Here is a 127,022-nt window from a genome sequence, read left to right as displayed (position 1 = left end):
ACCTGTGGACCTCATGTCAAAAAGTGAGTGGAGCAACAGATGTGTCTCTTATCTTAGTACAGTAGCCTATGTTCCAGTCATGCGTAAGTCAGAAGCTTCTACACGCATTTGTCCAATTCCAGTTGGGCAAAAGTACTTGAGGGTGTGAAGCAGGGCCCGCGAATGCTGTGTCCTAGCGAGGTGACATGGGCAGGGACTGTTATCAGGGCTGCATAGAGAGACCAAGAGCGCTGTATTTGGCCTCTCAGCCTGTGATTCCCTACCCCTGCATTATAATTTAAGTTTCCCACCAAGGATGTAGAACTGCTGCCCCTCCAGATGTTGGACTCTACTCCCATCAGCCCTAGCCAGCAGGGCTGTGGAGTCAGAGTCAGAAGCAATTTTGGGTGGAGTTGGAGTTGGTAGAAATGTACTGACTCTGACTTCAAAATAAAATTAATATTTTAATATTAATACATTAATATACATTTGCCATTTATGAAGGAGTCAGAGTCTGAGTCAGACAGTAGAAAATTTAATGCACATTTGCCATTTATGAAGGAGTCGGAGTCGGACAGTAGAAAAATAGAGTTGAAGTCGGAGTCGAAGGTTTGACATACCGACTCCACAGCCCTGGTCAGTAGTCACGGTTGATGGGAGCTGAAGGTCACAGGTACCTCCTTCCCTGCTTTACATTGGTCCTGTTCACATGTTATATTCAACAAGTGTACAGTCTATGTACCTGGGTACAAAAGTAGTTGAGCTGTACATTTGTACAGTTATTCACATGTAACATTCAACAAGTGTACAGACTCTGTTATATACACATTTGCTGCCAGGAAAAGAAAATGGCTTCAATGACACTTATTAAATGTGCCATTGAAGTAATTCCCTTTTACTGGCAACAAGGCAAGGCATGCTGGGTCTGTTATGCTTCCTGAAACTGTTTCCTGTCAAGGCTTACATTAAATAGAAACATTTTGGCAGAAAGGGGAATGTAGTTTTACTTCATTTTTCCTGCATCTTAAGGTTTTTAAATTAAAACACCAGCTTTTAAAAAGAAAATACCAATTTCTGTCACTATCATAGCTATTAAAATATTGCATTTTGCATTGCCTGTTATTCTTATGGTTTTCTTTGATGCAGGCTTTCATGGAACAATCCTATACATGTCTACTGAGATGTAAGCCCTCTAGAATTCAATAGGACTTACTCATAGATAAATCTATGTAAGTGCAGACCTAAATATATTGAATGTTTATATGTGAAAATGTTTTGAGAAGGTTAGGTTCCAGACCCCCGCCGAAAAGTGGATCAGCTGTACCACGGGGGTCTGGAACCTAACCCACTGATCGCGCCGGAGGAGGAGAAGATCAGCTGTAGCGCTTCATTGCCTTCCAGACCACCCCTTCCTCCATCTGGAGCAAAAACCAAGTTGAGGGTGTGTCCTGCCCTATGTGTCGAACTGGTGACAACTTGAGACAGCCCCAAGGTTGTCATGGAGGCCATGAAGTCCCGAGCTGGAACACTAGAGGCAGTCTCAGCATGGACGTTGAAATTACCCAGGACTATTGTTCTGGGCTCCTCCAATACCACAGCTGAGACTTCCTCCATCAGTTTGGTCAGAATGAATGGTATAACAGCAGTAGGATAGGCAGCAGGATGGATGGTACACCAGCAATAACCCTAGTTTGCTGTCTCCTTGGCCCGACACCATGTGCTGGTCCTCACAGCCAGCTCCCAGATAGAATGGTTTCCTGGTGACAGAGATGGAAGTTCTGTAGACCACAGCAACTCCTCCCCCCCCATCACTGCAGCCTGTGCTGGTGTTGCACTGAGTATCCAGGTGGGCAAAGCTGGGTCAGATCATCTCTCAGCTCACCCATCCAGGTCTTGGTAATACACACCAAATTGGTACCCTCATCAAACCATGGATGAGTATGATCTGCCGTTAAACAACAGCACACACAGGCCAGTGGGCACAGCAGATGAACACCCAGGAACCCAGCCATGGAAGAAGTGGGAGCGAGGGACAAGGCGTTGAAAGTCTTGCCCTTGTCCTCCATGATAACCTATTGCCTCTTCATGGCTATATCTCCCTCTACCCATAATGACTGAAACTGGGGTGGCCTCACCTGTGTCTCTTCTTCTCCATACTCCTGCTAAACATATGATATGGACACCAGTGAAACCTACCAAACGTTATCCTAATACGCTTCTGAATTAGGAACAGTGTTACTAGGACTACCTGGCCTCCCAATATCTCTCTCTCTCACTGTGATGGCATCTGGCAACTTCCTCCTATCACACAGTTCACTGCACAGACTCTCATCCTACACAGGAACTACACGTGCACTCCACACCCTCCCCATTACAAATCTCTTATAGAATGGTTTAAAAAACAATAGGAGGTAGCACCCTGCTCTCTTGATTCCCTGAGGGGCTCCCCAAAGGACGATCTCTTTTGGTGTTGTCCCTTGGTGGCGACTCCTTTGGGGCAGACCCACCGCACAAGGACTGCCAGGCCTTTAAGCTCCCTCATTCAGCCAGGAGCTAATGCAAGAGGCTACAAGACTGAATGCAGCCTCTCTGGACTCAGGGTCAGACAGGGCTTCCGGTCTTTACAGCACTTACCAGGGACCTCAGCTGTCTCAAGAGACAGCAACCCAGGGGAGCAAGCAAGCAAGCACCCAAATGTTCATGTAACATAAGAACAGCCTGCTAGATCAGGCCAGTGGCCCATCTAGTCCAGCATCCTGTTCTCACAGTGGCCAACCATGTGCCTGGGGGAAGCCCGCAAGCAGGACCTGAGTGCAAGAACACTCCCAGTACTCACTACCAGGGCAGGCCTACTAATTTACAACCACTCAGGCCTTTGACTTTGAGTACCAGGCACTGCAGTTAATGCAGCTACCTCTCATCAGCAATAGCAAGTTTCAACTGAGACTAGTAAGACGCCCTAATTTTTCCCAGCCTGATGAATTCCAGCAAACCATGTGAGATGTTACCCACAAATCTTTAGGGCTAAGCCATTTTAGTTTGACCAATTCAGCTGTTCTTTACAGTATCTCTCTTCTTTTTTACGTCTCCATCATGACTGATTTACTGTCATACAGTATATTGTCCAATTTCCAAAGCTGTTGCAATACCTGCTCCTCCTTATACCGGGTGAAAGAAATAACATCTCTGGGTTCTACCTACTGAAGCCTGATGAGTTCTCTCAATATCATCCTGAGTCAATTGCAGTGTTGCCAGCAAGCTAGTAAACAGTTTCACCAAAAATGCCTTCATGTCTTCTTTCTCAACTCCTCTTATTCTGCGCATGCACAGATTCACTCTTTGGGATCTATTCTCCACTTCCACCAATTTATTTCTTATTTCTTGATCTTCCTTTTTGAGTCTCTTAAAGCTCTTTTTCATGCCACACTCCTGTATCGAACACTGTTGAAGCAGTTTCAACAATTCCTTCTACATGAGTGCCCACATCAGTAAATTTTACTCTAAGTGGACCCATTTGTTAGTGCTGCAAATTCCTCTCTGCAGTTAAAAGTCTGGTTCTCATGGCTTCTGCTGTCCCCCGACGCCATCACTGTTATATTAGCTGATGACGTGTTTGTTTGAATCTTTTCATAGCATTTCTCCACTGGTTGAAAAACAAAAGTCAAATCCCGTTAGCCTTGGGTGTTGTCGTTAGCATTCCTTTATTCAAAATATACTCAAAATTAGATTGTATTCTTCCTTTTCACATTCTGGAGAATTGAAATTTGAGAGAGCAGAGCTAAAGGTTTGTGCAGCCCTCTTGTAGCTCGATAGCCCTGCCTCTGTTTGAGCGCTGCATTGATGGTTTGGTGCTCTCAGTGACAGAAGGCCATCTTCTGCCAATGCTGCAGGATCTTGCCACAAGAGTCCTGAGAATTTCCTTGCACCCCAGCCCTTTCAGAAGGGAGAGGAAATTGGCAGAGGTGAAATATGCCTCCCATTAGGTTTCTGTAATAGCCAAGAAAGCTCTTGTTCGGTGGAAGGTAGCTTGTGTCTAAGTAAAGATGACATTGCAGTGGATTGGCTGAAACCAAATATAAAACAGGAACTCTGCAACACCTCCAAGCAAGCCTTTCTAGGGATCCCGCTATCCAAATATTTTCAAAGAGATACCCCTAGCAAAGTGCCTGTGGACTGTCACATGCGCAGCCACAGCTGTGCGGTGTGCTGGACTACACAAACTTGGAATGGCAGCTGGGCCTCCCTATATTTCTTACAAAATGTGTGCAACAGAACCCTGAAAGTCTGGTGGTGATACTCAAATATCCATCTCCCATCAGTGGGTTCATCTGGATCAAGCAAGGCCGTCTGGCTTGGAAGACCATGACAAGGCCAAGAATGCTGTAGCTACTCAAAATCCTGGGCTGTCCAGTGGTTTAAGGGGCATGTTGAAGGACAGCTCTCAAGTTTGTGAGAGGCTTGTGTGTCCTGTTCTTGCCTACTACAACCAGGTTGGGGCAACGTCATGGGGTGGGAGAGTGCCTGACATCTTCCATCTTTTTTGTTGTTGGATGGGGGCATCGTTTCTTTTGGAGCCCCTGCTGTTTGGGGAAAGGATACATGCTTGTTTGTTAGCAAGCAATCTAAGTGGGGGCCTATCTTGGGTTCACAACTTGATTTCTAAAGCATGATAACTGCTGTCTAAAACAATGCTAGTGGCTCCAGCGATGGCTTCCATCCTTTGTTCCTTTTCCTTGTTTGCATTTAAAAAAAAAAGAATTCTCGTTTGTATTTATTTAACAGTTTGGAGAGCTCTCTCATTTGTTTGTGATGGTTTGAATTTGTTTTGTAGGTAGATTCCTTCAGAGAGGGGGGCACCAGCTAAACTTTCTTGAACAAGGCTAGTATGTAACAGGTTCTTGGTGGGCTTCTCTACTCCTGAACCTGTTTCCCTAGGACAGTGATTCTCAAACGGTGCGCCCAGGCACACTGGTGCGCCCTAAGAGGTGGCTAGGTGTGCCCCAAATATTATGAAAGTATATTTTTAAAATGAGAAGAAACCCATTTGTATAGGGTAAGTAATAGTTTTCTATATTTTATTTTTATTCATAGTTTAAAATACATTAATATATTTTTAATTTTGTACTCGAAGTGCACCAGAAATTTTTTATATGTTTTACAGTGCACCGCAAACCAAAAAAGTTTGAGAACCACTGCTCTAGGAAGACAGTAACTTGTACTGATGATGCCTTCCTGTGATGGAAGCCACTTGTTCAAGCTGGATTGAACTGCCGTGCAGGGTGATGTTCCCTCAGTTCTCCTAAGCCTCCTCATAGCAAAACACAAGATGCCTTTTTAAACATAAGAAATGCTTCCCAATTGACCAGGATTTCAGTGAAAGGGATATTCTGAGTGCCTTTAAACTCATGACCTTTTCATTGCTAGCCACCTTGAAAGTGTCATACATTTTTTTCAAAAAAGGTTTTTAAAAAAGATTGTGAGTGCTCATTCAATCATGCCATTCCTCAGAAGAAATGAATGACAAGGTTTAGCAGGCTAGGTAATCCTTTTTGGCTATATCACACAAGCTGGCTGTTCCTTATGGGTTCTGGATAGCACAAAGTAATAAAAACAATTCTTAGCATAATGATAACTCTTAGCAGTGGGAAGAGAATTAAGATTTGGGGGTTGGTCTGGACGATGCCTGTCCTTTGAGTCTAAGCATCTAAGCAACAGACAGGTTAGGGAATCTGAACAGTGGGAGGTTAACCCTTAAAGACTAACTGCTCCACCAACTCAACATGCAAGGTGCTGTAGTGAGGGGTTACTATGTCACCTGCCATACAAAACACACTCTCACTCAGAACACCTTTTCGGCGCCTTTTGAAGACTTTCCTCTTTCAACAAGCTTTTTAGGTTGACACCTATCCCAGTCTGCATCTGTCTTAAAATTGTTTAATATGTTTTTTAATAATGTTTTTACCCTTTTTTTAAACTTGTTTTTTTAAAAATGTTTTTAACGCTGTTTTGTTTTAATGTATTTTAAGATCTGTTTTTATGAAGTTTTAAAGTGTTTTTAGCACTTTGTTTGCCGCCCTGGGCTCCTCCTGGGAGGAAGGGCGGGATACAAATAAAATAATAAATAAATAAATAAAATAAACACTGGCTGGTGGGCAAGAAAGCCTTTCCCGGGAAACAAGGGACAGGTTGGGCCAAATCTGGCTGCGGACTGACCAGTATGCAGGGGATCAATGGCACTTGTCTTTTGCAGGCTCCACCAGGTAAAGTGACACTGCTGTTTCAGCGGTGTTGTGGCAGCTGGATTGGCTGATGTGTCTTGAGGCTCCCTCCAAAGCTGCATCCCAGAAGCACTCCCCCCCCTTTTTCAGTGCTGCTGCCAAGTCCCTCTCCCTCCTCCTCATCCATTGGTCCCTGCCTCTTGGCCCATTCTTCCATCAGTTCAGACACCAGGAGATCGTGCCTCCTGTTCTGCTCCCCACAAAGCTCATCTTAAGAGACAAGATTTTTTTTTGCAGCTTCTGGTCTAGCATTCTGCTTTCAGTGAGAACTAACACAAGACTGAGCGACCAGAGAAAAAAGAATCGGTCACATCCAGCTCCACAACAAGCATGATTGGACAGCAAATACCCCTCCCCCAACTATTTTTCTCTATCCTTGTTGCAGGAATAGCTGTCAATCAAATAGAGAGACTCAGCGTTTTCTTACATGGTGCATGTGATCCCATCCTAAGCACAATTGTTGGAAGGCAAGACCCTCTCCCCACCAGGGCTTCACTGCTGGTTGCAGAAAGAGCTTGTCAATATAATGCAGCATTTCTTGTTGTCGTTCCCCCCCTCCCCCGTTAATGTTCCTGTGCCAGACAGACAGCAAAACAGTCATGTTGACACATGAGCACAAGTTGCTTTTTTAACTTCAAAGATTTATTTGTGGAAGAAATCTTTGTATGTACGTTCTCCGCCTCATACGAGGCAGAGAATCACTGAGCCTGATCTGTGATGTCATGAATAAGTTCCGAAGAAGCCCGGTTCAGTTCATTCTTTGGGCTTCATATATAGCGCACAGCCCTAGTCAAAACACATCAAGGCATTTAAAGTGCTGTTGTTCTGTTGACATATACACAGTGGTACCTGTATCAAGATGAGATGAATCCATAGCAAGCAACTCCTGTTTTTTCTGTAAGTAATACTGCCTGAAGACAGTTCAAGTTGTTCTTGAAAAAGGACAGAAAGATGAGTGGTCCTCTTCTTGCACTGAGCATGGCTGATCCTGATGGGTAATGAGATGACTGCTTTGTTAGGAAATGATGAAACTGAGGTTATCATACTTTGGATACATAATGAGAAGATTCACTAGAAAAGACAATAATGCTGGGGGAAAAAGAAGAGAGTAGAAAAAGAGGAAGGCCAAACAAGAGATGCATCCAAAGGATGTTTTCAAAAATTACAAATAGCCTTACTCTTAACAAAAGAGAAACAGATAGCAACAGTGAGCAAGATGCTATGAGAAGCAGTGCAGTACCTGGATTTAAATTAAAAACAAAAAGGTAGTGTTTAGAATTTGTACTTCATGTTAGAAATACAAACTCTTAAAGAACTGGGTTGATGCTATATGTATTTTGAAAAACTGACTACAGCTCATCTCAAAAGTTAAATTTCACACAAAGCTATGCTTTCACAAGGGGAGCTAACATGTGTTGTCATTCCATGCATTGCCCATGTGTGAAAACACCATTGTTAATGAGCTTCATTTTGAAGGCAGATCTGCATGCACGGTGAAGGTGATCACCCCAGAAACTGTAGGATGGATTGGAGGAAAACTGTGGTCAAGGGACTCTGGCTCATGATGGAAAGTTTGGAGGGTAGAAATGTTTGTCTGGGGTGTGCGAGAAGCAGAAATGCTGGCAAAGCTTCAGCTAAGACAATGCACTAGTATAAAGAAGGTACAAGATTTGTTATTCCATATGGCTAACAGTGCTGAGTGACCTTCGTAAGTTGTTGTGTACCCTGATAAGGCTTGGAATCACGTCAACCCCTAAAACAATGGAAAAATGTTTTTGCAAGTGTTTGTCCTGTGACATCTCATCTGCCAACACAGAACTGAATTTCTAGTGAGAAAAAGTGAGGCAAGAGAAATGGATGAATCAGAATTCAGAAAATTTGGGGTGTCAGAGAGGCTCAAAAAGAGCTCAGAGCTGTTGGTTTTTACTCTTTCTCTTTGCTTAATTTTTGTTTTGTTTAGCTACAATACAAGTTCTTCTAGCTGATTTTGCTTGTTCTGGGGCCTTTGGGAGCCCAGTTCGCCTTTTTGCCTTCTCTTAAGAGAAGAAAAGATTTCTTGCTTTGAACCTGCGTCTCCTTCAGCTTTGAACCTGTTTGTGGCCCCTTTTCTCAAAGCCAGTCCGCTGGGCCTGAGCCTGTGGTGCATAAACAATTTTAAATATATTTTGGGTTTTTAAATTTTTATTCTTGTTTGTTCACAGGTAAAGTTTGTACTTCTCGTCAAAAAAAGAAGCCAGCTCAAGCTCTATGAAGATTATTTACTCAATACATTTTGGAAATAACTTTTTCAGGAGCGAAATAAAATAAAATAAAATAAAAACCTTGTTGACAACACCATACTTTTTACTACAGAAATATTTTTACCAACATTTATACTTTTTTTTAGAAAAATTAGAAACTTAAGATCCTAAAGATTTTTTAATATTTAATAGTTAAAAATGCATTCACCCACAGTAACATGACATGAAATATTCCTATGCCCTATACTGTTGACAAAACAAATAGTCAGAAAATTACCATTTTTTTTACAGCTGCACAGCAATAAGAAACACCTTCCTCCCACCTCCCCATACCATCATGTACTGATCTGTGGAGCCCTTTAATCTCTGTAACTGACAAATTCCAAAGCAGAGCAATCAAGCATGTAGAAAACCTTTTATCAAAGCACCACACAACACTTTTCTCAGGGCGTAAAAGTCTTGTTCAAAGTCCAAAACCTGAACTACTTGGTATTTATACTTAACCATTTCATTTTTCCAACCTTCCTCCCTTCATCTTGATTCCTCTGCTCATCTGTGTGTTCTTTCATGAGAACCTGCAGACACTAGTTCCTTTGAATCCCTCCAGGGATAAGAAGCTATGATATATTTTCCTTTTTTCTTAATATCTAGGATAAGTTATTTTATAATGGAAACATAGTAAAGCATTTAACTAGTTTGGACTGGTGGAAGTAGTAGGTGGGCAAATAGCAACAGAGCTGCGTCATAGTTACATATATTACTAGTTTTGCATACTGTAACTATTATTTATAAGTTGCACATTGATTCTTTGAATAGTTACATTTATAACTTGTTGCATATTCAGGGCCGGCACCAGGCATTACTGGGCCCCTGGGCACCAGCCTGCCCAGGCACGCGGCTCCTGCCTGTTCCACCTACCTCTCTCCTGTCTCCTACTGCTGTATGTGCTAGGCTACCATCAACCAAGATGGCGGTGGAGGCTTCTCTAAGGGGCTAATGCCCCCGCTACCATCTTGGTTGATGGCACGCATGCACGGTACACTACATGCACGCACATGCCTGCCATCAACCAAGATGATGGTAGGGGCATCAGCCCCTTAAAGAAGTTTCCGCCGCCATCTTGGTTGATGGCAGCCCTGTGTGCACAGCACGTTCAGCAGCAGAAGACAGGAGGGAGAGGTATGTGCAGCGAGCGAACGGGTGGACAGTCTGGAAGCTCCCTCCCTGTGATGTGTGGCAGGGACTCTATTGCCGCAGGGGAGCACTACTCTCCCACCCATATGAGGGGCACTTCAGGGACCCTTGGCCAGGGCCTGACCTGGCCACCCTTTGGTGCCAGCCCTGTGTATACTGTATTCATAATCTGTTTGGTTTCTCCGTATAATCACTGTTTGCACATACTGTTCCTTAATTTTTCCCTTCCCCAAGAAGATTCATTCATGTGCTGTTGATTTCTGTTTGTTATTATTATGTTCATGTCTTTCATAAACTGAAGATCCACATTGACTTCAGTGTCCAGATCTGTAGCCGCTTTACCAACATGGTCCAGACATATCTTCTCTGATTTTGTGTCCATATTAAAGGCTGTGAAGTTTTTTAAATTGCGAGCCCTCAAAAGTCATACTATTTCTCAAGGAACGTTATTGCACAATTATACAGCTGATGGGCTTCTGTTGTGAAACATGCACGCTGAGAATCAGGTAGCTGTTTTAGACTTGAGAACAATTTTCCTCCAAAAACTCCTTGGTCCCTTCAATTAATCAGTTCCTCCCTCGACTTGCGCATCAAGCTGTGGAGCTGGGGACTTACTGAGGGCTTTCCCTCCCAAAACACTAATAGGCTCATGAAAAAGTTGCAGGAAATGATGGACAAAGTAGAGGTAGCACTCTGGGAGAGAAATTTGAGAAGCAGTGTCACTGATTGCTTCCTCAAGCTCCAGAAAATAGGATTTTACAGCAGGTCACAATTGGCATAACCCCTCAACAGCTGAGAAAAGAGACCCACTGTGTGTTTTCATGGCTAAAAAGTGCACAGAACTGCATGCCTACCTCAAAGCATTCTTTGAGTTTCTCATTTTTAAGAGACAACTCTGTATATTTAATGAACCAGACACTCCACATTGTACTTGCTCTGTAAACAAGCATGGCTGGTAGCAGTTTTGTAGTACATGGCCAGGGCTGGTTCTAAAGGGCAGCCAGGTGGGGCACTAGTTGAGGCCCCTTGGAGCTACAGGGGGGCCCTCAGCGCCCCCTCTGCTCCCCTTCCGCGATCTGCAGCAGCAACCACAGATTGCAGGGCAGGAGCTTCCACCTGCCTGCCATTCCCTCGCCCCACCTACCTGTCTCCTGCCTTTTAGCATTGCCCTTAATGAAGTTGGCGGCCGTGGTTTCCCTAAGGTACTGAAGCACCTGCCGCCATCTTAGTTGATGGCAGAGATGTGCGCGTGTAGCATGCACGTGTGCCATCAACAAAGATGGCAGTGGAGGCTTCATCCCCTTAGGGAAACCACGGCCGCCATATTGGTTAATGGCAATGGTAAAAGACAGGTAGGTGGGGGGCGGGGGGTTGCGCGTGTGCACGCACACACACCCACACCGGGACCCAGGGCAAGCTGATGCCCAAGGGCCCTGGCATGCCTGGAGGCGGCCCTGTACATGGCAAAAACAGTTTGTCTTCAAAAGATAACTTTTCTGTGCCTACTGGAATAGAGAGTTCCTTGACCCATCATTGTCTGCTGGTAAGCCACTATATTTTCAGTGCATAACCCCAGATCTCCCCCCTTCCCCCATGAGTCATTGAAGAAACAAGAAAACCAATGCACGTCAAAAGTATATAAATTGCAAACACAGTGTAAGCAACATTAATATTACTGTCTCAGTTCTCATCAGCCCTCTCAGAGGAAAATTATGGCTTATGCTACAATAGAAGAAATGCTGTGGATGTATCAGGTGGTTGACTATGCCAAATAACATTATAATTCATTGATTTCGCCTTCCCTTTGGCTAGTTTGATGTTAACATTTAATTTTTCCACCATTGCAATGTTCCACATTCAAAGAAGCCCATGTTCAACAGTCAATTTCTTAGCTAGCTTCTAGTTTTTTGCAATTTCCAAGCGTGCAGCAAGTAGCATGAAAGAGATTAGAGGCTGATCCTCCTTTCCAGATTGCAGGTGTAACAGTATGTTCTGCCCTGTGGATGTCCTTATTTTTTGAAAAATGAAAAATCAATGCAAAGCAATTTTGGGGCAGCCCCAGCACATATGTAATTATGATCCCTCCTGCCTCCAACCCCTCCAGCAATTTTCCCCTTGATTTTGGTAAAGAAGCTTTGCATTTCTATCTCACACAAGCCACTATTTGCATCCCCTTCTCCAACAAATGCAGTCTTGGGTATGAGGGTTGGGACACCCCACTCCCCCTTTCAAACAGACCCAGCCACTGGGTTACCATATTCCTAGTTAAATGACATAATGAACAAGTATTAACAAACAATACAATACTTTTATCTGTCTTCTACGTAGGAGCCATGTAAATTGTATCCATGGTCTGGAAATGGGGAAATGCCTAAATCTTACTAGGGAAGAGTCTCCCTTTTTAAATCGGATTCCCTAACTGGGAATGGTGATCTGTTTGAGAGTAGGAAAACAGCCAGCTGAATTTCGAGGCTTTGGCTCCAGAAGCCTGATCCTACCCAGGTTAGGTTAATGAGCCTTTGGGTTGAGTTCTGAAGCAACCAGTCCAGCCCAGCCCAGAAATCAAAGTAGGAGGTGTATTGACTGAAAAAGAGACTTGGAAAAGGCAGGAAGGGAAAGAAATTGCAATAAGCATGATTCATAGGGTCGCCATAAGTCATAATTGACTTGAAGGCACATAACAACAACAAAAGCATAACTAATCCTACCTTTGCTCCAAATAGGAATGCAGTGCATACGTTTCAGTAATTTTAAAATGAGTTTTTTAGCCCTCACATCCCTGTTGCCCCACCTTGGGTAATTATGCCAAGGGAAGCACTTCCTTGTGCTAAGCTAGGCAACCCACCAAAGGAAATCACAGTGGCCCTGTAAAGGTGGATTAAACAGGCCTGTGTTTAAGCAGACTTTTAAAAATTAAAATAAATACAGGGTTGTCTTTGCTGTTGCTGACAATGAGTTTCAAAAAGAAAAATAGAAAGGGAGGACAGGTGGAGATGATGGAGCATGCCTGGAGCTGTGGGAGATTTGATGGACCATCATCACACCAAGGGATAAAGAAGAAGGGAATAAACTCCACTCTGGTGCTAAAGGGACATTAATGTTTTTATGTGATCTTTGCAAATAAAAGTGGCATAGAGTAGAAGGTGGAAGGAAAGCTGGATGAAGTGTGTTATTACAATGAGGTGTGTTGGGAATTGGAAACAATATTCCAAAAACTGGAGAAATTACAATTACTTAAAATACAGTTACTGTGGGCAATGATCTCCCTCTGGTGGCACCATGGCTCTTGCATAGACACTTCATACCAGCGGTAAGCATTACAATTTATACACTCACTGTACGTGTGCTGCTTGTCCACACTGACTATGTTCAGTGCCCGATGCAGACCACATTGTCTCTCACAGCCCTACTCCCTTGCCACCTCCCTATTCTCAAAAGGCTTCTCCCTCCTGACAATGGCATGTACTAGTTTAAATGATGATAGTGTAGCACTTGCTCATGCTCTGAGCTGTGGGTCTTGTGAATACTTCTGTGCTGCCAGTGTTGCTTCAGGGTTATTTGCCTTTTTCCACACCTCAGAAACACGGGGAAAGTGCGGTGGGCTGTCTCGTAATGCCTCTTGACATTGTGCCTCTTTGGGACAGCAACAGTTGCCACAGCAGAACAGATGAGACGAACAACTTTTCCTTTGTGGTCAAAACACACCACCTCTTCCCATTCTTTGTTGGTCTCTTGGCCCCGTCTCTCATTTTAACCCTTCATACAGTGTTAAAGAACAAAACTTAAATTCGATTTCTGTTCATCCAAATACTGCCATACCGAATAACAAATCCATATTAAACCCTTCCAGTTAAAAAACCCCAAGATCTGGGCGCTAAGGATGATGAAAGTACAAGTGTCTACTCTGATATTCATTTGTACGTACCTGCTGATAGTTCTGTTCTGGGGTCCGTTCTGTTTTTCTTTCCCCGTAGTATGCTGTCTATTTTATCCTCAGAATGTACCTTCAAGTCGATTACGACTTATGGCAACCCTATGAATCACTGACCTCCAAGAGCATCTGTCGTGAACCACCCTGTTCAGATCTTGGAAGTTCATGTCTGTGGCTTCCTTTATGGAATCAATCCATCTCTTGTTTGGCCTTCCTCTTTTTCTACTCCCTTGTTTTTCCCAGCATTATGGACTTTTCTAGTGAATCATGTCTTCTCATTATAGGTCCAAAATATGATAACCTGTTTCATCATTTTAACTTTTAATGATAGTTCTGGTTTAATTTGTTCGGACACCCAATTATTTGTCTTTTTCGCGGCCCATGGTATCTGTAAAGCTCTCCTCCAGCACCACATTTCAAATGAGTTGATTTTTCTCTTATCCGCTTTTTTCACTGTCCAACTTTCACATCCATACATAGAGATCGGGAATACCATGGTCTGAATGATGCTGACTTTAGTGTTCAGTGATACATCTTTGCATTTGAGGACCTTTTCTAGTTCTCTCATAGCTACCCTCCCCAGTCCTAGCCTTCTTCTGCTTGACTATTGTCTCCATTTTGGTTAATGACTGTGCCAACGTATTGATAATCCTTGACAAGTTCAATGTCCTCATTGACAACTTTAAAGTTACATAAATCTTCTGTTGTCATTACTTTAGTCTTCTTGATGTTCAGCTGTCGTCCTGCTTTTGTGCTTTCCTCTTTAACTTTCAACAGCAGGCGAAGTTCAAGGTTCTAGTTTTGGTATACAAAGCCCTATACAGCTCGGGACAGCTTGGGACCAGGATACCTGAAAGACCGTCTTATCCCTTACATACCCAGTCAATCACTGCGCTCTGCAGTTGAGGGCCTCCTGCAGATACCATCTTATCAGGAGGTTCGTTCTGCACAATATAGGAAACGGACCTTTACTGTGGCAGCAACTACCCTGTGGAATTCCCTCTCCTTAAATATTAGGCAGGAGCCATCTCTGCTATCTTTTCGGCGCCTTTTGAAGACTTTCCTCTTTCAACAAGCCTTTTAAGTTGAGACCTATCCCAGTCTGTGTCTGTGTTAGAATTGCTTTTTTATATGTTTTTTTAATAATATGTTTTTAACCCTTTTTAAAAAAGATTTTTTTAAAGCTTTTTTCTTTTTAAATGTTTTTAGTTTTGTTTTAATGTATTTTAAGGTCTGTTTTTATGATGTTTTAAAAGTGTTTTTAGTGTTTTTGTTTGCCGCCCTGGGCTCCTGCTGGGAGGAAGGGCGGGATATAAATCAAATAATAAAAATAAATTATAAAAAAATAAACAGCATTCATTTCAAATCATTACTGGTTTCTGCTAGTAGTATGATACTGCCTGTGTATCTTAAATTATTGATATTTCTCCCTCCAATTTTCACACCTCCATCTTGGTCCAATCCCGCTTTCTGTATGATATGTTCTGTGTACAGATTAAACAAATAGGGTGATAAAATACACCCCTGTCTCACACCCTTTCTGACTGGGGACCAATCTGTTTCTCCCTATTCTGTCCTTACAGTAGCCTTTTGTCGAGTATAGGTTGCGCATCAGGACAATCAGATGCTATGGCGCCCCCATTTCTTTTAAAGCATTCCATAGTTTTTCATGATCTACACAATCAAAGGTGTTGCTGTAATGTATAAAGCACAGGATGATTTCCTTCTGAAATTCCTTGGTCCATTCCATTATCCAATGTATGTTTGCAATATGATCTCTGGTGCCTCTTCCCTTTCTAAATCCAGCTTGGACATCTGGCATTTCTGGAATAACATCATGGGTGGGGTGGTTCTAATAGCTAAGTTGAAGGTGAAATTGTGTTACTTCTACTTTTGCCATATTTAGTAGTTGTGTAATAAGATTGTTACAATGTGTTATGTCTTATTTATAGTGTTGGTATGGTTTTTGTGTTGCTGTTATATCTGCCATTTGTTTTTTCTCTATTATTGTTGTATTATTTCTCTTGAAATTGTTTTTGCCATTGTTTGACTTGCTGTAAACTATTTCATATACAGTGTGTTTTTGTTTTCCTTTTTGTATGTCGCTTTGAGTCCTATTTTTGGAAAAAAGGGACTAACAAATGCTATTGACAAATAAATAATAAAATAAATAAATTTCTTGCTCCATATACGGTAAGAGCCTTTGTTGTAGAATCTTGAGCATTACTTTACTTGCATGGGATATTAAGGCAACAGTTCGATAACTACTGCATTCCCTGGGATCCCCTTTCTTTGGAATTGGGATGTATATTGAACACTTCCAGTCTGTGGGCAATTGTTTAGTTTTCCATATTTGTTGACAAATTTTTCCTCTCCTCTTTGAGTTTATACCAGTGTGTAGAAAACAAAAGCCCTACAAATCACACAGGATTTAAGTTCTTGGCTGTGTTGATGCTGCTTCCTCAGTGATGACAGACTATTCACTGTGATCAGAATTTTCAGAACTCATTGTAGAAGAGCAAGTAATTTGAGTAGCTATCTTAGGAACATTTTAGTAAGAAGCATGAGTTTGGAAGTGAAAGGTGTTTTGGCTTTCCCCCCATTTAGTTAGCCATTCTGATAATGTTTAGCTATGATGAATAAATATATTTCAAAACACACTGTCCATATGCCAGTCCTGTAAATGGATTTTCTATTTTCAGCAGGGATTTATCGCTCCGTCTATTTTGTATTATTATTTAGGAATGAAATATGACAACCTAAATTATAATTTTTGTTTACTGAAAAACAAAATGTATGGAACATTTTTGAAAAATTAAAAGCTAATTCTCCAAGCCTCATTAGCAGTTTGTTATATATCCTCCTGTCGAGGATCACAAGTGGCAATGTCATTCTAAATCTTACTAGTCTTCATATATGTTGGGGGTGGTATCCAACTTAACTTTTCCTGTCAGCGCAAGGATTTCCACTTGCATAATGGAACTCTCCCTGAATCCTCTCCACATCTGCCCCAAAGGGTTGGGGGAACCCCCAGAACAGATTTAGGGAGCACATGGGACAGGACAGGGGGGAAGTTCTGCTGCGCAAGTGGAAATCCTTAAGCTGACAGAAAGAATTAGTTGGATACTGCCCTATAGATTTAAATAAGTTGAATGAGGAGACTTTTCTCCAAAGTTCTACAGGAAGTTCGAACTGAGAATTTTCACGTTCACAAAGCTGGAATTTTCAGTGTGGTTTAAAAGTTATGAGGAAGTTATTAGTGACTAAGTCCTATTTAAATAAATGGACTAGATTATTCGGACTAGATTATTTTAAAACCCGGTGACCAAAATCCAAAGAGGTAACTAGGCCTACCCATTTTTCCCTTGAACAGCAGACCATACCATAGTATACCAAAAACTAATTCCCCCATTTCAAAAGATGTCTGACACACAGCCAGGGACTTGCCCTTCAAGAAACAAGTCCAAAGCTGCTTTGGGTTTATGGAACCAGTCATGTTCCATGATTTCAAACAAATTTAAGCATAGCTAAATCTTTCTCACTGGACTGAGAAATTAATTTTAGTGTATCTGTATCCTTTGAGAGTCAAAGCTGCTATACATTCTATATTACTTTCCAAAACCAGGAATCCCCCCAGGCAAGACGACCCCTCCTTGGATTAACCATCATCATCATACAATTCTAGTCCATTGTCTTTATCTTGATCAATTTCATGTCAACAGTCTCATACCTGAATTGACCGTCTGTGCAAAATTAATTTTTGAATCCGTTTCAAACTTGTCCCATTTTTGGTTCCACGTCCACTGCTGAATCAGAATGGAGACTCACGAGGTCCTGTTCAAAACCGGCCCCTTTACACCTTAGGAAACTTTAGGACTGCAATTCGGGATGCGCGCCCTATCCAGCGCAATGGGACTGCCTTCCGAATAAACATGCGCAAGATCGGGCTGCACGTGAATCCACAAGCCCTATTAAGAACAACCGTGGCTGCGGTTTCCCGCGTAAACCTGCGCAGGATCCTGAGCTGCTCGTCTCCGAGTCCCTCGTTTTGCCTACGAGACTAATGGAGATAGCGCTTTATGCCCCAAAAGATTTATTATTACAGGACAGGGAGGGAGGAAGGAAGAGAGAAGCAGGGGTAGATTTGCGCCTTTGAGTCTATCCATGTACGTGCGCGGGAGAATATCCTCCTCTGGGTGCGCGCTGCAGAGCGCGAGAGGGAGGGAAGAAGGCAAGAGGGCGGGAGCGAGCCCAGCCTCAAAGGCTTCGGATAATTCCGCTTCCGTTGGGAAGAGGGACCAGCCGAGGGTGAGTGACTCTGGCAGAGTCTCTCCACGCGTCTCCTCTTCCTCGAGGCTCGGGCGCGCCGTTGTGGGACCACCACCGACAACACCAACACCCGCCATGGCCACCTCGCCTCAGAAATCGCCCTCCGCACCCAAATCTCCAACTCCCAAGTCGCCCCCTTCCCGGAAGAAAGATGACTCCTTTTTGGGCAAACTCGGAGGCACTTTAGCCAGGAGGAAAAAAGCGAAAGAAGGTAAAATAGGGGAAAGAACGAACGAAGAAGATAAAGCTGCCATACTGCCCCGTTAGCTGGGTTTATCCGGATTATAGCCCTGCTCCCCGGCGCCCTTTAGGTGGCCCGCGAGACGCAGAGAGTGCCAGCCTGCATACAATCACACACACACACCCGGATTGCGCCAGGGAAGAGAGAGACAGGGGTGGTAGCTTCATCGCGTGGCTTGACTGCGGGGTAGCGAGGTGGGAGGTAGCGGTGGCGGCATGCAACGGGGGAGGGGGCACCCGGCAGCGACGACGTTTCTCTGGCGCAGTTGCCCAGTCTGTGTTCCCCTCCCGCTGCCACTGTGTGTGTGTGCGCACACGTGTGCATTGAGCTCTGTGCCTTGGCAGACCGCAGCCCCCAACCAAGCAACCGGCGATGAGGGAGCAAACCTGCACTGCCAGTGCCTCGCTCTTCCCAGGAGGCTGCTGGTGCTAAGAAAGTGTCTCTTTGTGTCTTGGGTGAAGGCAGCGTTTGGAAGGGGGGGGGACTTGGCCAGCGCAGACCTGTAAAGGGATCATCTGTTGTCTGCAGATCTTGCTTTCTTTGAACTGTGTGTGTGTGTGTGCGCGCGCGCGCGTGTGTGTTTTTTAAAGTTGAGAGCCAGTGTGGCATAGTGGTTAGACTGAGGGTTGGACGAAGACCTGGGAGATTAAGGGTCTGAATCCCTATTCAGCCATGAAGCTTGCTGGGTGATCCAGATCCTGGGCCAGTCGCTGCCCTTCTGCCTAACTTGTCACAGGGTTGTTGTGGCGATTAAATGAGAAGGTCTGGAACTGTGTACTCCACCTTGAGTTCCTTGGAGAAAAGGTGGTAGTTTAATGCTAATAATAATAATAATAATAATAATAATAATAATAATAATAGAACTTTCCCAAGGAAGAGCTTCCTTCTCAGAAAACAAAAACACACTTTTTTTGTTTTTGTTTTGAGTGCCCTGCTGTCTGTCTTCGTTAAGGTGTGCATCCAACCTTGACGTGCTTACGGAAGGGGTGTGCAAGTAGTGCCCCCCCCCCAAATGTGGAGGCTTGGACAAACCCTGTGTTATAGAAGACCACAGTCGGTGTGAAAGTATATATTCGGAAATGCCTTTGGTGCACTCCTAAGCACATTTACTAAATGATGTCATATAGAAACTTGAACTTCACAAAATATTTTATGATCATGTCCATAAACACCTATGCAACTTGTGTCTGGAGACCTAGAGCAGATAACACATTATTAAGAATCACTTTCCAGAACTGTAAAGAGGTATGTTCACATGCGTGCATCCCAGGCACCTAAATGAGGGGTGAGAGCAGCAAGGCTTCCCAAACTTTTCGTGAAAAGTTACACTTTTATTGTTTTTATTACATTTGTAAGCTGCCCTGAGCTCTGTTTTTGACTGTGGAAGGGCAGGATATAAATCTTCTTAATACATAAATAAATATTCCATAGTGCTGGAAACTGGAGTCTAGGCATTTAAGGCTGAAACTGTACATTAAAAAAAAAGATTGCTCACATCTTCCTTCAGTTTTTGTTGGTAATTACTAGGTACAAAAACAAAACAACCGGATAATGCAACTATTAATAGGCTTAATTTGCATAATTAGCAAATAATTCACATAATATGCAAATTGGCCTGCCTGGATTTGTGGGACTGGAATGTGGCAACCCTTCAAAAAAAGTGTGTGTGGGTGTCAAATATTCGCCACTCTTTCTGCGTGATGCCTTTAATAAGTGGGAGGGGTGTGGAGGAGAGGGAGGGTGGGAGTGAGCAGTCAAAGGTGCCCTGCGCTGCCCTAAGTTAGAAGTGTCTGGCTCAGGCTAATGAGAGGTGGCTTGTGGAGGCCGCTGGGCTGGGTGTGTCACAACAGGGAAAGCGTCATTCTTGAAAAATGTAGCCTGGAGCGCTGGCTGGGATCTTCGTTGCTGCTGGGTTGAGCTCCCTCAACTGTTTATGCAGCGTTCTTACACCAGGAAGTTGCCCACCCTTTCCTAAAGTGGAGAATTCTCTCCTTCCTCCCTCCTCAGGCCAATTTTCGGCATCTTCGCCTCACTAAAAGTTCCTAGCTGGGACTTTGCAGACCCTGCAGGGGTAGAGCATGTCTTGGAGCCCTGAGCTGCCTGCTGGGAAGAAACTTCCTAGAATGGCAATTCAGTCCTTGAAATATCTTTACAAGTTCTCTAATAATAGGGCTTTATACACCAAAACCAAAACCAGGAACTTAGCCCAGTAGCTAATGGGCAGCCAGTGCAATTATTTCAGCAGCGGGGTGATAGGTTGGCGATAACCTGCTCCAGTGAGCAGCTATTCTGCTGCATTTTACACCAGCTGCAGCTTCCAGACCAACCTCAAGTGCAGCCCCGCATAGAGCACATTACAGTAATCCAGTCTGAAGGTTAATAAATAAATAATAGTATCTAGAAAGAAGCCACTAGATTGGTATGGGACTGGACGGGGGCAAACTGAGATTTAATTCAGTTAAGACAGAGGTGCTCTTGCTAAGTAGAACTGCCATTGTGGGTACTATGATTCTGCCTGTCTCGACAAACATGCCGGTGCCCTTGAAAACGTAAATATGCAGTTCAGATCTGGCTTTGCTCCTGGATGTTCATATTGCAGCCATGGCAGAAGTAAATTTGCCCAGCTTAAGCCCGTTTTGCTCAGCTGAGCCTATTTTTATTTGGGGTGGATCTGGCCATTGGTGATACATGCCTGACTTACATCAGGATTGAGTTATTGAAAATGCTGTCCTTTGAAAAGTATTTGGAAACTTCAGCTGGTGTGGAATAGAGTAGCTCAAATTCTGACGATTCCTCTTTTTCAACAACTTTCTTTTTTTCCCCTGGTCCATTTCTGGGCCCAATTCAAAGCACAGTTTCTTTAAAGGTCCAAACTTAAAATGAGGATACCTTGAGGCAGGGGTTGCCAACCTTTTTCGACCAGAGGGCACATTTCAAATTTGATAGTGTTCTGGGGGCACAGGTCACAAAATGGCCGGTGGGGGGACATGGTATAACACAAAATTATAGAATAGTCATGGTGAAGCTTTCCCCATAATTGTATTTCCATACTAGAAAAGGTTTGACCTGTTGCATTTCTGCCTGCCACACAGCTGTTAAAGGCACAAGAACCCTGTTTTTCCCCAATGCCAACCCTAAATCAAAGCCTAGCACTGACATCCTGTCCCCACTTACCTCAAAGTAAGCCCCATTACTTCTGAGTAGACATGTATACCATTGCACTGTAAGTTAACTACGCAGGGAATTCTTAATGAATCATTGCTGTTTAGCTCTTGGAAATCAAGAAACATGCCTCAGCCTCTTCGCAGAGTTTCCACATTTGCCTTTGGGGGAGGGGGATTCTTTACATTCACCCACCCACGTATTGTGTAGTATTTGCAGAAAATAACTTCAAGGCACTACCTGATCTCGGGTTAACTCAGCACAGGAAAGATGAATCCTAATTGCTAGGGGAAAAGGAAGGAAAATTCCAAGGATTAGAAAAGGGAGAGCAAAACAGCAGTTCTTTAGGACCTTAGGGATCCCTATTGCCTGATGTCCAAACAACTCACTCATCAGTCAGATCTCTGACTTCACTCGTTGGCTAATAACACTGACAGACAGGAACAGCCACTCCGGCTCATTCCACATTAATTGTTTAGAAGGTTACCTGCACAGTTTGCTTCATTTTTTTCTTGCTAGGGTGCTAGAGACTTTTTCTTTTTTGAATGAAAGCTCAGATTATGGGCCACCTGCCAGGGGCACCACTGAAGGGCTTTTCGGGCACTGAGCTGGTGACCCCTGTCTTAATGACCATATCTTCCCCGAAGAGCCTAACCATTTAAATCCATAGGAAAAGCTTTCTTGTATGTGCTGCCAATGTCAAATGTGCGATTGATTGAGGCCAGGGCTGTGGAGTCGCCGGTACACCAAACCTTCGACTCTGACTCCGACTCCTCTATTTTTCTACTGTCCGACTCCTCCCAAAATTGCTTCTGACTCCACGACTCCAACTCCGTAGCCCTGTTTACCATATATTGTTATAATATTATAAGTTTTTATTTTGAAGCTGGAGTCGGTACGTTTCTACCAACTCCGACTCCACCCAAAATTGCTTCCGACTCCACAACTCCGACTCCAACTCCACAGCCCTGATTGAAACCAGTGAGAGGCCTTTCTCTGTAGTTGTCCCTATTGTTCTTGCGGGCCTAGGGTAATTCACCATGCTCTCTCTCTGATGGGCTTTCACCATCTAGTAAAGACCTATGATACACTTGCCTCGTCAATGGTTTGTAACTAATTGATTGCCTGGATATGGCCTTTCTGAACTGAGTCTCTGTCTTTAAAAAGCTGTTCGCTTAATATGATAATACTAGTTTTAAATTTTGTCTGACTTGGTATAAGGCAGGTTTCTATATTCCTTTGTAGCAGAGGTAGCCAGTGAGGTGCCCTCAGATGTTGAACTGCAGCTTCCATCAGCCCTGACCACTGAACATGCTAACTGGCGTTGATGCAAATTGTCATCCAACGACATCTAAAGGGCACCATGTTGGCTACCATGCTTTATACCCTATGTAAGCTTGCTATTATCTTTACAGATTTTAAAAAAAATAGTGTACTATTTTTATACACAAATGATTTTTTAGGTAGTTTTAAATGAGATCTTGGTTTGTTTCAGTGATTATCAGTGTTAAGAAATGATTGTGGTAATACAGATTTGTCCACTACATTGACTGGGGACAGGGAGGAAGGGAAGACCAGGCAAAAATGATGAAGTGTTGTTGGGTTTTTTTATCCAAAGGGACTTTATTTTTCCCCGTATTACTTTTTCAACACCCAGTCTCTGCAATTTGAATGAAATTCCTTCAGTTTTCCCAAGCATTTTTCATCATAAATTCCAAACTGACAGAAGAGTGGCGCATTCATGATATAGATAATAACATGAAGTTCATTTTGTCTGAATCAAGGTATGACACTAGCTATTGTGGAAGGCTGGACTCGGACCCCACATTAATAAAAGGGAGATTAATAATCAATATGCTTCAATAAGCCCAACAGGGTAAGGGCAGAGCTTAAAAGGCTACATACTAAAAGTACACTTTGCTTAGCTACAAGGGAAATGGGGAAATGCTACGCTGTGCCAGCTGGTTCCTGAGAAATAGGGAAGTTGTGGTTAAGGAAGAATTTCATATCAAACTGGGTGCTTTGAAGGATGGACTGGTATGGGCTAGAAAATAGGAGGGGATATGTGTCAACTCGAAGGTATACATCACATGTATGAATAACCCCACCCCATCAAGTATGCTGCTTACCATATATGGAATATTCTGTTTACTGCTTGCTCTGACTATATAACCCTGTGTATCCATGACATGGAGAGCCAGCATGGTAGTGGTTTGAGTGTTGGACTGCGACCTGGGAGACCAGGTTTCGAATCCCCACGCAGCCATGAAGCTCACTGGGTGACCTTGGGCCAGTCACTGCCTCTCAGCCTCAGAGGGTCGCCATAAGGTGGAATTGACTTGAAGGCAGTCCATTTCCATTTTTCATCCATGACATGAGAGAGACCTGCTGACTGTCATCAGGCACTCTCTCTTGATGGCCATCAGTATTCTTTCGTTACTCATAAATAAATTTCTGTCCATTTGGCAGTCAATTTACAATTGGCTCTGAAGGTGTATTTTATCTTTCCTACAACACTATTTTTATTCCTAAAAGCTTCATACTGTCCCCCGTGCCATTAGGCTTCAGTTCTGTACCCGGCTTCATACTCTTAACTCTGATTGAAATCAGTGGAGCTCAGATGCTAATAACTGTGCTCAGGATTGATGGTGCACCTGAAAACTGCAAATGTGTCTAATTAAAAGAACAGAGACTTATTGGATGCTTGGCGTTAAAAAATACAAACCTGCTTTTTCTGCTTTACCATTTTATCTTTATGAGCTGCCTAGGGAACTATGACATTGAGTAGACAGTGTAAATGAATAAACCAAAGGTATTTTGCTACTAGATCTTAGACCTGACTCTTGCCTTCTTTGGCTCACTAAAAATCTCTAGCCTCAGGAGAAAGGTGTTGAGAACACACAGTCCAGACAACTGCCATTCTAGACATGCCAATTCATCATATCCCATGGCATACGGTATCACCTATACCAGGCGTTTCCAACTTGGTGCCCTTCAGGTGCTTTGAGCTACAATTCCCATTAGACCAAGATACTGTGTAAGTGGAGATCAATTGTTTTTATTCTTTTTTTTTCTTATTTGAATTTACCAGTGAGTAGACTTGTGTTTATAAATATATTTTAAAAGGTTATTTCTTAACAAACTCTTTAATATAACCCAAACACAACCACAATTGAATTAATAATAATAATGAGTAGTAGTATTTCTTGAATTTACATGCCGCTCTTCCTCCAAAGGAGCCCAGGGCAATGTCAGTCCTTAAATAATGTAATTAATACTTCTAAAAAGAGTCAAAACAGCCTTCTAAAAACCTTTTAAAAACTCACAAAAGCAATCACCTACTCTCAGAATTAATAATTTCTGGGTGGCCAAGGACAAGTCTTTCAGCCATCCAACGCCTGAGTAAACAGGAATGTTAAAAGTTAACTATCCCCCACCCCCACAATATGGTCAAATACGTGTATAGACTAAGAACAAAGTGGTGTATCACTCATATTTAAATAGACATAATGCAGAGGTATGATGATGTCAGTTTATACTTGCGAAAAAATTCTGGAGATGTGATAAAGCAACTTTCCTTCATACAGTATTTGGTGTGAATATCACCTAATTAACTTTTTTTGGAATAAATATTATCTGTTATTCTCTTTTTCTTATCTGATAATTGCACTAGTCCTTCTCCCTAACAATCTGTTTCCTCAGTTTTAATTCTTCAGTATTGAACAAGGAATGCTGTACAGTATTGATCTGGACTGAAATGCTAAACAAATGGGAAGAATAAATTTCAAATACTGCATCAAATGGCGGAGATTCTCCTAAGTATGGCTTTGTAGAATGAATAAACTTGGTTAAAGCTGCAATCCAATACACACTTACCTGGGAATAAGTCCCATCAATGGAGCTTTCTTCTGAGTAAACATGTATTCGATTGCAGCCTAACTCAATAATTTTCTGTTTGTAAAAATGAAAACAAACCTAGCAAGCTTATTAATTCAGTTCTTTGACGCATGCTTAGAGGCAATTGTCTTTCAAAATTGTTTAAAAAGAAATTTACTGGTTTTCTCATTTCCTTCTGCAGACTATCAAGGTAGTAGTTCTTACAGGGCATATTTTCATCAGGATCTCAAAGCACTCAATAATACTGTCTTCCCATTTTAAATGTTCCCACTTTAAAATTGAAGAACATGAGGGTAACAGATGAAAATAAGTTTGGGCTCAATGGCAGTGGAATGATGGGACTTTAAAACCTTAATCTTTGGCCCATTTTACGTATTATGCAGCAGTACCAAATGGACACTTAGTAGGAAGCTACAGCCATTCTTAAGTGTGTATCTAAATAAATGTAAATGTGTGACATGTTTGCATCAACTTTAGCTGTTCTTGATAGGGACATGTACTTTCAAGTAAAACGTGTCTGATATCACAAACAGTCCTGTGACCCACTGCATAGGGTTAGGATGGATGAAGCATCATGCCTGTTGATATTGGGCTGACATACTATTGCAGTCTCATGCTGCCACATTAGCAATAACTGTCATGGTTGTATGCAGTGAAGCAGTGATGTGCAGTATTGGGTAATGGATGTGTTGAAATGTAGTCATTGGAGTTTTGGCGTGCGTTGCCATCAGTATGCTGATGACACGCAGCTCTACTTCTCCTTTTCATCTTCTTCAGGTGAGGCTGTTGATGTGCTGAACTGGTGCCTGGCTGTGACAATGGACTGGATGAGGACTAATAAACTGAGGCTCAGTCCAGACAAGACTGAGATATTGTTAGTGGGTGGTTCTTCTGACTGGTTGGTGGATGTCCAACCTGTTCTGTTTTGGAAGCATCCAAACTAGGAAATGTGGTAGTAATGGGTGACTTCAACTACCCGGACATAGACTGGCTGCATATGTGTTTCAGTCATGACAAAGAAGCAAAGTTTCTAGATATTCTAAATGACTATTCCCTAGACCAGTTGGTCATGGAACCGACCAGAGGGACGGCAACCCTGGACTTAATCCTCAGTGGGGACCGGGACCTGGTGCAAGATGTAAGTGTTGTTGAACCGATTGGGAGCAGTGACCACAGTGCTATTAAATTAAACATACATGTAACTGGCCAATTGCCAAGAAAATCCAACACGGTCACATTTGACTTCAAAAAAGGAAACTTCACAAAAATGAGGGGATTGGTAAAAAGAAAGCTGAAAAACAAAGTCCAGAGGGTCACATCACTCGAAAATGCTTGGAAGTTGTTTAAAAACACTATATTAGAAGCTCAACTGGAGTGCATACCGCAGATCAGAAAAGGTACCGCCAGGGCCAAGAAGATGCCAGCATGGTTAACGAGCAAAGTCAAGGAAGCTCTCAGAGGCAAAAAGTCTTCCTTCAAAAAATGGAAGTCTTGTCCAAATGAAGGAAATAAAAAAGAACACAAACTCTGGCAAAAGAAATGCAAGAAGACAATAAGGGATGCTAAAAAAGAATTTGAGGAGCACATTGCTAAGAACATAAAAACCAACAACAAAAAATTCTATAAATACATTCAAAGCAGGAGACCATCTAGGGAGACAATTGGACCCTTGGATGATAAGGGAGTCAAAGGTGTCCTAAAGAACGATAAGGAGATTGCAGAGAAGCTAAATGAATTCTTTGCATCTGTCTTCACAGTGGAAGATATAGGGCAGATCCCTGAACCTGAACTAACATTTGCAGGAAGGGATTCTGAGGAACTGAGACCAATAGTGGTAACGAGAGAGGAAGTTCTAAGCTTAATGGACAACATAAAAACTGACAAATCACCGGGCCCGGATGGCATCCACCCGAGAGTTCTCAAAGAACTCAAATGCGAAATTGCTGATCTGCTAACTAAAATATGTAACTTGTCCCTCGGGTCCTCCTCCGTGCCTGAGGACTGGAAAGTGGCAAATGTAACGCCAATCTTCAAAAAGGGATCCAGAGGGGATCCCGGAAATTACAGGCCAGTTAGCTTAACTTCTGTCCCTGGAAAACTGGTAGAAAGTATTATTAAAGCTAGATTAACTAAGCACATAGAAGAACAAACCTTGCTGAAGCAGAGCCAGCATGTCTTCTGCAAAGGAAAGTCCTGTCTCAGTAACCTATTAGAATTCTTTGAGAGTGTCAACAAGCATATAGATGGAGGTGATCCAGTGGACATAGTGTACTTAGACTTTCAAAAAGCGTTTGACAAGGTACCTCACCAAAGGCTTCTGAGGAAGCTTAGCAGTCATGGAATAAGAGGAGAGGTCCTCTTGTGGATAAGAAATTGGTTAAGAAGCAGAAAGCAGAGAGTAGGAATAAACGGACAGTTCTCCCAATGGAGGGCTGTAGAAAGTGGAGTCCCTCAAGGATCGGTATTGGGACCTGTACTTTTCAACTTGTTCATTAATGACCTAGAATTAGGAGTGAGCAGTGAAGTGGCCAAGTTTGCTGATGACACTAAATTGTTCAGGGTTGTTAAAACAAGAAGGGATTGCGAAGAGCTCCAAAAAGACCTCTCCAAACTGAGTGAATGGGCAGAAAAATGGCAAATGCAATTCAATATAAACAAGTGTAAAATTATGCATATTGGAGCAAAAAAACTTAATTTCACATATACGCTCATGGGGTCTGAACTGGCGGTGACCGACCAGGAGAGAGACCTCGGGGTTGTAGTGGACAGCACGATGAAAATGTCGACCCAGTGTGCGGCAGCTGTGAAAAAGGCAAATTCCATGCTAGGGATAATTAGGAAAGGTATTGAAAATAAAACAGCCGATATCATAATGCCGTTGTATAAATCTATGGTGCGGCCGCATTTGGAATACTGTGTACAGTTCTGGTCGCCTCATCTCAAAAAGGATATTATAGAGTTGGAAAAGGTTCAGAAGAGGGCAACCAGAATGATCAAGGGGATGGAGCAACTCCCTTACGAGGAAAGGTTGCAGCATTTGGGGCTTTTTAGTTTAGAGAAAAGGCGGGTCAGAGGAGACATGATAGAAGTGTATAAAATTATGCATGGCATTGAGAAAGTGGATAGAGAAAAGTTCTTCTCCCTCTCTCATAATACTAGAACTCGTGGACATTCAAAGAAGCTGAATGTTGGAAGATTCAGGACAGACAAAAGGAAGTACTTCTTTACTCAGCGCATCGTTAAACTATGGAATTTGCTCCCACAAGATGCAGTAATGGCCACCAGCTTGGACGGCTTTAAAAGAAGATTAGACAAATTCATGGAGGACAGGGCTATCAATGGCTACTAGCCATGATAGCTGTGCTCTGCCACCCTAGTCAGAGGCAGCATGCTTCTGAAAACCAGTTGCCGGAAGCCTCAGGAGGGGAGAGTGTTCTTGCACTCGGGTCCTGCTTGCGGGCTTCCCCCAGGCACCTGGTTGGCCACTGTGAGAACAGGATGCTGGACTAGATGGGCCACTGGCCTGATCCAGCAGGCTCTTCTTATGTTCTTATGTTCTTATGTAGGTTGCACTCCCCCTGACAGAGAAGGTTTGTACTTTGGGGGTTCTCCTAGAACCATCTCTGTCACTTGAGGCTCAGGTAGCCTTGGTGGCACGGAGTGCCTTCTTTCAGCTTCGGTTGGTGGCCCAGCTATGCCCCTATCTGGACAGGGATAGCCTGTCTTCAGTTGTCCATGCTCTGGTATCCTCCAAATTACATTACTGCAATGCGCTGTACGTGGGGCTGCCTTTGAAGATAGTTCGGAAACTGCAGCTTGTGCAAAATGCAGCAGCCAGATTGGTAATAGGGACCAGATGGTTCAAACGTATAAAAACGATTCTAGCCCGCTTGCATTGGCTGCCGACATGTTTCCAAGCCCAATTCAAGATGCTGGTTTTAACCTATAAAGCCTTACACAGCTTGGGACCACAATACCTGACAAAACGCCTCTCCTGACACGAATCCACCCATACACTATGCTCAGCATCAAAGGTCCTCCGGGTGCCTACTTCAAGGAAAGCTCAGAGGATGGCAACAAAGGAAAGGGCCTTTTCAGTGGTGGCCCCCAAATTATGGAGCGATCTCCCCGATGAAGTTTGCCTGGCGCCAACGTTGTTATCTTTTTGGTGCCAGATCAAGACTTTCCTTTTCTCCCAGGCATTCTAACAGCATGTGCTGAGCTCTGACCCCAGGTCTTTTACCTTATCTGTGCTTCATGGTTTTAAACTTTGTATGGTTTTTAAAATTGTATATTTGTTTTTAATGTTCAATGTTTTTAATATTTGTAAACCGACCAGAGAGCTTTGGCTATGGGGCAGTATTTAAATGTAATAAATAAAAATAAATAAATCAATAAAATAGGTCTGGGGATCATTTAAAGACCATCTGATCCCTTATGCTCTGTCTTGATCACTGAGATCCTCTGATGGGACACTTCACCACTTCCTTGAGGTTTGGTGGGTGTTTAATAGGGACCAGGTCTTTAGCGTGGTAGGCCTTGCCTTATGGAACTCCCTGCTAGTAGAGGTTCGTCAGGAATCATTCCTTTCTTCTTGTAGAAGTCTCCTAAAAATGTGTTATTTATACAGGTCTTTGAAATGTGGATTTGTTGTTATCAGCCAGTACTAATGGATGTTTTTTACTGATATTTTATTGTTGTTGCAATTTTGTAAGGTGTTTACCGCCTTGTTATATTTTTAGGAAAGTGCAGTTTATAAATATTTATATTAAAAAGTTAATAGATAATATCATAGAGTAATCTTAGCCTCAGTTATGCTCTAATAACCTCACAACTGGATCACTGCAATGCCTACCCTTGAAGATGGTCCAGAAGCTACAGCTGATGCAGAATGCAGTTGCCTGGGTCTTAAGTGGGATGATGCATTGCAGTAATCCAGTTGTGAGGTTATTAGAGCATAGATAACTGAGGCTTGTTATTTTGCTGCTGTATAATGTTACTGTTTTAATTGTACTGTTTGTATAAAATGTTTTTAATTACTGTGTACAATTGCTGTACATGTTACTCTTTGGTAGTAAATGTTTAATAATTGGACTAGATTTAGTAGTTGTAGCAAGACGTGTGTGCACATGCACACACACAGATACATACAGACTGGTTTTGCCATGGTACATAACGTTGGCAGATTTGCAAGGATTTTGACAGTTCTTATACCTGTGTTCTCGATATTAGCATTTTGTAGTTGAAAACATGAAAATATGTCTTTACATTTTTTTCTTTACTGTTTTCATGAACTAATGATGTAAACACAAGTAATCAAATATGGGCTGACATTTGTATAAATCTGGAAGTACAGCATGCAAATCTGTGGAATGGAGATGGCTCTTAATATTAACTTAATTTTAATTAGCTGGCTTCCATCTGGGCTTGCTGAGTTTTGTATGAATCCTTGAGGAAGAAAAGACATAATCTGCCATTTTGTCAAAGAAACTAATACTGCAGATTCAAGACCAATGTTCTTTTCAGAATTTAAAAAGTAGGTGAATAATACATAAAAGTAAAACACAGCAATGGCACTGGCAAATTGGACTAACTCCTAGATAACTAGAATGCTGGCTAAACCTCAGTTTTTCCTCTGTCTCTTGCTTAAATATCAATCCAAAGTATGTAAATTAATCTGATAGTGTAAATAAATGTTGTCTTACCGAGACTGGGAAAGATACAGGAAAGTGCCCTCACTTCACAGTTTATTTATTTATTATTTGATTTAACAGTTCAGTATTTATTTTATTTATTTATTTATTTATTTTATTACATTTTTAGACCGCCCTATAGCAATAAGCTCCCAGGGCGGTGCACAGCATAATAAAACAGGTTAAAATACAAAAACACAATAAAACATAATTAAAAATTTTCAATTTTAAATTCAAATTTTAAAATTTTTAAAATGCCTGGGCGAAGAGATAGGTCTTTACCTGGCGCCGAAAAGATAGCAAAGAAGGCGCCAGGCGTATCTCATCAGGGAGGGCGTTCCATAGTTCGGGGGCCACCACTGAGAAGGCCCTAGCTCTAGTTATCGTTCTCCGTGCCTCCCTATGCGTTGGGACACGGAGAAGGGCCTTCGACGTCGAGCGCAGCGACCGGGTAGGTACATAGCGGGAGAGGCGTTCCGCCAGGTATTGCGGTCCGATGCCGTTAAGGGCTTTATAAGTAAGAACCAACACTTTGAATCTGGCCCGGATCTGGCCCAGTATTAACGTTGCAGTCTTAAACAGGCTTATTGTAAGCTCCATTGAACACAGTGGATCTTTTGAGTAAACATTCATAAGATTGCACTGTTAGCCTGGTAAATTCTGATTGCTGCCAGACACATTAGGAAAAATAATTGTTGGTGGGGATGGGCGGCACTGTGGACATGACCTCCTGGTATTGGCAACACTGCCATCTACCGGGACGGGGCAGTCAGGTGCACTGGCAGTGTACCCATGGTACCCTAACCTTACTGCTGCCCTGCCTTGTTCTGGTGATGGTAGTACCATCAGGCCAAGTCCATGCCACTGCCACTCCCCGTCAGCCACTCCTGGTGTAATTTCATGTGCAACAAATTCAATGCCCCATTTGCTGTCCATTGATGGTGCCTTAGTAGATACCAGTAGGCAAGTAGTACTGAGAGTTTCAATAAGGATCTGCATGTAGTAGAAGTGCATTGGTAGTTGTAGGGGGGGGGGAAAGGTTGTGCATTTTTATTTCAGTTAAAGCATATTGTAAATCAGTCGTTGATTGGCTTAGTTTAGATATTTTTGTCTTGCCACGTTCCATGGGTTGGGATGGGAAATAGTAACATGCATGAAACCACCCACTGATATTTTTTCCGCTGACTTGGGATTTGAATTTGTATGTCTTGCATTCAAACCCAGCACTTTATCTTGGGCACTACAGTGAATTTTAGTTGCTTGAAAATGTTAAAGTACAATACAGTTATCAAGTTTTCCCAGTGACCACAGCAGAGTAAAATTCAGAAGCCCTTCATGTTTCCACAATGGTATGGAAGACTTCTTACCACACCACCATGACAACCTTTATTGTGGAAAAGTTTATATATTTTGTATATTTTTGGATGTTTGTGTTTCGCTGTAGGTTTTTGGGGGAAGTATTTATTATATTCAAAATAAAAAATATTGTTTAGAAGTTGGTATAATGTGTGTGAAGTCAATTGTGTGAATCCTTTTTACTCCCTTTTGTGTAGGTAATAACTGGGTGTAAATAATTGGGTGTTAGAACAAATTAAATCAGAACTATCATTAGAAGCTAAAATGATGAAACTGAGGTTATCATACTTTGAACACATCATGAGAAGACCTGATTCACTAGAAAAGACAATGATGCTGGGAAAAACAGAAGGGAGTAGAAAAAGAGGAAGGCCAAACAAGAGATGGATTGATTCCATAAAGGAAGCCACAGACCTGAACTTACAAAATCTGAACAGGGTGGTTCACGACAGATGCTATTGGAGGTCTCTGATTCACAGGATCAACTTAAGTTGAAGTCGACTTAAACGCACATAACAACAACAAAGGTCCTGCATGATTGCCCCTGATCACATGGATTCAGCTTCCAAATGCCACTTCAGATATATTAGCAGCTGTGTGGAGTCCCCACTGGATCTCACGCTGTAAATGTAAATACTAAAACCATATGGGATTGTGTCTGAAGTGAGCTCCCAGATATATACCAGATGTGTCTGGACCCCCCTGACCAGACAACAGCTTGTTGGGAAAGGCACCACATATTTGGCTCTATCCTACATGCTGTTATCACATGGGGATGTGCTACAGCACCATAGTAACTGTGCTACTGCAAGTGGATACGAAAGAGGCCAAATGCTACTTCAGTAGTTCATGCACTGCTGCAGTAACATCAGAGACTAGCTGTGTTTGTTGCTTTTACACAAGTCTGACACAGGAGATAATTTGGAGCTCTTTTACATTAGAAAAACTAAAGTCATTGTGATGTCCCTGAGGTCTTTTGAAGAGTTCTTCTTGTGTTCCAAGGGTCATTAAGTAAGGCAAATGAAATGGGCATGTTATTATCCCAGTTTTCTTACTGGGACTAACCCAGCCCTAAATAGCCCAGTGAATCATGGCCACCACATACTGAGAACAGAACATAGGTCTGAAGTATTTTCTTGGGAGATACTTCAGAGTCACCACTCTGCCATCTCCCAATATTTGACTGTCCAGCTCGCTATGAAATTGATGCACTTGCTTCAGAATATTTGGCCTTTGTTGTACAAAAATCAACCAACATGCATTTTTGCCCTTCAGGTCAGGAGTGAAGCCATGTTGGGATATGAGTGCAGCAATCATTAAAACAGACTTGCACATTTATAGGTATTTTCTACAATTTAACCTTTTTGCATCCCTATGGCAACCACAGACTAATTATGTAGCTAGGGTTGACAATCTATTCTAAGCTGGCTTGACTAAAGTTTAGGTTTTTTCCCCCCTTTGAGCTCATTCTCAATGAAATAAGAACCACCCCTGCTAGATCAGATCAAAGGTCCGCCTACTCCAGTATCTGTGGTGACCAAGATACGCTTGGGAAGTAGGAGATGAAGGCAGCAGCCCTCTCCCACTGTTGTACTGCAACAACTGATAGTTGATGGTAAACTGTCTATGAATGTCGAAATTACAAATGGCCGTAATTTCTATTGACCATTAATAGACCTAGTTCACATGCAATGCTAAGTCAAAGCATGGCTTACCGCAAACAAGCAAACTTGTGGGTTTCTGGAACTAACATTGTGGCTGCAGCAGTCCTTCCCTGGTCCTGTTGCTGCTGCACCATCCAGTGACAAGCCATAGTTTGGCTTAGTCGTCTTACATCTTAAATTTTGGTTTGGCTTAGTCGTCTTACATCTTAAATTAACCCGAGCTCATGGTTTCAGGCAAACCATGAGCTGTAACAAAGGATGGTGGACTGGGCCACTGACTGATTTCCCATGAACTTAGCTAATCCAGTCTAGTGGCCATGATCACATTTTGTGAGCAGCAAACTCCATAAATTAACTATAAATAATGTGATGAAATACTTCCTTTCATCTTACTTGAATTTCCTGCCAATAGTTATGTATTAAATGATCTCAAGTTCCAGTATTTTCAGAGAGGGGAAAAACATGTGTCTGTATCCATGTTCCCCACCTAATTTTATAAAACTAACATATATCCCACATTAGTTGCATTTTTTCTAATCTAAAAAGCCCAATATGTTCATCCTTTTCCCATAGAAAATGTGTTCAAGCCATCTGAATATTGTTTTTTTAATCTTTTCTGAAGCATTTCTAGCATTTGAAGTGGGGCTGTCGCAACATTACACAGTATTTAAAGTGTGCTTTGTATGTAGAATGCCATTCCGTCCCTAGCAGTTTTATTCTGAAAATATGCTTCCATGAATAATTTTGTGAGAAAGCTGCAACCACTAGTCCTACTGGCTGCTGCCTTTTGTGAACAATTATTAAAATGTATAACCCAAATGCTGGAGAAGTTGCTAAGGGAGGAGATATCTATATACTATGTGATGCATTTAAAGCACATGACTTCCTCCAAAGAATCCTGGGAAGTGTAGTTTCCCCCTCACAGTTATAGTTCCCACCACCCTTAACAAACGACAGTTCCCATGATTGGGTGGGATTCATGTGCTTCAAATAAGTGTTGAATGTGCTTTAAATGAATGGTGTGGATCTGCCCTAAGTATGCTCTGCATTCATTAGTGAATTAAAAAGAACAATTTTAAATATACTTTTTTAAACAGGGAGGGTTGTAGCTCATTGGTAGGGCATATGCTTTGCATGGAAAGGTCCAAAATTCAATTTCTGGAAAAGATTATTGCCTGGAATCCTGGAGAGCCAATGCTAGTCCATGTCATCAGTACTGAGCTAGATGGTACCAAATGACCTGAGTCAGTATAAGGCAGATTCCTTTGTTCCTAAAAGAGGAAAGAGACCCAAGGGCCATGGTGACACAAAAATCTATTTATGTATTTTATTTACAGCATTTATATACTGCTCTATTGTAAAAAAACTCAAAGTGGTTTACAGAAGGAATTAAAACAATAAAATTATTGGCAAAAACAGTTAAAGGCAGGTATTTAAAACATTCAAAATGCTAATAATCAACAAAAAGAGGGGGGGGGAAATACAATAGATTCTATCTGCCTGGGTAGGCTTGCATAAACAAAAATGTTTTTAGGAGATGCCAAAAAGAGTACACTGAAGATGCCTGCCTAATGTCTAGGCAGGGAGTTCCAAAGCATAGGTGCTGCCACACTAAAGGACTGATTTCTTATAAGAGCAGAAGAAGTACTATGTGGCACCTGTAACATGAAAAGCACACCTTGAACTTGGCCTGGTAGCAAATCAGTGTGGCATTTATTTATTTATTTTATTCGATTTATATACCGCCCACAGCCCAAGGGCTCTCAGGGCGGCGCATAATGTATACAGTGTTGGACTGGGACTTGGGACACCAGGGTTCAAATCCCCACTCAGCCATGAAGTTTGGGTGGCCTTGGGCCAGTCACCATCTCTCAGCCTAACCACAGGGTTGTTGTGGGGATAAAATGGAGAGGGAGGAGAACCATATACATCATCTTGAGCTCCTTAGAAGAAAGGCAGGATATAAATATAAATAAATACTGAAATAAATCAGCAACCAGTAATAATTTCAGAGCAGAGATATTATGTGCTGATAGGGTCTCACTCATGTCATTGCCATAGCATTCTGCACTAACTGCAGCCCTTGGATTGTGCTGCATGGGGATTTTTGTGACCATGGCTGCAAGGATTTTTTTAGTTTTGATTAGGAACCCTGACTGGTTGTGGGATGCTGAGTTTTCTACCTTACTCACAGAAATCCTGTTGTGGTAGGAATGGTATTACATTTAGGAAATCAATGTTTTTTGTTTTTCATTTATCTCTCACCTCATTCCCTTACATCCACAAAAGCAACAATGGTGTTCCCATGCACGCAGCTCAACCCCCTTAAACCCATGGATGATGCGCCTTAATAATAATAATAATAAAATTTTATTTAGCAGACGCCCATCTGTCCGACTAAACGGACACTCTTGTTGTTTGCATGATTGTTTGTTGCGCAATAGTGATAAAAGAGAATTCGCATACTGGAAAATGTGGCTGCAGTTGTTGTTGTTCCCAAGCTACTGCCTGTGTAGGTAGACCAAGCCATGTGTGTTTTCTCTGGTGTCAATTATTACTCACTGGAATTGGACTGGTTGTCAAAGTGAATTTATAGCAGCCCACAGCATAGATAGGAAAGAGAAGAGAATCTTCTTAACTCTTACTCATTTCTCAAACCTCTCTCTGCAGTGAATCATAGAATAGTAGAGTTGGAAGGGGCCTATAAGGCCATCAAGTCCAACCCCCTGCTCAATGCAGGAATCCAAATCAAAGCATTCCCAACAGATGGCTGTCCAGCTGCCTCTTGAATGCCTCCAGTGTCAGAGAGCCCACTACCTCTCTAGGTAATTGGTTCCATTGTCGTATTGCTGTAACAGGACGTTTTTCTTGATGTCCAGTCAAAATCTGGCTTCCTGCAACTTGAGCCCATTATTCCATGTCCTGCACTCTGGGACGATCGAGAAGAAATCCTGGCCCTCCTTTGTGTGACAACCTTTCATGTACTTGAAGAGCGCTATCATATCTCCCCTCAGTCTTCTCTTCTCCAGGCTAAACATGCCCAGTACTTTCTGTCTCTCCTCATAGGGCTTTTTTTCCAGTTCCTTGATCATCCTTGTTGCCCTCCTCTGAACCTGTTCTAGTTTGTTTGCATCCTTCTTGAAGTGTGGAGACCAGAACTGTGAAGGATCAAGCATGTAAACATCTTTACCCCTGAGTGCTCCCATCTAACATCTCCACAACACTAGGCTCCTTTCTTCCTACAATGGCCTTCTGGTGACTGAGCTGGCCTGAGGGCACTTAAACCCTTCTTGCCAGAAGCAGGTAGGCTAGATTAAATGTTCCCTACCCAGGCTCCCTAAGCAAGTGAAAAGAAATGAGCCCATCACTTCAGTTGGACCTGGGACCATCCTCATTTACCTAAGATTTCTGTCTTAATTTCCAATCACAGATTTTTTTTGTTTGAGTGGTATGCTCCAAGCAACTGTGGTTGATGCTTAATGACATCACTAGGGCCCATCCCTGAAATCTCAGGGTTTGGGAAGCTTCTGACCTGACAACCCAAATCAGAAGTAGGCCAGTATAATCACCTTGCTTCCCGAACCAGTAAATTTAATCACTTTTAAAATATATTCATAAAAGTACCACATTTTATTGTGGCATTTTTCTTTTAAATATGTTTGTTCAAATATTTAGCCTACTGGCTTTGTAAAGATTTACAGTTTATACAACAGAAGTGAATATTATCTTAAAAATAATATTCAGATGTCTGCAGTGATTTATGACTGACAGCAGTAAAAAATAAAATACTGAAAAGCTAAAATAATAACTGTCTGCCAGTATAATCATGTCTGTCTGTCCCCAAAATCAGTTCAAATAAAAATATATAGCACTACTTCTGGAAGATCAAACTTTTGCTTTATTTAATAAGGGTTGTATCCAGTTGTGTTCCATCACAAATGGAAGACACATTGAGCCAGTAGACACTTTCATCAGCAAATCAGGGGAAATGTTCACAGATTCCTCTTCCCCCTGGAACTTCCTGAATGCCCCCAAATCTCCTGTAAAGGATTGGGGAACTCTGTGGAGCAGTTTGGGAGGTGGCTCAAGGAAACTGGTGAAAATTATCTTCATTACCCTGAAGAAAGCCTCCACTGGATCAAAGCCCCTTCCATCATCAGGGGGACATCATTGGATACAACTCAGTTTCTTTTCTTTTACAAAACATTGCTGTTCATTTTTATTGCTGTTGAATCTTACAACTGTACAATTAACGATATATAAAATTATGAACTGTAAATAACAAAAGAACCCTCCATTTCTAAAGATTTTTTGTTTGACTGATTGTTCATTGTTTGGATAGAAGTTAAAGAATGCTTTCCCCCTTAAATTTATCTTAATAAGCACTATCCAGCTAAATTTAAGAATTTGGGACTACAGTTCTAAGGACATCCAGAGGGAAGCAAGAATCTTTTGAATTCAGTTGGACTTGCTTCTGAGTTGAGGATGGTAAAAAACCCATAATGATCAAACTGTAGAATGATAGAGGTTTCTTATAAAAGAGCCTAGAGACCATTTCCAGAAAATGCTATGCCACAAATTTCCACCAGCTCTAGTTTGCAGTAAGCTCAGATGCTAGCAGTATCAAAATAGGACAGGAATTCTAAAAGTCCCCGGTGCAAAACTCTTTAAAGTCGATTTCAGGTAGCTAAAAGCCAGCTGCCTGATTTTCATGTTTTACTTCAAGGAGTTAAAAATCCAGAGCTGCGCTGGATAAGCCAGATGGTCTTTAACAGTTGCGTTGTTCATATTGTTTATCCTGTTGCAAGTACAGTGCCTCGTTTACCTTTTATGGAAGAAAGTGTGGAAAATTGACCACAGATGCATGCAACCAGGAATGATGGCTGAGGCAAGGGTTTCCAGGCCTCCCTCTCTCTAATGCAGTTGATCCCACAGATAAGGAAATAAATACAGCAACGTGAGGAGGCAGCATTACTTATTTTAGTATTTAATTTAGATCTCTGAACTGCTAAAGCTCTCATTTTCTTAAAAACCAAATGTCATTTGTTTCACTTCTATTATTTTTACATTTACACAGCTTCAGGATCATTCACACCACAGAATTCCCAATCTCTATGTATGGATGTGAAAGTTAGACAGTGAAAAAAGCGGATAAGAGAAAAATCAAGTCCTTTGAAATGTGGTGTTGAAGGAGAGCTTTTTGGACAGCAAAAAAGACAAATAATTGGGTGTCAGAACAAATTAAACCAGAACTATCACTAGAAGCTAAAATGATGAAACTGAGATTATCATACTTTGGACACTTAATGAGAAGACATGATTCACTAGATAAAACAATGATGCTGGGAAAAACAGAAGGGAGTAGAAAAAGAGGAAGGCCAAACAAGAGATGGATTGATTCCATAAAAGGAAGCCACAGACCTGAACAGGGAGGTTCACAACAGATGCTATTGGAGGCTGCTGATTGATAGAGTCCCCATAAGTTGTAATCAACCTGAAGGCACATAACAACAGCCAATTTGGATGTAGCAGGAAAGACAAATTCAGTTCCACTTCTGCACTTAATCAGAAATGTGGGGAAGCAGGAGGGGGGTAACATTCTCTCACTACTTGGCAGAATGTTACAGATAATGAGCTTACAAAATGGTGACATACACATTGTGGTGAATTGCCATGTGGTACATGATCATAAATTAGGAGACATACTTTGTGTATAAAAAGGTCCCAGGTTCAACCCTGGCATCTGCTGGTAGGGTTGGGAAAGACTCCTGTCTGAAACCATCAGTCAGTATAGAAAATGAACTGTGTAAACCAATGGCCTGACTCGGTACAAGAGAGCTTCCTATATTTCTCTAAAAGCTCTATATCCATAATAGACAATCTGTATTTGAATTAACAGCCCAAATTTATTGCCAGCTTATCCATCATGCAAATAAGTATGTTCCAGGTGTGTAGACAGCCCACCAGCCCATGAGCCAAGGTATTCAAATTTATCAACACTAACTTGGGGTATCCTCAGAAACTGAATGGGTTTATGAATTTGGCTCTCACTACTCTCATTGCGCAAGTTGGAGCAGCTGTGGTTTGTGGCAGGAACACCTGCATGCAAATGCTGTAGTGTTAGCACTGAAACTCCAAAAGGACCTTTATAGAACAGCATATGAACCTTTTCATTTGCCTTTCTCATTTATGCCATTTTAAATGAGCTGTTTTCAAAATCAAGATCTGACTCAACCCAAGAAGTAGTGTATTTTCATTAAGATATGCCTTTGAAGTTACAGTGCAAATTCAACCACACATGAGTGACAGCAATTAATATGGCACAAGCTTAGCGTCCGATAGTAATCACAGGTGTATTAATAGTGTGTGTGTGCTCTCTGTTATACAGTACAAAAACAACCACCATCTCTCTTTAATTAGGAATTGTACTTGACGTCTGTATACTTCAAGGCTTCTCTCCATACCTGCTTATAAAAGTGTGTGTGCTAATAGATATATATAAATCTTGTGCTGTTTAGTGCTTGGTTTAATATCTGTGGTGAAATGGAAATGGACTGCCTCAATTCCAACCTATGGCAACCCTACAAATAGGGTTTTCATGGTCACCGGTATTCAGAGGGGGTTTACCATTGCCTTCCTCTGAGGCTGAGGGGCAGTGACTGGCCCAAGGTCATCCGCTGAGCTTCATGGCTGTGTGGGGATTTGAACTCTGGCCTCCCAGGTCGTAGTCCAACACCTTAACCACTACACCACACTGGCTCTAGTCAGATAGCAAATTCCCCACATTTAGTTGCATTTAAGCAGACTTTAGCAACATGTCAATAAATGGTGCTCGCATGTTCAGTTTTCTTAGGAGTGCATGCAGGAAGTCCCAATTAAAAGAGTGTTTTTGTAATAAATTACATTGCTTAGAGTAGTGGTAGACAGAAAGTACTTCTTACAAGTTGACTACAGACTTTTTTGAATTTGTAAAAATTTGTTTCAAGGATGAAAAAAAAGAAAAGAAAGCCAAACCAGGAGCTCTTCAGGTTATCAAGCTTGAACAAATCATAAATTAGGAAAGTACAGGAATGATGTGTGTGTGTTCGCACATGTTCATGTATGTGTGCATGCCAGTTTTCTCGATCCTTGAAAGCTTACAGATACAGGTGCTTGGCTACCCACATATGAGAGCTGCAATCTGGATTGGCTGAATATTTTTCATTGTTGGATCTATTGTTTTTCTGCTAAAAACTTGTGGAAATAAGGCTTTGTGTTCATGTCTTTACTGCTGCTGAAAGGTGTGAAGAAAAAATAAGACAAATTTCACTAAACTATTTTATTTTTCTTCCTCCTCAGTGTCTGAACTACAAGAAGAAGGAATAAATGCCATTAATTTACCACTCAGTCCAATTCCTTTTGAACTAGATCCTGAAGATACTATGCTAGGTAATCTGAAATAATTTTTGTCTCAAGCCAAATTATTGATGTAAACAAAAAGTCATAACAATACCTTCCTTGTAATGGATATCTTTTTCCCCCCAAAGAGGAAAATGAAGCCCGAACAATGATTGATCCAAATTCAAGAAGTGACCCCAAACTACAGGAGCTGATGAAAGTAAATATATAAACGCTTTTATACTCTTCTAGAATTACGAAACAAAGCAAATTAAGTTGTGGTTCATGCCACTGTATCAGTGTTTAGTGGTTAAGGTGTTGGACTACTACCAGGAAGACGAGGGTTCGAATCCCCACACAGCCATAAAGCACACTGGGTGACCTTGGGCCAGGCACTGCCTCTCAGCCTCAGAGGAAGGCAATGGTAAACCACCTCTGAATACCGCTTACCATGAAAACCCTATTCATAGGGTCACCATAAATTGGGATCGGCTTGAAGGCAGTCCATTTCCATTTCAAGGTCAGTGGACCAGACCATCTATCTCCTCACAAGTCCTTTTCTTCTCGAAAAGCCTTTGTCCTTTGGAACAATTGGCCTGTGGGTGCTTGGCTTCTTTAAGAGAAAATGGTTTGAGATCACATGTTTAGTGTTGAACAGAACCTGCCCTACTTTTTATGCATCCATTCCCAGTTGGCTTGGGTATTTATTTATTTTAAATATTTATATCTTGCCATTTGACTCTATCAGGGTATCCTATGCATTATAAATAATAAACAATGTACAAGACAAAAACAAGCAAACAATCCAATGAAAACAACACAAATAAAATCTTAACAATGGTGCAATGCAAGTTTACCACAAAAGCCAACAATGCTACTGATGACAGGAGAACAAACCCACTGCATTTTCAGAGCTTAATCTTGTGCCAAAGGCTTGGAAGATTCTTTTTCTATACATGCCAAGGAGGTGTGTGGGTGTGGGTGTATTTCAGACCCACTGTCTCTTCCATGTTTGTATTCCAACTTTTTTTCTCCTGTACCTCTGTCTTTTTAATTTTTAAAACCTGCCATATCCCAAGGACTCAGGGTAGCTAATGGTTTTATAATGTAAAATGAAAATATCCCAGCTCAGTTGAAGAAATTGTCTAATTTTCTGCCGTTAATGTTCTGCTGGCAGTGTGATTAAGAATTATGTCAATCCTATTACTCTAAAGCATTCACTACTAAGAAGATTTATGTCACTTCTGAGGCCCACTTTGCTCATAAAATGGAAAATAGATTTGTGATGTACACATGTATGGAGCGTTTTCTAAATCACTATCTCTTGCACAGGTGCTGATTGACTGGATTAACGATGTTTTAGTAGGAGAACGAATCATTGTAAAAGACCTGGCTGAAGACCTGTATGATGGACAAGTACTGCAAAAACTCTTCGGTAGGAAATAATTTTATGCACGTTCTTGGAGACATTTTGCCACTGTGCAACTGCTTGTTTGTTAGGAGTGACATAGACACTGGTGTCTATTATTTACATGTAATACTACTCCAAACAGCAGTAACCTGTGGGGCAGGGGGCAGAGGTATTGACATCTTCCTGATGCTAGTGGTCTTATGCTCATCAGAATGCGGATGGAGATCCAGATTGATGGAAATAACATGCTAAACACCATGGAAACAATCTGGATGGTATCCCTCATAAGTAAATATTGTGCTTTTAATAGTGCTGAGTAGACTACTTAGAAAAAATAAATGGAGAATGGGTTAGAATTCTTAAGAGAACAGAGATTTAACAGAAGACAGGGATGATAGGCTTGAGAAGTTGTCAAATTTTGAAACTTCAAACTAATTATCTACAGAAAATCCTTTGCAGTATGTGGGACAGAATGTCTTCGCACTGCGCTTGGTACATGGAATTGGGGTGTAGACTTGCTGCTTTTTCTTCCATTATCACTTCAGAGAAGCTTGAGAGTGAGAAACTCAATGTTGCTGAAGTCACACAGTCTGAAATAGCTCAGAAACAGAAGCTACAGACAGTACTTGAAAAGATCAATGAAACTCTTAAACTTCCTCCAAGGAGCATCAAGTGGAACGTTGACTGTGAGTTATGCATTTTACAGCTGAATTTTTGCTTACTAATGATGTTAAAAGTTATATTTTCCTACTGCATTTGGTAAAATCTATTAAATTAGACCCAAACGAGATTGAAGATTCATCAGTGGGCCAGTTTATATCTAGAATTGTGATGTTTGTTGTTGTTATATGCCTTCAAGTCAATTACGACTTATGGTGACCCTATGAATCAGTGACCTCCAAGAGCATCTGTTATAAACCACCCTGTTCAGATCTTGTAAGTTCAGATCTGTGGCTTCCTTTATGGAATCAATCCATCTCTTGTTTGGCCTTCCTCTTTTTCTACTCCCTTCTGTTTTTCCCAGCATTATTGTCTTTTCTAGTGAATCATGTCTTCTCATTATGTGACCAAAGTATGATAACCTCAGTTTCATCATTTTGGCTTCTGGTGACAGTTCTGGTTTAATTTGTTCTATGACCCAATTATTTGTCTTTTTTGCAGTCCATGTTATGCGCAAAGCTCTCCTTCAACACCACATTTCAAATGAATTGATTTTTCTCTTATCCGCTTTTATCACTGTCCAACTTTCACATCCATACATAGAGATTGGGAATACCATGATCCGTATGATGTAATGTATGCAAAAGTATAGGTAATTGCACATATGTCATAGTTAGTAATGTAGGGTAGAATCCAGTGTACCACTAATTCCCTTGTTCCATCAGCGCAAAGGATAACTGCAACAGAACTCCCCCCCTGCACACCCCATAAATCTGTTTGGTGGATTCCCACAACTCTCTGGAACAGATTTGGGGAGAGCACAGGGTCAGGAAAGGGGAGGGGATTCCATTGTGCAAGTGTAAATCCTTGTTCTGACAGAAGGAAGGAGCTGAATAAGCCTGCAGTTACCTCTATTGACAATTGTATACAAAATAGTATGCTTGATTTTTTTTCAAGACTTAATGCTTCAGTTCCCATGCACGTTATGGGCTGTTTAAGTACATAGCAGGGATTTCTTTCCCTCAAAACGTTTTCTTTCTTTCCCTTCTGTTACAGCTCCCTATGGAACATATAGATTTTTAAAAACAGTTTTATTTGCAAGAAAGTATAACCCACCTTTCTATTCAAGGATCATCAAAACAGATAATAATAATAATAATAATAATAATAATAATAATAATAATAATAATAATAATAATAATAATAATAATAATAATAATAATAAATTTAATTTTTGTGTCGCCTATCTGGCCGAAACCACTCTAGGCGACGTACAACATTAAAGTTCAAATACAATATAAATACACAATAAAATACAGTGCAGTCAACAATAATCATTTTAAAAGCAGCAGTACAGAACAGTTTAGGGCCATCAATAGACAGTTTTAAAACAATATAAAGAAATTAGCCCACCCCGGATCACAGCAGAATTGTTTAAAAAGGCACATTTATTTCTTATTTAGGCATATGTTATTTTATTACTGACTATTTTATCAAAGATAACCAGTGTGGTGTAGTGGTTAGAGTGTTGGACTACGACCTGGGAGACCAGGGTTTGAATCCTCACACAGCCATGAAGCTCAGTGGGTGACCTTGGGCTAGTCAGTGACTCTCAGAGGAAGGCAATGGTAAACCATCTCTGAATACCGTTTACCATGAAAACCCTATTCATAGGGTCGCCAGAAGTCAGGATCGACTTGAAGGCAGTTCATTTGCATTTTCATTTTATCAGAGACTGACACCCGAGGTTGGCACCCTCTGACAGCTGCTGAGACCCTAGCATCCTGGGAGGGCACACCACTAACCCCAACCTACCATTGCCATCCCCTCTCTTTGTCTGGGCAGCAGTGAGAATTGGCCCATCTAGTACCACCCCTTGTCCGAAAGATCTCACTGCTCCCTGTGCAGCGCCACCTGCAGGCAGGCAGTAGTGCTGCTCCTTGTTCTTCCTTATCTGCACTAGTGGAAGCAGAGAGCATCAGCTGCCTGCCCTCTCTCTTCCCCATCACTGCTAAACCACCCACCCACTCAGGTGGGCAAGTGAATGGGTGGTGTCAATGGCAAGGAGCAGCTGCTGCTCCCTATCTGCCCTCTCATTTGGTGAATGGGCAAGCAGATAACAACAAGGAGGTGAAGCATGAATTACTGCCTGCCCTCTCTGTGCTGTGGAGGAAGTAGGAACAGCTCTGCATGTGGCAGCATTTAGGGAGGGGGCACTGGAGGGCATCTTGCCAACAGCCTCCTAAATCCTGGTGCTGTATTTGTTTCATTAGTTTCCCGCAGTTTGCCCAAGGAGCTCTGGGCTGTGTACATGGGAGTATGTTTTTTATCCTTTCAACATCCCAGTGAGCTAGATTAGGTTGAAAGATCATAACTTTCCAATAAATGTTCGTGGCTAAGAAGATATTGGAGTCCAGATTTCTCTGGTCCAAGCCCAATACCTGAGCCAGTATACCACGCACTGAGGCCTTATTCAACTAAAATATGTTTGAATAGGACTGAAATGTGCTGGATTACAGCCTGTGTATGCAGGCTTTTTTTTCTGGCTGGAACCAGTATATATGCAAATAATTATAATGCAATCTGTTTTTTAAAAAGGCTGTATCTTTTTTATCTTTGCCCTGCAAGAAGCCTGCAAAGTTTGACATTTGGAATACATTGAGTGGTAGTTTTACAGAGGAATCTCTGCACAAAAAAGGATAAATACTGAAGGAGGATGTCTCATTGCTTATTTTTCTACTTTGTGCAAAAACACGTAGCGAAGCAGAATGTAGGGTCAATAGTATACCTAAAATCTTATGTTTTAGAAGAGTACCTGAGAATTCAGTGATAATGCAGACACAGGAAAAAATAATATAATATAGTTGTAAATTATTTCCTTTGATGCTTGGGGTTTATTCCTGAATTAAAAGTTTCCTGCAGTGAGTCTTTTGATACATTTTGGTCTTGTTAATGTTAACTATGCATACAAATCCTGCTGTGAATAAGCTACAATAACAAGAACACTTAACAAGTTCATGAGGAATGTTTGAGTCATTCAGTTTAGTAAGTTATTGCTCAAGGGTACAGGCTAAATGGGCTCATCCATCTTTCTGCAGACGCTGTGACACTTAAAAATGAACTAAGTGCATGTTACGAATGCAAAGATATTCTTCTGATAGTTCATAAATTGACACTGAAATAGCAAAGATAAAGGCACAACAAGTGCATAGATAGCACTTAATACAACTGTACAACAAAATCTGTGTTTTGAATCAAGCTTAGATTTCCATATTCAAGCCAACGGGATCTAGGCGTGCAACAAAATGTTACCTGAGGAATATTGTTGATGTAGTTGTTTTCATAGCACCAGTTGATTTACGGCAGGAAAGAGAAACAGAAGAAAATGCTCTCAGCAATCTCTGGTGGGCAAAGGATAAAATGTCTCACATAGTTAAGGACGGGTCACTGCGTGTGAAAATAAATATTTGTTTTAGTTTGTCTTACATAACTTGAATTTTTAATCTGTTTCAGCTGTCCATGCTAAGAGTCTAGTTGCAATACTGCACCTTTTGGTAACATTATCACAGTACTTTCGAGCCCCAATCAGACTGCCAGATCATGTGTCTATTCAAGTAGTTGTTGTCCAGGTATGAATGATTATATTTTCGCATTCCTTGAAAGTCTGTGTAAAAACAATCATTTTACCATGTATGTGTTAGTATGTATTGGTTCTGGCTGAGATTTCTTCAACAAGAAAAATAAAAAGAACAAGAATTTTCTTAGACAGTTAAGCATATCATCGTCCTTCTCTGAAGACATGGCAGACCACTTGTAGCATTAATACATATCAAATACATTTTTCGCTGTAAGTGTACAGATATCATAAAATGATCTCTGAAGTGAATGGATGGGATCCAGCATAATGTGAGTGGGGTTCTCCTTCCTCTTCTCTCCCTCCAACCCCCTGTATGCCTTTCCAAATCTGCTCCAAATATTCTAATCTGATCGTTTCCCCCATCAATAAGTAGTTTCAAGATCATTTTGTTCTATTTGTAAATTATTATTTTAGTGCACTTAGTTCTTTTTGGCTCTTGCTGCAGGGTGGTGGGTTGTGTGTTTTTTTGTAATTGCAGTGTTTTTGTTTTGTTGATGTTGCCTCTTACTTTTACACAGACACACTATTTCTCCCTCTCCTGCATACAGTCCTCCCCGCATTTCATTTTGTTTCATTGTTCCTTGTTTGGCTGGTCCTGTGCAGTAGATCCTGGGGCAAAGACTCAACTTTTTCACTTTCTTTGAACTTTGCGCAAGTGAAAATACACCATTCAGATATACAGAACAGGAAACTCTTAGACCCCCTTCCTTTCACTGGGGTATATGTCATAGAAAGGGTTGGGTTTTTTTTTTAGGAAAATTGAGCTTCCAATCAGGCAGCATAATTTACCACATTTGAAGAATGATAGTAGAAGCACCTAGAATTTGCTGTCACCGCTATCTGTGTATGTGTCCCATTAGGGGACACATTTGTGTCAAAAATAGATTTAAATTATAAAACAAATACAGCAAAGTATTTTTTTCTTCTTATTGGATGATTGCATCTTCATGATAATGTCCATAGTATTTTTTTTTTCTTCCACAGGTGAGGATAGATGTGCATGTTCTCTGCACTGATGTCCTGTTTTCTTTTCTCTGCCTCCGTGCTTCACGTGCCTGCCTGCTTGTTTTTGCTGTATTAAGCGCCTTGCTTTGTCTGCTTAAATATGTATTTTTTAAAAATAGATCCTCATTTTCCACTTGATCTGTCTTGCACATTTTTATCCCATACATTCTCTGAGGAAGTCAAGATAGCATACACAGGTCTCTCCTCCCATATTGTCCTCACAACAGAGAAGTAACGAGTACCCTGAGGTCAGTCATTGAGTTTCATGGCTAACAGAACAATCCCACTTGTTGGAGGCTGGCAGGAGCGGAGCTGGTGGAAGGGGCTGCCACATCCAGCTGCCTGTTGGAGGCCTTGTGAAGGGGAGGATGCTGCCTGTGCTGGCAGGGTGTGGCGGAAGGCACCAAAACACATATTTCCTTCCACCACCCCTTTTCCCAGCATACTGGCTGCTGCAATGGAGGGCTGCAGGAGGGAGCTGAATGGGATCTGGATATTGTGTAAGCCCCCTCAGCCCCTCCTCTGACATGCCCCCAGACTGCCCCTTTTTCACGCCTTCTGCCAGCTCCCCTTACACCAGGCTGAGCTTCCCCAACAGATCTCCGGCTGAGCTGGTTGTGTCCCAGGTCAGCAGCTTATGCTGGCGTAGACTGGCTGAGCCGGGAAATAGCCGACTCAGCCGGAAGTCCACCATATTATTTATTTATTTATTTATTGTATACCACCCCATAGCCGAAGATCTCTGGGCGGTTTACAGTAACTAAAAACATTAAAACAAATACAGTTTAAAACATCTTTTAAAAACAATTTAAAACAAAATTTAAAACAATATAAAACACATGCTAAAATGCCTGGGAGAAGAGGAAAGTCTTAACCTAGCGCCGAAATGATAACAGTGTTGGCGCCAGGCACACCTTGTCAGGGAGATCATTCCATAATTTGGGGGCCACTCCAACTCCATATCCAACTCCCCTCAGCCCAGCATAAATAGCAGTTGGATTGCGCCCTAATTGGGGAATTAAACATGCACCCCTTGGTTCTAGTGACCCAGTCCAATATTCAAACCAATGTCTTTCTCACATTTTAGTGTACCCTTTAGAATGCTGCAAATGTTCAAACCACTTGAACCACACATTGGAAATCTCTTATCTTTACGGTAAATTGACTCACCTCCTTTTTTTCTTTCATCACTGGCGATATTGTCACCCTTTCTGTAGGGATATAACTGGTAATCTGCACCTTCCCAATGTGCAGATTGGAATGTAGCTGTTCAATGGATTTCACAGTTCTCTGAAAGTTGCTCAAAAATTGAATCATAATGCATATTGGAAATGTGTGTTTTGAGAGAAAATGTTTTGAAATGTGATTTTTGAGGAAAAATACATCCAAAAATTCAAATTTAAGTATGAATTTTGTTCAGATTTTTTATATATATATAAAAAGAAATCGCAGGTTAAGGTGAAAAGTGACAGAGTCGATTTATGAATGAAGATGTGCAAAAGTGACTTGCAATAGAATTATTTGTCTCTATAAATTCTCTTCCCTCACCCCCACCCCGCCACTTCTGCTGTCTTCTGTCTAATTTAAAATGGCTCATTAGCTCTTAGACTGCAGTGCTCTGCACATTTATAAGTCCCATGGAACAGAAGGAGGCTTATTTCTGTGTAGACAGGTATAGGATTGCACAGTTTTGAATGCTAATTAATGACATATCTGCAAAGAATGTTTCACATTAAGAGGTTGGTCCAAAGCTTGTTGGAGCTAATGGATATTGAATTAGCCCTCATCGATGATATGGAGCAGGGTGCAAAATGGGAGGATTGCTATCTAGGAATTAATGGAGATAAGCAGAATAAATATAAACAATGGAAGAAAGGCACAATTCCACATGCTGAATGCAGCATACCTCTTGCCCTAATTATTATTTCAAGTCAAATATGAGCTCTGAGTAGAACATCATTACATTATTTTATTGATATACTTACGTACTTCATTGAATATGGATCCATTTCTGATTTTTTCTTCCTTTGCAGTGGTTTGCAAGGCAATCACCTTATTTTCCCCATTATTCTTTTCTACCACAGGTGGCATTTCATGCCTGTTGCACACAGAAAAGATGCCTTTTAGACAATATATACAGTTTTTTAGATTGTACACAGATTGAAATAATATAGTTTTGGAGGGGGAATTCTTTTATATTTAAGTTTCTTACATTTATCATTTGAAAATATTTTTCACAGAACTTAAAATAAATATGTGCATTTGTATATGTGTTTGTATCTATGTGTGTGTGTGTGTGTCTGAATATATATTATTGGTGTTAAATATTGGTGTTAAAATATTATAAATTATAATAAAGTATAAATAATTTTTCCCCAGAAGCGAGATGGAATTCTCCAGTCCCGACAAATCCAAGAGGAAATAACTGGTAACATTGAGTATGTCAACATTACAGTTACTTGATCTGTCTTGGAAATTCAATTATTTGCCAACCTTGAATCTTCATTACTGGGGACTCTAAGAGACGGCTGCTTCTGACATAGGTTATAGCTTTGATGTTAGAAAGGTTCCTCAAAAGATTATGTAACCAATGGGGAAAGGGTGACAAAGAAAAGGAAAAATGCTGCTAATACAGCAATTTCTATACTCACGTGGTTATTTCTTAACAAAAATATATCTGGTTTTTATGTATTTTAGGGTTTTTTCCCAAGTCCAAATTTTAATTATTTCAACTTCAAAAAAGTTTCTAGAAATAGACAAATAGATTTCTATCCTTCCAGATATTTTCAGGTAGAAAAAAAGTAATTAATGGACTTTACAGATGGAAATTTGTGATGTTGCAAAATTGCTCAGTTTAATTTGAGTCAGTGGAAATTATGCGACATTACTGAAAAGCCTGTGGGTTTATTCCTCAGTTGCTATGAATGCAAAGCCATAGATATGACCAGATACCTATTTACTCAGTATATACAGTTTTATTTCTGCACTGAAAAAAAGCTTAAATTATATATGTGTACACATATAATTGCATTGTTTCTTTTTCTACAGGGCATTGTCGGGACGGCATGGTAAGTCTCACTTGATTCCTTGCATTTTCTAGAGGTTTCTACCTGTGGCTGTTCTACTGCAGTCTGTGTTGCAGCTGCTTATTTCATTCAAAACCAGCTGAACTCAGATTCATAGTGGCCTTAGTTGATTTGGTAATGGAGTGCTGTAAACCAAGACACCTGTACTCCAAAGCAAGGTGGGTGGGGAAAGTATAGTCTCTATTCCTTAAATCAAAACTTTTTTGTGCTTTTCTTTACTATGTGGTCCACTATCCTAAGCTCCTGAGGTTTGCGTTGCATCCTAAATACTCCATTCATTTCAGTGCTGGGGAAAGCTATAGTGAATGCGTTGCTCAGTATTGGCGAGAATGAGGCATTGTAGCATGTGTGGCTCTCCTGATGTGCACCAAAGACAGTGGACAAGGGAAATGACTGCAGAACTTTCCTTGTGATCCAGAACAGGCTCCATAGATTTGAGAGACCTACTCTTAGCATATATATAGGCAGATTTAATTGCCAAAGGATACCAACCTGATGATGATGATTGCATTTATATGTACCTTTCCTCCAAGAAGTTCAAGCTGGCTTACATGGTTCTCCTCCTCTCTATTGTATTCTCACAACAACCCTGTGAGGTAGGTTAGGCTGAGAGACAGTGACTGGCCCAAGGTGAGCTTCATGGTTCAGTGGGGATTCAGAGTTGTTGGCTGTTGTTATGCAAAATGCCTTTAGAGAATATAGCTCCTCTTTCTCATGTGAGTGTATAGACCCACTTCATTTATATTAGATTTTAGCTTTCAAGTTGATAATTGTTGTAGTTTACGTGGAGAAATCTTCAAAAATCTTAATTGCCATCTCAATATTGCACTCCTCCATAAATGTTAATTGCCCTTGATCACAGTGTAGCATAAGGGAAAGAGTGTCCCAGTGCACAGTTGAAAATGTCTGAACAAGCCAGTGGTGGCAGGAGATCTTGTGGCGGAGGAGCCTTCACTTCCTAAGCCCTGCCAGCTGGCTTTGGCAAGGGCAGAAGCTGAGAGGCTTTTTTCCTTTTGTCTCTGGGTTGGTTTGTTTTCCCTCCCATTGATATGCAGGGGCAGGCATTGTTTCTTTCCCTTTTCCAAGGGGATACTGGGGAATGAGGCCTCTCACGATTCAGCCCTGATGTGTCCCTTTCAAGTGCAACTGCCAACTGCATTCTGCTAGTAGGTACTCAGGGTACCAAGGGTTCCTCTGGAGCATAGGTGCTGCTCCATTGGCGGATTTCTTCCCCACCAATGGAAGATCACTTACTCCACATCCTAAGCCCCCCTCAGCTGGCCTTTGGCCAGCTTTAGCATTGTAGCAATTAAAAAATATCACATGACCTCTGACTGCCAAGAGGCCTTGTTTTGGTAGATTGTTGCAAGCATGCTTGGCAGTGGTTGCTTGGTGACAGTATCCGAGAGGAGAGAGACAGGATTGTTTTCAGATACTACTAGATGAGGACAGCGATCCTGTCTCTCTCCTCTCAGGTCATTTCTTTCTGATTGGCTGGAGGTTCCATTAGGGAATTAACTGTCAGTCAGGGCTAGCAGTTGGAGAGAGTGGTGGACTGTGGGAGTTGGTGATAGTTGGGAGTGAGGAGTTGGTTGGTGAGAACAGCTGAAGGAAGAACTGAGGCCTATATATTATTACCCAGGGTGTCACTCAGTCTCTATGTATGTATGTGGAAGTTGGACAGTGAAAAAAGCGGATAAGAGAAAAATCAACTCGTTTGAAATGTGGTGTCGGAGGAGAGCTTTGCGGATACCATGGACTGCGAAAAAGACAAATAATTGGGTGTTAGAACAAATTAAACCAGAACTGTCACTAGAAGCTAAAATGATGAAACTGAGGTTATCATACTTTGGTCACATAATGAGAAGACATGATTCACTAGAAAAGACAGTAATGCTGGGAAAAACAGAAAGGAGTAGAAAAAGAGGAAGAGCAAACAAGAGATGGATTGATTCCATAAAGGAAGCCACAGATCTGAACTTCCATGATCTGAACAGGGTGGTTCATGATAGATCCTGTTGGAGGTCGCCAATTCATAGGGTCACCATAAGTCGTAATCGAAGGTGCATAACAACAACAGGGTGTCACTCATGGTGGTCTGATGAAGATCAGCTGATCACTGAGATGGTCTGTGAGGCTGCTCTGAAGGAAGGTCTTGCCAGAGGGAAGTGACACAAGTGGGGGTATAACCGTGACTCAACTGCTCTGGAGCACAATCAGAGGAACTTTAGGGCACAGAGGCAGATTGGCCCCACGAGCTGGACTGGGTGTGGACATCATTGGCTGGGGTGAAGGTTTAGCGAAATTGGCCTGAAGGGAGAGCCACTTAAAGGCTGGTGACAGCAACAGTGTCCCTGGAGTCTTCAGAACGTGTCAGCAAGCACCTGTGAGGTCCCAAAATAAATAACACAATTCCCTTTTGTAAATAATATCCCTTTAATTAAACCTACAAACGTAGTTTAACATTTATACTGTCTCTCAGTGGTGGTGTCATGTCATGCCTAAAGCGCCGCTAGGCTTTTAAAAGGTATTCTGTGGACCTGGTGGCAGCAAAGGAGTTAAGGAATCCTGTTTTATAAGAAATTACGCTGAGGAACCAGGGGAATCCCTGACACAGCCTAATAATCATTACATAAAAGATGAACTATAGACACATATGGTTGTAGGACTGCTCTTCCCAGTGCTGGATGAAGTTCATGTATATCTGCTAAAGTTTAAACATCAATCCTCTAAAAGTTACAATCTTGTAAGATAAAGTAATTGGGCATCCTGTACTGTATGACATTTTATAAGACTTTTTTCTCTTTTTTTGAGACTGTTTACCTTGGAAGCAGATAATTACACATAATAGTGGGGTTTTGAGTGCTTCAATAATATATTACTTCAGTGACTTGAAAGGCCATTGTGAGGATAAAATGGAGAGGGAAAAACCATGTATGCCTCTTTTTGCTCTTTGGAGGGAAGGTGGGAAAGAAATCAAACAAATAATAAATAATGTGACTTAAGTAAACAAAGGTCAAGGATTATTTTGGTATAGCAAATTTAGACTTGGTGAAAGGCACTTGAGGCCTTCCAACTTTGGAATTATTATCCTGCAATGTTGCATTTTCTAATAGCTTGTTGTTATCACCTGTGTTTCAGAAAGGGACGCATTTGACACACTGTTTGACCATGCTCCAGATAAACTCAATGTAGTGAAAAAGGTTGGTTTGGTTTGGTTTGGTTTTGCTTTGCTTTGCTTTGCTTTTGATATACTGTATCTAAGTAGCACAGAAGTACACCGAAATATTTAAAACTAAAACTTTGAAGTTGCCAAGGAATTCCACATGGTTCAACACAGATGTCTGTAGTCTTGCTTCTTATGTGTTGAATAGATTCAACATTTAAACTGAAAACAGAGCAAGGTAGCTTAATCTGAGTTGTTTGCATCTCACATCCCTATCCTGACTAGGGATAAGAACATAAGAAAAGCCTGCTGGATCAGGCCAGTGGCCCATCTAGTCCAGCATCCTGTTCTCACAGTGGCCAACCAGGTGCCTGGGGGAAGCCCGCAAGCAGGACCCGAGTGCAAGAACACTCTCCCCTCCTGAGGCTTCCAGCAACTGGTTTTCAGAAGCATGCTGCCTCTGACTAGGGTGGCAGAGCACAGCCATCACAGCTAGTAGCCATTGATAGCCCTGTCCTCCATGAATTTGTCTAATCTTCTTTGAAAGCCATCCAAGCTGGTGGCCATTACTGCATCTTGTGGGAGCAAATTCCATAGTTTAACTATGCGCTGAGTAAAGAAGTACTTCCTTTTGTCTGTCCTGAATCTTCCAACATTCAGCTTCTTTGAATGTCCACGAGTTCTAGTATTATGAGAGAGGGAGAAGAACTTTTCTCTATCCACTTTCTCAATGCCATGCATAATTTTATACACTTCTATCATGTCTCCTCTGACCCGCCTTTTCTCTAAACTTAAAAGCCCCAAATGCTGCAACCTTTCCTCGTAAGGGAGTCGCTCCATCCCCTTGATCATTCTGGTTGCCCTCTTCTGAACCTTTTCCAACTCTATAATATCCTTTTTGAGATGAGGCGACCAGAACTGTACACAGTATTCCAAATGCGGCCGCACCATAGATTTATACAACGGCATTATGATATCGGCTGTTTTATTTTCAATACCTTTCCTAATTATCGCTAGCATGGAATTTGCCTTTTTCACAGCTGCCGCACACTGGGTCGACATTTTCATTGTGCTGTCCACTACAACCCCGAGGTCTCTCTCCTGGTCGGTCACCGCCAGTTCAGACCCCATGAGCGTATATGTGAAATTCAGATTTTTTGCTCCAATATGCATAATTTTACACTTGTTTATATTGAATTGCATTTGCCATTTTTCTGCCCATTCACTCAGTTTGGAGAGGTCTTTTTGGAGCTCTTCGCAATCCCTTTTTGTTTTAACAACCCTGAACAATTTAGTGTCATCAGCAAATGGGCTCGAATTTCACAACATTCGGATTTGACACAGGATTTTCCATTTATTCGGGTTTTTTTCGTCTTTGTGGATTTGATTTTTATAGAGATTTTCCACGGCTAAAATGAATTTTTTTTTAAAAAAAATTGCCTCTAGAATATCAATATTATTTCTATGTTTTTGCCACTCCCATTCCCCTTGCCACCCCCAGTGATCACCACTCTTGCCACACACACTCCTCTCACTGCCGCCCCACTTCCCTCACCACCATCACTCCTGCCACCTTCCTTTCACTGTCCCCCACACTCAACTTGCCAAAACGCTTGCCTGTTCCACCGCCTTTCCTGCTGCCCCACGCCACCACCACCCTGGACAAACTACTAACTATTAAACTAAACTAGGCCACCAGCTCACTAACTAGCTAAGGCTGCTGCCACCACTGCCTTGCCTGCTTGCTTAGGCGGGAAACACAAGTGGCGTGCAGGCAAAGGGGAGCATTCATGCTGCAGTTTCCATTTCACCTCCTGTGATGCTGTGAACTGAAGCATGATGTTTACATGTTCATGTAAATAAAAATAAAAGATTTAATACAAATGTAAATACACACCATTAGTAGAGACTGGGAAATAGCAATAAATACACAAAGATCGATAGAAATATCAAAATTTGAAATCAATAGGAATATTGATATTTTTGCAAAATTAAAAAAACAAATTGGTAATTGTAGCAAATAGCAGATGTTAATCAGTGACAAAGTGGTACCGGCAGCCAGTTAGACGGAGTGAGAATTGAACCAGCACCAAAATGCAGATCCCAATTCTCATCCTGAAGCCCAAGAGGAACTCTCCAATTGTTCACCACAAGACCCAAGGGGGCAATCTTGACAGTTTTGGGAGTGGGCAGTCTCTGTTGCATGTACAAAACATTTGGTAGATGCGTTGTGTTTTTCTCCATACTTTATACACTGTACATAGCCCAAGCATTACCCCTTCCTCAGGAAGTACCATAAGAACATAAAAAGAGCCTGATGGATCAGGCCAGTGGCCCATCTAGTCCAGCATCCTGTTCTCACAGTGGCCAACCAGGTGCCTGGGGGAAGCCCGCAAGCAGGACCTGAGTACAAGAAAACTCTCCCCTCCTGAGGCTTCCGGCAACTGGTTTTCAGAAGCATACTGCCTCTGACTAGGATAGCAGAGCACAGCCATCATGGCTGGTAGCCATTGATAGCCCTGTCCTCCATGAATTTGTCTAATCTTCTTTTAAAGCCATCCAAGCTGGTGGCCATTACTGCATCTTGTGGGAGCAAATTCCATAGTTTAACTATGCGCTGAGTAAGGAAGTACTTCCTTTTGTCTGTCCTGAATCTTCCAACATTCAGCTTCTTTGAATGTCCACGAGTTCTAGTATTATGAGAGAGGGAGAAGAACTTTTCTCTATCCACTTTCTCAATGCCATGCATAATCTTATACACTTCTATCATGTCTCCTCTGACCCGCCTTTTGTCTAAACTAAAAAGCCCCAAATGCTGCAACCTTTCCTCGTAAGGGAGTCGCTCCATCCCCTTGATCATTCTGGTTGCCCTCTTCTGAACCTTTTCCAACTCTATAATATCTTTTTTGAGGGTATGTTCAGAACAGTTCGGCTATGTAAGCTCCTGGGAGCATAAGCCTGTCTTGCTGTTTAGCAGTAGAGCCCCAAGTACATCTGATGGTGCTGTATGAATAATAGCAATTACAATAATGAAAAATGTTTCATATAAAACCCACTCTAAATCCTGAGATGCTGTACTCATATTTCTATTTTAAATGAAAAGCTTTGTTCCTTGGTAATGTAAATGTTCTATTGTTTTTTCAACATGATATACATTCTCAACATTTTATAAACTTGGCACTGAAGAGCGAGTCAGACAGAGGAGTTTCCATTTTATAGAATTTTGCTATATGATCTCCAGCTGATATAGATCAGCACAGCTTCCTTGAATAGAACAGTGACGTGACATTTCACATCAACTTACAGTTTGGCTCCAGTGTTATTTTCTCTGCATTACATTGCTGTAGAAATAACCATATTGTTTTTAAAGTGGTGAATTATCTTCACAATACCTATTAATTATTTGTTGTTTGTGATAGGATTTGACAGAGCTGACTCTCATAAGCCAACAAATTAAAAAATAAAATATTTAAAACTTAAATAAAGCCTGCCTCTCATAAGCCGACAAATTAAATAAACCTTTTTTAAAACTCTGACTATGCGTTACTTTACCATATTTTTAAAAAGTTAACATTTGCTGATCTAAAAGCAGTTACATGTGTTCTTAATTTTCAGACTCTCATAACTTTTGTGAATAAACACCTGAATAAGCTGAATCTGGAAGTTACAGAACTGGAAACTCAGGTAGGATTATACAGGTGTTTCGAAATAGGAAGCAGTTTCCTGTGTTGTTCATACATTCCAGTTTGTTTAGGATGTATCAAGGTATTGCCAAGTTGGTTTGTTTTTTAGTTGGTTTGTTTTTTAAAGACTGCTTGGATAACACATCCAACTTAACACAGAGAAATGTATTTGCTGCTTGTAACTATGGATGCTGATGGGCACAAACTGGATAACCCAGAACATAAGTTGATATGCTTCCTTTGGGAAAGCCAGAATTCAGCTGACTAGGTAGATTGGGTCAGCTGGGAACTCTTTGGGTGTGATGATCCAATGTGCTAGAAAGAAGAAAGTATTGTGTTTTATCCCCACCCCACCCAGTTCCATTTGTGTGCCTTTTCACACATTAGATACATTCACACGTAATGGTAAACGGTGGTTCGGTTGAGCAGGGAAGCAAACCACAAAGTAGCTGGCCAAACCAGCATTCATGGATAGTTTATCTGAAACCTAATCTGTATATATACCCACAGTTGAGGATTACACTTTGTCCATCTGGTGAAGTGGACTCTAGTCCAAGAAAATCTGTGCTGGCATTCCTCAACCAGGTGCCCTCCAAATGTTTTGATCTACAACTCCCATCATCTCCAGCTAGAATAGCAAGTAGTTAGGAATGATGGGAGCTGTAGTCCAAAACAGCTGGAGGGCACCAGGTTGAAGAATTCTAGCTTATGCTGTCATATATTTGTTAGTCTCTATGCCTTATGGTTCCACAAAACACTATTTTTTGCTGCAACACAGACTAACATAGCTACCCCTCTGAAAAATATGTGCACAATGTTACACTCCCTCCTTCCACGAGCAGTGACTAGTTCCAGTGGCAGTGGTATTAGGGTTTGGGTTTCCTTTGGAGGAAGGATCACTAGAGATACGTGGCATTTTGTAATACTTGGTTTATTTACAAAAATAACAGTAGAGTAGGAACATAGGAAGCTGCCTTATTCTGAATCAGACCATTGCTCCATCTAGTTCAGTACTGTCAACACTGACTAGCAGTGATTACCAGTGTTGAAACAATGATCCTCCAACATCAACTTCACTGGACCGGCCATGTTGTTCGAATGCCTGATCACCGTCTTCCAAAGCAGCTACTTTACTCCCAACGTAAGGATGGAAAACGGAATATCGGTGGACAGCAAAAGAGGTTTAAAGATGTTCTTAAAGCTAATCTAAAAAAAATGTAACATGAGCATCGAGAACTGGGAAGCCTTGGCCCATGAATATCCCAAATAGAGGTCGGCTATTATCATAGGTGCTATGGACTTCGAAGAAGCACGAATACGGGTGAATGGGACAACCCAGCTAAGCGGAAGACACGTCAAACAAATCCCCATTGCGGCCATCTTCCATCTGGAAACCTATGTCCTTACTGTGGGAGGCTGTGTAGATCCAGAATTGGCCTCCACAGTCCCTTATGGACCCACTGTTAAAGACCTTATCTTGGAAGACAATCTTACTCAGCTATGAGTGATCGCCAATGAAAAATGAATCTGGGGTTTCAGATAGGGGACATTACCAGCCCTACCTGGAATTGCCAGGAACTGAACCTGGGACCTTCTGCATACAATGCATGTGCTCAAAGTATGCACACACCAGAAAATCTCCACTTGCCTTTAAGTATAGATTATGTTTAATCTCTTCTCTTTATTTAAACATTTTCTCCTTCTGCTAATAAAGCAGACTTGACAATGTCCTACATTATCATGTCTGCTTTCTTGCATTCTTTGCTTCTACAAAATGAGTTCCTTCATTTGTGGTACATATCTGTTGAAATAGCTGGTTGTGCTTCTGTTGAGAAATAAGATGTGAAGCGTTTTCTCATCTTGATGTTATAAATGTTAAAACATTTTGCCATAGTATTGTTTCATGGTTGACCACCATCTTGAATTTAATTTTTTTTAAAGGATGATAGATATAACAGTCTGTTTTATGGACTTGTGCTTTAGATGGTCTGGGTTGTTTTTCACTAGTACTTGAAAGTAGATGAGGGCAACATAACATTCATAAGGAATCCAAAGGTAAGGAAAAGGTTTTCAGAGTCCCAGGGACAGAACTGTCCTTGATATTGTCAGGGAGAGAAGCAGCGTGTTGCAGAGCATCAGACTAGGAGTCTTGAGTCTAAATCCCTGCTCGGTGATGAAGCTCACTAGGTGATCTTGAGCCAGTCTCACACACACTCTGACCGACATCCTGACCAGTATCACAGGACTATTATAACAATAAAAGGGAGATGGCATGTATACTCTCCTTGGAGAAAGGGCAGGATAAAAATGTAATAAATTCATCTTGTAGTGATGGCAACCAATTGCCTCATGTGCTAAATATGCCTCCAGATATATCATGGCTTACTTCTTTTTCTAGGGCTGTTATATACAGGCTAGGTAGGTAGTCATGTAGATCAGAGCTTTACAATGCCATTAAGCTTCTTAGTTCTGGCACCTTAATTCTCCTAAACACGTTGATTTGCACTTAAGTTATGTCATTGTTAATGAAGGTTACTTCTAAGCATGTCACAGCTTTATGGCTGTCTGTTCAGAATTGGGCAGTGTCTGTTTTAATTACAACTGTGAGGTTATCAGTTTGAGAGATTTTGCTGAATAAAAAATGTTGTCTTAAAGTTTGCAGATGGAGTGTACCTGGTGCTTCTGATGGGTCTTCTTGAAGGTTATTTTGTGCCTCTTCACAGCTTTTTCTTGACTCCTGATAGTTTTGAACAAAAGGTAATTCTTTTGTTGGGATTCATGTTTGGATTTAAAGAAGAGCTAATGTTTCCAGTGTATACAGTTTATAAAAGCATAAAGCAGAAGATTAATTGAACATTCATTTTGGAAGTTCTTTCAGTAATTATTAGATGCAGATTTAATACACTTTTAACTTTTTAAATTATTTATACCTATTAATTACTCTCTTTGGACTATAGCCTTAAGTAATGTACTGAGCTTTGCTATGTGCTCTGCACAGAAGCCTAGTCTCAGGAATAAAATGTACACCTTCAACCCTAATCCTGTTCTGCATTGATTGATTTCTGTACATTGATTTTTATGTACTCCCACTACTTTTGCCCTGAATATGGAGAATTCTGTTTCCTCTGAAGCCTTCATGTTATGCATAAAGAGGTTCTGCCAGAGGTGACTTGGAATGTGAAGGAGATACTCAGGAGAAGCACAACCTGGTCCCTATTCCCTTATCCCCATTTAAGAAAATAATGAATGACATCTATCATTTTGCTAGATCCCAGGGTAAAGAGGTGCTGCAAGCGAGAATTCTCACAAGTTGTCTGCAAAATGCAACAATTCTCACATGTGGCCCCCGGCTTTGTACACACATGCATGGGTCCTTGTAGGGGGCAGCACCAGGGCCCCCAATATCACACCTGCACCAGGCCCCATAAAACCTGTGGGTGGCCCTGCAAAGCTGACCATGGGGGGTGTTGTTGTTGAAGGCACTGCTTGCCCAGGGCGCTGTTTATCTAAGACTGGCCTTGCGTAGAGTTATGAATGATAGCTCTGTCTTAATTATATCACCAGGTACTCAATGTATCATTTGCATTTGACCTAATGCAGGATGGAGGGCTGGAAAAGCCAAAACCAAGGCCGGAAGGTATGTTGTTGAATTTTTTGGAGTTTACTTTTACCAAGATAAGTGGTTAAATTCTGTAAGCATAGAGCATAGAGAATACATTCCTGTTCTCATTAGGAGCCACTGTAATGATGAGGATTAAATCCAATTATCCATTACTTGTTATTTCATGTTCCTAGAAACATATAAAATGAAATATTGACCCCTGTGTTTTCAAGAGTAGATATAAATCTTTCTGCTTTTTCTCAGTAGTCAGTGGGCACAGTCCAGTGGAAATTAAGTATTCCTCACATTTGATTTAAAGAAATTGGATTAAGCAATGAGATTTATGACCTGTCTTCTGGATCAAGAGAACTTGATGGGCTCCTACTGGGAGGAAGGGCAGGATATACATCTAATAAATAAATAAATAATAAACTTGATTGCAGGGAGTGGGCTTTGCAGGGTTGGTAAATTTCTACCCATAAGACAGACCTCTCATCCTCACCAAAAACTAACAGGAGATCAGATTATTCCTTCCACTGCTCCACAAGATCCCCTACAACTGCAATGGGACAAAGGTTGTGATTTTCTGCTACCAAAAAAAGTCATTGGCAAAGAGAGCAGTGTGCATGGACAGCCTTTGATTGCTGGCACTCAGTGTTTGAATTCAGCAAAAGGGCTCCTGGCCTAACCAGGAGAATTGGGTGGGTTCACCTCCCATCAGGGGAATTTCCAAGACCCTGTATTACCTGAGGTTAATCGTGTCTGACTGTCCATCTGTCTGTTTGTTTATTAGATTCCTTACCTGCCCTTCACCGTGAGATCCCAGGACAGGTTACAACAATATTATTATGAAAAACCAGAACAATTCCAGTCGAAAACAGAACAGTGTAGATTAAACAAGAGGGTGGGTCCCACAAAACAAAATACATTTAATGTCAAAGGCCAGGCTAAAGAGGTGCGTCTTCAGCATATGGCGGAAGCTATACATTGAAGGTGCTAGACACGCCGCTGTAGGGAGGGAGTTCCACAAATTAGGAGCTGCCACAGAGAACGTCTGCTCCCAGACTGCCATTCTCTCCACACTTCTGAGGTTAGCAGAACAGGGGTGAGGAACCTCAGATCCAGGGGCCAAATGTGCCTCTTCCTTTCTGTCTGGCTCTTGGTACTCTTCCCGTGCCACCCTTCTCACCAGCCCTGCTTCGCAACCTCCTTTAGTGCTTTGGCCTGGCTGAAATGCGTCCTTGAACTCTGATAATGATTCTTGCTTGCCTGGATGAAGGGTAGGGAGAGATGTGTAAGTGTGTGTAGAAAGTAGCCTACGATACAAAGGTAAAATTTACATCAGTTCCTCTGCCCACTTTTGCTTCTGGCACATGGCCTCCAGAAGGTCGCCCAAAAGGTAATGCGGCCCTTAGGGTGAAAAAGTTTCCTCATCCCTGTAGCAGAACTACCAAGAGGGCTTCCAAGAGAGGATCTGTAGGGATGAAGCTGGTCTTTCAGGCATTTGGGACCCAAGTCTAAGAGTGTTTCCCAAAAACATATACCTCAGTCGCTGGATTCTGGAACAAAAGTACCCTGATTAACTCCTAGACTTTGCCCTGTTTCCTTGAATGTATTATAAGGGCTAGAGTGCCATGGATTGAACATGGGGTGCTGCTTCTATCATTTGACCCCAAGAAAAATCCTCGTAATGACATTAGGGCTGAAGGGGATGAGAGGCAAGCCCATTCCCCACACTTCATCCCTGAATCCATTTTGGGGATCCAGCAAAGAGCCTCTGGGGAAGTTCATTACTGTGTCCCTAGAGCAAGAGTAGCCAGTGTGGCACCCTCTAAATATTGTTGGACCACTTCCCATTATCTGTGATCAGGGCCGGCGCCAGCATGACTGAGCCCTTGGGCACCAGCCTGCCCCAGGTGCTCAGCTCTTGCCTGTTCCACCTTCCTCTCTCCTGTCTTTGCTGCTGTGTGCGCAGGGCTACCATCAACAAAGATGGCAATGGAGGCTTCTCTAAGGGGCTGATGCCCCGCCGCCATCTTGGTTGATGGCAGGCATGCGTTGTACGCTACGTGAGCTCACATGCCTGCCATCAACCAAGATGGCGGTAGGGGCATAAGCCCCTTAAAGAAGCCTCCGCCACCATCTTAGTTGATGGCAGCCCTGTGTGCACAGCAGCAAAGACAGGAGAGAGGAAGGTGGAGCGAGTGAACAGGCGGGTGGCCTGGAAGCTCTCTCCCTGTGATCTGTGGCAGAGACACAGAGCACTACCCTCCCACCCTAAAGAGGGGCCCTGGCTGGGGCCCGACCTGGCTGCCCTTTGGTGCCAGCCCTTTTTGTGATTATTGGCCATACTGGCTGAGGGCTGATGGGAACTGGAGTCAAACAACATTGGGAGGGCAGCACACTGGCTACCCCTACCCCAGAGCTTGAGGAAAGTAGCACCAACCCTTCTAGGGTCCCTTTACCCATTGTGTTCCATGGACCCTCTAGGTGAGTGAACATCCAGGTGTGTTTGGTGTTCATTCCAGATTACAATGTTTGCATTGAACACCTGGGGTATTTGGAAAGAGATCTGGGGATAATTTTGAGATCCATAAGACAGACTTGTCAGATGTATCAGGGTGTTCTGGGGCAGGATATCATCAACATGTTTTCCTGCTGCTGAAAGACTTGCATTGGCTGCTGAGCCAACTGGGCCAGGTTCAAGGGGCTGGTTTTGGTGTACAAAGCCCTATGCAGCTTGGGACCAGAAACCTGAAAGATCGTCTTACCCCTTATATGCCCAGTCAATCACTGCACTCTGCAGGTGAGGGCCTCCTGCAGATACCATCTTATCGGGAGGTCTGTTCTGCACAACATAGGAAGTAGACCTGTAGTGTTGTGGCACCTTCCCTTAAATATTAGACAGGCACCATCTCTGGCATCTTTTTGGCACCTACTGAAGACCTTTCTCTTTCAGCGAGCCTTTTAAGTAGATACCTTATCCCGGTGTGTGCCTGTTGGAATTGCTTTTTAAGATGTTTTTAAAAAAATTTTTAAAGATGTTTTGTTTTTAAAATGTTTTAAGAAGTTTAATGTTTTGTCCCCTTTTTTGCCACCCTGGGCTCCTTCTGGGAGGATAAAAATTTAATAACTGTTTATGATGATGATGTATGGTGTAACCAGAATATACACTGTGGCCTTCTACAATTTGCACAAATACTTGGTGGAGGAGGGAGGTTATTGGCACAGATGTCCCCTCCCCTGGTACAGCCGGGGCACTCCATTGCCACCCGGGCACTGCAGGGCCCCAGCTAGTTTAGTCAAGACCGGTACAAGTTAAGCGGCTGGAAGGCACAAAAAAGGGGTGTTCTGGGGGGTGTTGGGGCAGAACTGAGGGGAGGGCCTCTTAAGCTGCATCCTGAGCCAGTTCAGCTCAGTCCTGCAGCCCCTAGTCCCATTAGCCAGTATGCCAGAAATAGGGGTGGCAAAAAGTAACATGACTTTTCTTTCTGCTGAGTTCTGCCAGTGCAGCAAGCATCCTCCCCTCCAGGCAGCTCCCGCACGGTGCAGCCTCTTCCCCCGCTTTTCAATCCGCTGGCTCCCCTTCCGCCAGCCTCCTCCAAGTTGAATTGCTCCCTTAATGAGCCATAATTTGATACCAGGTTGGCGACATTCAGCTTGGTCAGCCACAAGTTGTGCAGGCCTGCTCTAAATGAGTGCATTTGTAGCTAGGTTTAACTGTATTCCTGTACACAACTTGCTTTCCAATGTGGGCCCTTTTATTTGCTCACTGTATGTCATTTAAACCTCATCCTTTCTTCCTTCTCCTTTTTTTCTTTTTCTAGACATTGTAAACTGTGACTTAAAGTCAACCCTGAGGGTGCTGTACAATTTGTTCACCAAATACAGAAACGTAGAATGAAGAAGGCCATTGGGATCCCAACCAAAGAGCCACTCCTTTATTTCCTGTTGTTCTTTTTCTCTTACACTACACTTTCTTCAGCTGAGATGGCATGCTTCTTGAACTATTCTTGCTATGTTTGTTTTGCACAAAATGTTTTAAATTAGGTCTACCTTAAATCAGAAATATAAAGTGAAACTCTGTTGGAGGATACACAGGTTTCTTGTGATGGACTTCTTTGTTGCTGCATTATTCCTTTGTTTTAACTTTCTCTTACTTTTTTGGAGAGAAACAAGAAAGCCACATCCAGGTTAAGAGAGTCAACTGATTTTAGTAGAAATACCAGCCTCTTCCTATGAATTCTGCTGCAGCAATAACCAAGAAGATCACGTATGTAGGTCCTTGCACTGCTGCTGAGAACAAACCATCTTCTTGTGCAGGATTCTCTCTTAGTCAAAGAGCTTGTATAGCTGCTATCTTTGGTTCTTGAGCAGCAGCTGCTTATTATATGTAACTCAGCTATGCCACACAAAGGACATAATCAGCCAAGGAAGAGAATAATGCATTCTTTCAATGTGTTTGGCTCTTCATTGAGATGAGCTGGAATAGCAGCACAATTCTGTATTTCCCCCCCTGCATTAAGGTTAGTGACTCTCCCCTGCCTTACCATCAACAGGGAATCATTTTAGCTATCAAAGTGCTGTTTTTAAGATTTAGGAGCTAAGCTGGTCCATAGAATTACTTAAATTGAAATGCTTCAGTTAATTAAGTAGTCGATTGAGATGCAGGACATTTTCTATGTCTGTGTCTATTAAATATTAATTTCAAAGAATGGATCCATTGTATTCCTAATGAGATGTAAGAGTGCTATTACAAGGATCATGAAGAATATAATAGATATATATACAGAGAAAGAGAGAGAGAGACTGTGGGTGGCAAGATACAAATTGAGCTTAGGTCTTCAAAATTTGACAGAAGAAATTTAATTTAATTACTGCATTTATATCCCACTTTTTCTACAAGGAGCTCAAAGTGGTGTACATGGTTCTCCCTCTCCTAATTTAACCCCCACAACAACCCTGTGAAGTAGGTTAGGCTGAGAGGCAGTGACGGGCCCAAGGTCACCCAGTGTGCTTCATGGCTGAATAGAGATTTGAACCCTGGTCTCCCAGGTCCTAGCCATTATAAGGGGGCAGGTTTGTGTTTTCCTATACATACATTCCTTGTAATTTTTCATTCCTTTCAGTTTTGCAAATCATAAAGTTTTTCTTTAATTGCAGTGTATTTAGAATAACACACATTATATAGTATTTTCTGCAATAGGATACTCTTGAGTAGTTTCAAAGGCAGTGGTACAAAATGTGTATATAATTTCAATATTCAGCTCTTTTATGATGAGGCACTAGTGCTAGAATATAGGTGGGATCAGCCCAGTCGGTACTGAAATGAGCTTTGTTTACTTAATTGAAATGAAACAAAAACAAATTGGTACAAGTAAGGCACAGAAGGTAAGGTTTAGAGACAGAAGCAAAGATATATATTGTTCAAAGAAAAATATATTTTTGTGTCCCTTGGTTTCTGGAGATCTAAAATTAAAGAGAAATGTTGAACTGTTAATGAAAATCAGGCTATATTGCATTATTAATAATGAGCCTACAGTTAGAATTTTAGAATATTTGTATTTTAATAGGATTTGGCAAAGAATATATACTGAAAAACTTATGCTAAGAACCTCAAACTTTTCTATATATACTGTTTGCCAAATCTTGTTAAAATACAAATATTCTAAAATTTTAATTCTAGGCACAGTATCAATAATTTGTGATGCATTTTTCCATGCTTACTTTCTACCGAACTTTTAAGAAGAGCAGCTTGTTATTATTTTTTTAACTATTCTCTACTAAAACTAGTCAAATCTAAATGTACATTAATAGTCTGTACCTATTTTGTACATTGTGATGCTGATTTTTTAAATATTTCTTATGTTTAGTGAGAAGGTAATGTGACTCCTTTAGTTAGTTCACATTTGATTTGTTTTTATAATGCAAGCAAAGGGTTCATATTGCCTAAGAATATGCCTATTACCTTCCTGGTGCTAATATATATTGCCTTTAGATATTCAGAAGCCCAAGGCCAATTTTCATCTTCATCTTCATAAAACTCCCAAAAGATTATTGCACTTGGTTAGTTTTGTATGGTACATATGCTGGTTGAACATTCCCTGCCTTGTGTGATGAGAATTGAGGGGGAGGTATTAATACATCCAGGTAAAATCCTTGTTTGTGATATTTGTATATGTTACATACCATTTCTCATCACATGAGGGTGCATACAAACCATATAGACATTGCACAAAAATTGATATGTCTAAATTATCTGATAGTAGCTTTCAAGGTGACCACATATAGAGAGCTCTTATGCATTGAATAGTTCTGTACAAGAGGGATAACAGATTCAGCTTTCCTCACTTCTGCATAACAAGCTTCGCTACCTGAAGTTCCCTGTTGTATTTCCATACAGGATCTTATTTAGAAGTCTTACTTTTGTGTCTTTTGACATGACTTTATCACGTTCAACAATAACAGCATGACAATTAACCCTCAAAATATATTGACAGATTTATACTAGGCACTGGATCCAGTTAATATTTTGCAAATGCAAGGGATTCTTCCCTTTGTAGCAGGGACTGAGATCAAGCTGAGCTTGCGACTGATTGAAGGGAAGCAGGCAATTTTCATTGATCCCTCCAACAGCCTCTCATGCTACCTTCTACACTGGGGGTCTGGAGAGTTCCCTGTCAGGACCCTTCCTGTCAGGATCCCAGCTCAGGCCACCACCTGCTAGGATCCCGCCTGTGGCTACCGCCTTGTCACAGTCCCACCTCAGGGTTCTGGTTTTTAAATGGTTCTCTTACAGGCTCTAGCAAAGATCTCTCAAGATCCCACTGCTAGACAGCACCACCAGTCACTCCCAGTAATTCAATATTGCCTTGAGACTGTGCCTTAGTCTCTTCCAGGCCTATTGATACTTTGTGTCTGGGTGCACTTGCAGGCCACAACCCCCCTGTATCTTTGTGCCTATAAAGCATACAGTCCTGAGTTGCTTTATACTGTTTCCCCACCTTGGTAAATGCCCTGCCCACCCTTCTGTTCTGTGTAAACCCAGCCAAGGATCAGGTGTTAAGTAAACCAAGAAATATTTATTTATATACACAGGAATAACAAGATTACTTAAAGGTATAGTTTAACGAGTGTATGGCTTCATCAGATGTGTTACTCTTTATGTTACTAGTAGTCAATAACCTGCCTCACTACCAGCCTAATCCAATCCAACCCACAAAACCAACAGCCTCCCTCAGAACTCCCACCAACAAAACCAACCCACTGTCATCTTCTCATTTATACCTTCAGACACTCAAACACTCAGCCAATCATAATACAACATTCCAGCCCATGTACTACTCCCTCTCGCTCAGTCCACTTACCATATACACTCTAATAAACCCGCACTTACCATATTTACAGTCATATATACACAGGGACATCACATTCCCCAACCTTCCGGAGCCTCTTTGCATGGGGTTCCAGAAGGTAGAGTTGGTAAAAATAGCTTCTTCTCCCCTGCCACTCTTCCTCCAACAGGAGCATCCCGTGAACAGCATTCTGCTCACAGGAACTCTGGATCTAACCCACAAGCATTAGATACTCCTCACACTGTTTTACTTGATAACTTTCCCCACTGCAATCCTAAACGCCCCTTTTTCAGGCCTTACACCAGCTTCTGCCGGCTTCTCCTTCACTGGGCTTCCCTGGCAGATCCCTGGCTGAGGTGGCTCACTGAAAGATATGTCTCTAAACAAGTTTTTGGGTTTAGATTCAGGTTCAGTTTGGTTTGTTCCCCCTGAACTGCAGCATGTTTCATCATGCACACAGTTCCAGGCACAATGCCATGTGCTACTGGCTCGTGTAGGGCAATCAAAGTTAAAATCGAGGAAAAGGACTGTTGAAGTCAGTGGCTGCCAAGGAAAACAGAAAATTCCTCATCAAAGTCATTAAATCAGGTTGAGATATCTACCTTATAATGCTGAGCAGAAGCAAAAATTACATCACAGCAAAAATCTCTAGATGACCGTTTTCAAAGAAACACAATACTAACAAGTTTTAGTTTTATAGTTTATAGTTTATTTTATTTATATACCACTTCTTGGCCAAAAGTCCCCCAAAGTGGTGAACAACATATTAAAACAGATTACAAAAAAAAAAAAAAAAAAAAAGTTCTAGCCTTCTGTTACTAATTTTGCTTTGTTGAATTTCCAGATAGGCATTAGTGTTTCCATTGTTACATTATTGTTTCACATAAGTTAGATTTGTGTAAAATAGAAAAAATGGATGATAGCCAACTGCCATACCAGATCCATTGCAATCAATTGATTTTAATGGGTCTACTCTGAGTATGACTTGACTATCACCCAATAGTTTTTTTTAAAATGGAATTCCACAGATGATAATAGGAGGAGTAACTGATGTGTTTAAGTGACATGAAACAAGCATGTCTTGCCATTTTTAGAGGAAGCTTAATAGTTAATTATGCTGGGAAGAAAATACCAAGTTCCATAAACAATTTTTTTGAATAAATGAACAAGGCATTGAGTACTTAAGCAAGGTCACCACCTCTCCTAAATAAAATCTGAATATTTTTGCAAAAAAGTACAGTTGAGGTCAGGTGATAATGGGTGGATGTTACATGTATAACCATTATTTGACTGGAATGCAGATTTCTGTCAAAGACTGAAAAGCATTTGTGGAATGCCAGATTATTTTTTAAAAAAAACATTTCACTATATGCATTCTTTGAAACAGTGGGGATAATAATAATGCATTTATTTGTATATGTATTAATTTTAACCTTAGCACATGTAGGTACTAATGGGAGTTATCTTTACATATTTTTACGAATGTGTTGCAAGCGTTCTTGTAACCATATGTTATTCTGTGATATGAGAAGGTATTGATGATCCAGCTGTGCACACTACACACATGGACCCCAGTTAGAAAAGCAACGGTCACACCAAACGTTGGTGGAGGAAAACTGAATCCAGCCCTCTCGGCCCCCTCTTGAACACAGGTGCCTGTTTTCTAAAATAGTTTTGTGTGGCAGCTGGATCTGTGAAGAAACCACATGTGCAGCACCCATTTACATGTGAGGGTCCTTATCAACTGCCTAGCTGGAGATGGCCCTGAGTTAGAGCAAGAGGACAGACTGGGGATGTATAGCTTTATGCACGTGATAAATTGGTATCTGTGATGCATGGGCCCTTCCCATAACTTTCAGCAGGAGAATTCTGCTTAACCACCCGGGGTTCCATTACCTACTTTTAAAATAGTTTCCACTAATGATAATTTTGCTGATAGCACTTTCTCTCTAGAACAAAGTTAACCTTTCAAGAAGCAAGATTATTATTCCTTGGATGTGTCTTTTGTCCAAGTTCCAAAGTGTTCATTTGAGAATGGAATCGTAAAATATCTTGAGCATAAACAGCAGCTGATTCCATGCTCAAAAATATAGGGGGTTGACACTTGGGATCATGAAGGTAATTGCATTGATTTTATAAAAGAAACTAAATTGTTGAACACGTATATGTTTTGTAGCAAGTATTTGTTTTAACTGAAGAGCAGTTTTTGCAAAATATAGTAACACATATATTATAAACATGGAATGGTTTAATTATTTTTATACCCAAGCACTACTTGTCCTATATAAATGGATCCTATCTTATATTTCTAATTGAGAATTATTACTTATTGAAATAGATTCTACAGATTATATCTAGTATTTAAAAAATGGAAATGGACTGCCTTCAAGTCGATCCCGACTTATGGTGACCCTATGAATAGGGATTTCATGGTAAGCAGTATTCAGAGGGGGTTTCCCATTGCCTCCCTCTGCGGCTAGTCCTTCCCAGCTGGCCAGGGCCTGCTCAGCTTGCCACAGCTGCACAAGCCAGCCCCTTCCTTGTCCGCAACTGCCAGCTGGGGGGCAACTGGGCTCCTTGGGACTATGCAGCTTGCCCACGGCTGCACAGGTGGCAGGGCACGTAACCCCTGAGCCACTCACTGTGGGGTGATCTTTAGCTGGCCCTTGACACCCAGGAGACAAGAGCGGGGATTTGAACTCACAGACTCTGGACTCCCAGCCAGGCTCTCCTCCCCACTGTGCTATACCAGCTGTCAATATATCTAGTATATATTGCATCTGAAATAATGTAGAAAAATATATAAACAGGTTTATTTCTGTAAACATTTTTTAAAAAATATCAAAATAGTTGTAACATAGTTGGGGGAAATTGTGGCATTAGTTATCATAAAGTCCTGATAGACATAAGGTTTGTTCCCTTGGTTATTGTTGACATAAAGAGAGTTTTAGGAGCAGCACAGCCTTATTTTTAATACTAGTGTTAAGAAAGAATTTTACAGATCATGCCAGAAATGTAAAAGCAGCATTGAAATTGCCTCATTCTTCTATTGGACCAGTATGGGAGACTGTCTGCATTCTTAAAAGCACAGGCCCATAGTCTGATGGCCAAGACGAAGAAACCAACGCAAAACTGCTACCCTGGAGTGCTGTAAAAATGCCAAGGGAAGCATCATTTTATGTTTCCAACTCCTCTTCCTTCCCCCTTTAATCTCAATCAACACTCAGCAAACCCCATGTACAATTACCAGTTGGAGTGCAATTGGCTGCCTGTGGACTGACTGAATTGCTTGAGGTGCAGGTTTATGAACCACCACTTCCACATGGGAAGTGGACCCACAGATGCTGCAACCTATATGTCATGAGAGCTTGAAAAAATGGCTGCTGTAATGGCACAGATCACAGTGGTAATATTTGCACACATACTCATGGAGTTGCTAGATCTTACATTCTGTATCTGTGTAATCCCTTCTGGGTCATAACTCTGCTAGTAGTTCACTCACTTCTGCAGGCAATCTTGAGAGCTGGCAAGCGCCTGAATTGGACCACTGTCTCCTCTGTTAATTCTAAGGAGGGACCCTCTTGTCCATTTTTTTTAAATCATCGTGCTGTTCTTTCATGTGGGCTGTTTTTTAGGGGGAGGCCTGCATAGGTGAGCAGTTTGCTGCTAGTATAAAATGTGTTATGGTTTAGTCTTTTTAAAAACAATAATAGACCATCTGAACAGGGAAAGTCTTTGTGAATTCAGTGGTTGATACTAAATCATGTCTGATGTGGTGTTAATTCTGTGGACCAAGCTGTAGCTCGATTTTAAACTTGGTCAGAGGTAAGCCAAGAAAGCTCTTATTCAAAGAAATAATAAGAGTTTTTAACTTCCATGGCTTCTGAGAAAATATCCAGATTTTTGTGACAAGACTTCTGAAGGCTGGAAACTAGCTAGGCTAGGTAGTCGGGAATGAGGCCTTATATGCCTTGACTTTTCTAGCCTTTGTTCTCTTGTGCTTTCTGCCACACTAATCTGCGAATACCCTCCTTGTCTTTGAATGAATGTATATATATATACACATACATACACACACACACACACACACACATATACAGCAGACAAGACTTGTTAATCAATATAGCTGGCATGGATATTAAGATAAGTGGCACTTGATCAGTGTAATTCACCTACTTTTAATATTGACATTTTCCAAATGAATCTTCCTGATCCTTTTCATGAATGTTTTGTTCCAAGCCAACACTAGCACAGCTAACTGAATAGTTTATTTTAAAAGTGATTATTTCAGTAGTCAGAAATCTATATTTCTTTTAATTCACTGTATATTAACTCTCATTTTTTGAAAAAAAATGCTATGGGCTTCGTCTCTGAAAATGTCCCCTAAATATACACTACAGAATACACCACCAACCCTTTTTTAAAAAAATGGAATTTCCTTAACAGTTAATAGAGGATATGTTGCCAAAATCAGTAAACTCAATTTCTATAATTTTACAAGCAATCTAATGAGAGTGAACATTTGGAGTCAAAGAATTTGAACTTGCATCCCCTCTTGTGCAGTGGGTGGGATATACGCAATGAGCATTAATCCAGTGAACTGAACATGTGTGTATGTGTGTTAATTCAATACACTTATAAAATCAATTGTAAATCAGAAAATGTCAGATTAGAACATTGGCTTGAAATACATACTTGAATCTCATGTTATGTGGGAAGAAATAAGCTATTTTGTTTTCAACTGGTATTGAATATGAAATGAAATGAAATTTTTATTTCAGTCCCAGATCAGCCATGGTATTGAATATGCTGTAAATAATTTTAGGTATTAATAACTTCAGAATGGCAGGTATGCTATCTTCCAAAGAATGCTGATGATCTGTTTAACAATTGATGTGCAGTCGTGGGCATATGAATTTGAATACATTGAACCTGTTACAATCAAAATCAACCTTTTTAATGTGTATTTTGGCTAATGGATTACACCTTCAGTTGCAGACTTAAATTTGTAAAAAATAAATGTTATGTAGGCTGTGAAAAAAGTACATGGCATCTTGTTTTTCTTGTGTGATTGATTTTTCCTTTAGCACTTGGGTCCAAAGAACCACACTAGAGAGCTTTGGATCTTTCTCAAAAAGCTGCCACTCATACCACAATAATCTTTTTTGGAAAGCAAGATTCATTTCCAAAGTCATTTCTGATATGCCATGAATATGCCATTCAAAGAGGAGAGCTCAAAAATTCCATTGGATGTGCCTTAGACTTTGGGAATAACTAACGAAGGTCTTTGGATATCATGCATTGGATTATATTAGCCTCATGGGACATTTTGGACTATAACTCCTATCAACCCCAGCTAGCATGTCCAATGGTCAGGGATGATAGAAACTGTAGTTCACAACATCTGCAGGGCACCACCACAGCTATTTCTTCTCTGCTATTAATAAGCAGCTGAAAAGGGGAGGGGGGAGAGAAGCAGACATGGTAAGCATGTTTTCCCACCAATAAAAGTAGAAAAATGTCCTATAAGATGGACCAAGGAAACAACTCTGATCTACCCACGGACAACAGAAAGCTTTTCCTCAAATGCCTAGATGTTGTTCATACATGGGACCTGTCATTCTTATGGTAATATTGACCGCCTGTAGATCTGAGTTGAGTCTTCCCAACTGCTTTGAATAAAAGCTAAAAAGAGGTATACATTTTTTTTAAAAAAAATCTCAGTACTTTGCAGTTTTACTACTAGAAACTAGAACAGCTGCTGCTGTTTTGTCAAAGTTCACATTGCATTATCCCCTGCCTTTTAAGTTTAATAAAGTACCTAATTTGTATAACGCCCGATTTCTCCTGCCAGTAATCCTGTGAAGAAGTTATTGATGTTGAGAAGATCACCCTCAATAATTCAATAACTTGGAGAAAAGACCATAGCTCAGTAACAGAGCACAGGTTTTGTGTGCAGAAGGGTCCTAGATTCAGTCCACAGCATCTCTAGGTAAGGCTGAAATTAGTTAAGGTGACACAACTTGATGGACCAATGGGGTAAGGCAGCTTCCTGTTCTAAAAGGGAGGCTAATAGCCCAGAGGGGAGGGGGACCCAGAACATAAGCAAGGGATTTAATAGTCTTATTTATTTATTTAAAATATTTTGATACTAACTTTCATAAAAAAAGCTCCTCACATTAAAATCAACTAAAAATACATCCAAGCAATAAATTCAGCAATGTTTACAAAGTCAGGAGAATGGTTAAAGGCAGATATCCCAACAAGCTCACCTTAATGGCCAGCAGACTTAATAGAAGTAGGTGCCAAACAACACTGTGGTCTGCGCCTGCGTTATTTCAGAGGAGGCAGTTCCTGTCTGGGTGCTGCAACTCAAAAAGTGCTCCTCCTGGTCACTGGGAGATGGATGGTAATATTTCCATGACTCTGATAAAATGCTTAGTATCCTGAACAAAGGATGGACTCTGTTGTACAAAACCTCACAAGAATTAAGATACTGAGATTAAGGCTCCAAAATAGATCCTGAGCCTGACATGATCAGTGTACCTGGCAGAGGGAAATTTTCCTTATGAATTTTCAGGGGTATTTAGAAAACCAACATTGTTACATATTATTTTCATCAGATACTGTCCTATTGCTGGGTTCAGATAATTAGTTAGTTGCCTGCTTTGGATAGGGTCGTACTCCCTCTGAAAGAGCAGGTCTGTAGTCTGGGGGTGCTCCTGGATCCATCTTTGTCGCCAGAGGCCCAGGTGACCTCAGTGGCTCAGAGTGCCTTTTACCAGCTTCGGCTGATAAGACAGCTGCAGCCTTTTCTGGATCAGGATAGCCTGACCACTGGTAACCTCCAGGCTGGATTACTGTAATGTGCTCTGTGTGGGGCTATCCTTGAGGTTGGTCCGGAAGCTGCAGCTGGTAGAAAATGCAGTGGCGAGATTGCTCACTGGCGCAGGGTATCGCTAACATGTCACCCCACTGCTGAAATAATTGCACTGGTTGCCCATTTGCTACCAGCCCAAGTTCAAGGTTGTAGTTTTGGTGTACAAAGCCCTGTACAGCCTGGGTCCAGGATACCTGAAAGACCGTCTTATCCCTTATATACCCAGTCGATCACTGCACTCTGCAGGTGAGGGCCTCCTGCAGATACTATCTTATCAGGAGGTCCGTTCTGAACAACATAGGAAGCGGACCTTTAGTGTGGTGGCACCTACCCTTTGGAATTTCCTCCTCTTAAATATTACAGGCACCATCTGAATTATCTTTTCGGCACCTATTGAAGACCTTCTTCTTTCAACAAGCCTTTTAAGTAGAGAAGTTATCCCAGTCTGTGTCTGTGCTGGAATTGCTTTTTAAGATGTTTTTAAACTTTCTTATCTGAAAAAATGGTTTTAATTTTTTTTCTTTTAAAATACATTTTGAAAGCTTTTAAAAAAAATGTTTTTATAGATGTTTTGTTCTAATGTATTTTAAAGTCTGTTTTTATGATGTTTTGAAGTGTTTTAGTGCTTTTGTTTGCTGCCCTGGGCTCCTGCTGGGAGGAAGGGTGGGATATAAATCAAATAATAAAATAAATAAATAAATAAATTAGGCTGAGAGATGGTGCGTAGCCAATGGTCACCCAGTAAACTTGTAGTTTATTTCCATTTTAAAATATAATTAAAATGATTTATATGCAGGCAAAGTTTATGAAGTAATGAAGATCCACACAATACATTTAAAGCACATCTAACTCGCATTTAAAGTGCATGACTTCCCCAAAGAATCCTAGGAAGCATAGTTTTCCTCTCACAGTTATAGGTCCCACCACCCTTAATAAACTACAGTTCCCAGGATTCTGTGGTGGGTTTCAAATGTATGTTGAATGTGCTTTAAATGCATGGTGTGGATCTGCCCTAGTATGCTATGCATTCATTAGTGAATTGAAAAGAACAATTTTAAAGTTACATTTTTAAACAGGGCTGTAGCTCAGTGGTAGGGCACATGCTTTGCATGCAAAGGTCCAAAATTCAATCTCTGTAAGAGACTCTTGCCTGGAATCCTGGAGAGCCAATGCTAGTGAATGTCATCAGTACTGAGCTAGATGGTACCAAATGGTCTGACTAGGTATAAAGAGGAAAGAGACCCAAGGGCCACAGTGACTCCAAAATTTATTTATGCATTTTATTTACATTTATATACTGCTTTACTGTAAAAAAAAAACTCAAAGCGGTTTACAGAAGGAATTAAAACAAAATTATTGGCAAAAACAATTAAAGACAAGTATTTTAAAATATTCAAAATAATAAAACCAACAATGAATGAAAAACAGATAAAAAACATAATAGCTTCTATATGCCTACATGCCTGAGTAGGCTTGCCTAAACAAAAATGTTTTTAGCAGGTGCCAAAATGAGTACAATGAAGGCCTAATGTAAATAGGCAGGGAGTTCCAAAGCGTAGGTACTAAAGGATCGATTTCTTACAGGAGCAGAATAAGTACTATGTGGAACCCGTAACATGGAAAGCAACCAGTGCAGATTTCAGAGCAGAGGTATTATGTGCTGACAGGGTCTCACTCATGTCAGCAATCATACCACAGCATTCTGCATTAACTGCAGCTCCTGGGTCAGGTTGTGCTGCATAGGAATTTCTCTGACCTTGGCTGACTGGCTCCCAGGATGTTTTTAGTTTTGGTTAGGAACCCTTACTGGTTGTGGGATGCTTGAGTTTTCTGTCTTACTCATAGGAATCATGTTGTGGTTGGTATGGTATTGCATTTAGGAAATCATCACAGTCTTTGGTTTTTCTTTTTCTATTTGCATTTCATTTACCTCTGCACTTACTCCCTTACATCCATAGAAGCAACAACAATGGTTCCATGTAGTCAACTCAGCCCCCTTAAACCCACTGATGATGCACCTTGTTATTTGCATGATGGTTTGTTTCTTGCCCAATAGTAGTAAAAGAGAATTCACATACTGGGAAGTGTGGTTTCAATTGCTGTTGTTGCCAGTCTACTGCCTGTGAAGGTAGACCAAACCATGTGTGTTTTCTCTCGGTCAATTTTTACTCACTGGAATTGGGTTTGCTATCAAAGTGAGTTTATAGTAGCCCACAGAGTAGGCAGAAAAGAGTAGTGAATCTTCTTAACTCTTACTCATTTCTCAAACCGCTCTCTGCAGTGAAGGGTCTGTAAAGACGTTTGGAGCAGCCACGTTAAAAGGCAGGCAGGGCATTCCAAGTAGGGGATTGCACTGCAGAGGATCCCTAGTCAAGCTGTACCAACAGCACAATCCTCACCATATCTACTCAGAAGTAAGTCCTGTTGAATTCTATGGGTCTTAGTGTGTTCAGAACTGCAGCCTTCGGGGGCATCCATCTTTACTCCTGAGTGCTCCCTTCTAACATCTCCACAACACTAGGCTTTCTTCCTACAACGGCCTTCTGGTGACTGGCTTGGCCTGAGGGCACTTAAACCCTTTTTGCCAGAAGCAAGTAGGCTAGATTAAATGTTCCTTACCCAAGCTCTCTAAGCAGGTGAGAAGGAATGATCCTGTCACTTTAGCTGGACCTAGAAACACCCTCATTTAGCTAAGATTTCTATCTTCATTTTCAATCAGAGAAATTTTTTTGTTTAAGTGTTATGCTCCAAGCAACTGTAGTTGATGCTTAATGTATCATGCTTAATGACATCACTAGGGCCCACCCCATGACATCATTAGGGCCCACCCCCTATGACATCACTAGGGCACGCCCCTGAAATCTCAGGATTTGGGATGCTTCTGAGCAGGCAACTGTACTGTGCACCCAGGGCATGGCCTGGATGGATGACCTTCCAAGTGTCCCCCTGCCCAGAAGTAAGCACAGAACTGAGCTCCACTACTTTGCAATCATATACATCCCACCCATCTTCCCAGAAGGAGCCCAAAGGGAGGTACAAGTCACTCAACTGTGCCATATTCCTGCCCCACCCCCTCTGCAATGTCTAGCAATAACAGCCCAGCAAGTTTGTGCTAACCTCACAGGGGAAGGGTGATAGATCAGCAGTAGAGCACCTGTTTGGCATGCATGCCCCCGGTTCAGTCCCCAGCATCTCCAGGTAAGGCTTGGAAAGACCTTCCTGAAACCCTGGAGAGCCGTAGCCAGTCAGTGTAGAGAGTATTGAGCTAGATGGATCAACGAGTCTTGAGTACAAGGAGGTTTCTTACATTCCTATTTGGGAAGGGCCATCGCTCTGTCTGTTTTGCAGGCAGAAGGTCCGAGGCTCAATCCCCAACATCTCTAAGTAGGCCTGGGAAAAGCTCCTACCTGAAATCTCAAAAAGCTACTGCCAGTTAGTGCAGACAATACTGAGCTAGATGGACTACAAGGCAGCTCTTCTATACCTGGGTCTGTTCCCCTCCATTTAGCTCTAAGCGGGCTTTTCTTCTCACTACCAGCGAGGGTTGCCAGGTTCAGGGTCTGAGACTGATCCTGTCTCTTTAGGAGAAGTGAAAGTCAGCCAAGTGCAGATGTTCTTGCAACCCTGTAATGGGAACAACCACAAGGTGGAATTCTCCCTCCCCCCTGCACAACTTTTAAAGATACAGAAGACCTCTTGGAGGCTGGGCCTGGCAACCCACCAAGTTGTGTAGGAAAACTACAGTTAAACAATTAATTATGCAATTTCGAAATGCTACCTCCCAGCCCTAGATCACGGTGAAGGCAAGAGACATGGCTCCTCTGGTTGCAATCGATGCGCAGAGCCACAATTGCATCCTGTCCCCAAGAGCGATCCAAATTACAGAGGCGGAGGCCCAAACATAGCGAGGGTGTGAGTGCCAAAATCCACCCAATACAACAATGCGTGGGCAACAGGATTTTAGCCGCCATGGCCCAATCTTCATCTGCTCATTGGGCCTCACAAGGCATGGGTGAAGGACCCTTCCAACAAATCAAGCGCATACCTCATAACAGTAATAGCAGCGGCATGAGGAAGGCATAAAGGTGACATATTCTGAGATTTCTGTAATATGCTAGGCAAGAACGAATGTTTCACTTCCTTGGGAAGAACCATAGTGTTTCATTGGATCCTCTCTCCACAGGGAGAAAGATCCGGCCAGCTTCTCGGAGAGCTCCGCTTCAATCGGCCAGCCCCAGGCTGCAAAGAAAGGGCCCAGATTTTTGTTGACTTGCTGAGAGAAGCGTTCTGCCCACAGATTCATCTTGGCTTTGTTGTCATCTGGGATGTCGCCCATCGTTTGGTATCCGGCAAAGATGCGGATGTAGGGCTCCCACCCAAAGGCCTCCTGCAACTGGAGAAAATAATCATTCAGACCCTTTCCGTAAGGACTTCAGAACAATTTCTGTGTTGCGTGTCTTGCCCCTCTGCAGGCATTATAATCCCACAACAAAAGTAATACCAGTTTTACACCAATTATAACTCCTATAGCTCCCCTCTCCCTCTGTGAACAAGTGAGAAGTGTTGTTCATCAGGATTCCACTCCATTCCATTTCCTGCCCCAACTTCAGCATTCTGTGCGTCCACTGACCATGCCCAGTCCTCCTTAGTTTGGTTTTGGGTTTCCCTCCTTGGATTTCCCCCCTAATTTTTTAAAAATATATTTCATGAATAAATAATAACTACAGGTACAGTAGGGCCCCACTCATACGGCGGGTTACGTTCCAGACCCCCGCCTAAAAGTGAAACCTGCCTAAAAGTGAAACCCGCCGAAAAGCATTTCAATAGAATGGTGCCTGACACTCGAAAAACGCCATAAAAGCAGAACAAGCGCCGTATGAGTGGGGCCTTACTCTGATTGAAAGCTGCTATACTAGCGGGCCGCCGAAAAGTGGGGCCCTACTGTAATAAGAAAGAGGAAAGGGGGGCATACATACAAGTATAGCACAAAGAAAATACAATCCAGCAAAAGTGGGAAGATAAAATAACCAAATCCCTTTATATAAAACGCATCATAAATTAGCCTAAGGTGTTGGGGGCTTGAGACCTTTTGTAGAGGAATTAATAATCACTCCCCCATACATGTATTCATATACATACATGTAAGTATGTATGTGTGAGAGCCAGTGTGGTATAGTGGTTAAGGTGCTGGACTATGACCTGGGAGACCAGGGTTCGAATCCCCACATAGCCATGAAGCCCGCTGGGTGACCTTGGGCCAGTCACTGCCTCTCAGCCTCATGAAAACCCTATTCATAGGGTCGCCATAAGCCGAAATCGACTTGAAGGCAGTACATTTACATTTATGTATGTATGGTATTTTCATGTATTTTAATTGTACTTTATGTATTTTAATTTAATGTTTTGTGGTTTTATTGTGTATAATTTTATTATGTATGTGTGAGATTTTATTGTAAGCTGCCCTGAATGCCCTATTGTAGGTAGAAGGGAGGGATAGAAATATTTTAAATAAAATAAAATTATAAATTAATAAATAAAGGAAATAAAAGGAAACCAGACTTTTGCAAAGGTACCAGGTTTGGCCTGACCTTTCTCCAGACGAACAGAGTAAAGTCAACATTTCTGTCAACAATAAGCGCCAAACACACGAATACCAGTTTCCAAGACAGAAAGCAGTAGAAGCCTTCTACTCTGCAACTATTGTGAGACGTGCTGCCACTGATAGGTAAATAATGACCTTTAGAAAGCAGACAGGGGCCAATAAAAACTGAGACAAGGGCTACGGCAGGGGATTTAGGAACAATCTGTCCCGTAATACGTTTTGTAGTTCTGCAGTCCTTGGTGTTCCCTCAGTCTTGTGATTTCCTCCCTATAGCCCATGAATGGTGCCATATTGGCAGCAGAAGTGATGACGCTCGCAGAACTACAGTTCCCAGAAGTCCTTGGGAAAAGGAATGGCTGTTGGACTGTGTGATCCTAACCATATCTAGAGTAGTCAGATGTAAGTCCCATTGAGTTATATTTAACTACTCGGAAATGAATGAACTTAAGTTAGTCACATCCATTTGCCCAGTTGCATAGTTGGATACATGCCATTATCATGGAGCAATGAAAGATCTGAATCCACACGTGTGAAGAAGCAGCAGTATTGCCAGGTGCACTGAAGTGCAATCAACGAGCAATTCAGTCTGTAGGGATGGCACTTCCAAAGCAGGAAGGAAATCACATTTCTGCCTGGCTGAAGCAAAGGGACGGGTGGGGCAGCAGGGACAGCTGTCACTGGTCAATTTAACAAACACTGAGCTAGATGGTCCAATGATGTGACCCGGTATAAGGCAGCTCCCTAAGTACCTGTAAATAGGGTTCCAGGGCAGTCCATACTGTAAAGTCCATCAGCTGAGCTCCATGTTGAATATAGTTCTCAATCCGCTCCTTTCTCAGACTCAGTTCAAGCTCCGGATGGGCTCTCTCTCTCGGGATGTTCAGCACAGTCTCGTTGACATAAACAGACCAGAGATTGCAAGTGGCTTCTGTGGTATGGGGTGGGAATTCCCATCCGCTCTTCTGCTGGTTGTGACCCAGCTCGTGGATCGGGCCCCAGGTGCCTTTGGTGTACATACGTTGCACATCCATGGTCTCCTCTACCGCCTCCCCATCCGACATGATGGGGTAGCCAGAGTGCATCAAACCTGCAGAGAGAAGGGGATTCATTCTTCCACATCAGGGGTGGGGAACCTTTTCTAGCCAGTAGTCCAGATCCTGTCTCCCCTCCCCCAGTGGGACAAATTTGACAGGTGGGAGGGGCAGTTGCACAGTGCAGAGAGCATATTACCCTGTGCTTTACCGACTCCACTGGCTCCAAATTTGCTTCTGGGCCCAATTCAAAGTGCTGGTTCTGACCTTTAAAGCCCTAAACGGCCTTGGACCGATGTACCTGAGGGACCACTTACGCCCATATGTACCTGCCCAGCATTTAAGATCATCAGCCTCTGGTCTCCTCTGCATGCCTGGAGTGAAAGACGTTAGACTGACAAGCATGCGGGAGAGAGCCTTTTCAGCTGTGGCCCCCAAGCTTTGGAATACCCTACCCCAAGAAGCCACTCTGCTCCCTCCCTGTTGGTTTTCCGGAGACTTCTGAAAACAATCTTGTTCCGGAGAACCTTTGGGAGGGATTGAAGGTAGAGCCTGACACTGATTTTATGCCTTCTACATTAAATTTTACCCTTTAGTACCACTCGCTATATATATGTATATATGTGTGTGTGTGTATATATATATATATTGTATTTTATGTATTTTAATTGTATTTTAATTTATTTTAATGTTTTTGTGATTTTATTGTTTACAATTTTATTATGTACGTGTTTGATTTTATTTTTGTAAGCCGCCGTAAGTGCCCGATTATAAGGTAGAAGGGCGGGATGGAAATATTTTAAATAAATAAATAAATAAATTGCCAGGACCTCACAGTGCAAAGTCCTCCTGTCACAGACGTTTTCATGCACAACATGGGGCTAATTGCGCCCTGTGCTGCACTTTGGCTGTGCATGCCTATTCCCCAGCAGGGGAATTTGTGCGCACAGCTGCCCTGAGCAGGATTTAACCATCGCTCATCAGCTGATGAGTGGAGGTTAAATCTTGCTGTTGATGAGTGGGGGTTGAATCCACAGGGAACTAGTCCACACAGCTAAACTGAGCAGGATTTAACCCCTGCTCATCCCTGTGGGGGACTGGCATGTGCAACCAATAGTGAATTTCTTTATTCGTTATTTATTTATTTATTTATTAGATTTATATCCTGCCCTTCCTGTTGACGTGTGTGCGTTGTTGCGTGAAACAGCATACATTACGTTGGAGTTAAGTTGAGCAAGAAACTTCTTCATAGCATTAGATCATGTTAAGAGTCTTTATTAAGACATTACGGCCAAAGGCTTAAGAGTAAAAACATGTAGAGTTTCTTCAGTCACCCCCCTTCTGGTACATCTCTCTCCAAAGGTAAACACAGAAGACAACCTCTCAGTTCAGAGGCAATACACAGAAGACTCAGCTCAACACAGATAGCTGCTAGAACTTTTCCCAGTCTATCGCTGGGCAAAGACATAACTCCCCCTAGCTACAGTTTTTCAGACTTGATGGAAAACAAACTCAGTGACAGTGCGGTTCAATGGTTGACACTTCCTCCCAGTAGGAGCCCAGAACAGCAAAGAAAAGCACAAAAACACTCTAAAACACCATAAAAACAGATTTTAAAGTATATTACAACAAAACATCCTTAACAACATATTAAAATACAGCACCTTTAAAAACATCTTTTTTTAAAAAAAGCTTTAAAACATCTTTTTTTAAAAAAAGGCCTTAAAAATGTATTAAAAAGCAATTCCAACACAGATGCTCACTTGAACCCTGCACACACATCCCAAAGTGAAATCAGCTGTTTGGCAGGTGGCCCTGACTTTTAAAAAATGGCCTTGCAAACCAAATTTATCCCCCAGAATTGGCCAGTGTGCCAGACGTTCCTAACCCCTGTTCTACATAGAAACCAAAGAAATCAACTATGTAGAAATTACTCACCAAAAGGACTTTAAATTGACTGTATCATCATGATACGTTTAATTTTAAAATACGTATGCCTCACCCTCTGCCCCACCTTTTCAAGGGGAGTTAAGAAACAATAAAACCAAACCTATCTCACCAATTGGAAGATCACTGTTGATCACTGCCACTGCAATATCTATGTGGTTGTGATGGGATACAGAGCTTACAAATGGGGCTTGTTGACAGTGACCCCTGGAATAGATTGCAAGATCTTGATCCACTCCAAAATCAAAAGGATGAATGTTGTGTTTGAGAACTTCTGCTCTGCAGGCTTCCAAATGACTAAACAGTTATTCCCTCCCACCTACCCAAAAAACATGGGAATTGTAGTTTAGTCAGGGAGCTATGACTCTCTAGCTGAATCTTCACCAAATTCTCATCAAACCACAAATTCCAAATCTTCTTGGGGGAAGCTGTGATGTCTGAAGCCAATATAAGTTTGCAGGCATGTCATTAACTCATTAATAGTTTCATTAGAGACAGGAGCATTGTGCAAAATGTGGGAGGTTAGTCAGTATTTAACGTTTTCTCCAATATATATATATATAAGAATTGGTTTGTACTTGCCAGCAGATATTTGAACATCTTGCACTATTCTCTCTGGTCTGGGGAAAATAGAAGGGATGGATGCTAACTTGGCCACTGCCTTCATGATCTCATCCCAGGTGTTGAGCAGGATCTCTGGATTGTCCATTGTGCGCACATCGTCTGAGGCCACTGTCAAGATGATATTCTCAGTTTCTAACTCGGCCCAGGGAGCAGAGTAGTGGCAGATGTCATTCTTCCAGGCAGATAGCCTTGTTTCACCTAAATGCAATATTTAAAAAAAAGAGGTAACACCCATTCAGTGTATATTCTAGTCTGAGCAAAAAACAGGGGATGGGGAGATTCTGCCAGTGCATTCACCCCTGAGAAGGGGCCTTCTCCAAGATATTGCAGATGGGGAGACTAAGAGGGTCTGATGGTGCATTCAGAGCAATGGCAAAGTGATTCAAGAAGCTTTGCCCTTGCTCTGAATTGGCTTCATGATGTAATTATTATTATATATACTATGTGGCATAAAACGGTTCCCTTGAATATGTCTGGAATACACCCATATTTGTACAATAGCTGCTGCTGATTAGGGCTGTAAACAGGGGGGAAGTGTTGTTCATGAAACTGTAGTTAGACAGACTTTTCTTCCTAATCGCAGGACTGGGCAAGATCAAGCTGTGTGTGTTTGCTAGGCTTAGGGTGAGCATCATCGTGCAATTGGGTTGCTAGTAAGGATGTGCTAGAATTCCTTCCTTTTTGGATTTGGTACCAAATTTTCCATTAATGTGCTTATTCTCAATCACTGAGGATCGGATTTTAATGTAGTGAATTTCCGCTGCTATTTTTTACAATCTGCCTTTAAAACATTGATTGTCACTTGTACAAAGTTGAATAATATTGATGGAAAACCCTTTGGATTTTTAAATTGTCTGTCAACATCTCATCTCCTTCTTGTATCTTTAAAATAAGATTTTTTTGTCGTTCTTTTCTTAATTTATATGCTAGCAATCTCCCCGGTTTATTTGCAAATTCAAAAGTCCTTTGTTTAGCAAAATTTAATTTCCTTTCAATTTCTCTAACTGTCAACATTGACACTTGTTTCTGTAACATTTTAATTTGATTTACAGTAGAAGCTTTAGTTGGATTCTTTTTCAATTCTTCCTCTTTTTGTTTTATTTCTTCCAAGATCAATTGCATTTTCTGTTGTTTCTTCTTTTTTAATTCAGAATTACATTTAATAAAATATCCCCTCATGAATGCTTTACTTGTATCCCAAACAATATTTTCATCTGTTCCTTTATGTAAATTATGTTCAAAAAACTCTTAACTTCTTCTTACATTCTTGTACTACTTTATCATTCTGTAATAAAGATTCATTTAGTCTCCATCTAAATCCAAGATTTTTTTTTTTAAAGTCAATATCACTGGATTATGATCCGAAAAGGTTTTTGGTAACACATCCATCTTGGAAATATCTTTCACTAAATTTTTAAACATCCAAATCATATCAATCCTTGAAAATGTTTTATGTCTTTCTGAAAAGTAAGTAAATTCCTTTGCATTGTCATTTATATATCTCCAAGCATCCACCAATTCTAAATTTTCCATCAATTCGAAACAGATCTTCGGCAATTTGCCCTGTGTCTCTTTAATATTTTTCTCAGAAAGTCTATCAATTTTTGGTGAAATTACCCCATTCCAATCACCCATGACACACCAATGATCATATGCAAACTCTGATAGTTTTTCCATAAGTCCAGTATAAAACCTTGTTTTATCTTCATTAGGAGCATAAATGCCCACTATCAAAATTTTTGTACCCTGAATGGTGATTTCAACTCCCACAAATCTGCCACTATCGTCCAATAATATCAATTTAGGAGACAATTGTGAATTAATATAAAGAACCACACCATTTTTTTTTAATCCTGCCGAAATAAATTCTTCACCCAAATTTTTACAAATTAAATATTTAGAATCTTTCTTCTTAATATGAGTTTCTTGTAAACAAATTATATCCAATTTTAATTTTTTCAAATAATGAAATACTTTCTTTCTCTTCTGCGACGAATTAGCTCCATTTATATTCCAAGTTAGATATTTGTAATCCATTTTTAAGCATGTATTTTAGAAAAGTCTGTGCCTGTTGCTCCCTTTGATCCATCATCATCCTTTTCTTCCTCTACCTGTTTCTGTTGACTTTGTTTCCCAGGAATTATATCCATATCTTTGAGTTTATCTTCTTCCATGTCTTTTGAAGCTTTTCTCAAGAAATCCCTTGCTTTTTGAACAGTATTTAATCGATACTTCTGTTGTCTAAATGTAAAAATCACTCCCTCTGGAACATCCCATCTAAATTGAATTTTACATTGTTTAAGTTTTTCTGTGAAGAAAGCGTAATCTTTTCTCTTACGTAGAAGCCTAACAGGAATTTCCTTCATCACCTGTATTTCTTTACCGTCAATTTTGAAGACATTGTTAAAATGATGTTGCAAAACCATATCTCTGGTCCTCTTTTTTAAAAAATAAACAAGCACATCTCTTGGGATTTTTTTTATTGTTGCATATCTGGAATTAATTCTATAAACTTTGTCTATTTCAAATTCCATCCGATCTTCGTTCCTGTCGAAGGATTTTGCCAAAACATTAACAATTTTCTCTCTGATATCTTCACCTGTTTCCTCAGGAATTGCACGGAATCTCAAGCAATGTTCTTTATCTCTAAGTTCCACAACAGCAATATAGTCCAAATTTTTTTCCAATTCCATATTTGTAATATCTATTCTATTCTCTAAGGTTTGCACCTTATCTTTAACATTTTTTACATCCTGTGTTAATTGCCCAATGTTATTTTTAATCTCACCCACTTCTGTTTTAATATGATCTTGTAAATCTTTAAAATCCTTTTTCATATTGCAAAATTCATCTTTAAGTTGTTGTCTGTCCTGTTTCATCTCTTGTTTCAACTCTTGTTTAAAATCACTAAATCCCTCCATAATTTTCTGGAACATGTCCATCCCTTCCTGTATATCAATTGAAACTCTTCGCTCCAAAACTTTGGCTGTTTTCCTAGTTGTCATTCTTGAAAAAAAAAACCTTTTCTATTATTAGCCAATGTAGAGGCAAACAGTTTCTTTTCTCCCAGCAACAAAAAAGTTAATATTCCAGGCCTGTTTAACCAACACAGTTCTTATCTCCAGCACATTCAGGAATGTAAAACAAATCCAGTTCTCAGCATCCAGCAGTTAGTAAGATACACGAACAGCAGATTCGTTCAAAAAAATTTTTTTTAATCCAAAATAAAAAAATATATTCTCAGATATATTTCCTTCAAATAATCAAATCATCTTATCTAATAAGTTGCCTCTTATCCGTTTAATCTTTGTAATTCCAGCTTTAAGCCAGCTTTTTGTCATAAAAAATAAAGCAGGTTCTTTGAATTGCTTCCTTCTTCCTTAGCTTTGTATAATACGAAAAAAGTGTGACTCACCCAAGTTTCTGAGTTGCCGATTCGTAAACAAGTCTCTTTTACGATAGTAATTTAAGTTAGTTGATAAGATTTAGACAGAAGGAGGCTAGCTCGTTAAAAACGTTTTTAAAAGAGAAAGAAAAAAACGTCTCGCTTACTTTCAGCACAGCCTGTTGGAAATCCAGACTCAGTCTTCCACTGCTAGGAAAACCTTCTTATCTCAGGGGGATTCCTGATCAAATCTAGCAATCTACAGCTCGACGGAGTTCCGTGGATAATCTCTTCGGTTCCCCTTTTATCTTGGAGAACATTTACGCCAGTCAAAAATTCCTCTTGACTGGCTTTTAACTGAAATAAGCTTCCTCTGAGATAGAGCTCACTCAGAGACAATCACCAGCCAGCACTCCTTCCGGGAGGAGAGTATATATCCAAACAGAATTTGCCCAAAATTACAGATCTTCAGAGACAAGCTATTAATGGTCCTATTACGTCAAGAGAAATATCTGAGGCTATAAGTAAAATTAAATTAGGAAAGGCGCCAGGACCGGATGGACTATCAGCAATGTATTACAAATGCTTGGAGGAGGAACTTTTACTACTTTTACAGTATACAATGAATTCTATTTTACAAGAGGGGAAGATACCGGATAGTTGGAAAAATGCCAATATAACATTAATACCTAAAGAGGAGCAGGATTTAACTAAAACAAAAAATTATCGGCCAATATCTTTACTGAATAATGACTATAAAATTTTTACAATGATTTTGGCAGAAAGAATGAAAATAATATTGCAACAATTTATTCAGGAAGATCAAGCGGGGTTTTTACCTAAAAGACAATTACGTGATAACGTCAGGAATGTTTTGAATGTGTTGGAATATCTAGAACAACGTAATGACATACAAGCTGCTTTGATTTTCTTGGATGCTGAGAAAGCATTTGATAATTTGAATTGGAAATTTATGTTTAAGGTTCTAGAGCAAATGGACTTTGGAGATAATTTTATAAAATGGATCAGATCGATTTATACATCACAGAAGGCACAGATAATTGTCAATGGGGATTTAACGGACTCATGTGAAATACAAAAGGGTACAAGACAGGGATGTCCATTGTCCCCCCTTCTATTTATTCTGGTTTTAGAAGTGCTGCTCAGAGACATAAGGCAAGACAAAAGGATTTCGGGAATAAAGATAAAAAAAGAGGAATATAAATTGAGAGCATTTGCTGATGACTTGATAATTGTATTAGAAAATCCCTTGGAAGGAATCAAAGTATTGATGGATAAATTAGAAGAATTTGGACCATTAGCAGGATTTAAGATCAATAATCAAAAAATGAAGATGCTGGTGAAAAATTTATCATTAAGAGATCAAAAAGAGTTAATGGAGAAGATAGATTTTAAAATAGAAGAAAAGGTGAAATATTTAGGTATCATTATGACAAATAAAAATTCAAAGTTGTTTCATAATAATTATGAAAAACTATGGACAGAGATTAAGAAAGATTTGTTAAAATGGGATAAATTACAGTTGTCATTAATGGGTAGAATATCTGTAATAAAAACGAATGTATTGGCGAGAATGATGTTTCTATTTCAAACAATACCTGTCATATCCTCTGATCTACCTTTCAAACAATGGCAAAAAGATGTTTCTAAATTTGTTTGGCAGGGGAAAAAACCAAGAGTTAAATTTAAATTATTACAAGACGCCAAAGAAAGAGGAGGGCTGGGATTACCAAATTTGAGACTTTATTTTGCTGCTTGTTGCTTAGTCTGGATAAAGGAATGGATTCTATTGAGGAATAAAAGATTATTGGATTTGGAGGGTCACAACCTGAAGTGGGGATGGCATGGATATCTATGGTATGATAAAGTAAAAGTTAATGTGGATTTTAATAATCATTTTATAAGACGTCCTTTGTTGAATATATGGAATAAATACAAAACAAGGTTTTTTTCAAAAATACCACTATGTGTTTCAAGTCAAGAAGCATTTTATAGAAGAGAAATGGCTGGAAAAGAGAAATGGTTAACTTACCAAGAACTATTAGAAAATGTGCATGGTGAATATATAATGAAAGAGAGAGAACAACTAATAAAGGAAGGATATAGTTCACAATGGTTTGCCTATTTACAATTGTTAGAAAGATTTAAAATGGACAAGAAAATGTATGGGTTTGAAATAAACAAATCTGATTTTGAAATAGGTTTGTGTACAAATGATGAATGCATAATTGCAAAAATGTATAATTTTTTATTAAAAATGGACATGGAAGAAGAACAAGTAAAAGTGTATGGTTAAGTGGGCAAAAAATTTTGGTTATAATATACAAATGGATCAATGGGAAAATATGTGGAAAAAAGGTTTGAAATTTACATTATGCTATAATCTTAAAGAAAATTTTTATAAAATGATGTATCGTTGGTATATGACTCCAGAAAATTTGTCAAAAATGTATAGTAATGTTTCTAATGTATGTTGGAAATGTAAACAACAAGAAGGATCTTTTTATCATATGTGGTGGTTGTGTAAACAGGCAAAATTATTTTGGGCACAGATAGGCAGGATGATGCAAAAAATCTTAAAGATAAATATTCAGTCAAAACCAGAATTTTTTTTATTGGGTTTTATGGATAAACAAAAGGAAAAGAAATATGGAAGAATAATATTATATATGATCACGGCAGCAAGATTACTATATGCACAAAAGTGGAAAATGGAATCAATACCAACAATGGAAGAATGGCTATTGAAATTAATGGACTTAGTTGAGATGGACAAATTGACATGTCTTATTAGAGAAAAAATGACAGATACATTTTTTAAGGAATGGAAGCCTCTTTTGGACTTTTTGTTGAAAGAAAAAAATGAAATGATGATAATGGGATTTGACGATTAATTAAGATAGACTTTGGAAAAAAGTGAATTTCGTATGTTCTAGGAGACAGGTTTGATATATATTATATACTTATAGGTGATCTGTAACAAATCGGAAGTCAAGTTTTTCTTTCTTTTTTATTTTTTTTCTGTTGTATTGTTTTTGTTGTATTTGTATTTGTTTTTATAAAAATTTGAATAATAAAAAAATTATTATAAAAAAAACATTGATTGTAAGAATGATAATTTATCGATACTTCCTTTAAAAATATTGATATTTTCTTCAAAATATCAGTGTTTTTAAAGGAAATATTGATATTTCCTTATGAGCAGAAAACAAAACGAATCGGTAAAAGCAGCGGCTAGCGGATACAGAATGAACTCGAATCGATGCCAGCCTTTTAGGTCAACAGAATGCTTTTGAACCGGCACTGGCCAACAGATCCCGTTCCTAATTGCTTCATCTGAATTCAAACAGACATCTGATCTTGTCCCCCCCCAAAAAAAGCCCATCCAGCCCCTTTCCTTTGTGCACGGGGTGTTCTCTTACCTAGCTTGAAATAAGGAGCTAGTGAAGCCCCTTCTACAGTGACAGATATATTGCCCACTGAACAGTTCTCTGGAAGTACAATGTATAACAGGCCACCCCACAAACTGGAGACTTCCATCCTCTGGCTGTCAACTTCAAATCTCCTTATCACTACCGGAGGACGCAACAGCTCCTTGGCATCTCTCAGGTCATCGGAATGGCAACCAATCTGTATCTAGAGAAAAGGATGCTGGATTCAACAATGGGGTGGTACAAACTATTAATGACATAAGACTGAGGTCTACTAAAGATTTCAAGCACTTCAAGATCTGGTTTGGCCCTCTGATGGACATGTGAACCTCACATTGTTTCTAATTAAGACCTTTACGAAGCGGACCTTTTGTGTTGTGGCACTGACCCTTTGGAATTCCCTCCCCTTAAATATTAGACAGGAGCCATTTCTGTTGTCTTTTTGGCACCTTTTGAAGACCTTCCTCTTTCAATAAGTCTTTTAAGTAGAGACTTTATCCCAGTCTGAATCTGTGCTGGAATTACTTTAAGATGTTTTTAAAGCTTTTTTAAAAAAAGATGTTTTTAAAGATGTTTTGTTTTAATACGTTTATAAGAATGTTTTGTTGTAATATAAGAGCCAGTGCAGAGCTTGGATAAGTTACTTTTTTGAACTACAACTCCCATCAGCCCAATCCAGTGGCCATGCTGGCTGGGGCTGATGGGAGTTGTAGTTTAAAAAAGTAACTTTTCCAAGCTCTGTGGTGTAGTGGTTAAGGTGCTGGACTACGACCTGGGAGGCCAGGGTTCAAATCCCCACATAGCCATGAAGCTCACCTGGGGCCAGTCACTGCCTCTCAGCCTCAGAGGAAGGCAATAGTAAACTCCCTCTGAATACCGCTTACCGTTAAAACCCTCTTCACAGGGTCGCCATAAGTCGGGATCGACTTGAAGGCAGTCCATTGCCATTTTTGTTGTAATATATGTTAAAGTCTGTTTTTAAGATATTTTATTATTATTATCATTGTCTTTATTTATACCCCGCCATTTTCCCCCAAACTGGAACTCACGGTGGCTAGAATGTTTTTAGTGTTTTTGTTCGCCGCCCTGGGCTCCTTCTGAGAGGAAGAGTGGGATATAATACTACTACTACTACTACTAATAGTTGTTATTGTTATTAGATAATATAATAGATAAATAATAATTAGAGTTTGTCTCCCTTCTGGGATTCAGCCAAATTTCAGGGCATTTTGGCAGAATACAGGGGGAAATGGCGCAGGGGAGCCTGTTTTCTACTTTCTTTTCCAAAACAACTTTGTAAATATCTATCTTTAAAGCCAGTGCATAAATGGGTGTGCACACAAACACCGCAACTCACCATATGCAATTGAGATTATGTATTGGGCATGAGGGATTTCAGTCCACTCCTACAAGAAACAGTGTGGTATAACAGTTAGAGTGTTGCACTAGGACCTGGGAGACCAGAGTTTAAACCCTTACTCGGCCACTGGGTGGCTTACTGGGTGACTTTGGGCCAGTCATTGCCTCTCAGCCTAACCTACCACACAGGGTTGTTGCAATAAAAAATGAAGAGGGAGAAAACGTATGGACCCCACCTTGAGCTCCTTGAAGGAAAGATGGGATATATAAATGTAATAAAATTAATAAATAATAAATAGCGGGATGAAATCCTGAGCAAAACTCTAATATCATGTTGTCATATTTATTGACTGTGCTCACTACTTTTGAAGACTCCCAGAACATTCCTACATCTTTTCCACTTTTTACCCAAGGCACTCTGCATGGTTCTAAAGGGTTATCACACGATATCCTCACAACAACCCTGCAAGGTAGGTGAAGGGGCCCCGGGTCTCCTGAGCCTCAGAGCCTAGATGGGAGAGTGTGGCCTCCTGAGTGAGGAAGTGGAACCTGGTGAGTTGGGGGCAGGAAGTGATCTGTTGGGAGTAAGGTTGCCAGGTTCAATCCCTGAGACTGATCCTGTATCTTTAGGAGAAAAGAAAGTCAGCCAAGTGCAGGTGTTCTTGCAACCCTGTAATGGGAACAACCACAAGGTGGAATTCTCCCTTCCCCCTGCGCAACATTTAAAGATACAACCAAGAGGTCTTCTGTATCTTTAAAAGTTGTGCAGGGGGAAGGGAGAATTCCATCTTGTGTTTTTTTCCATTACAGGGTTGCAAGAACACCTGCACTTGGCTTTCTCTTCTCCTAAAGATACAGGATCAGTCTCAGGGATTGAACCGGGCAACCCTAGTTGGGAGGTGCAACCTGGGGGTCAAAGGACTAGACCCCAGTAGTGCCTTTCAGCCAAAGAGGGGGGCTGGTTGTGCAAATCTTGCCTCCCCTAAGGTGTATTTTTCTTTGCATGTTCTTATAAAAGGCTTCCTCTTGTGCAATTATTGTTTGTTAATTTATATGCTGCTTAATGCCAAAATAGGCTTCTGAGCAGCTTACAAAATATAAAAACTAGCTCCATAAACATCCATAATTAAAACACAATAAAACAATCCTATTCAAACGTTAAAATACAAATACCCAGACAGAATTCCTGTCTTTGTTCTCAGTTAGTTTGTAATGGTTCCCTGAGGGGAAGCTTTGTAGCTGCTTCAGCATGTATGACTTTACCTCTTTGAAGTAAGAAAGTTTCTCTATTCTTTCAGGTACCAGTCTTAACAGACCAATCATTTCTGCAATCTGCTACGATATAACTCTTAACATTCTTGACACTTAGGTTTAAATACAACATCACCTGCAACTTAGCTCCAATGGCAGTGGATGGAAAGAGCAAGGTGGCGGTTTTTGCTGGGGGAACATAGAGGCCGGTGCTTCTCCACACTTCATTTCCTGTAAGGCCAAACCAAGATCCAGAATTTTAAAAGTGTCTTTGAGTCATAGGCTGCATGGTTATATAACAGGCAACACTGCCACCTCCCAGACTGGCTGTAAATCAGCAGAAGGCAGGCAGGTGAGGGCTGGCTGCACTCAGACTGAGGTTGGTGAGGCCATTCCCCATCAGCCCATATAGACCATCCTCCACTGTCTTTAAGTATTTAAAGCATACATAGGTACAGCAAATACAGCTAGAAACAGCCACAGCAACACCACTTTTCCCCCTTGAAATGATCTTTCCCAATTGGGTGTTAGAACAAATTAAACCAGAACTGTCACTAGAAGCTAAAATGATGAAACTGAGGTTATCCTACTTTGGACACATCATGAGAAGACAGGATTCACTAGAAAAGACAATAATGCTGGGAAAAACAGGAGGAAGCAGAAAAAGAGGAAGGCCAAACAAGAGATGGATTGATTCCAGAAAGGAAGCCACAGACCTGAACTTACAAGATCTGAACAGGGTGGTTCACGACAGATGCTCTTGGAGGTCGCTGATTCATAGGGTCGCCATAAGTCATAATCGACTTGAAGGCACATAACAACAACAAATTCTGAAGAAGCATCATAGTCACGATCTCCAACTTGGAATGTTCTCAATATTTTTATTTTTCTCATTCTAATAGGAGATCTCTCCATAAATGTCCTTGGTATTCTCAGGACGCAGTGTATGTTCTTTCTTTTTTACACACTGAATAAAACAAAACCAGCTAACAGTGAAGTCATCATCAGCTGACTGACCTCTTAGCAGGCTGAAAGGGTCATAGTAAACAGCAAGAATATTTCCTCTCAGAGGCTGAGATTTTCCCAAACTTTGTATGTTGAATAAAGGTTTTGTAAAAACAACAACACACAAAACCCCCACACACCTCACACATTTACAGCAGGAACTGTGTCGCCTGTCACTGCTGCCAACTCTCCTGTCAGCCATCCCCTCACCAGCCAATATACATGTAAAACATCTCCACTCAAGGGAGGATCAGGATTGGTCCTTGAGTGGATGCAGTGTACACAGATGTTTTAGCAAAAGGTGGACACATTCACCTTTGCCAAATATTGACATGTTAGAGAGTGGAGGCCTATAACCATACTTCCCTGAACACGCCCAATCTCGTCAGATCTCAGAAGCTAAGCAGGGTCAGGCCTGGTTAGTACTTGGATGGGAGACCACCTGGGAATACCTGGTGCTGTAGGCTTAGAAGAAAGCAATAGTAAACCAGCCTTGAATACCTCTTACCATGAAAATCCTATGAATATATCCAAAAAGATTCATAGGGTTGCCATAAATTATAATCGACTTGAAGGCATATAACAACAGAGAGTTGAGAGCTGAAACAGGCAACTGGCTTACATAAGCCAGCCTAAGTTGTGCCAGAGATGAGATTTGAACCAAGGATTTCCCAGCTCAGAACTTGGTGTATTTTCAGATTTCAGAGCAATCAGACAGAGAAAAGCAACAAATTAACCTAGCAGAGACCTACCAAGGCAATAAAACTGCTTTAAAGCAAACAAAATCTCTTACCGTCATTCCTCCCATTGATCCAAATGGTTTGAGGAGGTGCTGTAGGATAATTCGGAAGATTTGGGTTCAGACTGGGCACTAAATTTTGGAAATCTGGTAAACTGTTGTAGAGCGCGAACGCCATGTCAATTAAAATGGCTTCATCAGAGTTGGCTTTGATTGGGTTGCTTGCACTGACATCAGGAATCCCGCCGATCTGGACCACCTCCAGCATATCCTCTTGAACAGAGACGAAAGGTGGGGAGTCGGCTGCTGGGATGTTCAGGAATATGGCACAATCTTGTGCTAGCTTCTTGAGCCATGAGTAATACGGAGGCAGTAGAGCTTGCTTGCTCAGAATGTGCTGCTTGAACTGGAAGAGCGCTTTCCCGAAGTGATAACTCAAAGCAACAGTGCTGGCCTGCTTTGCTGGGTAGCTTTCACCCAATATGGTTATACCCTCCCCAATGATTCCAATTCCAAATTTCTTAAGGATCTTGTTTCCTGGATACCGTGCAATGGCGCTGGCGCCAGGATTCTCATAAGCCCAATACCAAGCTTGTCCACCAATCAGGAGACCACCTCCTTCGGAGACAAATTCATGGATTCTTTCCATCTCTCTGTCACTGTAAGCTGTGCAACAGTACACACTTAGGCCGGCCTTAAGATTGGTTAGCTTACAAGGGATCCTGGCCTGATTTAATATGGAGTAAAGCTCCTGGAGGTCGTCTCCGATGCCAACCTTTCCTCCCTTTCCAGCAGTAAGCCAATGGACGGCATTGAGTAGGAAAGTTTCCATTGGTGGTATGTTAAGCATCTGTTCATGAGAGGCAACCACAAGGCGTCCCCTGCCATAGTAGGCGGCTCCAACAAACGACTGGAAAGAATCAGTTATGCCAACTGGAAATGCCAGTTTCCCATGGATAAGAAGGTGAGAAGGGGTTATACTGGGCATATCGAAGTTAGTCACTCCGTTCAGAAGAGTCTTTAAATCACTGTTAATGTCTAATCCGTGCCTATTAAAAAACAATAGATTTAATAAGCTAATACAATTTGTGGTCAGTTGACTGTATTAAAGATTGATGATGATGAATAAGCTAATACAGTATATCTTTCCATGGAGGGACTACAATATTCTTCCCCAACTTGGTGCCCTCCAGACATTTTGGACCCTGTCTCCCATCAACCCCAGCCAATGATTAGGGATGGTGGGAGGTGTAGCCCAAAACATCTGGGGGGCACCAGGTTGGGAAATACTGGACTAAATCATTTATCATCAACTAGTGGCTCAGGACCCACATCTGATCGTCAACTAGTGGATCAGCTTGATTTTAAGGTGAGTCTCAAGAGCAGCACGATCACCATATGAAATATATGGTAGAAAATAAAGGAGTTCCCCAAGTGCATGTTTGGACTAAAGGTGGATCCTGGGCCAGAAAAGGCTGAAGACAACTGGACGAGATGGACATTGGAGATCATTCCAATTCCCTGTCTAGAATGATGTTCTTCAACCTTGGGTCCCATGGCGTTGTTGGATCACAACTCCCATCACCCTTTAGCCAGTGGCCAAGGGTGATGGGAGCTGTAGTTCAACAACATCTGGGGAACCCATGCTTGAAGAGCACAGCCCTATCACCACTGCACTGGAGCCCACACTCCTTCTTTGCGTTGCCGATCCCATGTTTTAGGAGAGCTCATTGCTCTGCCACCCTGCCCAGAATTAAAGACTCCTCTAGCCTGGGAGTTTGCATGGACTCCCAGAGGACTGACTGTTGTATCTTGATTTTACTTCGTTTCTTCTCTCCAGGCGTAGGACTGTAATCAGGTCCTGACAAAGTTCAGGATTAGCACTTTTGCTGAACACCGAGAACTAATGATATGATATAGTCTCGGGGTGGAAGTTGGGGTGGGGGCTGGAAGAATTAAAGCAATTTATCTAAAGAGAATTTTGTAAAGCTCATCCATCATTAGTCCCTGCAACAACTCAGGAGTGTGACTTGCCCCTCTTTATGCCAGGGGAAAAGGTCTCATTAACTTCTAATTAGGGCTTTTATTGGCACCTGTCTTTTTGGCTGAAAACCAAGTTGGTGTTTGGCATTGCCCCAGGAATAATCATGCATCTAGACCAGTGATTCTCTAATGGCGTGCCCAGGCACACTGGTGCGCCCTAAGAGGTGGCTAGGTGTGCCTCAAATATTATGAAAGTATATTTTAAAAATGAGAAGAAACCCATTTGTACAGGGTAAGCAATAGTTTTCTATAGTTTAAGTTATTTTTATTCATAGTTTAAAATATATTAATATATTTTTAATTTTGTACACGAAGTGCGCCAGAATTTTTTTTTATGTTTCACAGTGCGCCGCGAACCAAAAAAGTTTGAGAACCACTGATCTAGACACACCCCTCTCTGGCCTTACTTCATATCCTCCTTGAGTGTTTTTGCCAGGCTGATAATAAGTTTTGCTTGACTGGATGGAAGAGGAAGAGGAGGGTGTGATTGTGCGTAGAAATTAGCCTATTGTACAAAGATAAAGCCTATAACCATACTTCCCTAAACATGCTGGATCTCGTCTGATTCTTGGAAGCTAAGCAGGGTTGAGCCTGGTTAGTACTTGGATGGGAGACCGCCTGGGAATACCGGGTGCCATAGGCTCAGAGGAAGGCAATGGTAAACCACCTCTGAATACCTCTTACCATGAAAACCCTATGAAGGCATAAAGGTAAAAGCTATATTAATCGCTCCACCTACTTTTGCCTCTGGCTCCATCCCCCATTGGCATGACCTTCCCCTCCCTGCTTGGAAGGTCGCCCAGAGGGAAATGTGGTCCTGGAGTTAAAAAACATTAACAAGCACAACACACACAAGCAAGAGAAAGCTTGCTCATTCCTTGTCTTCCTCTTCCTTGGGTTTGGTCTGTTGGTCGTGCTAAAGTGTGACAGGAAGTTATAATCCCCGCCCCAAGAAAAATAAATGCAGAATAAGTGTGTACTTACTGGGTGATCAGGGGGACCCTTGGCATCTTCTCGGGCACGGGGAAGATCCCATTCTCCCCTACATTGGCAGTGAAGTATACCCCAGACACGCTGGTCACCCGGTTGCCAGGAAATTCACCCAGCACTTTCTCCTTGCCGTTTTGATATGACCAGTGCCAGGCCTGCCCACCAATGAGCAGTCCCCCGCCTCTCTTTACAAATTGCACAAGGTCATTGGCTTGCGTGTCATCATAGGCATCGATGCAGTAGACCCCAAGAGAGTCCCCAAGGCTGGCATCTGGATGCACTTTAACCCCATTGCTGAGGAGCAGCTCAGAGAGCTCATCCAAGCTTCGGTGGATGCCCACTTGCGCTGTCGGGCTTGGCTTGAGCCACTCCACGCTATTTTTAAGGACCTGCAAGAACTGGGGCAGTTTCAGCATTGCTTCATGCGCCGTCACCACCATGCGGCCTTCCCTGTACTGGGATGCGGCTATAAGCACTTGCCCCTTCGTGCTGACGAGCACTGGGAAAGCTTGGTCTCCGGTGAGCAGAAGCTCACAAGGGTTGAAGTCTCCAGTGCCATCAAAGAATTCAACACCTTGCACCAGAGATGCATAAGAACTTCTGGGATCCATTTGGGACATTTAGAGAGCTGGTCTACTGATGGATCTGAAAGAGAGAGAACAACCCCCCCCCAAACACACACAGATTAACTTTGCCATGTTCACCTGCCTCAAGAGTACAAGGTATCAATCTTGTCAGACTTCAGACCCTCAGCAGAAACTGCTTCAGAAGGAGGTGAACTGAGCTGCTTGCCTCAGGCAGCAGGTAAGGAGGAGGAGCAGTAGACCTGCTCCTCTGATGCCTGCCTTTCACTCTCTGAGTTGGCTTTGGTGCTGGGATTTCAATTTATTTATTTATTACATTTGTATACCGCCCCATAGCCGAAGCTCTCTGGGCAGTTTACAACCATTAAAAATATTAAAAACAAATTTAAAAATACATTTTTAAAAAGCAATTTAAAAACACATGCTAAAATACCTGGGAGAAGAGGAAAGTCTTGACCTGGCGCCGAAAAGATAACAGTGTTGGCACCAGGTGCACCTCATCAAGGAGATCATTCCATAATTTGGGAGCCACCACTGAGAAGGTCCTCTCCCTTGTTGCCATCCTCCGAGCTTCCCTCAGAGTAGGCACCTGGAGGAGGGCCTTAGATGTCGTTCCATCAGGTATTGTGGTCCTAAGCCATGTAAGGCTTTATAAGTTAAAACCAGCATTTTGAATCGAGCTCGGAAACATACAGGCAGCCAATGCAAGTGGGCTGGAAAAGTCCCCCCATTCCATCTGCTTGCCTTGCCGCTGGGCAGGAGGAGGGAAGGACTGACTGCAAGGTCTCTGGCTCAGGAGATCCATTGGATGCTGCTTCATTAGGGCAAATGGGGCAGTGCCCCACCAAACTCAGTCAGCTAGCCTCTAACCGCTTGCCTGCCTTCTTCTCACTTACAACCAGTCCAGGAGAATGGCACTACCTGTCAATCTCCTGTGCCACAGTCTCAGTGTTGCCACTGTAGAACATAGCAGAGAAGAGCCTGAAATAAATTAGAATTAGTTGGCTCTGCCTGTCAGTGGCTCTGGCCCCGCCTACTGGAAAGTGAAAGATTAAACTGGACTACATTTGTACTTTGTACTTCTGTACACACAGAAACATTGTTTTTAATAATCTACAAGAATAGTATTGTGGAGAATTTCATATTTTTCTTACTTTTTAACTAAAGACTTTTTTTTTTTTGCTTTGCAGATGAAAAGCTCTTGCCTGCAGTTTATACAGTCACCTTTAAAAGATCAGGAAAAACCTCAAGCGATCTAGTCTACAATAACCATGTATTGCCACATTTCTCCAAGGCGTGGGAAGTTCTATTCCTGAACCTGCCCTTGCTCTTGTCCTAGAACCTGTCCTAGTTGTAGAGAGCCACACTTCACATGTTTGCTGGCTTTGTGGATGGATCCTGAGTGCTGTGAGTGTCTGCGGCTTTTCCTAACATAGGATTATTTTTTTTAAAAAAACCACATAAATATAACAAAATTGCGTCTTTGAAATTGATCAGCCTACCTTTGCTTTACTAACATGAAACTGTCCGGCCTCAGTCACCACAGAGGAAGAAGTGAAGGTGGGGGGACTGGATGGCTGGGCACTGAAAGCTTCTTTCCTTTCTGAAAGGAAAACAGCTGTCTTCTTTGCTTGCTAACATGAAAACCGATCAGCCTCAGTCACAGCAGAGGAGGAGGAAGCGAAGGGAGGGGGGAATGGTGGGCGGGCGCTGAAAGCTCCTTTCCTTTCATTTCCAAAAAGAAAATAGCTATCTTCTTTGCTTGCTAACGTGAAAGCTGATCAGCCTCAGTCACACAGCAGAGGAGGATGAGGTGAAGGGGAGGTTGGGGAAGCCACAATCCTTTCCTAAAACACTGTTGTAAATAACAATTAAAGTATTGTTATTTTGTGGGAGAAAAAGCATAGCTAAGTCTCACTGATTTCAGTTGAATTTACACCGATGTCAATGTGATTAGGATTGCAGCCTCAGATTCCCCCCTTGCATTCCAGTGGGTGCTGACTGCTATTTGCTATCGATATCCTCAGGCTGGGAGTGTTCTGGAACCCTCCCAGAGAGCACTGGGCAGGAGTTACCCATCACTTAGAGATGGATGGCTCTCTCAATTTCAGTTCCTTTAATTTCTCATCTTCAGTTCAGTTCTCAACCTTTCTGTATCCGTTTGTAATTTTTTTAAAGTTCTCGTGAAAGTTCATCAGCATTTTAATGCAACTGTCTCCTGACATACATTTTTGTATGCAGTTTTAGGTCATACATTTTTGTAAGCAATTTCCCCTCATATAAGTTTCCTAGGATAGCTGTGTTTTGCTTCACATGTTGTTTTAGGAAGTGCAAATTACAAAGGTTCACATTAAAATCCTGACCAAACCAAATTTCTTCCCCATCTCTTTCCATCACACTTTAGCCAAAGTCTACAACTGTAATAAAAACCTTTTGAAATACCCCATAAAGCCTGTGAAATCTAAAGTAGAAAACTTGTAAATACTTGATGTCAGACATTGATAACTGTATCCAGTTGAGCTTAACAAGACATTACAGATTCAATCCCTGGCATATCTAGGTGGGGCCAGCAAAGAGCCCCGTTTGAAATTCTGCCACTGCTGTTCAGTATAGAAGATAATGCTAAGCAAGACTGACCAATGGTCTAACTCTGTATAAGACGGCTTCACATGTAAGGATGCGGGTTTACAAGCCAATTAAATAACTTGTCAGGTAAAAATGAATTGATTAACGGCTTACCGTTTTTGAAAAAGTGCTTCTGGCAAATGAGTTATGGTTTCTCAGAGTATCGACTTGCAAACTGATGCTAGACAGTAGGATTTTTATGTTATATATACCACTTGTATGGTGGGTGTTGATGATAATGGGTAGGCGGATTCTTCAGAACTGGTTTGAATGATTGAATGGCTTTCACAGGAATCTGGAATTCAAACCTCAGTGAACTGGTCAGCATACAAGACCATAAAAAAGAGAAAAGGGCAATTTAAAGAGAAGTGACAGACTAAACTGAACTAAATTTGAACTCTGCGTGTTAACCACATGGAACTAGGAGAAAGAAAAGAGAAAGCACATTGTGAAATGTTTTATAGTATTTTTTCTTTCTTTTAACTGAAGACATTCTTTCTTCTTTACAGATGAAAGACGTCTACAGTTTATTCAATCACCTTCAGAACACAGGGAACAACGTGAAGCTGTCTGGTCTTATTATAATCAAGTATTGCCACAATTTTGCCAAGTGGGGTACCGTTCTGTTCCTGAATCTGTCCTTGTTCTTGTAGTCAGAGAGAGAGAGAGAGAGAGAGAGAGAGAGAGAGAGAGAGAGAGAGATGCAGCACAGTCTTAAGCATGTTTGCTCAAAAGAAGTCCCACTGATTTCAGCGGTACTTACTCCCTTGAAAATATGTTTGGGATTGCAGGTTCCATCCCCCACCCCGCATTTCAATGGATATTGATTGCTATTTGCTATGGGGAAATAGGCAAGGCCCTTTACTCACAACAGCAGGTCCCCTTTTAATACTAGGACTTTGCTTGGCCCATGGCATGCCCCCTTCTCTGTTTCACGTACCTGATAAGGAGCAGGCAGGATGACTTCCTTTTAATGCTTCCCTGAACTGTCGGGTGAGCCCAATTGGCACATTTCTTACAGTTGCATTCTCTCTTCAGATCAGCCTATGCCTGGAGTCAGGAATGGTGTTTACTTCCAGAGCCTGGTTGCTTTGGTGTCAGAGTGTCTGGGAAAGGACTTCTGGGAACTCTGGGCAAGTGTCCAACAGCATCTGATAGTTGTATTTTATTTATTTAAGCTGACTGATAGCCCGCCCTTGTGCTGTAGACATGATACTCAGGGTTGCAGACTACAAAAGCCCATTCTTATAAAACATTAGAAAAAGAAGGAAACAAGTTGCAGGAAGCCAGATTTTGACTGGACATCAGAAAAAAGCTCCCTAACTGTTAGAGTGGTACGGCAATAGAACCAATTACCTAGAGAGGTAGTGGGCTCTCCGGCACTGGAGGCATTCAAGATGCAGCTGGACAGCCATTTGTCGGGAATGCTTTGATTTGGATTCCTGCATTGAGCAGGGGGTTGGACTTGATGGCCTTATAGGCCCCTTCCAACTCTACTATTCTATGATTCTAAGAAAGGGGAGCAGGAAACCAGGGCTCATTATGCTTTATGCTATTATGCTGCATTATGCTCATCAGCTTGGCAGCCCATATCACAGCAGAAGGCAAATAGAGAGGCTGGCAATTCCATAATGTGGGTGTGATCATAAAGAAGGTCATAGATTGAGTGAGTTTATTTATACGCTGCCATTCCACAGAAAGCTCTACCAAAGCTGCTTCCAGCCAACATTCAAAATACAAAGCACTGGTGTAGGGGACAATTTAACAATCATAAAATTATTACAAAAGAATAATCTAGATAGAGCTACGGTAGTACAAAGCAAAAAAAAAAGTATAGAAAGCTAATAGAGAGGCTGGGAATTCAGTAATTGTGTCATGATCATGCCGACATTGGAGGCATTCAAGAGGCGGCTGGACAGCCATCTGTCGGGAATGCCTTGATTTGGATTCCTGCATTGAGCATGGGGTTGGACTCGATGGCTTTAGAGGCCCCTTCCAACTCTACTATTCTATGATTCTATGAGAACACCATGGAGAGGCTGGGAATTCCGTAATTGGGTGTGACCACAGAGAACGCCCTCTGTTGTGTCCCAGCCAGCCACTCCTTTCCCACTGAGGGTCAGCGAAGATAGATCATGTGGTGGTACACGCTGATGTCTGAGTTGATGACACACTGATATTAGTATAGGGCTGTATTGCCAAGGGGCAATAAATTACAGGGTTTGTGATTTCGAATCACCGATAAAGACCCAGTGAAGAAAGGGTTACAATACTTTTAATGAAAGCAATTGATGTTTTTAGAACAGTAGACACTAAAGCAATAGAGATAACAACAGCTAATGTGCATACCAATGGTTTCACCCGCCTCCAGTTGCTGGGAGTCCCGGGGCAGCAACAAGCGAGATTCCTGTGATGCAGCCTTTCCAGGTGATAAACCCACAGCCTCTGCATGCACAACAGAGTAGGACTTGGGCTCCTCTGTTCATACCAAATCAAAGCCCCCCCAGACCTGGGTGCAGTTTTGCATCTGGTGAGATGCTTCTCTTCACTTGCATCTCACTCCTCTGCTTTTTTGTTTATTCCTTCTGCTGGGTCCGTGTTATGAATCAGCCTAGCTGGGAATACAGCTGGGATGCCGAGTTGTTGTTGTTGTTGTTTGTTGTTGTTGTTATTGTTATTATCATTATTTATTACATTTGTATACTGCCCCATAGCCAAAGCTCTCTGGGCGGTTTACAACAATTCCAATCTTCCCTATGTCCTTAACACTCACTGTTGGTTTTGCTCATTAGAAGCCCTTCTGACCTCATTTGTGTTTTTATTCTCAGACTTCTGTCAGTGCTTTCTACTATGAGAAAGCCTGCAAAATCAGCTCGCCTGGCTTGACTACAAGGGAGGGGTGTGAGACAGGAGCATGGGACAGGAGATTGGGGCATGCCACACTAAACTTCCTCGGCCCTCACATTGAGATGTCTTGCGGCCAGTTGGCAATACAAGGGCAGGCAGTTAGACTCTAGTTTCAGTGAGAACCTCTTCAGTTTTGCCTGTACAGTACAAATGCATTTTGGACACATTGCAGAAAGGTGAACAAGCAAAGGATGCACTCATCATTTACAGGAGCAGCTGACTCCATGGGGTGGAGCCACAGCAGTAGCAACCCAGCAGCAGTGTTAGTGGTTCTTGCTGAAAGGGGCAAAATGGAGGCTGTGGGGATGCACCTGTGGGAGCACAGAACTTGCCACTGCTTTACCCTCACCCTGTTGTTAAGTGGCAGTGAGCCCGCTGCCAGGAAGCTATTGCTTGCAGGCAGTGGTGACTGGTGGCTGCAATGTCGGTGAGTTAGTGAAGCTGCTCCAGGTTTTAGACCAAACTTTCAAGGAGCTGTCCAAGGTGCTGAAGGTGTTTCAAAGTGTTTCAGCTCCACGGGCAGCTCCTTGAATGTTTGGACCAAACCTGGAGCGAATTCCCTGCCCCACTGACATTGGAGCCACCAGTCTCCATGTGCACTGCTCTTGATCATTTCTTCAAAAAGCAACACAAGATTTCCACATTAAGGGCTCATCCAGACGACTGCAAAATGTGTGACACGCACGCTGTGTGTGTTTATTATTTTTCGGTCGTCCAAATGACGTTGTGCGCTGTTACACATTTTCGCGTGTTAAATCCGCTCCTTGCAATACCGGCAAAAATGCGATTTGCTGTTTGAAATTGGGAATCATCGCTGTGCCACAAAAAAAGTGTTTTTTCCAATGGGAAACAGTGAACAAAAAGGGAAAGTGAGGACTATCAGATGACAAACCGAATATGGAAACCGTGGATTATCCCGCTCCGTTTGGATAAGCCCTAAATTGCACTTTCTCAAGTAAAGGATAAACATCTCTGCTTTCTTCTGGTGATATGTTGCATCATTAATCACAGTACTGCAACCATAATCAATCAAAGGGGCACCTGACTTTTTTGTGTGTGTGTGAGGGGAAGAAATTATCACATATATTCAGAAAATGATTGATATCACATATTAATGAGCCCCTTACAGATTCTTTTTAGGATATCTTAAAGAGGCAGTGCAAGTTGAACATCATAATTTTGTTGGGAGACTTACGAACTACAGCAAAAATGTTGATAGCAGCTGAATGGCACACCAAGATAGGAATGGGAATGGCTTAATAAAACATGGTATGCTGCCATGATGCTGACACTTACTGAAATTAAAAGATTAAGAGAAGAGAAGTGCAACAGCAGAGATCATTCCATTTGTAACTCAAGGGTTAATTCTCTTAGTGTTAAAGTCAACTAGCCAAGAGGGGGATGAGTGGAGGTGTTGCTTAGCAACCAAGCAGAGTTAACATTTGCTGTGATTGCCTGTGTAGTTCTGAGGGAGTTTTTTCTCTGTATGTTTGGTTGTATGTCTCCCTGCTGTGTACAAGACCTGATCTAAGAATGATGAAATCTCTCTGTTCCTTTTTTCTCAAATTATACACTGTTTTTGTTGCGTTTGTTCAGTAAAGTGCTACCAGGACTTTTCTGTATGGACTCTGTCTGTGTTATTTAAGTAACTTTGCTAATACATTTGTCCAGCACTTTGCATCCTCCACGGCTGCCTGTGCTTCCTTATCTGAAAAAAAGTGTCAGGAGGAGTTAATTTCATGGTGTCTTACTTTGGGCTTTTGTTCAAGCTCAGGCACCCAGGAAGGCTGACAATGCAGACTATTGATGGGATTATTTGTAGAATGAAAGGACACTCACAATTATTATTATTATTATTATTATTTATTAATATCCCGCCATCCTTCCAACACTGGAACTCAGCCACCTCAAAAGTAGTAAGTAAGCACATCACAAATCCTGCACCCCACCTATGAGAATTTCATCCACTTCCCCTCCCCTGTTGGATAATTTCTGAATGGATTTTTCTCCCCTCATCGGTTGACGGTGAATGAAATGGGGGGGGGGAGTGCAGGAAAAATTTTAGTACAGCAGAATACACAACCTCCATTCTGAACTGTTATTTTATAAATGCAATAATGATTGTGTTGGTTAGGGTTGATATTGTCCCAAAGTATAAATGACAAAATCGAACCTTCCTTCTCAGGTGCACACTACCATAGCAAAAGCCAGGGGTTTATTTAGGGAAGCTTCATAGCACTAATCTAAATACCTTTTTAAAGTCATATGCTTACAGCCACATCTAGTGTGGACCTTGTGGATTGCACACACACACACACACCGGGCACCCCAACACCCCCATGGGGACACACACAGACACAAGGACTCTCTCTCTCTCTCTCTCTCTCTCACCCACACCCACAGAGACTTACAGTGCAGGCACCCCCAAACACCCACCCACATGAGGCATCCCAATCCCCCCCTCACACAGGGATACACACACACACAAGGCCTCTCTCACAGCACGCACACACACACGCACACACATGGAGATTCACAGCCCAGGCACCCCCAAACACACCCACACCAGGCAGCCCAATCCCCACACACATGCATGGGGAGACTCACAGCCCAGGCACCCCCAAACACGCACGCACACACACAGGAACTCACAAACACTCCCTCAGGCCCTCACAAACCCTACCAGCCTGCCCCTCCGCTGCCCTGCCTCAGCCACTTACCGGCCTTCTGTTTCCCCCCGCCTGGAGCAAAGCCCCTGCCCTGTCTAGACCACATAAGCTGTCTCCTGCCTGTTCCCAGCCTTGGGCCCGGCACAGTCAGCCTTCCTTCCGCCTTCGTAAAGCTCAATTCCCCCCAGCCAGCAACCTGCAAACCTGCTGGAAAAAGAGCCAGCGGCCGGTTATTAGCTCCTCAAATATATTGTGTTTGAAGGGGGAGAAAAGAAACGGAAGTGTGTTTGTCAGCAGCCGGAAATGAAATGACGAGCAGGACAGCTCAAGTGGGCGGCGTAGGGGAGGATCCAAAAAAAAAAAAAAGAGAAGAGAAACGTTTACACACACTGAAGTGGATGCGGTTTTTCAAGGAAAATCCTGTTTTCAACCGCATCGATTAAACCCGGTGTTAAAAGCAAAAGCAGCACAATGCACACGCTTTTGTTAAAGCGTCGAGTAAACGGTCCAAATTTAAAGGACCAGATGCAGATTTTCTTGCCGTGTCTTCTAGCTGTTGCTGCCTCCCCAAGCTAAAACAACCACCTTACTAGCTTCTGCCAGCTGCTTAAGCGAAACTGCCATCTCAATAGTTGCTTCTGCCAGCCTAAGCTAAAGCTAGCTCAAACTTCTGCATGCCAATGGCTATCTACTCCCTCCCTCTGCTGCCTACCTGTGCCTGTCTGCCTGCTGCTGCTCTGCCGGCCCACCTCATTGCCTTTCAATTCAAACCTGCATTTAGGAGATGCATCTTAGGGCCTGCCTGGCAAGGATGACAGAGACAGAGTTGAACTCTTGTAGTTGTTTTCAGTTTAGCAGTACACTCTTACAGGGCTAACTGGTGGTTTGGGGTTCAGAGCCATTGATATAAAAATGAAATAATTCATGTCATTACAAATCATAGAACACAAATTCAGATAACAGTAAAAAACCAACAACATCAATATCAATTATGAAACCACAAAATCAGTGCCAGAAAACAAAACAGGCTCAGGGTTCAACAACAATTTAACCCAAACCACCAAAACCTAGAAAAAGCAAGTAAATGTCCAGAGAACAGTGAACGCCGCCCGTGGTCATCCATGCCTCCAGAAGGAGGGTGTTCCAGAAGTGGAGCATCACGGCAATACTAAAGCCATTCACTTCTTCCTCTGCTCCGCCTCTATACACATCCTGCCTGGCTTGGCACTCACCAATGTCTGCTCGCCCTCAGCTGGGAGATGCAAGATGATAGCTCTCACCCTCACGCCAAGGGCTCGCACCCTTGCCAGGCACCAGCTTTAGGTAGCACCTGGGGAGATGCAAGAAGAAAAAGTCAATTGAGTTGAATTCAGCCAGCTTTTCTTATTTTACTAAGTCTTAAGTCTCAGTGATTTAAATGGAGGGTAAAAGCCTGCTTCTTAGGTAAATACACACACTGCCACACTCCAGCTTCAAACCACTGAGTCACTTTGCATATTTCCATAACACCACCAAGGGCTCGCACCCTTGCCAGGCACCAGCTTTATGTAGCACCTGGGGAGATGGGAGAAGAAAAAGTCAATTGGGTTGAATTCAGCCAGTGTGGTTTTCCTTATAAATGCACAAGGAAAAGCATGAGATGCTGTGGTGCTGGACCAGAAATTGAATTGTACTTGGAATGCTGCTGGTGTCCTCTTCCACATCTGAGGGCATCGGGGTAGTTTAGGGGGTTCAGGACAGGCCATGTGATGCATATTCAGCACTGTCCCGCATTACCTGCCCTCCTACTCTGAGGCAGCTGCCTCACTCTGCCTAATGGTAGGGCCGGCCCTGTGTGTATACAGCCCCTGGGTCAGCTGCATTGTTGTTAACTACAGCATCATCTTGGAGGTGGAAAACTTGAAACCTTCTTATTTGAGCCGCCATCTGTAGCTCTAAGCTTGTGCCTCTCCTGTGTCCTTTTGTTCTGAGCTAGTGGTGGGATTGCCAGAGAGGTCTTTTGACTTCTCTGTGCTGAACAATGGAATCCTCCTCCCCATTTCACGGAGGCTTCACCCCAGTAGTTTATTTGAAGCAGTAGTGCACTGGCAAATTTAGAGGTGTAGGATCCCTTGATGATACTCACAGCCATGCCCCTCCCCTTTTTTTTGTTACTGGGCTGAGAATGAGATCCTTGTTAATGCCTTCTCCCACAGCAACAGATGTCCCTAGGAGCCAATAAGTATGAAAAAGAGTGTTCGCTGCTGAAAAGAGTCTTCTCAGTAGCTGACCCTCCTCCTTTCACTCTGATTGGCTCCAATCAGCAGGAACGGACAAGGAAGCATGTTAGAAGACTCTTCTCAATGGCTAACACACTCTCTTTTCATGTTGATTGGCTCATAGGATGCTGGAGACATAGGGACCCTGCTGGGACCCTGCTCCCAAACATGTAAGGGGTCTAAGACCCCCTGAGACTCTGGATGACTACACCACTGATTTGAAGTTATTTTCATCTCACCAGTTCATTCAAGAGAGTCGACACTGATATGACTAAAGTGTATGGAAACCAAAAACTAAAACTACATTGTCATACGTTTCCTTCCTGTACCAGACTCCTAAATAGATTTGAAAGATAGTTACAGCGGGTGCAGTGTGTGTGCATGGGTGCATCTCATCATATATTCTGGGAAGTGATCGGGTGGGTGCACAATATGTCACTGTCCCACTAATCAGCTGAGCCATTGGAAGAAGGTATGAGGCTCCAGAAAAAGATTAACTTCTTTTCTGAAGTCTTGGCCCCTTTAAGATGGAGGGGTTCTCAGCATTAACAGTCGTTAGATCTTGCTCCCCAAAGTCCATAGCTTGCAGGTCCCTTCAGATATAGAGAACATGACTCATCCTGTGTCTTTTCAGCTTCATCCCCAAGACCAGACTAAGGGCTTATCCAAACGGAGCAGGATAATCCACGGTTTCCATATTCGGTTTGTCATCTGATAGTCCTCACTTTGCCTTTTAGTTCGCTCTTTCCCTATTAAAAAAAATGCTGTTTTGCACCCGCACCCGCAGCAGTAAGACCCCTACATTCTTTTCGCTTTTTCCAAGCTCCGCCTCTAAAACCTCCCCCTATCAACCAATTGGTCAGCAAAAAAACTACGTATGCTTCTCTCCCCCTTTGCAACGAAGCACACTATGGCTGTAAAGGCGTTCTCGCCTCAGAAGGAAAGGCTGCTAGTCGGTTTCACGCCTGCCTTGTTTGTATTTGCGATATTATGCTTAAATGAATGTATGCTTTTCTGCCTTTATTGATATTTAAGGAGATACACACGCTGGCAATTGCACTTATTTCTCCAAAAAAGCAAGGAACCTGTCACCCCCCCTCCTCCCTTTCCTTCCCACAGAGAATGAAATTGACAAAGCTTTCAGGACCAGGCTTGAAACTGACCAGAAGCCCTTTTCTTGTTTGTATTTTCTTGTTTCTATTACACTTAAACTAATGTAGGCTTTTCTGATTTGAAGCAAAAACCCCAGCAAGTAGAATGAAATTGACAAAGCTTTCGGAGGCAGGCTGAAATGACCACCCCCCCTTTCTCGCTTGCTGTGCATTGCAGATCTCACCCAGAGCGGCCACCCAGTTTGCAGGCTGGCAAAAAATAAAATGCATCTGCGCAGTAGTTGCAGACCCCCCCCAACACCTCACTATTGTGATGATTGGTTCAATTTCCCCGGGCTTATTCTCGCACATGCACAAAAGTGCAGATACATGATTGGCTGGAATGAGGAGAAGGGGCAAGGGGAAATGCCCAAGAACTGCCCATCAGCTGTAAAGTCCGCGGTATTGCATCCTAACTCCTGAAGGCACAACGGATGATTCCCGATTTTAAACAGCAAATCGCATTTTTGCCGGTATTACAAGGAGCAGATTTAACCTGCGAAAATGCATAACAGCACGAGACATCATTTGGACAACTAAAAATAATGAACACACATAGTAAGCGTGTCACACATTTTGCAGTCATCTGGATGAGCCCTAAAACACACAAACCTCTCCTTGGCTCCAGGATGGGGGAGGAGGGCCTCTCCCCTGAAGAGAGTTCCCATAGCAACAGGATCTCTCTTGGCCACATTCCTTTGCATATGCAGATTGACCATTCTAAAAGCTCACTAACTCACAGGCTAACTTGGCTAAACTATTAGCTTATGCAAAGGAAACTGGCTACTCTAGCAGGTCTCTCCATCTCTTAAGCTAGAAGGGGTCTCACAGATAGCATCCAAACCCACCCTGCAATCCTATGATGATGATGATGAATTCCTTGGATTCCCTGTCCCACAACCACTTTTGGCTCTGCCTGCAGTTAGCTACCAAGCTGCCCCCGCTAAGGTCCAGGATCCACCAACTGCCACCGTGTCACCCTCTGAAACCAAGGCCAGTATCTGAGCTATTTTTCCATGAACAGGTGAATGTCTGTATCCTTGAATGGTTCCTAGAGTGATGCTGAAGTGAATGACTGTCCCAGGACAAGCAAATTTGTTTTGGATTAGATGGATGTTCAGAATGAGGTGGGATGCCATCCTCTCCATTTCAGGCAGACCAAAAAATATACCTATATTATATTATATTATATTATATTATATTATATTATATTATATTATATTATATTATATTATATTATATTATATTATATTATATTATATTATATTATATTATATTGTATTGTATTGTATTGTATTGTATTGTATTATTATTTAAGTGAAACCACAGCACAGTATTAAATGGCAACACAGCAAAGAGATGTTTATTTTTAAAGATCAACAGCCAAGTAATGAAGTCCAATCACCAGAAGCAAAAACTCTACGCCTGAAATTTCAATCCAAAATGAATTTATGTTGACGTTGGCTGATTTCCATTCAAGTTCATTTGTTCAGTGAACAGGAAACACAATTTTGATCATTTGTTAGTTTCATTTCTGTATACTTAGGGAGATTCCAACTCCATCATTGGAGCTTATTTCCACAGAGTGTGCGTGTGGGGCTAACCTGACAGCTTCAATAAGCCACCACAAGGTTTTAAAGAAAGGACCCAGATTTTTGTTTTGCCCACAGATTCATCTTGGATTTGTCATCATCGGGAATCCAGGTCATCATTTGGGATTTGGCGAAGATGTGGATGCAGGACTCCCATCCAAAGGCACTCCTGCAACTGAAGAAAATAATTATTCAGTCCCTTTCCTAAAGACTTCAGAACAATTTCTGAGAGGCTTTCCTCATCTCTCTGCAGGCATATAATTATCCTACTAAACTAGTATCCATTTATAACTCACATGTCCCCCCCCCACTGCCCAGGAATTCAGGATTCCAACCCCTCCATTGCATTCCCCCTCCCTTTCCCCAGCATTCCATGGCCACTGAGCACGCTCTGTCCTCCTTCAGTTGGTTTTTATTGGTTTAATATATTTATATAACACTTCAGACAGTTTCTAGGCGTTTACACCATTTCTGGGTAGAGAGAGACACACTCCTTTTACTGCCTGTTGCACCTCTCTTTTCTGAAAACGGGCACACAGCGCTAGTCAAACCCCACCCCGTTTTATTGTGAAACCTGGTGGGATCAGCTTGAGTGACTTTTTTAAAAATTCAGCTTCAAACAGATTTTGCAACTGACTGGCAGATCAACCCATTGCCCCTCTAGGTGTGGCCAATGGAAATGCATTGGTGTAGGCGGCTAATGTGCTCACCGCCTCTATCTCTCCAAATTCTTGTTTTGTTCTTCTGCAACTCTTGGGTTTCCCTCAGTCTTGCCTATGTCTCCCTCAAGTGTGTGGATGGTGCTGGTGATGGGGCATAAGAGGCAAAGCACCTACATGGAGGAGCACAGCAAAGCTGAGACGGTTTTTCCTTTTCTTTTTGCATTATAATTGGATTCGGTTGATACAGGAAAACTGTGTGATAGGTGCTGATAGCCTGCAGCATCATATGAACCATGCAAATTAAAAGGGGATGCAAGTAGCACCAATGTCACAGTAAGTCGCCGTGTGAACAAGTCTTTTCTGGCTGAAGAGCAGGGTGAAATGCTCTAACTGAAGTCCCATTGGCTACACGAGGGATGTGGACACTGTGTTGTTGGACTCAAGCTCCCATCAGCCTCTGCCAGAATGGCCAATGGTCAGGAAAGATGGGAGTTGTAGTCAAGCAACATCCGGAGGATTCCCCCCCCTTTGGCTATACTCCCAGAGACTTGACTATTTTCTCTCTGTTGTTTTCTTTCCATCTCTCCAGGCATGGGCATGCATCCAGCTCATGCCAAAGATCAGCACCAGGTTTCTGTGAATGCCATGACTGAGCATGGTGTATATGAAATATTGTCTCTGGAGATGTGCAGAGTGAATGTCCATCACTCACAGTCCTTCCCATTCACCCAGGATGACAAAACAGAGCTTCTGGGCCTGTAAGATTGAGCTCCAAAATCTCTTTCCCAAAACTAAGCAGTGGGCACACCTGCCCATGCAGGAATTGAAGGAGCCCCTTTCAATCCCTTTGAAGATAGGAAGTCAACTCTTGAGTCCTTCTAAAAGACCCCAGATTGATTCACATAAATGACTTTAGTTTTTTGGGTTGGCGGTGGGGGTTCAAAACATTTGAGTAACTTCTGCTCTGCAAAGTTCACAATTTCCTGGAACAACTCGTGTTGCAACACTAGAAGCAAAGGCCTCATGAACTTCCTTCTAATTACGTCTGTTACTCTTTTCCTTTGAAAACCAAAGTGTTTGTTTTTGCCATCACCCCAGGGACAATCAAGTCTCTACGTGCCAGGTAGGAGATTCTGCCAATTCATTCTCTCTCTCTCTCTCTTGCACATGCACACATACATGGTTAATTTCTGAGCTGACTCATGCTGTTTTGGAAAGTGCAGACTTGATCGATTCGCCTTTAAATGTGAATGGAATCAAACTGCTCACCCATCCCTAATTTTGGCACATTACCCAATTAAAAACAACCAAAGATTGGAACGGAAAGGACTATACAGGTTAGTTTCGAAGAAACACACCCTCACCCCACCCCGCTTGTGTCTAGAGAGAGAGAGAGAAGGGGTTTCCTACGAGTTGCCAGCTGGCACCTAGTCGTTCTATTCCCCTCGGGCAATGCTAAAAATGAACTTGGTTTTCAGGCAAAAAGAGAGGTACAAATAATCACTCTATGAAATGGAAATGGAAATGGACTCCCTTCAAGTCGATCCCGACTTATGGCTACCCAATGAATAGGGTGTTCATGGTAAGCGGTATTCAGAGGGGGTTTCCATTGCCTCCCTCTGCGGCTAGTCCTCCCCAGCTGGCCAGGGCCTGCTCAGCTTGTCACCGCTGCACAAGCCAGCCCCTTCCTTGTCTGCAACTGCCAGCTGGGGGCAACTGGGCTCCTTGGGACTCTGCAGCTTGCCCACGGCTGCACAGGTGGCAGGACACGTAACCCCTGAGCCACTCACTGTGGGGTGATCTTTAGCTGGCCCTTGACACCCAGGAGACAAGAGCGGGGTTTTGAACTCGCAGACTCTGGACTCCCAGCCAGGCTCTCCTCCCCACTGTGCTATACCAGCTCTATAGAAAGATGTTAATGAAGCTTTTGCTCCTAAAGAGATGGATGAGCTTCCCAAAGCATTCTTTCAGTCAGCTCAGAAATTAACCAAATTCTTCCAAATCCCTGCCCATCTGGAAAAAACAGGGTAGGAGCTATACAGATTAGCAATGGGGGACATTGACTGGCTTGTGTGTGTGTGTATGTGTGTGTGCATGCGTGCATGTGCAAGAGGGAGGGAGAGAGAATGAATTGGCAGAATCTCCTACCTGGCACGTAGAGACTTGATTGTCCCTGGGGCAATGGCAAAAACAAACACTTTGGTTTTCAAAGGAAAAGAGTAAGCCGTAATTAGAAGGAAGTTCATGAGGCCTTTGCTTCTAGTGTTGCAACATGAGTTGTTCTTGGAAATTGTGAACTTTGAAGAGGACCAGATATTTATTTTCTTTCTGAGCCCAGGACTGGGTCTTTCATGATGCCCAGTGGGGGGGGGGAGGAAGAGAGTAGTCGATAAGACAGACATCCTGGCATTGGTAATCTAATTAGCAAGGTATGTGTGGGGTTGTTGCACACTTCCAGGCCCAGTTTCATTTTGAGTATGGAGGTGGAAACTGTGTAGATGTAGTTGATCAAAGGGAGAAGAAATTTTGAGTTAAGCAAAGCTCTGCTTTTATAAAACCTAAGAAACATACAGATACTTTGAATGTCTGAGTGCCTGCACCAGTGGAACACTGGAGGAACTTGTAAAACTTGCTGCAACAGTATTTAGAACTGAGCATGTGGTGTGAAAGACTCCTTTTTGTAACATTTTGGCTTCTTGTTTTTCTCCACCCACCACATCTCTGAAATATATCGTATATGTAATGGTTAACCGTACTGCTGCCCTGACTTACTTTATGTTTGTTGCTGTGTTTTTATTATGTTTTTATATTGATTGTGTATTTTTATTGTTTTTATTATATTTGTAAGCTGTGCTGAGCTCTGTTTTTAACAGCAGAAGGGCAGGATATAAATCCTCTTAATCAATCAATAAATACTCCATAGTGTTGGAAACTAGAGTCTAGGCATTTAAGGCTGAAAATGTTGCTTTAAAAAAAAAGATTTCTCACATCTTTCCCCAGTTTTTGGTGGTAATTCCTAGGCACAAAAACAAAACAACTGGACAATCCAAATATTAATATGCAAATAATATGCAAATAATTTACATAATATGCAAATTAGCCTGTCCGGATTTGTGGAACTGAAATATGGCAACCCTAGCCTATCCTAATTATTTTTAATCTTGAGTGAGCGTCCCCACTCGGGCACTACTTCATAACTACACCTGAAAAACATTCCAAGGTTTCCTAAGAACCTGAATGTCAATATATAAATTTCAATTTTCCAGCAGGGCTCCCCCATACGTCTCGCAGTCTCTGCTGGCTTAAAGCCCAAAGGTGCTTACGAGACAGGGCCCAGGTCCCCTGCTAGGGGAAAAATCCTCCTTATTCATTAGACAACAAAGGGGTAGGCTAGGGTAACCCCCCCCAAAAGGGATAAACAAAGACACATCATATACTTGCAACATCATGTGGCAGCTCCAAATCTTAAAGCAATCGGCCCTACACTAATAACCCAAATACAATTTATACTCACCCTGTAACTTATCAGAAGCTTAATAGACCCCCCTCTTATTTTATGGGGGCGTAGTTGTCAAAACTGGAAAACCACCTCCTACCTTGCAAAGCCATTTTAATGATTTTAATTCTAAATTGAAGATTCTTTCTTCTGGGAACTGCTGCTTTTTGCCTAAACTGCTTATATGAGCATGCCACAAAGACAAGAATTCTACTGGAAGCATGCCATATTTCTCATACATTTTGGACGCTGGTATGCCCTTTTTCGGAGGCACCACAAACTTTGAACTTACTTCCTTATTCTCTGTTGCAAAACTCTGATATGGAGGCCACAGACAAGTGGGTAAAACTGACCACCTTTGTACATCTTTTACTCTTCTTTTTGCTCTAAATGTTCCGTTTTTCTCCACAACAACTAATCCTCGGTAATGCTTGGGATCTAAACATTTGTTCCTTACAAAATCTAGAGGATGGATTGTGGGGTATATATTCTTATCTTAGTATAACTTGGGTGCATTAATTTTGGTCTGAATCCTAGCTTCCTAATATGCTGCAAAGCCCACCTCCTGCACTTGGTTCCCAGTTTCAAATTCCACTGTTTATCTAACAACTTCCTCCACCTCTCAAGGGAGTGAAGGGAACAGCCTTCTCCTAAATCTTCCTTTTCCTCTTTTTCCTTATTTAATTCCTCTTCTGTGGTTGTGGACATTACCCGCGGATTCAAACCAGCTGAATCCCACACCTATTTCTCTGACGGGAGCTGATCCTAGCCCTACTCTGAAGGGATCTAACTCCTGGACAAATTTTAACCTCCAAGGGGACCTGAACCCTGGCCTAACTCCGAAAAGGTTTTAAATCCTGGACTACCTTTTTCCGAAGGGACCCCCAATTCCTGGCCTAACCCCGAGGGGAACCAAAGTCCTGGACAATTTTCCTGTCCCACACCACCCTTTCTAGCACATGTACAATGCCCAGACCACAATTCTCACCCTTATTGGATCCTTAAATTAATGGCCTTGATTTAACTTCACAACATTCTCCATCCCTCTTGTCACATCCTTAATTCCCAATGCCAACCGCACCAAACGATTATTCAAGCCTGGATTTATGAGAGAGCTCATTCACTCAATATTGTGTGTCTCCGTCAAGGCTTCCCCTCTGGCACCACTTCAACCAGAGCCAATCTTAGTGGCCACGGACAACTTTCAGATTAAACAAACAGAGGAAAAGGGCTGGGAGGACAAACAATTCTCAGACTTGCAGGGTCGTTTGACCACAGAGGGGTCTACAAACTCCTCATTCAAGGCAAGGCAGTATGTGCCACTATGCAAACTCGATAAGCACTGAGTCCAAACCGCGTTCACGTAGCAGGGACCCCTATACCACATATACAGTCATGCTTTCAATTGCTCTCAACATTTCCTCACCCGATTGGCATTTTCCTCTTTTTAAAACCCTAAAAAAAGTATTCTCACATGTTCCTCAGGAGCTTCTGAGCTCAAAGTTTTATTGATGTTTTCAGCAGCAAATGGTAAAACACAGACAAGACAAACACACAAGTGCCTGTGTCCCAGTGAGCAACCAATCTGGTAGTGGTCCTTGTGGCAGGAGCTAACAGTCTGAGCCCCGACGTTTCCCCGAGGGAGACCACCAGGCTCAGATCCTGTCTTTGTCCTGTTTGACGTTGGGCGCCAAACTGTTGAAGGAAAAACTTTCCAGACCAAAGATTGTGCTCCAAAGGACAGAGGTTTATTGATCAATAACAAAAAAATACCAGTATGCATAATGGGAGAGGGAGTTCTTTCAAACCTCACACTCTGCCAATCAACAAGACTACATTGGTTTTATAGTGATTTATGCATCATACATACATTGTACCTTATGACCCCTTTGGGCCAATCCCTACCCGAGTATCCTCCCCTGAGGGCAGGTATCTGGTCCCAGTATCTCAAACTGTTTATGTCCCTTTAGAGAAAGAGGAAGAGCCCTTTGCCCATGTTTTGACATCTCACAAGGTACAAAACAAGACACCCAAAACATCTAAAGAAGAGTTATAGTTCTAAACTTTACTCAGTACAATTCCAGCATATGTGGTTTCTCCTAAGAAAACATTCTTACAACAGTTCCTCTTTTTCTTTAACACTGAGGTGTGGCTCTGGAAACTTGCTAACCACAAACCACAATCTCTTCTGACAAATTGTCAGGAGAACATCCAAACAAAATACTTCCCCATTATATTGAACACTGCAAACAATATATTTTAGCCATAACAAATTAAGCAGAGTAAATATTTTTGGCCTGAAGGAATAAAATCGAAATTCCTCTCACACACATACTTGGTTTTCACAAAAAAAGGTGCGTAAGCTATACCACCGACCAACCGTTTGGGGGCAATAGAAGCAAGTCTTAAAAATAAAACCCATTTTTTCTCAGAATCTTTTTTTTTTTAATCATTCTTTCTCATAGCAGATTTGGTGTTCCCGTATTGTCTGCACTGACTGGCAGTGGCTGTCTGGGGTTTCAAGCTGAGGAGTTGTCTGCCGTCATAATTTATGGCACCCAAGGCAGCTTGCAGCTTTTAAAATACTAAAAAAAATTAATGATGCCCCTGTGGGGGATGAGGACCGTCTGACTGAATCAGGCCCTAATGGAGTTTAGTGCTAGTGTCTCCGCAAGGCAGAGGCAAAATCCGAAGGCCTCAGTTAAAATGTTCAGGGAATGAAATAAAAAGTTTGGGTATATTCACTACGCCCTAAAAATTCTGCCTCTGGAATTGCATGCTTTATTCCTTGACCTTGAATGTGTGAAGGCGATATGTGGCTTGTGGCTTCTTGCTTCATCTGTCTCAATCCCCAGCATCTCCAGCGAGGGCTGGGAGAGCCTCCTGCCTGAAACCTTGGAGAGCTGCTGCCAGCCATTGTAGACAATACTGAGCTAGATGGACCAATCCATCAGTCACATGCAGGTTCCTAAATTCCTAGGCCTGGACCGATCTGCTGTTCTCTATGTTTTGACTCAGTTTTCTGTCAATGATCCACTCCATTCCTCGGGTATATATCACCCTCACTAGTCTACTCCCTCCGTAAAATGGGTTAGTTTTTCTAGCTTGTCTTAGAAAAACAGAGCACAGAGAAGGTGGATTTTTCTTTTTGCATTCTTGGGAGACTTCCCAAGTGTACAGATGAAAAATACCAAAAAGAAGTTTCTAAAAGTTCTCCCCATGAAGGATGTCCATATGCAAAGCCCTCCTCCTGCAGGAACAGAATATTAGGAAGAGTTAAAATCCCTGTTAGTGATGGAACAAGTCTGCAGGGCCGGTTCTAAAGGGCGGCCAGGTTGGGCACTGGCCTGAGGGGCCCTCCGCTCCCCTTCCGTGATCCACGCCCCCCCCACACCCCACTTACCTGTCAGCTGGCTTTTTAGCATTGCCCTTAATGAAGATGGCGGCCACAGCTTCCCTAAGGTACTGAAGCCGCTGCCGCCATCTTAGTTGATGGCAGAGATGTGCGCGCAAAGGACCCCCGCATGCCTGGAGCTGGCCCTGCAAGTCTGCCTCCTCAGTTCTCTCCTCACCTTTTCCTGAATGGCTTCTCAGCTTCCCTGGTGATTCTTCTGCTCTACGCAGTAATTCTTCTAGCAGAATAAGTACTAAATGAAATAGAAAGTAAAACTACCTTTCCAACACTAAGTTGAAAGGTTCATGATGTACAACAGGTAAGAGTGTGTGTATCCCGTGATATATTCAGAGAGCCACCATTTCCCAACATAATTAGTTCCATTGTCGTATGGCTCTAACAGTTAGGAAGTTTTTCACGGTGTTCAGTTGAAATCTGGCTTCCTGCAACTTGAGCCCATTATTCCGTATTCTGCACTCTGGGACGATCAAGAAGAGATCCTGGCCCTCCTCTGTGTGGCAACCTTTCGAGGACTTGAAGAGTCCTATCCTGTCTCCCCCCAGTCTTCTCTTCTCCAGGCTAAACATGCCCAGTTCAGATATGGAGAATATAATTTCCAAAATTAAGGCTGCAATTCTATGCAGACTTACCCGAGCAAAGTGGAAGCAACTATCCATAGGATTGCATTGTAAGATTAATAGAACTGACAGAAAGCAATGATGCTGCAGTAATAAAGCTGTAGCTGGTTAGAAATGCTTCTTACATAACAAGATACAGTAGGGCCCTGCTTATACGGCGGGTTCCGTTCTGGACCCCCGCCGTAAAGCGGAAATCGGCATAAGGCAGAACCCCATTGATTTTAATGGGGCGCATCGTGCAAAAATGCCACAAAATGCCGCAAAATCAGCTTTTAAACAGGGGAGGAAAGCCGCCGCATTAGTGGGGCCCTACTGTATATGTACTGCTTAATTTAAAAAAAAAACTCTGCTTTTTTGGAACCACCCATTTCTTTTTTGGGAGAACTTCAAAACCTGTGAACAGAATCAATAGCCCAATGAACTTGCACTCATCTCTAGTTGGAGATGACCTTTGTCGTCAGGTGTGGGGAACCTTTGGCCCTATAGATGCTGCTGAACTGCAACCCCATCAGCCCCAGAAAGCATGGCCAGTGGCCAGAAATGATGGGAGTTGTTCAGCAACATCTAGAGGGCCACAGTATGGTGAAGAGTTTCATATTTTTCTTTCATTTTTTTGCTTTGCAGATGAAAAACTCTTGTTTCCAGTTTATTCAGTCACCTTTAAGAGGTAGGGAAAAACCTCAAGCGATCTACTCTACAATAACCATGTATTGCCACATTTCTCCAAGGAGTGGCAAGTTCTATTCCTGAACCTGTCCTTACTCCTCTGGTTGAAGAAAGCCAATCCTAAGCAAGTTTGCTCACAGGCAGAGATAGGCAAGAATCTTGATGAATATCAAAGTTGACCCTGGACTCCCCCACAGTTCACACATTCGCTCTCTTTGTGGATGGATCCTGCATGCTGCAAGCGTCTGTGGCCTTTCCTGACATAGGATTATTACTGCTTTTAAAAAAATGCATCAATATAGCCATATTGAACCTTTGAAACTGATAAGCCTGCCTTTGCTTTGCTAATATGAAACTGACCAGCCTCAGTCCCCTGGAGGAGAATGAAGTAAAGGCAGGGGGATTGGGTACCTGGGCACTGATAGTTTCTTTCCTTTCCGAAAGGAAAATAGCTTTCTTCTTTGCTTGCTGACATGAAAAATGACCAGCATCGGTCACACAGCAGAGGAGAATGAGGTAAAGGAGTGGGGGTGGGAAGCCACTTTCCTTTCCTAAAACACTGTTAGAAATAACAACTAAAGTATTGTTACTTTTGGGGAGTAATCATTGGAATGATACAAGCAACAGGGAGCCAACAAAGAACAGACACGAACCAATGCCACATCCTAGTTTGACAGAATGTGTCTGAACTAGAAACAATAAGAGGCTTCCATCTAGGGTTGCCAGGTCAGAAGCATCCCAAACCCTGAGATTTCAGGGGTGGGCCATAGTGATGTCATGGGGTGGGCCCTAGCATGATACATTAAGTATCAACCACAGTTGACCAATAAAAAGGCTTTGAAATTAATAAAAATAAATTTGACACAGGTTTCTAGGATGAATTATGAGGAAAATAAAATTTTCTATATTAGATTATCTGTAGAAACAATAGTAACACTGGAAAGAAGCAAATTAAGAAGAACACCAACAAACCTACAAAAATGTAATTCTCTATCTTTGGAGATGGCAGGTGTTGCCACCACTCACCATATGCTCAGAGGCACATTTTACCAAATTCTTCCAAGCTACACAGGAAGTGGATTGGACTGTGAAAGACCAACCCAAATTCTGTTTGCATTTTGACAAATTTGTAGGGCAGTACAACATCTCAGAGAGGAGGTCAGGTCTCCTGCTCCCCTGGTGCATTCACTATAGCTGCCCAATTTTCCTGCTTTTTAAAGTTTGATAGAAATATCTGTGGGCTATAGGTACGTTCTTAAACTGCAAGGTTTTTTTTGCCTATTAGTGAATTTCCCTGCTTTTTAATCTGAGAGGTAAGAAATGGGATCCTGTGCAAGTTTGCTGAGAATGGATTGATCATTTGCATGCTTATTGAGTTCAGTGGGACTTACTCCCCTGCGATCATGCTTAGGATAGGTGAAACTGACCACAGGGAATGGGGAGGGGAGGGGGAGGAGGAGGGAGGGGAGGGAGGGCAGATGGAAGGAGGAGGATAGGAGCAGGCAGGAGGGGGAGGGGAGGAGGAGGGCAGGTTTGATCATTTCCATATTTATTGAGTTCAGTGGGATTTACTCCTGTGCAATCATGCTTAGGATAGGTAAAACTGACCAAGGGGGAGGGAGGAAGAAGAGGGGAGGAAGAAGGGAGGAGGAAAGGAGAGGAGAGGGGAAGGAGGACAAAGGCAGGTCTGATAATTTGTATGCTTATTGAGTGCAATGGGATTTACTCCCATGCAATCATGGTTGGATAGGTAAAACTGACCATGGGGGAGGAGGAGGGGGAGGGGAGAGGAGAGGAGAGGGAAGGAGAAAGGGAGGGGAGAGGAGTGCAGAAGGAGGGGGAGGGGGAAGGAGGGGATTGGAAGGGGAGGGGCAAAAAGGGGGAGGGGAGGGGCAAAAGGAAGGTTATGGGAGGAAGGAGGAGGGGAGGGCAGGTTTGATCATTTGCATGTTTATTGAGTTCAATGGGATTTACTCCCGTGCAATCATGCTTAAGATAGGTAAAACTGACCATGGGGAGAGAGAGGGAGAGGAGGGGGAAGGAGGGGATTGGGATGGGGAGGGAGGGGCAAAGGAAGGGGGAGGGAAGGGGCAAGAGGGAGGGGATAGGAGGGAGGAGAAGGGGAGGGTGGGTTTGATCATTTGCATACTTTTTGAGTTCAGCGGGATTTATTTCTGTGCAATCATGTTTAGGATAGGTGAAACTGACTGCAGGGAGGGGCAGGGAGGGGAGGAGGAGGGGGAGGGGAGGAGATTGGGTGGGTGGGCACTGGGCAGAGGGGAAGCCTCTTTCCTTTCCAAAAGGAAAACATTGTGAATGTTATCATTCTTTTTCAGGGTTTCCCCCACCTTTTTATTCTACAGCAGGCACATGTAGCCTCCCATCCAAATTTAAACCAAAGTTGTCCCTAGCTACATCCACACCAGACTATTGTTTCACTTTAGGCAGTCATGGCTTCTCCCAAAGAATCCTGGGAAGTGTAATTAGTGAAGGGTGCTGTGAGTTGCTAGGAGATGCCCTGTTCCCCTCACAGAGTCAGAGTGGCTGACTGTTAAACCACTCTGGCCACTGGAGCTCTGTCAGGAATAGGAGTTTCTCGAAAAAGACAAATAATTGGGTCTAAGAACAAATTAAACCAGAACTATCACTCGAAGCTAAAATGATAAAACTGAGGTTATCATACTTTGGACACATCATGAGAAGACATGATTCACTAGAACAGACATAATACTGGAAAAAACAGAAGGGAGTAGAAGAAGAGGAAGGCCAAACAAGAGATGGATTGATTCCATAAAGGAAGCCACAGACCTGAACTTACAAGATCTGAACAGGGTGGTTCATGACAGATGCTGTTCGAGGTTGGTGATTCATAGGGTCACCATAAGTCATAATCGACTTGAATGTACATAACAACAACAAATGACTGTTTCACATGAAATCAAGGTCAGGTGTCGGTGTGGCCCCCTGATTAGGCAAGCCAAGCAGCTGTGAGTCTGGCTTTTAGAACACTGACGGTTGGTTCTTACTGAGCATGCCCAATGCTATCATTGAGTTCAATGTAAAAATCCTTAAATTAATTAAAAATCAGGCAGGCATTTTTAAAAAACTTTTAAACTGCAGAATATGAAGGTCAGAGTATGGGACAAGGTCAGTAACAGGATTACAGGTACTCAGTGAACATGGCTGATTTTTAATTAATTTCAACAAATTATGAGAACTCTGACAGAAAGAAGTCCAAAAGGGGTCTGTTGTTTCTCTCTCTTTTTACACTTTGAACTCTCGATTCTCTGATTGTTTTGTGTATCACCATGAAAATTTAGACAGTTGTTAAGCAAGTGTTTCTGAGGGTTCATCCAAATTCACCTCTATAATCCCCTCCCCGCTTTCTCCAGCTGAGGCAAGGGTGGGAGGGCAACGGAGTTGTTGGGAGCCTCTGATCTCTTTCTCTCCCTTCCTCTTCTCTCCCCCCCCAGCTGGCGTAGGAGCCTCTCACGAGCCTGGCTGCACCCCCCCCCCCCACGTTTGGCTTCTTCTCACTCAGGAATTATTTAGATCTATCTCCGTTTGGGCTTCGATTGGACACGCGGCTTTCCAGCAGGAACACCAGAACTGGGTCGCCCGGTTTAAAGGAACTGCACATCCTCCCCACCCCCAGTCCATCCCAACTCAGGACAGCAAAGAAGGCACCCCACTCCCACCCACTGCCAAATGCTGTTTGTTTCCAGGAGGGGGGTGCATGTGTAAACTTTTTTGCGATAGGTTCGATCGACCAAACCTCTTCAGGGAAAGCTTATGCAGCCGAGTGATCGGGTTTGAATACACACTCAAGATTTGTCTTTCCTGGCATGCATCTCTCTCTCTCCCTGCCATGCCCCATTATCACGAAGCAATCATAAAGTTGCGAAACAACAACAACACACACACACAATTAAAACCAACAAAAGCTACTAAACCCATCCTTTCCCTCCACTTCAGGCTGGGCATTCTCACGCTACCATTACAAATAAGCCCCTACATTTGATTCTGTGCAAATGCACAGTTTTGCATCTGCGCAGAAGTGCTGGCAGTGCCCCCGAACAGTGATTGGTCGAGATTTGTTGTACAGTCAAGTAATGAAGTCCAATCACCAGAAGCGAGAAATCGACGCATGAAATTTCAATCCAAGATGAATTTATGTTGAGGTTGCTGATTTTCTTTCAAGTTCATTTGTTCAGTGTATAGGAAACACAATGTTGGTCTCTTGTTAGTTTCCCTTCTGCAACCTGCCCCACAGGAGGTGGCACCAGAGCCAATGGCAGGCAGAGACAGCTAATTCTAGCTTTGTCCTCCCTCCATCCTGCTGAGTTCTTCAAGTGCAACACAGAGACTAAGGAGGAGAACGCTGACAGGCAGGGACACCCCTTGGACTGGTTTAAAGTAAGATGGCAGGCAGGTGGGCTGTCTATAGGCAAGACAGGCTGGTGGAGCAGAGTCCCATTCGCCCTGAAGGACCAGCCTCCTCTGGCCTGTAGCGTGGAGGCGAAGCAATCTACTAGACAGCCATCTGGCCGGGATGCTTTGATTTGGATTCCTGCATTGAGCAGGGGGTTGGACTCGATGGCCTTATAGGCCCCTTCCAACTCTACTATTCTATGATACTACGATTCTACTAGGGGGAAGAAGGTCCACCAGTTGGCACAGCTCTTAACAGCGCCCTGTCCCTGAGTCACTGCCAACCACACCTTTGATGGGTATGCCACCCCTTTCCCAATTCAAGCTGGAAAGGGGACTCGCTTCAATCCTAAAGTGGCTTATCTTTTTGATGTTCTGTTGATAACACCCTCTGCCTGTATTTCCTAGCCTGGAGTGCCCTCTTGTGGCCACAGGTGTCTTCTGTAGTCTGGAATATGTGCCTTTTTCTTTCCGATATGTTCCTTCCTCGTCTCTACAGCATGGAGGAAGAAGAGGTGAATCCTGTTTATCTCACCACCTGATCTAAACCAAATAAATATTCCTGTTTATAGGAATGCTTTACCTCTTGTCTGTCCTCTCTTCCTCCTCACTTCTGACCAAAGCTGGCAACAGTGCAGAATGATGGCCACTAGCACTGGCCTGATTCCCCCCATCCCCTGATCCTTTGCATTAGTG

At 42.0% G+C, this 127,022-nt stretch overlaps 2 protein-coding genes, 1 non-coding gene and 2 pseudogenes across 9 annotated transcripts; 4 read left to right on the top strand and 1 right to left on the bottom strand.

Moving 5' to 3' along the window:
• The first annotated feature begins 1,909 nt into the window (after window positions 1-1,909).
• LOC133390882 (dead end protein homolog 1-like) lies at window positions 1,910-4,398 on the top strand (annotated as a pseudogene).
• Window positions 4,399-17,837: 13,439 nt separating this feature from the next.
• LOC133390145 (alpha-parvin-like) lies at window positions 17,838-73,987 on the top strand. Its single transcript, XM_061638113.1, has 13 exons — window positions 17,838-18,162; window positions 41,303-41,392; window positions 41,491-41,561; window positions 42,674-42,776; window positions 43,298-43,438; window positions 46,926-47,041; window positions 50,434-50,492; window positions 51,103-51,122; window positions 54,282-54,343; window positions 57,922-57,990; window positions 60,645-60,746; window positions 61,554-61,626; window positions 65,418-73,987. The coding sequence occupies exons 1-13, from the start codon at window positions 18,027-18,029 to the stop codon at window positions 65,492-65,494; spliced, it is 1,119 nt and encodes a 372-aa protein (XP_061494097.1). The 5' UTR covers window positions 17,838-18,026; the 3' UTR covers window positions 65,495-73,987.
• A 1,107-nt stretch (window positions 73,988-75,094) lies between these two features.
• On the bottom strand, window positions 75,095-103,521 carry LOC133390144 (TRPM8 channel-associated factor homolog). 7 transcript variants are annotated; one of them, XM_061638106.1, is made up of 10 exons: window positions 103,403-103,521; window positions 102,577-102,779; window positions 101,340-101,692; window positions 99,248-99,898; window positions 96,275-97,269; window positions 94,613-94,707; window positions 91,858-92,071; window positions 84,988-85,227; window positions 82,177-82,514; window positions 75,095-80,218 (listed from the first exon to the last, which is right to left on the bottom strand). In XM_061638106.1, the coding sequence occupies exons 4-10, from the start codon at window positions 99,871-99,873 to the stop codon at window positions 79,940-79,942; spliced, it is 2,787 nt and encodes a 928-aa protein (XP_061494090.1). In that variant the 5' UTR covers window positions 99,874-99,898; window positions 101,340-101,692; window positions 102,577-102,779; window positions 103,403-103,521; the 3' UTR covers window positions 75,095-79,939. The 7 variants fall into 7 exon arrangements, with proteins under 7 accessions (XP_061494090.1, XP_061494091.1, XP_061494096.1 ...); XM_061638107.1 differs by having other exon boundaries at window positions 102,577-102,757; XM_061638112.1 differs by lacking the exon at window positions 103,403-103,521 and having other exon boundaries at window positions 91,858-92,065; window positions 102,577-103,391.
• LOC133363510 (5S ribosomal RNA) lies at window positions 95,830-95,948 on the top strand. Its single transcript, XR_009757685.1, has one exon. It is a non-coding gene; the product is annotated as a 5S ribosomal RNA (ribosomal RNA).
• Window positions 98,787-98,906, top strand: LOC133363496 (5S ribosomal RNA; annotated as a pseudogene).
• Window positions 103,522-127,022: the final 23,501 nt, after the last annotated feature.

Source organism: Rhineura floridana, chromosome 8 (genome assembly GCF_030035675.1).
Source record: "Rhineura floridana isolate rRhiFlo1 chromosome 8, rRhiFlo1.hap2, whole genome shotgun sequence".
Taxonomy (NCBI): domain Eukaryota; kingdom Metazoa; phylum Chordata; class Lepidosauria; order Squamata; family Rhineuridae; genus Rhineura; species Rhineura floridana.
Note: the sequence above shows the minus strand (reverse complement) of the source record. Positions and strands in the feature narration are given on the sequence as shown.

Coding starts and splice junctions, on each gene's coding strand:
- LOC133390145 (XM_061638113.1), top strand. CDS start 18,027: ATGGCCACCTCGCCTCAGAAATCGCCCTCCGCACCCAAATCTCCAACT. Junction 41,562..42,673: donor AACTACAGGAGCTGATGAAA/GTAAATATATAA, acceptor TCTCTTGCACAG/GTGCTGATTGACTGGATTAA. Junction 57,991..60,644: donor TTACAGAACTGGAAACTCAG/GTAGGATTATAC, acceptor GTTGTCTTAAAG/TTTGCAGATGGAGTGTACCT.
- LOC133390144 (XM_061638106.1), bottom strand. CDS start 99,873: ATGTCCCAAATGGATCCCAGAAGTTCTTATGCATCTCTGGTGCAAGGT. Junction 92,072..94,612: donor CCATTGGAGCTAAGTTGCAG/GTGATGTTGTAT, acceptor CCTTTTCTCTAG/ATACAGATTGGTTGCCATTC. Junction 85,228..91,857: donor AGCTCCTTATTTCAAGCTAG/GTAAGAGAACAC, acceptor TATTGCATTTAG/GTGAAACAAGGCTATCTGCC.